We start from the raw sequence: 111,305 nt of genomic DNA, 5'->3' as shown, positions 1-111,305 counted from the left end.
TCGAGACCAGCCTGGGCAACATGGTGAAACCCCATCTCTACAAAAATTACAAAAATGAGCCAGGCGTGGTGGTGGACACCTGTGGTCCCAGTTACTTGAGAGGCCGAAGCAGAAGGATCGATTGAGCCCCGGAGGTGGAAGCTGCAGTGAGCCGTGATCGTGCCACTGCACTCTAGCCTGGGTGACAGAGCAAGACCTTGTCTCAAAAAAAAAAAAAAAAAAGGAAACGGAATACTGATGGGGCAGGAACCCCAAGGCCCTGGGGTTTCTCCCCCTTTCCATAGTGGCAGGGTATGGGACATAGAACTGAGCAAAAACTGGAAGTGGCGGCTTTGAGAGCTGAGTGTTTTAATGAGAAGCGGCAGGTGTCCAAGATATTACATGGCCATTCTCCACTCCCAACTCTGGCTAAACCAGCTTTGAATGCAAGCAAGATCTATCCTCATGGACAACTACTGTAGGTTTACTGTGTGTGTGCCATGAGAAGCTATAGACAGAAGTGACATAGCATCATTTTGAGATAGTAGGGACATATGAAAAAGTGACCCTGTGGTATTTGTGAAGTTTATTTTTTGCACTCCTCCAACATCTTTTTTCTTTTTGTTTTTTGTTTTTTGGTTTTTTTTTGAGACAGAGTCTCGCTCTGTCGCCCAGGCTGGAGTGCAGTGGCCGGATCTCAGCTCACTGCAAGCTCTGCCTCCTGGGTTTATGCCATTCTCCTGCCTCAGCCTCCCGAGTAGCTGGGACTACAGGCGCCCGCCACCTCGCCTGGCTAGTTTTTTGTATTTTTTAGTAGACAGGGTTTCACTGTGTTAGCCAGGATGGTCTTGATCTCCTGACCTCATGATCCGCCCATCTCGGCCTCCCAAAGTGCTGCGATTACAGGCTTGAGCCACCGCGCCTGGCCTTTTCTTTTTTTTTGAGACAGTCTCTCTCTATCCCCCAGGCTGGAGTGCAGTGGCACAATCTCGGCTGACTGCAACCTCCACTCCTGAATTCAAGCGATTCTCATGCCTCAGCCTACCGAGTAGTAGGGATTACAGGTGCCTGCTACCATGCCTGGCTAATTTTTGTATTTTTAGCAGAGATGGGGTTTTACCATTTTGGCCAGGCTGGTCTCAAACTCCTTATCTCAGGTGATCCACCTGCCTCAGCCTCCCAAAGTGCTGGAATTACAGGCGTGAGCCACCACATCTGGCCCTCCCCCAACTTATTTCATAATATTTGATGCTGTATTTCCACCAGCCAGAGTTCCCTGACAGCGGGGACTACGTCTTGTTTACCGTGAACGAGGCCTAGCAGAGCCTGGTAGAAGTCCCATGTTTGGTTGGAGGAATGAATGTGAATGACTCCCTTCTTATCCACTCCTCTCCTCAATCTGGTTGATGGGCAGGTGGTGTCCATTTGTCTGAAGAGGTAAATGACAGAAAGAAACTCTAGCCACCACCATGCATACAGATTTCCTGACTTCCAACTAAAGTTTCTTTCCTCTTCATGACACAGGATATCTCCAATTCATTGGAACTGTTTCAGGATACCAACTCTTGGGCAGAAGCACAAATGGGAGCAGATTGAAACCACTTTCACCTACTGAGCATATTCCATACTAGTCATCAGAATGTTTAGATGGTATGTTAATATGTCCATTGTTAAGCCTATGAAGAATATATGTTAAAAGAAGCAATGTGGCCAGGCAACCTGGCTCACGCTTATAATCCCAGCACTTTAAGAGGCTGAGGCAGGAGGATCCCTTGAGGCCAGGAGTTCAAGACCAGCATGGGCAACAGACTTCAAAAAAGACGCAATGTAAAAGCAGAGATGTGAACAGGAGATAGAGTGCATCTCCGTTGCTTGGATGCTCCCCCTGCTGTCCAATGGCAGAGGCTCCATGTCTTCCTCTGAGGGCTGAATCTGGTTCTACCTGTGCCCATTGGATCCTCTTATTGATGAGGGATACAAAGGCTGAGATTGGCCCGCCAGAGAGACCCACAACACCTCTTCAGACTTACTACCTTCTTTCCTGCCCTTCTTTTGACAAATGTGTATTGAGCACTCCTAGTCCAGGAATTATACCAAATGCCCAGAATATAAATGAACAAGACATGGTCCTCAACCACCACCCTAGGGACAGGCATAAAAAGAACTGACGGTAACAAGCCCCTAATTTCGTGTAGCAAATTATATCTAATAAAGTGCCTTTGCTTTTCACGGAATCTTCATAGCAACCATCTGCAGAAGAGGTATCATTATCCCTGATAAGAAATGGAGTCTCGGCCGGGCGCGGTGGCTCAAGCCTGTAATCCCAGCACTTTGGGAGGCCGAGACGGGCGGATCACGAGGTCAGGAGATCGAGACCATCCTGGCTAACACGGTGAAACCCCGTCTCTACTAAAAAATACAAAAAACTAGCCGGGCGAGGTGGCAGGCGCCTGTAGTCCCAGCTACTCAGGAGGCTGAGGCAGGAGAATGGTGTGAACCCGGGAGGCGGAGCTTGCAGTGAGCTGAGATCCGGCCACTGCATTCCAGCCTGGGCGACAGAGCAAGACTCCATCTCAAAAAAAAAAAAAAAAGAAAGGGAGTCTCAAAGAGTTTAACTTAAAGTGGCTCTCTCTGGGCAAAAACTTCAAAGTTCTTTGGAAACAAAATGAGTAATTCAGCCCCCTACCCTCTAATTAGATAGTTTGATGGGTGTAAAGCTAGATTATGCTTGTCAGAACATACACCAGGGTTTGTCTCTTAGTTACACTGGTCTGAATCCAGGAATTTCAGGATAGTGAGGAAGATAACCAAGCAAATTACACAGAAAATGACTGTTCACTTACAGTTAGTTCTGCATACTGAGAACTCAAGTCCTGAAGGGACTAAAAATAAAGAAGAAATATAAGTCTTTAGTTTCAAATTAGAGAGGTCATAACTCAGAATCAAGAATGCAAGAATTGTCTTGCAGTATTCTCTCTTTTCCCTTTAGCAAACTGCTGCCCATAATATAAAACAGTTATATCCACCGGAACAAAACAGGAAAACTTTTTGTCCTAAATGCCAACTTCAATACACACACACACACATATATATATATATATATATATTTTTTTTTTTTTTTTTGAGATGGAGTCTCGTTCTGTGGCCAGTTGCCAGGCTTGAGTGCAGTGGCGCAATCTCAGCTCACTGCAACCTCCACCTCCTGGGCTCAAGTGATTCTCCTGCCTCAGCCTCCTGAGTAGCTGCTTCAGCAAACTTTAATTTTCTGTTTTTCTCATCTGGCTCTCCAGGTAGAAACTATCTTCTTTTTTTGGCCAGGTGCAGTGGCTCACCCCTGTAATCCTAGCACTTTGGGAGGCCGAGGTGGGTGGATCACGAGCTCAGGAGATCGAGACCATCATGGCTAACACGGTGAAACCCCGTCTCTACTAAAAATAAAAAAAAAAATTAGCCGGGCCTGGTGGTGGGCACCCGTAGTCCCAGCTACTCCGGAAGCTGAGTCAGGAGAATGGCGTGAACCTGGGAGGTGGAGCTTGCAGTGAGTCGAGATCGCGCCACTGCACTCCAGCCTGGGCAACAGAGGGAGACTCCATCTCAAAAAAAAAAAGAAGATAATTTCTTTTTTTTTTTTTTTTTTTTTTGAGACGGAGTCTCGCTCCGTCCCCCAGGCTGGAGTGCAGTGGCACAATCTCAACTCACTGCAACCTCCGTCTCGTCTCCCAGGTTCAAGCGATTCTTGTGCCTCAGTCACCCAAGTAGCTGAGACTACAGGCGCACGCCATCATGTCCAGCTAGTTTTTGCATTTTTTGTAGAGACGTGGTTTTGACATGTTTCCCAGGTTGGTCTCAAACTCCTGGCCTCAAGTGATTCGCCCGCCACTGCCCCCAAAGTGCTAGGATTACAGGCATAAGCCACCACACCCGGCCGGTTGTTATTTTAATGTTCTTCCAGTTTTCGTCAATAATCACATATTTCTTTCATTCTTTTTTGTTTTGTTTTGTTTTTTGAGACAAGGTCTTACTCTGTCACCCAGGCTAGAGTGCAGTGGCACAATCACAGGTCACCACAGTTTCCACCTCCTAGGCTCAGGTGATTCTCCCACCTCAGCCTCCCCAGCAGCTGGGACTACAGGCTCACGCCACCAGGCCCAGTTAATTTTTTTGTTGTTGTTGTATTTTTAGTAGAGACAGTGTTTTGCCATGTTGCCCAGGCTAGTCACGAATTGCTGGGCTCAAGCAATCCATACGCCTCAGCCTCCCAAAGTGCTAGGATTACAAGTGTGAGCCACCATGCCTGGCCACATATTTCTTTCTTTTTTTGGAATGGGGACTGGGGGGACAGGGTCTCACTCTGTCGCCCAGGCTGGAGTGCAGTGGTGCGATCTCGACTCACCCCAACCTCTGCCTCCTGGGTTCAAGTGATTCTCTTGCCTCAGCCTCCCAAGTATCTGGGATTACAGGTGCACGCCACTACCACCCAGTTAATTTTTGTATTTTTAGTAGAGACCAGGTTTCACCATGTTGGCCAGGCTGGTCTCAAACTCCTGACCACAAATGGTCCGTATGCCTGGGCCTCCCAAAGTGCTGGGATTACAGGTGTGAGCCACCGTGCCCGGCCCTAGCCATGTATTTCTTTCGTTAATTCTAAAAATATTGTTATAGAAGTAGGAAAAAACTTATCTTGGTTCCGCTCCTGCTGAAAATGGGCTCTCTCCTGCCTAGGGTTACAGTAAAGTCAAACCTAGAGTCTCTTGAGGCCAGTCAAGGTAGCTCATGCCTGTAATCCAGCACTTTGCGGGGCCAAGGTGGGAGGATTATTGAGGCCTGGAGTTCAAGACCAGACTGGGCAACACAGGCAGACCTCATCTCTACTATAAATAAATAAATAAATAAATAAATAAGTAGCCAGATGTGGTGATATACACCTGTAGTCCCAGCTACTTGAGAGGCTGAGGAGGGAGAATTGCTTAAGCCCAGGACATGGAGGCTGCAGTGAGCTGTGATCACACCACTGCACTCCAGCCTGGGCAAGAGAGTGAGGACCCTGTCTCAAAACAACAACAACAAACCCTAGAGTCATTTGTATGACAGACAAAATAATTTTAAAATGTTTTATTGAAGTAACAACATACAAAAAAGTTGTATAATACAGCCCACTGAAATTCCAGAAACTAACTGGACACTTCCATCATAACCAGCAATGAGAACACAGCTAGAGGCCAGGCATCGTGACTCATGCATGTAATCCCAGTATTTTGGGAGGCCGAAGCAGGCAGATCACCTGAGGTCAGGAGTTTGAGACCAGTCTGGGCAACATGGTGAAACCCTGTCTCTACTAAAAATACAAAAATTAGCTGGGCGTAGTGTTGCATGCCCACAGTCCCAGCTACTTGGGAGGCTGAGGCTGGAGAATGGCTTGAACCCCAGAGGCAGAGGTTGCAGTGAGCTGAGATTGTGCCACTGCACACAAGCCTGGGTGACAGAGTGAGACTCGTCTCAAAAAAAGGGGGGAACACATCTAGCACCCCCAGAAGCTTGCCTTATGTCCTCGTCTAAACCCTCCAGCTTGGGCAACAGAGTGAGACCATGTATCTAAAGGATAGCAGCATCCTGACTTCTATCCCTGTAGCTTAGTTTTGCCAGCTTTTAAACTTGATATAAGTTAAATCATACAGTATATATTGGGCTTCTTTCACTCAGTATTATGTTTGTGGAATTCATTTAAGTTGTCCTGTGTAATAATAGTCCACTTATTCTTTTTTTTTTTTTTTTTCTTAGACGGGGTCTTGCTCTGTAGCCCAGGCTAGAGTGCAGTGGCGCGATCTTGGCTCACTGCAAGCTCCACCTCCCGGGTTCACGCCATTCTCCTGCCTCAGCCTCCCGAGTCGCTGGGACTACAGGCACCCACCACCACGCCCGGCTAATTTTTTGTATTTTTTTAGTAGAGGGGGGTTTCACAGTGTTAGCCAGGATGGTCTCGATCTCCTGCCTCGTAATCCGCCCGCCTCGGCCTCTCAAAGTGCTGGGATTACAGGCTTGAGCCACCGCGCCCAGCCACAGTCCACTCATTCTTATTGCTATATAGAATTCAACTGTATGAATCTGTGATTCATTTATCTATCCAATTGTCGGTGAGCATTTGGATAGTTTTCAGCCCGGGGCTGTTATAAAGCTATTACCAACAGCCTCTGGGTGAACATGTTTCCTTTTTTTTTTTCCACAGAGTCTCACTGTGTTACCCAGGCTGGAATGCGGTGGCACGATCTTGGCGCAATACAACTTCCACCTCTCGGGTTCAAGCAATTTTCCTGCCTCAGCCTCCCCAGTAGCTAGGATTACAGGTGTGTGCCACCACGCCAGGCTAATTTTTTTTTTTTGAGATGGAGTCTGGCTCAGACCCCAGGCTGGAGTGCAGTGGCGTGATCTTGGCTCACTGCAACCTCCACCTCCAGGGTTCGTGCAATTCTCCTGGCTCAGCCTCCTAAATAGCTGGGACTACAGACACATGCCATCAAGCCTCGCTAATTTTTTGTATTTTTAGCAGAGACAGGGTTTCACTGTGTTAGCCAGGATGGTCTTGATTTCCTGACCTCATAATCCACCCGCCTCAGCCTCCCAAAGTGCTGGGAATACAGGTGGGAGTCACCCCCAGCCAACAATTAATTATTTAAAATTCTTCTGATGTAGGATGTTCTCTCTGATCAACACTGCCCTCAGCCCATCATGTAATGTGCATGGTTTATGTACACATATACCCTTACCAATGTGTCTATTTTACACCTCTGTCAGTTTGGCACGTGTTCTGCAAGAGAGCAACTTTCTTCCCTTGGGTTTCTGCAGTGTAGGGGAAGAGATATAGTCCTCAAATGTTAACAAGTTATTCTGGAAAAGAACCAATGAGTTCACCTGCCTAGGTCAATCTACATCAGGTGTTCTACATTAAAAATTTCCCATTGTTCTTCAGCTTGTTCTTGTGAAATACTAGACTCCCCTCTGGTCCCAGAACAAAACAGCTGACTCCTCAGAGCACTTGAACCTGCTTCACTACCCAGGAGGACAGATACCCAGTTGAGAACTGTTCTTTTTTTTTTTTTTCTTTTTTTTTTTAGACAAGGTCTCACTCTGTCGCCCAACCTGGAGTACAGTGGTACAATCTCGGCTCACTGCAGCCTCTGCCTCCCAGGTTCAAGCAATTCTCCTGCCTCAGCCTCCCGAGTAGCTGGGATTACAGGCATGCCCCACCACGTCCGGCTAATTTTTTTGTATTTTAGTAGAGATGGGGTTTCACCATGTTGCCCAGGCTGGTCGTGAACTCCTAAGCTCAGGCAATCTGCCTGCCTCAGCCTCCCAAGTGCTGGGAATACAGGTGGGAGTCACCCCCAGCCAACAATAATTATTTAAAATTCTTCTGATGTAGGATGTTCTCTCTGATCAACACTGCCCTCAGCCCATCATGTAATGTGCATGGTTTATGTACACATATACCCTTACCAATGTGTCTATTTTACACCTCTGTCAGTTTGGCACGTGTTCTGCAAGAGAGCAACTTTCTTCCCTTGGGTTTCTGCAGTGTAGGGGAAGAGATATAGTCCTCAATGTTAACAAGTTATTCTGGAAAAGAACCAATGAGTTCACCTGCCTAGGTCAATCTACATCAGGTGTTCTACATTAAAAATTTCCCATTGTTCTTCAGCTTGTTCTTGTGAAATACTAGACTCCCCTCTGGTCCCAGAACAAAACAGCTGACTCCTCAGAGCACTTGAACCTGCTTCACTACCCAGGAGGACAGATACCCAGTTGAGAACTGTTCTTTTTTTTTTTTTTTCTTTTTTTTTAGACAAGGTCTCACTCTGTCGCCCAACCTGGAGTACAGTGGTACAATCTCGGCTCACTGCAGCCTCTGCCTCCCAGGTTCAAGCAATTCTCCTGCCTCAGCCTCCCGAGTAGCTGGGATTACAGGCATGCCCCACCACGTCCGGCTAATTTTTTTGTATTTTAGTAGAGATGGGGTTTCACCATGTTGCCCAGGCTGGTCGTGAACTCCTAAGCTCAGGCAATCTGCCTGCCTCAGCCTCCCAAAGTGCTAGGATTACAAGCATGAACCACTGTGCCCGGCCCCCCAAATAGGTTTTTAATAAGCGCATGAAATGATGAACATGTTTGTTTCCCAACACATTATGACTTCTTTGAAGGTAAGGACAAGCTCATACCCATCTCTGGATTAGCAGCACCTAGCCCAGTGCTTGCATATCAGAGTGGCCCAGTAAGTGTTAAAATGCATGCTGTTTGAAATGGATGGAAAGGCTGGGTGTGGTGACTTGCGCTGTAATCTCAGCACTTTGAGAGGCCTAGGCAGGCAGGTCACCTGAGGTCAGGAGTTTGAGACCAGCCTGGCCAACATGGTGAAACCTTGTCTCTACTAAAAATACAAAAATTAGCCAGGCATGGTGGTGTGTGCCTGTAGTTCCAGCTACTTGGGAGGCTGAGCCAGAAGAATCGCTTGAACCCGGGAGGTGGAGGTTGCAGTGAGCCAAGACTGAACCACTGCACTCCAGCCTGGGTGACACAGACTCTGTCGCAAAAAAAAAAAAAAAAAAAAAAAAAGAAATGAATGGAAAGAATCTACTGGATAGTTGGTCAAAAGTGGAGTCAATTACTGAGAAACAAAATCTTTCCCTGTGGAATTGAATTGACAACTTATATGTACATCATTATTGCAGAACAAACCCCATGCTATGGAATGTGCTACAGCAGTAAATGAGGTGGTGAATCACAGTGACATGGAAAATGCTCCACACTTTATTATTAGTTAAAAAAAAATGGCAAACAACGTAATTGTATAACATTTTATGGTTTTAAAAAAGATAAAATGCAATCAAGGTGCTGGTTGCAAAAAACAAAAAGTATATATTATGAAAAGATAAAAGCTACAAGTTTTCTAGAGACATATATATGTGTAAAAGAGGGAAAGGCCTGGAAGCTTATACACCACACCAACAATAGCAGGTACCTCCACAAGAGAGAGTGGGGGTTTGGGTTGGTGTCAAGGAAATTTACCTTTATGTAGAATTTTTTTTTTTTTTTTTTTGAGACATAGTCTGGCTCTTTCGTCCAGGCTGGAGTGCAGTGGCGCGATCTCGGCTCACTGCAAGCTCCGCCTCCTGGGATCATGCCATTCTCCTGCCTCAGCCTCCCGAGTAGCTGGGACTACAGGCGCCCGCCACCAGGTCCGGCTAATTTTTTTGTATTTTTAGTACAGACGGGGTTTCACCGTGTTAGCCAGGATGGTCTCGATCGCCTGACCTCGTGATCCATCCACCTTGGCCTCCCAAAGTGCTAGGATTACAGGCGTGAGTCACCGCGCCCGGCCATAGAATGAATTTTTTAAAGATTACATTTGCACCTGTAGTCCCAGCTACTCGGGAGGCTGAGGCAGGAGAATGGCATAAACCTGGGAGGCGGAGCTTGCAGTGAGCAGAGATCCGGCCACTGCACTCCAGCCTGGGCGGCAGAGCAAGACTCTGTCTCAAAAAAAAAAAAAAAATTAACGGAATTTAATTACACAAATAATACGCAAAAGTAATCTTTTTTTTTTTTTTTGAGACGGAGTCTGGCTCTGCCGCCCAGGCTGGAGTGCAGTGGCCGGATCTCGGCTCACTGCAAGCTCCGCCTCCCGGGTTCACGCCATTCTCCTGCCTCAGCCTCCCGAGTAGCTGGGACTACAGGCGCCCGCCACCTCGCCCGGCTAGTTTTTTTGTATTTTTTAGTGGAGACGGGGTTTCACTGTGTTAGCCAGGATGGTCTTGATCTCTGACCTCGTGATCCGCCCGTCTCGGCCTCCAAAGTGCTGGGATTACAGGCTTGAGCCACCGCGCCCGGCCCTCTTTTTTTTTTTTTTTTTTTGAGACGGAGTCTCGCTCTGTCGCTCAGGCTGGAGTGCAGTGACCGGATCTCGGCTCACTGCAAGCTCCGCCTCCCGGGTTTACGCCATTCTCCTGCCTCAGCCTCCCGAGTAGCTAGGACTACAGGTGCCTGCCACCTCGCCCGGCTAGTTTTTTTGTATTTTTTTAGTAGAGATGGGGTTTCACCATGTTAGCCAGGATGGTCTCGATCTCCTGACCTCGTGATCCGCCCGCCTCAGCCTCCCAAAGTGCTGGGATTACAGGCTTGAGCCACCGCGCCCGGCCAATTCTGTTAAAATTTTAAGTGAATTTCTATTTCTACCAATTTGTCTACTGCCTGAATACATAACTATTCTGAAAAGGAAGAACAGACTCTCTCTCTGGGACTGCCAATAATTTTTCCTTCTAAGCATAGACACCGGACCACTCTCCATCTAAGCATCACGAAAAAAGTAGAGAAAGGAAGAGCTAAGAGCTCCTTAAACAAGTTCAGGGTTGACACAGCTCTGGCCCAAACGGCCAGGGCCTTCAAGCGGGTCTTTCTGTGAAGAGTGGCCAGGCATCAATTTAGTAGGAGAGAAAACAGGTGACTTATTTCCATCCACACTTAAGGAAAATGCACTCTCCAAGGACTGCGGACTTTTTTTTTTCTTTTTCTTTTTTTTTTTTTTTGAGATGGAGTCCCGCTGTGTCGCCTGGGCTGGAGTGCAGTGGCCAGATCTCAGCTCACTGCAAGCTTGGCTGCCTCCCGGGTTCACGCCATTCTCTCGCCTCAGCCTCCCAAGTAGCTGGAACTACAGGCACACACCACCTCGCCCGGCTAGTTTTTTTTTGTATTTTTTAGTAGAGACGGAGTTTCACCATGTTAGCCAGGATGGTCTCGATCTCCTGACCTTGTGATCCACCCGTCTTGGCCTCCCAAAGTGCTGGGATTACAGGCTTAAGCCACCGCGCCCGGCCTCTTTTTTTTTTTTTTGAGAAGGAGTCTCGCTGTCGTCGCCCAGGCTGGAGTGCAGTAGCGCAATCTGGGCTCACTGCAACCTCCGCCTCCCGGATTCAAGCAATTCTCCTGCCTCAGCCTCCTGAGCAGCTGAGATTACAGGCGCCTGCCACCAGGCCCAGCTAATTTTTGTAGTTTTGGTAGAGACGGGGTTTTACCATGTTGGCCAGGCTGGTCTCGAACTCCTGACCTCAAGTGATCCGCCCGCCTCGGCCTCCCAAAGTGCTGGGATTACAGGCGTGAGCCACCGCGCCCGGGCGACTGCGCACATTTCTATGGAGCTGTGAATTAAAAGAGAAGGCAGTAAGGTGCTTCTGTCATTCTATGGCAGAAACAGCGAAAGAGTAGAGAAATGTTCACAAGATTTAATAGAATAGAAATAGGAGAAGGTGCACACATGCTCAACCAACTATAGCCTCACAAATAAAACTGTCTTCTGCGTGTAGCACTTAAGTTTGGAATACTCATACAAATGAGTGGGGCTTAACCTAAGAAATCCAGGCCAAATTCTGCGACGAATGCATCGGTTATCTCTGACCCATCAACAAACATCTTTTTCTGTGGCTTCAGTTTCCTCAGTAAAACAGAGGGGGTTGCGGCGGACTCAGTTGGAGACACAGCCATTCTCCAACGTCTATCTAAAGCCTAGGGCACCTCAATACCAACCCGCAGGCAAGCGCCTCCTCCGCGGGGCTGCGGACGGGACGCCTGTCATCCCATTCCTCGGCCGGGCTCTCCAGGTGACCGGAAGAAAAGCCCCGAGTGCGGGACTGCAGTGAGCCCGACGGGCTCCAGGCGCGGGTCACTCCCGAACCCCGGCAGCGAAGCATCCAGCGCCGGAAAAGGTCCCGCCTTCGCCCCGGAGCCGGCGGTGGGGAGGAAGGAGTGGAGCGCGGTGGCCCCGTGACGTGGTCCAATCCCGAGCCGACGCCGGTGGTTTTTGTCCAACCAGTGGCTGGTCCCCTCCACCGCCCCTAGGACGAGGCAGGCAAAGAAAGGGGGCGGGGCCTGGGACGTGGTCCAATGGGTACGCGCGCCGGGGCGGCAGGGGCGGGACCGGGCGCGCGGCGCAGGGCCGGGCGGCCGAGGCGCCAATGAGCGCGCGCCGCGTCCGGGGCCGGCTGGTGCGCCAGACGCCGCCAAGAGGTTGGTGGCTAATGTAACAGTTTGCAAACCGAGGGGAGTTGTGAAGGGCGCGGGTCGGGGACGCTGCTGGCCTCGTGGGTACGTTCGTGCCGCGTCTGTCCCAGAGCTGGGGCCGCAGGAGCGGAGGCAAGAGGTAGCGGGGGTGGATGGAGGTGCGGACCAGCCACCCCTCCTAGGGGAGACAGCGTGCGAGCTCCGGGGGCGGGTCGGGAGCGCAAGGGAGGGCCGCGCGGACGCCGGGCGCTCGGCCTCGCACCGCGGGGCTCGCAGCTCGGCCCCCCGGTCTGTCCCCACGCGCTGGGGCGGGCGGGATCCGTTTCCAGGAGTGGGAGCCGCCGCCTTCGTCAGGTGAGGCTTAGGTGAACACCGGGTACCGGATACCTGCCGGGCGGGGAACCTTACCGCCCCGGCACTGCGTCTGTGGGCACAGCGGGGCCGGGGAGTGAGGTGGGGAAAGAGGGGGCGGGACAAACCGCAGGGATGCCGAGGAGGAGACAGGCCTTTACTCCTTCCTAGTCACCCCCAACGTCATTACCTTTCTCTTCCCGTCCAGGCCCAGCCTGGCTTTCCCCGCCAGCGGGGGAGCTCCAGGTGTGGGGAGGTGGTTGAGCCCTGGGCGGGGATCCCTGGCCGCACCCCAGGTGTCTGACAACAGGCACAGTGCTGCTGTGCGCCACTCACTGCCTGTGTGGTGGACGAAAGGCTCGGGTCTCGCTTCGTCTTGTCCTGTTAGCTTCTCTGTTTAGGGATGTGGCATAGCTGAGGACCCATGCTCTTTCACTTGGGCCTTTGTGTGAGCGCTGCTGGGATGATGAGAGAGTGGTTGGTACCCATCAGGAGGGAGAGGGGGAGAAGTAGGCTGCTTTGCCCTGGGTAAGAATGGAGTAGGTATGAATCTTACAGCTTCTCCGTTCTGGGATGTGGTTCTGTCTCCTTCACTCCGGGCATCCAGTTTGAAGTGTTTTCTTTCTTTGCCTCCCCCAGGGGCACAATGACAGTCAAAGTTAGGAGGCAGAGGCCGAGGAGGCGAGTCTTTTGGGCCTTGGTGGCTGTGCTCTTGGCAGACCTGTTGGCACTGAGTGGTATGTACCCAAGTAGAGGGAGCAAATGGATAAATGATGACTGAAGGATGCATTATGGGAAGCAGGCTTGGGGCTCTTGGTCAGAAGTCTCTTGAGTTGTTAGGTCCAGACCTTTATGTCTTTTGCCATCTTCGTTTACCTATGGAAAGTGGTATGCTTTGATTAGAGGGGGTCTCAGGAAGGTGGGGGAAGGGAGAGCTAACTGACAAACCTCTTTTCCCTTCAGATACGCTGGCAGTGATGTCTGTGGACCTGGGCAGTGAGTCCATGAAGGTGGCCATCGTCAAACCTGGAGTGCCCATGGAAATTGTCTTGAATAAGTGAGGGTGGCCCCTATGTTAAGGGTGGGGAACGAGGGAGTCTGGGCTCCAAGTGTGAATGTGTTCGTCATAGTGCCCACAGCAGACTTCGGCGTCTGAGTGGTTAAATGTGTGTGAGTGTCGAGGCTTCCGAGTCCTGCTGCAGGCACCTGGGCCCAAAGTCTCTTTTCCTCAGGGAATCTCGGAGGAAAACCCCAGTGATTGTGACCCTGAAAGAAAATGAAAGATTCTTTGGAGACAGTGCAGCAAGCATGGTGAGCTAGCAGTCCCCCTTCCCAGAGCTAGCAGTTCCCACCAGAGTGGTGGGCAGAGGAGAGAAGATGGCAGCCCCCAGAGTCTGTTTCCTTATCAGTCTCTGTGATGTAAGATGGGTGGACTTGGGAGCCTAATACTCTGCTCCTTCTTCACCCCTCAGGCCATTAAGAATCCAAAGGCTACACTACGTTACTTCCAGCACCTCCTGGGGAAGCAGGCAGATAACCCCCATGTAGCTCTTTACCAGGCCCGCTTCCCGGAGCATGAACTGACTTTCGACCCACAGAGGCAGACTGTGCACTTTCAGATCAGCCCGTGAGTGTTCTGTTGGGGAAGGTGGTCTCAGCAACTCTGCTGGGCTCCTCATTGGTGTGTGTTCCTGATTGTGCCGCCTTAATGCCTGACTTTCCTTGGCTCCAACTATCTTCCCTCCCCTCAGGCAGCTGCAGTTCTCACCTGAGGAAGTGTTGGGCATGGTTCTCAATTACTCTCGTTCTCTAGCTGAAGATTTTGCAGGTGAGTGGTCAAGGTGGGGCCCTTTGTGGCCAGGCTCCCCAGGATCTAGGGCAGTGATTCTCAAACAGGGGCAACTTTGCCTCCCAGGGAACATTTAGCAACATATGAAGATACGTTTTGGTTGTCACTTCTAAGGGGTGCAACTGGTATCTAGTGGGTAGAGGCCAGGGATGCTGCTAAACATCCTATAGTGCACAGGACAGCACCCACAGCAAATAATTACTTAGTCCAAAATGTCATTAGTGATGAGATTAGAAGCCCTCATCTAAGGTGTGGAGCCGGTGGGACCCTTTTCTATTGTCGTCTGTAGAGCAGCCCATCAAGGATGCAGTGATCACCGTGCCAGTCTTCTTCAACCAGGCCGAGCGCCGAGCTGTGCTGCAGGCTGCTCGCATGGCTGGCCTCAAAGTGCTGCAGCTCATCAATGACAACACCGCCACTGCCCTCAGCTATGGTGTCTTCCGCCGGAAAGATATCAACACCACTGCCCAGGTGAGCCGGGGGGACTGACCAGACATGCAGAGTGACTGAATCTAAGGACGGAGGCCACTTGGTCCCTTTTGCATCTTGTTTGCATGGGCTGGCCCTTGGCAAAATGTACCAATAGCCTCCTCCCAGCCCCTCTTGGAGCTGTTTGGGTTTATGTTAAGAGTCAGATAGCTCCTTGGAAGCAGGCGGGTGGGCAGGCAGGCACCCTGGAGTTTGAAAAGGTTCCTGTGACAGTTGCCTTGATATCTCTACAGAATATCATGTTCTATGACATGGGCTCGGGCAGCACTGTATGCACCATTGTGACCTACCAGATGGTGAAGACTAAGGAAGCTGGGATGCAGCCACAGCTGCAGATCCGGGGAGTAGGGTAAGTGGGTACTTGGCAGGGAGGGCTTCTTGTGAAGACCCTCAAGTCAAGGGTTTCTTCTTGGAGGAGAAACACTGCTTTGCTTTCCTGCATGCTGCAGGAATGCTCTCCCGATTGAGCCATCAGTCATTGTAGGGGACCACTCACAAAGAGTAAGGGGAAGCTGGGGCGCAGGGGAGGACAGTTTGGGAAAATTGGAAGACATGAACTTTCGAAACGTATTCTAAGGAAATCCGTGGAGCTGCAGGCCATATGTTGGGTGTCAGATTCAATCATGTTTTTGTTCTCTTGTCATTTCCAGTTAAATAATTTACCACTCTTGTTGTATTGTTTTTTAATTTTTTTTATTTTTATGACCTGTGACATAGCCTTCAGGAGATCCTGACAACATATGCCCTGTTGTCTTATTTCTTGAAGCCATCTTTTTCTGACTTCACCATTACCACCCAGTCCAAGTTACCATCAGCTCTTATTTGCAGAATTAAAAACATCTCCTTGTTTCTAGTGACGTCTCCTTTTACTTCTTTCTTCATATTAGAGGTTTCTTCTTAAAATCCAACCTGATCATTAACCTGTTTCTTTAAAAATCTGTCACTGGCTCCAAAACTTTCCCTGCGCCTGTCTCAACCCTGCCTTCTGCAGCCTGTCTGAGCCCTGAGCCCTCTCGCTCTTTGAGCCCCAGTGATGCTTGTCCTCCTCTGGAACTTGCCATGTACTCTTCCACCTCAAGGTCTTTATGAACATTGTTGCCTGTCTAGAATGTTCTTTCCCCTCCAGCTAGTGAACTCTGAACTCTTCAGTTCAAGGGATGCTTGCACTGAACTCATCCTTCAGGTTTCAGTTCAAGCATCACTTTTTAGGGGACATGTTCTTGGGCCTCCCTCAGTAGCTTGAATCTCCCCCATGCATGTTCTTCAGGCATTGTCCCCTGACCTTTACAACATGTGACGTAGTGATAATTTCACATTTATGCGACTATTCAACTTTTCCATAGCAGAGACCCTGTCTCTCTCCCCGCTGCCACACTTGTATTCCCAGAGGGAAGTACATAAGTAATGCTCAGTAAACACTGTCGAATGAATGCGTGGAAGAAGGGTCACTGTGAGGTGTCAGCTGTGCTGTAGAGAGTTGAGGGCAGAGTGTGTGTCCACACATGGGGCACTGGAGATGAACAAGGTCCCCTGAGATGAAGGAAAGATGCCACGTGGGGATGAGAGTCAGGCTCCTGTGCAAATGTGGGGACCCCATGTTTTCTTCACTTTTTTCCCTGCTCCCTTTTCTCAACAGATTTGACCGCACCCTGGGGGGCCTGGAGATGGAGCTCCGGCTTCGAGAACACCTGGCTGGGCTTTTCAATGAGCAGCGCAAGGGTCAGAGAGCAAAGGATGTGCGGGAGAACCCACGTGCGATGGCCAAGCTGTTGCGTGAGGCTAATCGGCTCAAAACCGTCCTTAGTGCCAACGCTGACCACATGGCACAGGTGCCCACAAATGGCTGGTTGAGGCTATATTTGTCCCACGTAGAGGGTGGGGGACCCTGCCACTGAACTAGACTGCTCATTCCTGGCATGGCCCATGCTCCTCCCTCTACCATCCTCCCCAAAGACCTATTCTTTTTGTTTCTGTCCTACTCACCAAGAGAGTGGGACCTGGGCAAGAACTCCCTGACAGTCCCCATCCTTCCCCAGATTGAAGGCCTGATGGATGATGTGGACTTCAAGGCAAAAGTGACTCGTGTGGAATTTGAGGAGTTGTGTGCAGACTTGTTTGAGCGGGTGCCTGGGCCTGTACAGCAGGCCCTCCAGAGTGCCGAAATGAGTCTGGTGAGCGAGTAGGGGAAGGTGGGAATGCCCTGTAGGAAAGGGCATAGGAAACCCATGGGACGTCAAGGGACGAGTCAGTGCTGAGGAAGAGCACTAAGTGCCTGCTGTTCCACCTCTCATTCTTACTCACTGCAGGATGAGATTGAGCAGGTGATCCTGGTGGGCGGGGCCACTCGGGTCCCCAAAGTTCAGGAGGTGCTGCTGAAGGCCGTGGGCAAGTGAGTGTGGGGGCTAGAGCGCTGGGCTGAGTTCTGCCTGGGGCACGGCTTTGGGCTGAGCAGCTGGAGGGCTGAGGGGAGGGAAGTCCCAGTTGCATGCTCCAGGGTAGGCCGTGCTGAGGCTTGGGATTTTCCCAGGGAGGAGCTGGGGAAGAACATCAATGCAGATGAAGCAGCTGCCATGGGGGCGGTGTACCAGGCAGCTGCACTCAGCAAAGCCTTTAAAGTGAAGCCATTTGTCGTCCGAGATGCAGTGGTCTACCCCATCCTGGTGAGTGAGCCTGACTGACTAAGCAGGTGACAAGCTCCCTTTACCTCTCCCAAGTGGGGTTTCCCCTTCGGTCTGCTCTGGCTCATCCCTTTGTCTTTCTGCTAAGAGATATTCCCCACCTTACCCCACGACCTACTTGGGTTCTCTAGTGTGCAACAGTATAACAGTATGCCTCTGTCTGCCTGCTGTGTAGGTGGAGTTCACGAGGGAGGTGGAGGAGGAGCCTGGGGTTCATAGCCTGAAGCACAATAAACGGGTACTTTTCTCTCGGATGGGGCCCTACCCTCAACGCAAAGTCATCACCTTTAACCGCTACAGCCATGATTTCAACTTCCACATCAACTACGGTGACCTGGGCTTCCTAGGGCCTGAAGATCTTCGGTGAGTGGCGGGGGTGCAGAATGGGAGCTCCAGGGACAGGGAGGCGTGGCTGCTGGACAGTGAGGACTGGGGGTGAGGGAGGATGTGGGCCTGCAGGGCTGAAACAGGGCAGCTATGAGCAACTTCTCTGGAGAATGCATCCATCCTCCTGAGTGTGCCCTTGGGGAGTACCCCTGAGACCTCATGCCAGGAGGCCATGTTGTCTAGAGGGGGAGATGGGCTGGAATGGGTCCCTCTGAACTCCTCTTTCCTCCCCAACCAGGGTATTTGGCTCCCAGAATCTGACCACAGTGAAGCTAAAAGGGGTGGGTGACAGCTTCAAGAAGTATCCTGACTACGAGTCCAAGGGCATCAAGGCTCACTTCAACCTGGATGAGAGTGGCGTGCTCAGTCTAGACAGGGTGAGAACTAAAGGAGACCCTGTGTGCAGGGCAGGGGCTCAGGCCCTGCCAGCCATTTCCAAAGCATGTTCCACATGGCATTAGGATATGATAACCAAAAGTTTAGGTATCAGAAAAATGTTGGCTCTAAACAGAGCTAAGCGGTGATCTGGTGCAGACCTCCTTATAGCCTATAAATGCTTATAGGCATTGTAAATTTCTTGGAACTATTGAATGGTTTAAAGAATCCACTCTTTTTTTTTTTTTTTTGGGATGGGGTCTTAGCTCTGTCACTTAGGCTAGAATATAGTAGCATGGTCATAGCTCATTCCAGCCTTGAACACCTGGTCTTAAATGATCCATCTCAGTCTCCTGAGTAGCTGGGATGATATGCATGTGCCACCACATCCTGCTAAATTTTTTTGTACTTTTTATAGAGACAGGGTCTCACTATGTTGCCCAGACTGATCTCTAATTCCTGGGATCAAATGATCCTCCTGCCTCAGCCTCCCAAAGTACAGGGATTACAGGTGGGAGCCACTGTGCCTGGCCTCAGGAATCCACTTACTATTATTATTAACTTTTTTTTGAGACAGAGTCTGCTTGTCTAGGCTGGAGTACAGTGGCGCGATCTTGCAACCTCTGTCTCCTGGGTTCAAGCGATTCTCCTGTCTCAGCCTCCTGAGTAGCTGGGATTACAGGTGCCCGCCACCACGCCTGGCTAATTTTTGTTATTTGGAGTAGAGATAGGATTTCACCATGTTGGCCAGTCTGGTCTCAAAACCCTGACCTCAAGTGATCCACCCACCTCGGCCTCCCAAAGTGTTGAGATTACAAGCATAAGCCACTGTACTCGGCCAGAAATCCGTTTTTGAAGAACACATCTGGGAATATGGATGTAATGGCTCATACAGTTACTGAGTGGAGAAGTAGGGGGCTCTTTGGGGAAAGAGGAGCTGGGACCCTATTCGTGGAGGCCTCCTAATCAAGAGATGGGCAACCAACTCCAGGTCCTTAGAAAAGGCAAGTGAGAGACAAGGCCTGCAATGGCATGGAGTGTGCATGAGCAGGCACCCACTTTGGCAGGATGTATGTGACGAAAAGGTGGATTAGCCTGTGTGTTTCTTGATTTTGAACCTGTTTTCAGGTGGAGTCTGTATTTGAGACACTAGTGGAGGACAGCCCAGAAGAGGAATCTACTCTCACCAGTAAGATGGGCATGCATGCGTGTACAGGAGAGAATGTGTGAGGGTTCAGGAGGTGGACAGGGCATGGCCCTTGGGTTAGAAGGTGGAATCACTGCTGTGGTCTCCTTTTGAGTCTTTGGGTTTTCCTCCCCCTAGAACTTGGCAACACCATTTCCAGCCTGTTTGGAGGCGGCACCACACCAGATGCCAAGGAGAACGGTACTGATACTGTCCAGGTGAGTTCAAGATGGAGCCAGGGGAGCATGGAGGACAGTGGGGGGTGCAGGTGGTAGCAGCAGAGGAAGGGGTGAGGGTAGGCCACACCTGCCCCTGTTGTGTTAACCATTCACTCCCCAGGATCCTCTGGGCTCTCACCTGTTTCTTGACCGGTGTTCCCAAGGCCCATTCCCCTCGTTTCAGATTCTCTTCCTTTGTCCAGCTAGATTGTTACTGTCCAAGCAGGCCATTGACCATTTGCATACAGTGGTCACCTGTATGGAACCCCCATGGGGTCAGCAGTGCTGAGCCAGGCCTGCCTGGAGGCTCTGCTCCTGATCATTCCGTGGGGCGCCTGCGGTGTTTCCCAGGAGGAAGAGGAGAGCCCTGCAGAGGGGAGCAAGGATGAGCCTGGGGAGCAGGTGGAGCTCAAGGAGGAAGCTGAGGCCCCGGCGGAGGATGGCTCTCAGCCCCTGCCCCCTGAACCTAAGGGAGATGCAGCCCCTGAGGGAGAAAAGGCCACAGAAAAAGAAAATGGGGACAAGTCTGAGGCCCAGGTGAGCTGTGGCAGAGGAAGGCCAGTGTGGATCCAGAGACTAAGGGAGCGGGCACCTGCCTAGTATCTGACCCCATGGAGAATGTAGGAGGGCAGAGGCTTTTCCTGACACCCCTGACTCTTCCCACCCAGAAGCCAAGTGAGAAGGCAGAGGCAGGGCCTGAGGGCGTGGCTCCAGCCCCAGAGGGAGAGAAGAAACAGAAGCCCGCCAGGAAGCAGCGAATGGTTGAGGAGATTGGGGTGGAGCTGGTCGTTCTGGACCTGCCTGACTTGCCAGAGGATAAGCTGGCTCAGTCGGTGCAGAAGTAAGTGAGGACAGATGGTGTGTACATGTGTGTGCAGGGTGGGCAGGGTGTGGGATGGTGCCCTGGGAGGGAGGGCTGTCTGACCCAGAGTCTCAAGTTCTCACTCGCTCTCTCCCTCATCCCTACCCCTCCCTCATCCTATAGACTTCAGGACTTGACACTCCGAGACCTGGAGAAGCAGGAACGGGAAAAAGCCGCCAACAGCTTGGAAGCGTTCATCTTTGAGACCCAGGTCAGTGGGCAGGAGGCAGCGGCCCCTGCGGGCTTACGCCTGGCTCTGTGGGCCTTGCCCCTGGGCTTGCGGGTGCATGTGTTTGCATGTCCCCCACCCAGGACAAGCTGTACCAGCCCGAGTACCAGGAAGTGTCCACAGAGGAGCAGCGTGAGGAGATATCTGGGAAGCTCAGTGCCGCATCCACCTGGCTGGAGGATGAGGGTGTTGGAGCCACCACAGTGGTGAGGGGCCTCTCAGGACATGGCAGGTGGAATGGGAGCTCTCCTTCCTCTCCCAGGGTCAGAGAGAGAGAAGAGCCGGGGCTTCAGCCCATAAAGAAAGACAGGGGGCTGACTCCAGGCTCTGCTGTCGTCCCTCCACCCCTCTGCCCAATCCCACATCCATCAGATGTTGAAGGAGAAGCTGGCTGAGCTGAGGAAGCTGTGCCAAGGGCTGTTTTTTCGGGTAGAGGAGCGCAAGAAGTGGCCCGAACGGCTGTCTGCCCTCGATAATCTCCTCAACCATTCCAGCATGTTCCTCAAGTAAGCAGCCCGTGAACCCTGTATGCAGTCCTGCCAGGCCACTGATTCTCATTCCTCCCAGCTTCCCACTCCCCACACCACAGACCCCTCTCCCTCTGAGGTTAATGGTCTCCTTTCTGCCTTCCAGGGGGGCCCGGCTCATCCCAGAGATGGACCAGATCTTCACTGAGGTGGAGATGACAACGTTAGAGAAAGTCATCAATGAGACCTGGGTAATCACTTCATACTTAACCAGATACTTAGCTGCCATCCTAGGTACTGTGGGAGAGGTGGAGAGAGGAAGCCACAGCAACCCCTGCCTCCTGGCTTAGCATCTAATCTGAAGACAAAAGATGTTTGTATTTGAGCCCACATCTGATTAGTCCCAAGCAAGAGCCATGGCCATAAGAGTCATCAGACTGGAGGAGCAAAATGCCCATGCCATGAGGATAGAGAAAGCTGCTTTGAGGGGCTGGGATTTGACCTAGGTCAGAACATGGTCCAGGGTTTGGCTAGGTGAGACTGATGTGGCATGTGAAGTAGAAACTGTTTTGGATGTGTGGGGACTCTTGAGCCACAGCTCAGAAGTGGAGAATCAAGAAAGGAGTATTCAGCTGAGCACAGTGGCTCATGCCTGTAATCCCAGCACTTTGGGAGGCTGAGGCAGGTGAATCATGAGGTCAAGAGATCGAGACCATCCTGGTCGACGTGGTGAAACCCCGTCTCTACTAAAAATACAGAAATTAGCTGAGCGTGGTGGGGCGTGCCTGTAGTCCTAGCTACTCGGGAGACTGAGGCAGGAGAATTGTTTGAACCCAGGAGGCGAAAGTTGCAGTGAGTTGAGATCATGCCACTGCACTCCAGCCTGGCAACAGAGCGAGACTCCGTCTCAAAAAAATAAAAATAAGAAAGGAATATTCAAGGGGTTTGTTCAGTTGTAGTCACTCCAGAGTAGTAGGATGTAAGCCAGAAACATGCAGGTTGGGACTTCGTTGTGGAGAACCTTTATAATACCCTTCTGAGGAGTCTGTTAGCCTCATGGGACTGAGGCCAGGGGTGGCAGTGATTTGCAGTCTGAGGGAAGAGGCTGGTTAGGGGTGTGATTCCATCTGGGACAGAGATGTCTGCTCTCTCCATGGCTAGCTCGGAGCCTCTCCTGGTCTCACCCACAGGCCTGGAAGAATGCAACTCTGGCCGAGCAGGCCAAGCTGCCCGCCACAGAGAAGCCCGTGTTGCTCTCAAAAGACATTGAGGCCAAGATGATGGCCCTGGACCGAGAGGTGCAGTATCTGCTCAATAAGGCCAAGTTTACCAAGCCCCGGCCCCGGCCCAAGGACAAGAATGGGACCCGGGCAGAGCCACCCCTCAATGCCACTGCCAGTGACCAGGGGGAGAAGGTCATCCTTCCAGCAGGTGAGGACAGGGTACCTGGCTGCATGTTCTGCTGGACAGGGAGATGGCCTCCTTTCCCTCCTGAGGCTGTGTCTTACCTCTGGTTTCCTTCCAGGCCAGACTGAAGATGCAGAGCCCATTTCAGAACCGGAGAAAGTAGAGACTGGTGAGTTGGAGCAACCATGGTTGGGCACGTGGATGTTGCATTAGCCCAGGGCTAGGCAAACTGGCAGGCACAGCCTGTTTCTAGACAGCCCATGAGCTTGAATGGCCTTTGTGTTTTTAAAGGGTGGTTTAAAAAAAAAAAAAAAAGGCCGGGCGTGGTGGCTCACACCTGTAATCCCAGCTCTTTGAGAGGCTGAGACGGGTGGATCACCTGAGGTCAGGAGTTCAAGACCAGCCTGGCCAACATAGTGAAACCCCATCTCTACTAAAAAAATGCCAAAAAAATGAGTCAGGCATGGTGGCGCATACCTTTAATTCCAGCTACTCAGGAGGCTGAGGCAGGAGAATCCCTTGAACCTGGGAGGTGGAGATTGCAGTAAGCTGAGATGGCGCCACTGCACTCTGCACTCCAGCCTGGGCAACAGAGACTCCGTCTCGAAAAAAAAAAAGAGTAGGCAAAGAGACCAAATGTGGTTCATGTATCCTAAAATATTTACTGGGTGGCTCTTCATGGAAAAACTGGCCCAGCCTTCCCTTAGCTTCTTCCTCCCTTTTGAGGAGACTAACCTGTTCCTTTCCAAAGCAGGATCCGAGCCAGGAGACACTGAGCCTTTGGAGTTAGGAGGTCCTGGAGCAGGTGAGGGTGGAGCTGGGGCTACAGTGGGAAGCCTGGTGGGGTCTCAGGAAATCCTCTGCAAAGAGCTGGGGTTGGTTCCTCTGTTTCACCTGCCGTGATTCCTTTGCTCCCCCAAACTCCCAACAGAACCTGAACAGAAAGAACAATCGACAGGACAGAAGCGGCCTTTGAAGAACGACGAACTATAACGCCCACCTCTGTTTTTCCCATTCATCTCCACCCCTTCCCCCACTACTTCTATTTATTAAACATCGAGGGTGGGGGGAGGGGGAGGTCCTGCCCTCGGCTGGAGTTCCTTTCTCACTCGTGATTGGAGGTATGGAGAAGGGGAAGGGAGGGACAGCTCACTGGTTCCTTGTGCAGTACCTCTGTGGTTAAAAATGGAAACTGTTCTCTTCCCCAGCCCCACTCCCTGTTCCCTACCCATATAGGCCCTACATTTGGGAAAAATCACTATTATGTCTTAATTCTTTGCCTGTGGGTAGGGAGAGAATGGCTGCCAGTGGTTAATGGGTCCTGGTGATGGGAAGGGTATCTGGGGTTGCTGGGGATTTTCCATTCTTCTCTGGTGATCCTTCCTTCCCTCCCTTCCTCTCTCACCATGCGATCAGCATTCTTTCAGGCCAGTGTCTTCAGAGCCTTGGTTACCAGGTTTGGTTTCCGAGTGCCTATCTGTACTCTTTCCTCCCTCTGCGGGCTTCTCTTTCCCTGAGCCTCCCTCCCCCATTCCCATCCAGCTTCTTTCCCCCTGGGTTTCCTTGGCTTCCTGCTGCAAATTGGGCAGTTCTCTGCCCCTGGCCTAAAAACCTGTACCTCTGGATTGGTGGAAGTAAATCTGGAAGGATTCTTACTCGTATTTCCGACCCCTAGTCGGAAATACGAGTAAGAATTGGCCAGAGGGAGGGAGGGACACAGTGAAGAAGGAAGCCCACCACCTCTCCGAAGAGGAAAGCCACATATAGTGGTTGGCATGGGGTGCCCGCATCCTGCAAGCTCTGTCATAATCTGCATCTTTCCAGCAGCCTGGTACCCCAGGTTCCTGTAACTCCTTGCCTCCTCTCTTCTGTTCCGCTCCTCCCAGACAGAGCCTTTCCCTCACCCCCTGACCCCTGGGCTGACCAAAATGTGCTTTCTACTGTGAGCCCCTATCCCAAGGTCCTAGGGAAAGGAGAGACCATGGCGTGAATGTAGAGATGCCACCTCCCTCTCTCCGAGGCAGGCCTGTGGATGAAGGAGGAGGGTCAGGGCTGGCCTTCCTCTGTGCATCGCTCTGCTAGGATGGGGACCCCTGACCCACCATGCCTATGCCTAGGGAGCCTGTCTCCAGTATTCTGTCCGTAGCAGAAGCTAGGGCTGCCGCCCCAGCTCCACGACAAGAATGAACCTGGCTGTGTCAGTCATTTTGTCTTTTCCTTTTTTTTTTTTTTTTTTTTTGCCACATTGGCAGAGATGGGGCCTAAGGGTCCTACCGCTCACCCCACCCCCACCTCTTCTGTATGTTTGAATTATTTCAGTAGCAGTTGATGCTGGTTGGACAGGTTTGAGTCAAGTTGTACTTTGCTCCATTGTTAATTGAGAAACTGTTTCAATAAAATATTCTTTTCTACAGTTTTTGTGCTGTGAGTTTTTAAAAATAGAAAAATTTTTAAGTAGAAACTTGGGCCAGGCATGGTGGCTCATACCTGTCATCTTAACATTTTGGGAGGCCAAGATGGGAGGATCACTTGAGGCCAGACCAGCCTGGGCAACAGCGAGACCCTGTTTAAAAAAAAAAAAAAAAAATCTGAGTGTGGGGATGTGCGCCTGTAGACCAAGCTACTTCAGAGACTGAGGCTGGAGGGTGGGTCCCTTGGGCCCAGGACTTGGAGGTTTCAGTGAGCTATGATCGTGCCACCACTCCAGCATGTGTGACAGTGAAAGCCTCAAAAAAAGTTTGAATAATTACCAAAATGTTATTAACACTTTGGACTTAGTTGAGGTTTGTATATGTATTTTTTTCATGGGAATAAAATACTGGTTTTATTTTACTGCTAACATTATTTGGACTCCTATATTCCAGGCATTTTTAGGTGACTTTTTTTTTTTTTTTTTTGAGACTGCGTCCTGCTCTGTTGTCCAGGCTGGAGTGTAATAGTGCGATCCAGGCTCACTGCAACCTCCGCCTCCCGGATTCAGGTGATTCTACTGCTTCAGCCTCCCGAGTAGCTGGGATTACTGGCACCCGCCACCATGCCCAGCTAATTTTTTTTTGTATTTTAGTAGAGACGAGATTTTGCCATGTTGGACAAGCTGGTCTCGAACTGACCTCAAGCGATCCACCTGCCTTGGGCTCCCAGAGTGCTGGGATTACAGACGTGAGCCACTGGTAACATTAATTTTTATTATTGTTATAAATAATTGTTATAAAGGCCCAGCTGGTAACATTAATTTTTAAAATAGCAACCTCATGGTACAAACAAGATACCAGTTCATAGAGATTTAGTAAGTAATTGGTCCAAGGAATGAATCAATGTTGAGTGCTTCAGCTAGATTTAAGCTGAATTCGGACCCATTCACCCTTGTTCTTCCTACTTAGCCACGGGAATGTGTTGGTAGAGATTCACCATTTGTAGCACAGTTTCAGTTGTTCATCAGTTTGGGATGGAGCATGCCTAACCCAAATTTTCTCTTACCAAGGGAGGATCCCTCTTGTCTTTAATCATGTACATATCTAAGCAGTTGTATACAGTATACAGGGTGTTGTTCTGTCACCCAGGCTGGAGTGCAATGGTGCTGTCTTGGCTCACTGCATCCGCGACCTCCCAGGCTCAAGCAGTCCTCCCACTCAACCCTGTAGCAGAGACTACCTGGCTAATTTCTGTATTTTCTGGTGGAGATGGGGTTTCACCATGTTGCCTAGGCTGGTCTTGAACTCCTGGACTCAAGTGATCTGCTTGCCTTGGCCTCCGGAAGTGCTGGGATTACAGGCATGAGCCACTGAGCCTGGCCCTGTTGTATTTACGTTTAATAACAATGAAGGCCCAGCCAGGTGTGGTAGCTCACCCCTATAATCCCAGCATTTTGGGAGGCCAAGGCAGGCGGATCACGAGGTCAGGAGATCGAGACCATCCTGGCTAACACGGTGAAACTCCGTCTCTACTAAAAATACAAAAAGTCAGCTGGGCGTGGTGGCACCTGCCTGTAGTCCCTCCCAGCTACTCGGGAGGCTGAGGCAGGAGAATCAAATGAACCCGGGAGGCTGAGGTTGCAGTGAGCCGAGATCGTGCCACTGCACTTCAGCCTGGGTGACAGAAAGAGACTCGTCTCAAAAAAAATAACAATAACCATGAAGGTTGTCTTTTTTCTCTAAAAGTTGAACAAGTCAGATACGTTTTGAATGTGGAAGTTTTGGGTTTTTTTTTTTTTTTTTTTTGGATGCCATTTAGACAGTTTCAGATTCACAGCAGAAAGCAGAATTGAGCAGGAAGTACAGAGTTGCCATATACCTCCTGTCCCCACATACTGGATCTCCCCCAGAGTGGTACATTTGTTACAATCACTGAACTTACAGTTTATTATCACCCAAAGTTCTGTATGACACCATAATGGTGGGTACATATACATTTGTCAAAACCTATGGAATGTGCAACACCAAGACAACTGAAACTGTAGATTTGGGGCAAATATGATGTGTCAATGTAGGTTCCTAAGATGTAACACCTGTAGACCTCTGGTGTGAAATGTTTATCATGGGGGAAGCTGTGAGTGTATGGAGGAAGCGAATATACGGGAACTCTATATTTTCCCCTCAAGTTTGCGGTGAACCTAAAAGTGCTCTTAAAAAAAAAGGCGGGGCTAAGTGCAATGATTCATGGCTGTAATACCAGCATTTGGGGAGGCAGGAGTGGGAGGATCACTTGAGGCCAGGAGCTTGAGACCAGCCTGGACAACATAGCTAGACCTCATCTCTACAAAAAATAGTAGTCCTAGCTACTCAGGAGGCTGAGGCAGGAGGATCACTTGAGACCAGGAGGTCAAAGGTGCAGTAAACTGTGATCGTACTACTGTACTGCAGCCTGGGAGGGAGAGATCCTGACTCTTTTTTTTTTTTTTTTTTTTTTTGAGGCAAAGTCTCGCTCTGTCGCCCAGACTGGAGTGCAGTGGCGCAATCTCGGCTCACTGCAAGCTCCGCCTCCCGGGTTCACGCCATTCTCCTGCCTCAGCCTCCCGAGTAGCTGGGACTACAGGCGCCCGCCACCTCGCCCGGCTAGTTTTTTTTTGTATTTTTAGTAGAGACGGGGTTTCACCATGTTAGCCAGGATGGTCTCGATCTCCTGACCTCGTGATCCGCCCGTCTCGGCCTCCCAAAGTGCTGGGATTACAGGCTTGAGCCACCGCGCCCGCCGATCCTGACTCTTAAAAAAAAAAAAAAAAAAGGCCCAGCACAGTGGCTCACGCCTGTAATCCCAACACTGGGAGGCCGAGGAGGGCGGATCACCTGTGGTCAAGAGTTCGAGACCAGCCTGCCTGGGCGACAAGAGCAAAACTCTGTCTCAAAAAAAAAAAAAAGGGGGGGGGCGCCGGGTGCGGTGGCTCAAGCCTATAATCCCAGCACTTTGGGAGGCCGAGACGGGCGGATCACGAGGTCAGGATATCGAGACCATCCTGGCTAACTCAGTGAAACCCCGTCTCTACTAAAAAAATACAAAAAACTAGCCGGGCGAGGTGGCGGGCGCCTGTAGTCCCAGCTACTCTGGAGGCTGAGGCAGGAGAATGGTGTGAACCCGGGAGGCAGAGCTTGCAGTGAGCTGAGATCCGGCCACTACACTCCACCCTGGGGGACAGAACGAGACTCCATCTCAAAAATAAATAATTAATTAATTAAAACATAGAAAGAAGGCCAAGCGCGGTAGCTCAAGCCTGTAATCCCAGCACTTTGGGAGGCCGAGACGGGCGGATCACGAGGTCAGGAGATCGAGACCATCCTGGCTAACACGGTGAAACCCCGTCTCTACTAAAAAATACAAAAAACTAGCCGGGCGAGGTGGCGGGCGCCTGTAGTCCCAGCTACACGGGAGGCTGAGGCAGGAGAATGGCGTAAACCTGGGAGGCGGAGAGTGAGCTGAGATCCAGCCACTGCACTCCAGCCTGGGCCACAGAGCGAGAGACAGAGCGAGACTGTCTCAAAAAAAAAAAAAAAGAAAGAAAGAAAAAATACATTTCATTTCTTTTGAAACAGGGTCTTACTCTGTCACTGAGGCTATTTATTTATTTATTATTTATTTATTTATTTATTTATTTTTTGAGACGGAGTCTCGCCCTGTCGCCCGGGCTGGAGTACAGTGGCCGGATCTCAGCTCACTGCAAGCTCCGCCTCCCGGGTTTACGTGATTCTCCTGCCTCAGCTTCCCGAGTAGCTGGGAGTGTATGGAGGAAGCGAATATACGGGAACTCTATATTTTCCCCTCAAGTTTGCTGTGAACCTAAAAGTGCTCTTAAAAAAAAAAGGCGGGGCTAAGTGCAATGATTCATGGCTGTAATACCAGCATTTGGGGAGGCAGGAGTGGGAGGATCACTTGAGGCCAGGAGCTTGAGACCAGCCTGGACAACATAGCTAGACCTCATCTCTACAAATTTTTGTATTTTTTAGTAGAGACAGGGTTTCACCGTGTTAGCCAGGATGGTCTCGATCTCCTGACCTCGTGATCCGCCCGTCTTGGCCTCCCAAAGTGCTGGGATTACAGGCTTGAGCCAACGCGCCCAGCCTATTTATTTATTTTTGAGACAGAACCTCGATCTGTCACCCAGGCTAGCATGCAATGGCCCAATCTTGGCTCACTACAACCTCTACCTCCTGGATTCAACGATTCTTCTGCCTCAGCCTCCTGAGTACCTGGGATTACAGGCATGGGCCACTATGCCCAGTTAATTTTGTATTTTTAGTAGAGACAGGGTTTCACCGTGTTGGCCAGGCTGGTCTAGAACTCTAGACCTCAGGTGATCCACCTGCCTCAGCCTCCCAGAGTGCTGGGATTACAGGCATGTGCCACCATGCCTGGCCTTACCTAGGCTATTTAAAGAAGAGTAAACACTGATCCTTCTTAAATTCTTCCCTAAAATTGAACAGGAGGACATAATCCCTAACTCATTCTATGAGCAAGAATTACCCTGATACCAAAGCCAGACAGACACTGCAAGAAAACTATAGACCAGGCTGGATGCGGTGGCTCATGCCTATAATCCCAGCACTTTGGGAGGCTGAGGTGGGTGGATCACTTGAGGTCAGGAGTTTGAGGCCACCCTGGCCAACATATAGTGAAACCCCTTCTCTACTAAAAACACAAAAATTAGCTGGGCGTGGTGGTGGGTGCCTGTAGTCCAGGAGGTGGAGGTTGCAGTGAGCCAAGATCACACCACCATACTCCAGCCTGGCAACAGAGTGAGACTCTGTCTCAAAAAAAAAAAAAAAAAAGAAAGAAAGAAAGGAAAAGAAAAGAAAAAAGAAAACTACTGTTGATTGATGAGGCTGTAGAGGAATTAAAACTCTCACATGGCTGGGTGTAGTGGCTCACGCCTATAATCCCAGCACTATGGGAGGCTGAGATGAAAGGATCACTTGAGCCCAAGTGCTCCAGACCAGTCTGGGCAACATAGTGAGACCCCCATCTCTACAAAAAATAAAAATAAAAAATTAGCCAAGCATGACAGCTGAGATTATTCTGGTGGTTACTTTTTAATTATTAAGACCTATTCTTATGTTTATTTTTTCTGTTAATTCCTTAAGCTTTCAAAATTGATATTATCCCCCTTTACCAAATAAATTCCTCAGTATTAATTTATCAAGTTACCTCTCCCATATTGATACCATCTCTAATTTTCTTCCTTTTTTTTTTTTTGAGACGGAGTCTTGCTCTGTTGCTCAGGCTGGAGTGCAGTGGCGCGATCTCGGCTCACTGCAACCTCCACCACCAGAGTTCAAGCGATTCTCTTGCCTCAGCCTCCAGAGTAAGTAGGCTAACAGGTGCATACTACCATGCCCAGCTAATTTTTGTATTTTTAGTAGAGACAGGGTTTCACCATGTTGACCAAAATGTTCTCAATCTCCTGACTTTGTGATCTGCCTGCCTCAGCCTCCCAAAGTCTTGGGATTACAGGCGTGAGCCACCGTGCCCGGCCTATATACATATCTTTTTTTTTTTTTTTTTGAGACGGAGTTTCACTCTTGTTGCCCAAGATGGAGTGCAATGGCACGATCTCAGTTCACTGCAACCTCTGCCTTCTGGGTTCAAGCGATTCTTCTGCCTCTGCCTCCCGGGTAGCTGGGATTACAGGCATGCACCACCATGCTCTGCTAATTTTGTATCTTTTTCAGTAGAGACGGGGTTTCACCATGTTGGCCAGGCTGGTCTCGAACTCCTGACCTCAGGTGATCTGCCCACTTTGGCCTCCAAAAGTGCTAGGATTACAGCATAAGCCTCTGCACTCAGCCTTTTGTTTGTTTTTTTTTTTTTTTTTTTTTTTTTGAGACGGAGTCTCGCTCTGTCGCCCAGGCTGGAGTACAGTGGCCGGATCTCAGCTCACTGCAAGCTCCGCCTCCTGGGTTCAGGCCATTCTCCTGCCTCAGCCTCCCAAGTAGCTGGGACTACAGGCGCCCGCCACCTCGCCCGGCTAGTTTTTTGTATTTTTAGTAGAGACGGGGTTTCACTGTGTTCGCCAGGATGGTCTCGATCTCCTGACCTTGTGATCCACCCGTCTCGGCCTCCCAAAGTGCTGGGATTACAGGCTTGAGCCACCGCGCCCGGCCTTGTTTGTTTTTTTAAACAGAGTCTTGCTCTGTAGCCTGGGTGTAGTGCAAAGTCTCAAAGACGGCTCACTGCAGCCTCAAACTCCTGAGGTCAAGTGATCCTCCTGCCCACCCAGTCTTCCAAGTAGCTGGTGATACAGAGCTGGCAAGTCTCAAAATTGGAGCTTTGCCGAGGGGATCTTGGCTTCTCCCAGGAAAGAATCAAGGACAATATGGTGGTAAAAGAAAGCAATTTGCAACTTCATCGAAGCAGCAGAGTACAGCAGCAACAGCAAGGTGCTACTCCTTGCAGAGCAAGGTTAACCCACACGCAGTGTGCCCAGAGTAGCAGCATATGGGCTGTTGGCAGCTGTATTTCTACCCACTTCATGTGTCTGTGTGTGTGTGTTTTAAAGTATATATCCACTTTTAATTACTTGCAAATTAAGGGTGAGTTATTTAGCTTTCTAGAAAAGGGGCAGGAAGTGTATGAAACCATATATAGTAACTTTCAAGTCGTTGCCATGGCGTGTTGCCATGGAATTTGTACACTGTCATGGCGCTGGTGGGAGTGTCTTTTTTTTTTTTTTTTTTTTTTTTTTTTTTTGTTTGAGACGGAGTCTTGCTCTGCCGCCCAGGCTGGAGTGCAGTGGCCGGGTCTCAGCTCACTGCAAGCTCCGCCTCCTGGGTTTACGCCATTCTCCTGCCTCAGCCTCCCAAGCAGCTGGGACTACAGGCGCCTGCCATGTCGCCCGGCTAGTTTTTTTTTTTGTATTTTTTAGTAGAGACGGGGTTTCACCATGTTAGCCAGGATGGTCTCGATCTCCTGACCTCGTGATCCGCCCGTCTCGGCCTCCCAAAGTGCTGGGATTACAGGCTTGAGCCACCGCGCCCAGCCGGGAGTGTCTTTATGTGAATGAGCAGTGAGGGCAAGTAGAGGTCACTTTTGTCACCATCTGCTGATTTTGGCGGGCTTCTTCACTGTACCTTGTTTCTATCACATCCTGCTCCAGCCAGCAGGGTCCTGGCCAGGGTCATGACTAGGGTTGGGAAAACAAGTCCTGCTGATTGCTACCTCCCTGGAACTACAGGCACATGCCACCACACCCATTCAGTTTTTAAATTTTTTATCTCTAAGAGATCATGTTTTGTTGCCCAGACTGGTCTCTAACTCCTGGCCTCAATCACAATTATTTTAAAATCTATTCAGCTCTAAGGCCGGGCACGGCGGCTCACACCTGTAATCCCAGCACTTAGGGAAGCAGAAGCTGGCAGATCACTAGAGGCCAGGAGTTCAAGACCAGTCTGGTCAACATGGAAAAACCCTGTCTCTACTAGAAATACAAAAATTATCTGGGCACTGTGGTGCACACCTATAGTCTCAGCTACTTGGGACTCCTGCTGAGGCAGGAGAATCCCTTGAACTTGGGAGGCAGAATTTGCAGTGAGCCCAGATCGCACCACTGTACTCCAGCCTTGGTGACAAAGTGAGACTGTCAAAAAAAAAAAAAAAAGATAATTTGAGGTTTTGGATTATGTTATCTTCCTTCAGAAAGAAATTACATTAGCTGGCCAGGCATGGTGGCTCACGCCTGTAATCCCAGCAGTTTGGGAGGCCAAGGCGGGTGGATCACCTGAGGTCAGGAGTTTGAGACCAGCCTGACTAACTTGGTGAAACCCCATCTCTACTAAAAATACAAAAATTAGCCAGGCATGGTGGCACGTACCTGTAATCCTAGCTACTCAGGAGGCTGAGGCAGGAGAATCTCTTGAATCTGGGAGGTGGATGTTGTGAGCCGAGATTGCACCACTACTCCAGCCTGGGCAACAGTGAAAGTCAGTCGAGAAAGAAAGGAAAGAAAGGGAAGAAAGAAAGAAAGGAAAGAAAAGAAAGAAGGGAGGGAGGGAGGGGAAGGTGGCCGGGCATGGTTCATGCCTGTAATCCCAGCACTTTGGAGGCCAAAGCGGGCGGATCACAAGGTCAGGAGATCGAGACCATCCTGGCTAACACGGTGAAACCCCATCTCTACTAAAAATACAAAAAATTAGCCCGGCATGGTGGCGGGCACCTGTAGTCCCAGCTACTCGGAAGGCTGAGGCAGGAGAATGACGTGAACCCAGGAGGCAGAGCTTGCAGTGAGCGGAGATCGTGCCATTGCACTCCAGTCTGGGCGACAGAGCAAGACTGTGTCTCAAAAAAAAAAAAAAGAAAGAAAGAAACAAAGGAAGGAAAGAGGGAAGGAAGAAAAAAAGAAATTACTTTTGCTTATGGCAGGCAGTTCAGGGAAGAGCATTTCAATCCAGTGATCTCAGAACAATTTTACCTTTTTTTTTTTTTTTTTGAGATGGAGTCTCGCTCTATTGCCCAGGCTGGAGTGCAGTGGCACAATCTCTGCTCACCGCAACCTCCGCCAGCTTTAAGCCATTCTCCTGCCTTAGCCTCCTGAGTAGCTGGGATTACAGGTTCATGCCACCATGCCCAGCTAATTTTTGTGTTTTGAGTAGAGACAAGATTTCACCATGTTGGCCAGGCTGCTCTTGAACTCCTGACCACTTGTGATCCACCCACCTCAGCCTCTCAAAATGCTGGGATGACAGGTGTGAGCCACTACGCCGGGCAACTTTACCTTCTTAAAGATTATTGAGGACTCTGAAGAGCCTTTGTTTATGGGGACTGCATCTATCAATATTTTTCACATTATAAAATACAACTGACTGGCCGGGTGCAGTGCCTGACGCCTGTAATCCCAGCACTTTGGGAGGCAGAGGCGGGCAGATTACTTGAGGCCAGGAGTTTGAGATCAGCGTGGGCAACATGGTGAAGCCCTATCTCAATTAAAAATACAAAAATTAGGCCGGGCGTGGTGGCTCAAGCCGGTAATCCCAGCACTTTGGGAAGCCGAGACGGGCGGATCACGAGGTCAGGAGATCGAGACCATCCTGGCTAACACCGTGAAACCCCGTCTCTACTAAAAAATACAAAAAAAAACTAGCCGGGCGAGGTGGCGGGCGCCTGTAGTCCCAGCTACTCGGGAGGCTGAGGCAGGAGAATGGCATAAACTCGGGAGGCTGAGGCAGGAGAATGGCATAAACCCGGGAGGCGGAGCTTGCAGTGAGCTGAGATCCTGGCCACTGCACTCCAGCCTGGGCGACAGAGCGAGACTCCGTCTCAAAAAAAAAAAAAAGGAAAGAAAAAAAATGCTGTGTTATCTTACAACACCTTTCCCAGACTGTGAGCAACTTGGGAACAATGATTATCCACCTTAGAGTTCCATGTATTTTGTAGAGGAGGGCACTCACTAAAAACATGGTTTGCTGAATGCAACCACTTAAGAATTGGACATGCCGTGCCCAACCCCTAAGGGGCGCTGTGCTGGTCCAAGGAGCAGCGTGACCGGCGGAAGGGAGTAAGTCGATGTCCCCGGAATGTGGGGCGGAGAACTCCACTTGCCCGCAAGCGAAGCAGCAAGAGAAGGCCACGCCCCCGCCCGTCGCGCATGCGCAGCCTTCGCTGGCCCCGCCCCGTCCTATTCGGGCTCCCGCCTCTGTTCAGGTAGGGGCGGTATGCGGGGGAGGGGCGTTACCTGAGGGCGGGGCTCTCACGTCTTGGGGATCCATTGTTGGCGAACCCCAACTTCCGATACGACCCGGAGCTGTTCCTGCAGTTCCGAAGACAATTCATGGGTCTGGGGGGCACCGAGGCGCTGCCCCTGACCAGCACAAGACCCCTTTCTATGGCGCCAGTCCTGTGGTCTCCGCACCTCTCCAGCTCCTGCACCCCCGGCCCCCGTGGTTCCCAGCCGCACAATCGCGTGTCCTGAGTAGCGTGAGGACACGGGGCTGGGCAGGTGCCAGGAGCCCGCCGCCTCTCCTCCTCCCCCGCCCGCCGCCTCTCCTCCTCCCCCGCCCGCCGCCTGGCCTTCCCCTACCAGGCTGAGCCTCTGGGTGCCAGAAGCGCGGGGCCTCCGGGGGAATATGTGCGGTCCCTCGCTGCGCGTGCGCCTACGCCTTCTGCTCCAGTTGCTTTCCCAATTGAGCGGAAAAGCCGGGGCATGTTGCCGGGGCCCTGGGCTGGACGGTTGTGCGCCTTCCCGCCCACGGGCTGCCCAGTCCCTCTGCTTGCGGCCCCTGCCAACGTCCCCCAGGTTGGAAACCAGACCCTGCAGCCCCTAGCCAGCCTGAAGGAAGCCCAGACTGACGTCGCAGGGTAATGGGGACCCAGAGGTAGTTCTGTGGGGCCCCACCAGAGCTTAGCAGGGCTTTCTGTGTGACACCGTGGGACCTGAACTGGGGAGGTCCCCTTTGCTTAGAATTACAGGGGGCAACTGTAGGAAACAGTTACATATATTATGTGCTAAGGATTGAGAGTTCCATGGATTGAGGCCCTCTCTAGAAGGCTTAGAAGTGGGGTAGACGGGATATGTGTCTTTGTGTTTTGCTGGGGTGGTGGTGAGTGGGTGTAGAAACTAACCTAGTGCCAAGTGCAGTGCCTGTCAACTAGTAAGTTAAGAAACCTTCCATGAATGAATGAGAAGGTTCTGTGACTGAGGGAGCAGGGCTAGAGAGGGCATCTCTGCTCATCCCACCCCTACCTCCCCTGGGCTCATGCAGACAAAAGTAATTAGGTTGAACCTTTAATCAAAGCTGGTTTCACAGGCAAGCAGACATGATAGAGGAGGTAAAGGCAGAAATCCTGGGGACACAGGGTGCTGGCCTGGCTCACAGGCATGCCTCCTTCTGGGACCTCCTCCACCCCCTACAGTTTGGCGATCAGTAATCTCTTGTTTGCTTGTCTCCCTCAGGACACTGGGTCCCCTAGGAGCCTCCCCAGGCTTAATGATTGTCCAGGAGGTGGCTATAAAGGGAGCCTGGGAGGCTCGGTGGAGGAGGGAGCAGAAAAAACCCAACTCAGCAGATCTGGGAACTGTGAGAGCGGCAAGCAGGAGCTGTGGTCAAAGGCTGTGCGTCTTGGCTGGTAGGGCCTGCTCTTTTCTACCATGGCAGCCCAGGGCTATGGCTATTATCGCGCTGTGATCTTCTCGGCCATGTTTGGGGGCTACAGCCTGTATTACTTCAATCGCAAGACCTTCTCCTTTGTCATGCCATCATTGGTGGAAGAGATCCCTTTGGACAAGGATGATTTGGGTGAGCCCTGAAACAGCAGGGTGGTGGGCCTGGGGACACTGGGTGTTTGTGTACGGGCATGTCGTGTGGGTGGAGTGTCTGCGCAGTAGAGGCCAGGTGCCAGATAAAGAGGCTCTGAGATCCATGGATGTGGGTGCATGCAGGGCTAAGGAGGGCTGCTTATTTGATGTGTGTGGATGTGTGTGTGCATGCCCCTGGAGGCACTGTTTATTCTGAGAGTGTTTGAGGGGCTTCTGAGCATGGTTTTCACATCTGTTTGGGTGCATGTGGAGGCTTCGGGGTGAGTGCTGGCTACTGACACTGTGAACACTGGGAACTAAAAAGTTGGCACAATGATTTCATGTGGCCTGGCATGCTACCCTTCAGGAGGGACAGGGTCCCTGACTCCAGTCCTGAGCCCTTTGCCCCATGTTGGGTGGTAGAGCAACAGAACTGCTAGAGGCCCGGGGTTGGCATCCAGGGTGAGGTGGGAAATCCCATATGCAAATCCCAGGGATGGGGAGCTGCCATGTCCTGCTCCCTTTTTGTTCCCTGACAACTGTAGCTGAGAATCATGGGTCAGTCTGGGGCTAGTGCTGATGGTGAGGCAGGAGAAGTGGCAGAAGTAGTAGGCCCCATGAGTGAGTGTCCGATTGCAGCGCAGCCTCCTCCTGTTCCTCTGGGAAGTAACCTGTCTCACGCCACTGGGCACCCCTACCCACCTGACCCCATGCCTTCTTCCATTGCTCCTGTGTTTCTCCCCTGGTCCCTAACCCCTAAATGTACTGTTCTCTGCTCTCCTCCCCTGCAGGGCTCATCACCAGCAGCCAGTCAGCAGCTTATGCTATCAGCAAGTTTGTCAGTGGAGTGCTGTCTGACCAGATGAGTGCTCGCTGGCTCTTCTCTTCTGGGCTGCTCCTGGTTGGCCTGGTCAACATATTCTTTTCCTGGAGCTCCACAGTACCTGTCTTTGCTGCCCTCTGGTTCCTTAATGGCCTGGCCCAGGGGCTGGGCTGGCCCCCATGTGGGAAGGTCCTGCGGAAGGTGAGTGTTTCCAAAGAGCCTGTTTGGATTGTCATAGAGGATGCCTAAACAGCATGTGGGAGTGCCCCTTCTTACCCACCACCTCCATACCCAACCCAGAGCAGGTTCCTGAGCAGTTCCTGGCCAGCTCCTATTGCTTGTCAAGATATTTTAGGAGGCTGAGAGTGGTGGGATCAGGTGGCAGAGGAGGGAACTGCCCTGCCAAACAGAAGCGCCCTCTCCCTCCTCCCTGTAATGTGAGCTTCTAGGGCTGCCCCACCTGACCCCACCCTCAACATGGGCAGTAGGCTGGACACCTGTGTTGTTGCCCTCTGCCCCACAGTGGTTTGAGCCATCTCAGTTTGGCACTTGGTGGGCCATCCTGTCAACCAGCATGAACCTGGCTGGAGGGCTGGGCCCTATCTTGGCAACTGTCCTCGCCCAGAGCTACAGCTGGCGCAGCACGCTGGCCCTGTCTGGGGCACTGTGTGTGGTTGTCTCCTTCCTCTGTCTTCTGCTCATCCACAATGAACCTGCTGATGTTGGACTCTGCAACCTGGACCCTACACCCTCTAAGGGCAAGAAGGGTAAGCCCTCACCCAAGCCAACTGGGGCACTCATTCAGCAGGCAGATTTTTGTTGAAGACTAGGCGTTTGCCTGGTCCTATGCTAGTCAGTGGATGTGGGGGAAGGAGTGGTAACGAAGGCTGCATGGGGAGTGGACAAAACTCCATCCCATGGCCGGGCGCGGTGGCTCAAGCCTGTAATCCCAGCACTTTGGGAGGCCGAGACGGGCGGATCATGAGGTCAGGAGATCGAGACCATCCTGGCTAACCCGCTGAAACCCCGTCTCTACTAAAAAATACAAAAACCTAGTCGGGTGAGGTGGTGGGCGCCTGTAGTCCCAGCCACTCGGGAGGCTGAGGCAGGAGAATGGCGTAAACCCGGGAGGCGGAGCTTGCAGTGAGCTGAGATCTGGCCACTGCACTCCAGCCTGGGTGACAGAGCGAGACTCCATCTGAAAGAAAGAAAGAAAGAAAGAAAGAAAGAGAGAGAGAGAGGGAGGGAGGGAGGGAGGGAGGGAGGGAGGAAGGGAGGGAAGAAAAAGAAAGGAAGAAAAAGAAAGAAAGAAAGAAAGAAAGAAAGAAAGAAAGACTCCATCCCAAGAGGCAGTTAAGTACTGGACAAGTGGCAGAGCCAGCAAGAGCTGTGACTCACGTTATTTTCTGGCCTTTCCTCACAGCAGCACAGACTTCCCTGTCCTGGATAGATAGAATCATGAGCTTTAGTGGCTTGGGCCTATTTGATCCTGTTTGTCTTTCATTCATTGAGCTTGGTCCTTAAGTGGCTTGGTCCTCCCTGGTCCTGTTTCTCTTTCATTCATTGAGCTTGCAGCGGAGAAGGGGAGAGGAGGGCAGTGGGGTGAGGGAATACCCTTCACGCTGATCCTGGCTGTGCAGATGGACTCTGCCCCTGTAACTGGTTAATGAATGTTGGGGGCTCAGGTTGGGGAGAGCAGTCAGGGCAGAGCCTGACACCCAGCCTCTTCCTACCTCCAGGCTCCTTGAAGGAGGAGAGCACCCTACAGGAGCTGCTGCTGTCCCCTTACCTGTGGGTGCTCTCCACTGGTTACCTTGTGGTGTTTGGAGTAAAGACCTGCTGTACTGACTGGGGCCAGTTCTTCCTTATCCAGGAGAAAGGACAGTCAGCCCTTGTAGGTAAGATGAGCATGGGGACAAGGGTGGGCATAAGGAACAGGAACCAATGCAGGGGATGGAAATTCAGGCCTTGCTTCCCTTTATCCTCTTTATTCGTTCCTTGAGGTCGGCCACTACTCAGGCAGCTATGGCCAGTCACCCATGGGAACCCTGTACCTCTCCAGGTTTAAGCCATTGTGGGACAACCCCAATGTGTAACACCCTCCCACCCTTCCCTTCCCTCTTCCTACCACAACTCCCCACTGCAGGTAGCTCCTACATGAGTGCCCTGGAAGTTGGGGGCCTTGTAGGCAGCATCGCAGCTGGCTACCTGTCAGACCGGGCCATGGCAAAGGTGAGCGGGCAGAAGGGACAGGAAGGAGAAGGGTCCCTTTCAGTCTTCACAGCATGGCTGGGACAGGCACTTGAGAGATGGGAGTCCCAGGGCACAGGCAGGTTGGCATCTGCTGGTTTAGACTGGGTGAGGAGGGAATGATTCCAGGCTGGTCTTAGCTTTCCTACAGTTGTGGAGGTAAGGCTCTTGGGAGAATTTTAACTGATGTGAAGGACAGCCAGAATATTTCTTAACTTAGCTATAGGTTTCTCCACAGCCCCAGGAAAATGGGCTGGGAACAGACTAGGTGCACTCCCCAGCACGTGTCCTAGACCTGCCCCATGGGGGAGGAAGGGATGTTGTGGAGTTTGGCCTCAGAATGTAATGAGCAGGTCCCAGGGCCTCCCAGAGCTGCCCAGGGCCAAGAACTGAGGTGGGATTGCCAAAGACCTGTCAGCAGAGGCCCTGCTGTATCAGAGTCCAGGGATGGGGGTTCTCTGCCCTGTTCTGAGGGTGTGACATTGCCGGGACTGTATCCATAGGCGGGACTGTCCATCTACGGGAACCCTCGCCATGGCCTGTTGCTGTTCATGATGGCTGGCATGACAGTGTCCATGTACCTCTTCCGGGTAACAGTGACCAGTGACTCCCCCAAGGTAATTAAGAAAGGCCTGGCTCACGGCAGGGCACAAGGAGAGAAAGCAAGGGCCACTGACTCTCTTCCTCTCCTGGCTCTAGCCTGGGCCAGTCTTTTCTTTGCCTCTCAGATTCCCTTTTCAGTTCTGATTGGACCGTTCCTCTCTGTGTCTGGGTTCTCCTCCTCCACTCTGGGCCTGGTTTTCTTTTCTTCCCTGTGCTCCTCTAGGACGTTGCTTTCTGGACTCCGGCTCTTCACCCTCTCGCAGAGCTCACAGGCTTTACAGAGCATGAGGTGCCTTACAGATATCTCTGGTTTTTCTCCTGGTCTGTCTTACCTTTGTCCTACCCCTTTGCCTTACCCCTAGCCAGTCCAGTTTGTGTGAATCCTGAGGACAGCCTCTAGCTCGGAGGGATGACTTCTGTACCTCCTTTCCTTGCCCACCTAGGTCCCTGGGTTTGCTCAATGTGGCATCTACTACTCTAGCTCTGTACTGTCAATTGTGTTGGGGAGTGGGAGGGAAAGGGTCACTAACTTACTGTCCCTTTATGACTACTGTTTGTTCCTGGGGACCAAGCCTTCTTCCTCGCTTTGGCAGGGGTGGGCAGGCAGGTCAGCTTTCCAACTCTGAATGCCACTCCACTCTGCCCTTGGCAGCTCTGGATCCTGGTATTGGGAGCTGTATTTGGTTTCTCCTCGTATGGTCCCATTGCCCTGTTTGGAGTCATAGCCAACGAGAGTGCCCCTCCCAGCTTGTGTGGCACCTCCCACGCCATTGTGGGACTCATGGCCAATGGTAAGTGTTACCTTCTAGAGTCTCTCCCTCACCCCCACCCGTGCTTTGCATATAAACCAGTGAGAAGCTGGAGCTAGCACCACTGGCTTATGTTCATCCCCTTCCCCTGACAGTGGGCGGCTTTCTGGCTGGGCTGCCCTTCAGCACCATTGCCAAGCACTACAGCTGGAGCACAGCCTTCTGGGTGGCTGAAGTGATTTGTGCAGCCAGCACAGCTGCCTTCTTCCTCCTACGAAACATCCGCACCAAGATGGGCCGAGTGTCCAAGAAGGCTGAGTGAAGAGAGTCCAGGTTCCAGAGCACCATCCCACGGTGGCCTTCCCCCTGCACGCTGTCGGCGGGGAGAAGGCGGGCCTGCTTGGCTAGCCCTGAACCTTTCACTTTGCATTTCTGCGCCTTTTCCCTCACCCAGGTGGCGCTGGAAGCTATCAGTGGCTAGTGAGGTTCCAGTTTCCCCGGTCCTATGCTCTATTTAAAAGATAACCTTTGGTCTTAGACTCCATTAGCTCCTATTTCCTGCCTTCAGACAAACAGGAAACTTCTGCAGTCAGGAAGCCTCCTGTACCCTTCTTCTTTTCCTAGGCCCCATCCTGTCCCCATCCTACCCCATCCCCACCTGAAGTGAGGCTATCCCTGCAGCTGCAGGGCACTAATGGCCCTTGACTTCTGCTGGGCCCTAAGTCCTCTCAGCAGTGGGCGACAGCTGTTGCCAATACCTCAGACTCCAGGGAAAGAGAGGCGGCTATCACTCTCACTGTACCACCAGGCGCAGTTGGGTGTAGGTGGGAAGAAAAGATGACTTGTTATAAGAGATTAAAACTAGATTTGATACTGAACACTGTCAGTGATTCATTTTTTCAAAGTGAGGCAGCTTCCTTGGGAAATACTGTCGATACCTGCTCTTTCCACCCCAAAAGAGAAAGACTTCATTTCCCTGGAATCGGGAAGCTGAAGTGTAGATGGACTCCTTTAAAGCTCATGCCTCCTCTGCCTTCACCTGAACATTGAATAGTTCAATGACTATTTTAGAGATAAAGCTATTGGGTTGTGGACAGGTTAAATAACTTGATGGAGGGAGGAGGAAGTGTAACAGTAGTTTACTGAGTGTAGTCAGAAAGCCTAGGTTCAAACCCATACTGTCAGTAACTAGCTTGGAAACTTTGAGGCAGAAAGTCTGCTAAATCTCTTATCTGTAACAAAACGTACCCCCTGGACTTAGGATGACGATCAAGTGAGATAAAGCAGGAATGCCTGACTGTAAGTGCTTGATATATGTTCCATCATCATCATCATCATCATCAATTTTTATTTTATTTATTTTTTTGAGACGGAGTCTCGCTGTGTCGCCCAGGCTGGAGTGCAGTGGCGCAATCTCGGCTCACTGCAAGCTCTGCCTCCCGGGTTCACGCCATTCTCCTGCCTCAGCCTCTGGAGTAGCTGGGACTATAGGCGCCCACCACCACGCCCGGCTAGTTTTTTTGTATTTTTTTTTAGTAGAGACAGGGTTTCACCGTATTAGCCAGGATGGTCTTGATTTCCTGACTTCGTGATCCGCCCATCTCGGCCTCCCAGAAAGCTGGGATTACAGGTTTGAGCCACCGTGCCCGGTCCATCATCATCATCATAACAGCCACCACCACGGCCACCACCACCCCAGGACCCCAAGAAATCAGCAACAATTCTGGGACTAGATCCAATGCTCATGCTTCAAAATCTTATGTTCATTTATTTAATGAACACATACTTGTTATGTTTTTTACTAGAACAAATCATCTTCCCAGAATTCCCTCACCATTTTTGTCTCCCTTCCTTTACCTTTCCCCCAAAACCATCGATTAAGATAGAGAGCAAACACCAAGAACAAAGGAATATTTATTACAACATTTATGGACCTAGCTCCTCCAAAAATAAATCCATACAGAGTTGGAAAGTAAGACCATGGTATATACAGAAGGAAAGAATATAGTGTTAAGGCTCAGGAATCAGTTTTGTCTTCAGGGTCAGCATTCTCCCATTTTCAAGCGCACTAACAAGGCTGCTGGGATTTCCACTGGAGTATAAACAGCAGTATTCCTTTTGCAGGAACTCTCAGAATTTGGGGGTCCATCACAGGTTCAGCCTATGACCCAGGTCCAAAAGTTCCAGCCTTCTCTGCCACCTCCAGGGCTAGCTTCAGGTTCTGGTCAAAGAGCTCACACCTAAACCAGGCCCAAGGTGGGAAAAAAAGCGTGAGGCCTGAGGCTTTCTCCCCACTTAAGCCAGGGGAAACTGTTTGAAGAAGAACATATATCATGAAGGCTGAGGTGGGTGGATAAGGTGAGGTCAGGAGTTCAAGACCAGCCTGGCCAACATGGTGAAACTCTGTCTCTACTAAAAATACAAAAATTAGCTGGGCATGGTGGCAGGCGCCTGTAATCCCAGCTACTCTGGAGGCTGAGACAGGAGAATCACCTGAACCCGGAAGGCAGAGGTTGCAGTGAGCCGTGATCGCACCACTGCACTCCACCCTGGGTGATAAGAGTGAAACTCTGTCTCAAAAACAAACAAACAACAAAAAAACCCCCCAAAAATGACATAAACCCCAAGGAAAGACTGTTTTCTCTAAAGAGTCATCCAGGCTGGAATGCAGTGGCACAATCTCAGCTCACTGCAACCTCTGCCTCCAAGGTTCAAGTGATTCTCTTGCCTCAGCCTCCAGAGTAGCTGGGATTACAGGTGCACACCACCACACACGGCTAATTTTTGTATTTTTGGTATTTTTAGTAGAGATAGGGTTTCACCATGTTGACCAGGCTGGTCTCAAACTCCTGACCTCAAGTCATCTGCCCACCTCGGCCTCCCAAAGTGCTGGGATTACAGGCGTGAGCCACCGCACCCAGCGACTGTCTTATTTATTTAGAGATACTGTCTTGTTCTGTTGCCCAGGCTGGAATGCAGTAGCACGAGCATGGCTCACTGCTGCCTTGACCTTCCGGGTTTAAGCAATCCTCTCACCTCAGCTTCCTTAATAGCTGGCACTATGGGTGTCTGCCACCACACCAGGCTAATTTTTTTTTTTTTTAAAGATAGGGTCTATGTTGTCCAGACTGATCTCAAACTCCTGAGATAAAGTGATCCTACCCCCTCCGTCTTCCAAAGTGCTGAGATTACACACGTGAGCGACCGGCCTGTCCTTCTGTCTTACTTAAAAGTAATACTCAGCCAGGCGCATAGCTCACGCCTGTAATCCCAGCACTGTGGGAGGCCAAGGCGGGTGGATCACCTGAGGCCGGGAGTTCGAGACCAGCTTGACCAACATGGTGAAACCTTGTCTTTACTGAAAATATGAAATTAGCCAGGCATGGTGGCACATGCCTGTAATCCCAGCTACTCGGGGGGCTGAACCAGAAGAATCGCTTGAACCTGGGAGGCGAAGGTTACGGCGAGCCAAGATCGCGCCATTGCACTCCAGCCTGGGCAACAAGAGCGAAACTCCGTCTCGAAAACAAACAAAAAAAGTAATACTCTACTATGCTTCAACTAACTTTGGACAGAGCACACAGGGAGGGGCAAGGAGGCTTGGGGCAAGGAGGCTTTAACCAGTATCTGGAAGTGGAGCCACTTACCTGATGGGCATTTCTAAGGAGTAGAATGGATTCTTAAGGGCAAAGTCTGAGTAAATCTCATAAATCTTTCGGAGAAGAGAATCTATTCCAGCTTGCCTAGGATCTGCTAGAACCACAAACTTGATCCCTGGAGAGAGACCAAGAATGGTTACCAAAGGGTAGACACTGGAGCAAATAGTGTCATCCTGTATTTGTACAGCACTTTCAATTTTGCAAAACACTTTTATAAGCCCATTTTAGGCCGGGCACGGTGGCTCAAGCCTGTAATCCCAGCACTTTGGGAGGCCGAGACAGGTGGATCACGAGGTCAGGAGATCGAGACCATCCTGGCTAACACGGTGAAACCCCGTCTCTACTAAAAATACAAAAAACTAGCCGGGCGAGGTGGCGGCGCCTGTAGTCCCAGCTACTCGGGAGGCTGAGGCAGGAGAATGGCGGGAACCCGGGAGGCGGAGCTTGCAGTGAGCTGAGATCTGGCCACTGCACTCCAGTCCGGGCGACAGAGCGAGACTCCGCCTCAAAAAAAAAAAAAAAAAAAAAAAATAAGCCCATTTTAACTTTATTCTTTTTACCACATAATGCAGGAAAGGCAAGACTTTGAATCTACCGATGAGACCAGAGAAGTGAAGTAACTTTATTATGTCACCCACCTGATTAAGACCAGGCTTTGAGTTCTAGCTCTACTACTTACTAACAGTTTTGAAGTCCCTCAGCAGAAACATTGCCAGGCAAGGGACAAACTCAGGCAGTTTTCAATAAATTAAGGGGGTGAAGCAATGACACTCGCAATCCAAAGGTCATATCCATTTGGCTTTCACATTTTATTTTGGAAAGACATTTAACACCTTCCAAAGTACATGCAACAGGACTAGCATTAAGGTGAGTTTTATCTGAACACAAGATAACCTGTGCTGAACATGCTGGGTGGCATGGACAAAATCAGTTTCAGATTAAATATTGGTTTTGTATTCGCAAAACAAACAAACAGATGTGTCTGCAGAATTGTGCCAGGAAGGTCAGGCACAGTTGCTCATGCCTGTAATCCCAGCACTTTGCGAGGCTGAGGCAGGTGGATCACATGAGGTCGGGAGTTCGAGACCAGTCTGGCCAACATGGTGAAACCCCCTCTCTCCTAGAAAAATACAAAAATTAGCTGGGTGGGGTGGCAGACACCTGTAATCCCAGCTACTCAGGAGGTTGAGGCAGGAGAATTGCTTGAACCTGGGTGGCAGAGGCTGCAGTGAGCCAAGACCGTGCCACTGCACTCAGCCTGGGTGATAGAGCAAGACTCCATCTCAAAACAAAACAAAAAAACCCCACAAAAAATTAGCTGGAGGTGGTGGCGGGCATCTGTAGTCTCAGCTACTTGGGAGGCTGAGGCAGGAGAACTGCTTAAACCCAGGAGGTGGTGGCTGCAGTGAGCCAAGATCATGACACTGCACTCCAGCCTGGGTGGCAGAGTGAAACTCCATCTCAAAAAAAAAGAATTGTGGGCCAGGTGCGGTGGCTCACGCCTGTAATCCCAACACTTTGGGAGGCCGAGGCGGGCAATCACCTGAGGTCGGGAGTTTGAGACCAGCCTGACCAATATGGAGAAACCCCATCTCTACTAAAAATATAAAAATTAGTCGAGTATGTTGACAGATGCCTGTAATCCCAGCTATTTGGGAGTCTGAGGCAGGAGAATCGCTTGAACCCAGGAGGCAGATCATGCCACTGCATTCCAGCCTGGGCAACAAGAGTGAAACATCTCAGAAAAAAAAAAAAAAAGATAACTGTGCCAGGAAAAGTACACCCCCTCTTCTTGCTTACCAAAGGTGTCTTGGGTCAATCCCCTCCTCCCACCTCCACCGCACTCCTCTGGCCCACCTGGAGATGCAAACTTGTCAGTGTCTCTTCCCCACCTTCTCCATCACACTCCTCTGGCCTCCGTGGAGATGCATACCTGTCAGTGTCTGGTAGCAGTGCAGTTTGAATGTGTCTGTCTCCAGCATCTCAATGCCTGAGCTTCCCTGTTCAGGAGACAGCTGGGAGCCGATGGCAAAGAGCCTATATGCAAAGAAGGCAAAGTTGTTCTAAGGCAGGAGTGCTTCTCAAACTTCCACTGACGTGTCCCTATTTGCTGAGGAGTTAACAGTATGGCCTGGGACAATCAGGAGAAGTAGTGTGAACTGTCTGGCAGTAGTGTCCAAATTTTTAAGTTCATTTGAATTCTGGGAATATTTTACATTCATACTTTAAGACATTTTACATCTAAAACTTTGGATAAAATGATTACTCTAGGAATGTGTGCCACACTTACTAAGCTTGTGCTTTTAAGCAAAAGCTGGCGCATAGATTTTTTAAGATCATTTAGTTAAACTGGCTTTCTTTAAATATGAAGAAACTAAGGCTCAGCGAAGAGAAGTTGACTTTAAGTAAGATGACACCTCGGCTGGGCGCGGTGGCTCACTCCTGTAATCCCAGCACTTTGGGATGCCGAGGCGGGTGGATTATCTGAGGTCAGGAGTTTGAGACCAGCCTGGCCAACAGGGCAAAACCCCATCTCTACTAAAAATACAAAAATTAGCTGGTCCTGGTGGCGCGCGCCTGTAATCCCAGCTACTCGGGAGGCTGAGGCAAGAGAATCGCTTGAAACTGGGAGGCAGAGGTTGCAGTGAGCCAAGATCGCGCCACTGCACTCCAGCCTGGGTAACAGAGCGATACTCCGTGCCCCCTCCTCTCCCCTCCCCCCCCAAAAAATGATGACACCACTGCCACTATTACCTAAAATCTAGATCTGGATCGGCTGCGTTTTTCATAACCCCAAAATGACGATTTAAGAAAAGGTAGACAAATTACAAGCGCTGCCGTTCAAGAGACGGGGGACTTACGAGTGGAACATGGAGGCCAGCATGAGCTTCTCATTAGAAGTGAGGCGGGGCCGGCCAAATCGAATGGACACCGGGTAATTAGCAGGGTTACCCAGATACTCCAGCACCTCTTTCCCGTCGGCCGTGTACTTGCCGTTCACGTCCATGCCATTGATGGCCAGCACTGCATGGCCCACTGCAGAGGTGAAGCTAATGGTCAGCGAAGCTGCAGCCCCGGGATTCCGCCGCGGGGACAAGGGACCCGACACCACTCCCTTTCCCCCAGCCCCGCACCTACAACCAACCCACTTCCGCAGCACGGGGGCCCGTCCCTCCCCAACCCCCGCCCCCGGCCCGAGCCTAGCCCACCTCGGATGCCGTCCCGCTGGCCGAAAGCAACCAACACACGCTCATCGTGTAGCTTGAGCAGCAGATCCAGCGGGTAACTGAAAGTTTTCTCAGCCTCAGCCCGTGGCGCGTAGCTGTCCAACTGGTAAATCAAGCCGCCAGCTTTGTTCACCACATACACACTAAAAATCGCCATCACTGCCGCCGCCGCTCGGAAACTGTCATTCGGCCGCTACCCGACGGCCCCTCCCCGGAACCGCATCACAGCACTTGCCCCCAGTCCCACCCCAGCCACCTCCCCCTCCCAGGCCCTGCATGCCGCCACCTGCGGCGCCTGCGCATTGGGAGCGACACTCTAGGGCATAAGTAGTACCGGAGAGTTAGTTGCCGAGACCTGGTGGATTGTTTTCCGTTTATCAGTGCCGGAAAACAGTACTACAGTACTGCGTCACAAGTAGCCCAGACTCCGACAACCTGGGGCGGTATTTAGGCGGTGCGGCTTGGGAACTGGAATTCACTTCCTGTCTTCCTCCTGAGGCTAGAGGGCGAGCGCTTCACCGTGGGACTTCCTCCGCCTGGCTCCGCCTCTTGCCCCGGAAGTACTCACAGCGGACGGAGGTTTCTGGGCCCGTTTCTGAACAGCGCTTCCTTTTTGTCCGACATCTTAGCAAGTCTGTGGTGTCCGTTGCTGCTCTCCGAGCTTCGCAATGGTAAGCTTCAGGGGTATGAACTCGCCAGGGTTCTTGGGTTTGAGGACTCAGTGGGGAGAGCCTTCGGCGGGAGCGCTCCTTGGCCTGCTGGCCTTGGTTGCAGGGCGGGCGCGGTTATTGCTTCGCCCATGTGCTCGGGTGGTGGAGTTTGCGGGGGCTGAGGGCACAGTATTAGGGGAGTTTGGGGCTACTTGAGGACCTGGTTGCATTCCCGCTGCCTTCCTACAGCCGCCCAAGGACGACAAGAAGAAGAAGGACGCCGGAAAGTCGGCCAAGAAAGACAAAGACCCAGTGAACAAATCCGGGGGCAAGGCCAAAAAGAAGGTAGGAGTAAGATCCCTGAGAGAGAGGAGGGTGCCCTCCCGTAGCCTTCTGGCCATAGGTAACTTGTATAGCAATTGGTTTTTGAGGTGTTGATTTCTTTTTTTTTTTTTGAGACGTAGTCTGGCTCTGTCGCCCAGGCTGGAGTGCAGTGGCCGGACCTCAGTTCACTGCCTCCCGGGTTCGCGTCATTCTCCTGCCTCAGCCTCCCGAGTAGCTGGGACTACAGGCGCCCGCCACCTCGCCCGGCTAGGTTTTTGTATTTTTTTTTTAGTAGAGACGGGGTTTCACCGTGTTGGCCAGGATGGTCTCGATCTCCTGGCCTCGTGATCCGCCCGTCTCGGCCTCCCAAAGTGCCGGGATTACACACTTGAGCAACCGCGCCCGGCCTCAGGTGTAGATTTCTAGAGTAAAAACGTGGGTTTATCCTCCCATCACCACTCGTTCTTTTTCCTCGTTTTCCTTTAGGATCATGAAAATGAGACCAGTGTGTAAAGGGTCTGTCTCTGTCCCTGTTCTGAAGCCCAAACACCTGTCGGGTTTTTTTTTTTGTTAGTAATGTGTAATTTATTTTTGATGATGATGGAAGAGATTTCTCTGACGCAGATTACTCAAGAGGGAAAGGGTGCTTCTGCCAGAAATACTAACTTGTTTCTGTTTTGTTTTGGTGAGCAGAAGTGGTCCAAAGGCAAAGTTCGGGACAAGCTCAATAACTTAGTCTTGTTTGACAAAGCTACCTACGACAAACTCTGTAAGGAGGTTCCCAACTATAAACTTATAACCCCAGCTGTGGTCTCTGAGAGACTGAAGATTCGAGGCTCCCTGGCCAGGGCAGCCCTTCAGGAGCTCCTTAGTAAAGGTGAGGGGTGTATCCTACATGTGTGCTTTTGTAGGGTAAATTGTCTTGACCACGATAACCATCTTCAGTGATTTTGCTGGAAAAGCAGAACTAAAAAAAAAAGCATAGCTTGACCATTGACTGTTAGTAATGTAATTCTGATGTCTTACTCCTGAGATGAATTCTTAGGGTTCTTAGCCACTTTTGTGCTGTGGACCCTGTGGCAGTTTGGTGAAGCCCAAGGATCTTTTATGTTTCAAGTAAATGGATGCATAGAATTACAGGGACAACAGTTTTTGAAATAATTAGATTACTATTTTAAAACAATTTTGAAAATGTTGAAAACCTTTATGGTAAATATTTTGATGTATTAAATTTTAAAACCAGAAATTTAGTATGGTCTACTCAGTAGTATGATTTGATTACCATAATTCCACAATAATAAAGCTCAGCTAACTACAGTGACTGAACATCTGTAATTCTAGCACTTTGGGAGGCCGAGGCGGGTGAATCACTGGAGGTCAGGAGTTCGAGACTAGCCTGGCCAATATGGTGAAAACGTGTCTCTACTGAAAATACAAAAATTAGCCGGACGTGGTGGTGCATGCCTGTAATCCCAGCTACTCAGGATGCTGAGGCATGAGGATCGCTTGAACCCAGAAGGTGGAGGTGGCAGTGAGCCGAGATGGCACCACTGCACTCCAGCTTTGGTGACAGAGCAAGAGACTGTCTCAAAAAAGGGGCCCTAATTTAAAGGAAAAATAAAGATAGATGATCGTTAAAAACTGTAGGATTCTCTTGTTACCAAACGTCAGATTAAGCAGGTGCAGTGATACCCTTGTATTTCTAGCTACTTGGGAGGCCAAGGGAGGTGCAGTGGTACCCTTGTATTTCTAGCTACTTGGGAGGCCAAGGCAGGAGGATCATTTGAGCCAAGGAGTTTGAGTACATCCTGGGCACCTTTGAGAGACCCTTTTTTTTTTTCCCTTTAAATAGAGATGCTGTTTTGCTATGTTGCCCAGGCTGGTCTCCTGGGCTCAAGAGATCCACCTGTCCAAAGTGCTGGGATTACAGGCATGAGCCACTGCACCTGGCCAAAACAAAAACCTTAATAGTGTGTTTTTATTTGTTTTTTTTGTTTGTTTTTTTTGAGACAGTCTCACTCTGTCGCCCAGGCTGGAGTGCAGAGGGGAAATCTTGGCTCACTGCAACCACCAACTCCTGGGTTCAGGCAGTCCTCACACCTCAGCCTCCCAAGTAGCTGGGATTACAAGCGCGTGCCACCATGCCCCGCTAATTTTTGTATATTCAATAGAGATGGGGCTTCACCGTGCTGGCCAGGCTGGTGTGCAACTCCTTACCTCAAGATGTCTGCCCACCTTCACCTCCCAAAGTGGTGGGATTACAAGCATGAGCCACCGTGCCCAACCAAAAACCTTACTAGTTTCTATTATAGCATCTGTTAAGCATCTCATCCTACTATCTTCTCTCCCTAGGACTTATCAAACTGGTTTCAAAGCACAGAGCTCAAGTAATTTACACCAGAAATACCAAGGGCGGAGATGCTCCAGCTGCTGGTGAAGATGCATGAATAGGTGAGTAGGAATGCGTGGGCTCATGGTGTAGGAGGTAGATACAAAGCTTTATGGTTCTGATCCTTTTAATTTTTTTTTTACAGGTCTAACCAACTGTACATTTGGAAAAATAAAACTTGATGAAATCAAATGAATGAGTATGTCCGTTTCCTAAGAAAGACAATGATAAATAATTAGGTGGAAAGTAGGGGTTTGTTGACTTTGCTTTTAGCCTCATGGTAGTTGGTAGAGCTTGATTAGCTTTTTTCTGTATGTGACTGCTTCATTGCTGCAGCTTCAGTTTTGAATTGATGTCTGAAAGGAAATAAAGGGTTAACAGGATGAAGGGTGATATCTCCAAAAAGGAGGTTGGATGGGTAGGTTGGTGACCTGGCACTGAACACACATACCTGGACTGCCAGCGGCGTCCATTATTCCAGACGCGGCCAAAAGAGGGCAGCCAGCCTGCACTGGTCCTGGAGCTGTGATCAAAGTTGGCCCCAACTCGGTCTGGGGGGAGTTTTTTCAGCTTTTGTTTTTCCTCTGTGCAATGATAAGGAAACAGTTTTTTATTTTTCTTTATTAAAGAATATAGAGATGGGGTCTCACTATATTGTCCAGGCTGTTTTCAAACTTTTGGGCTCAAGTGACCCTCCTACTTCAGCCTCCCAAAGTGCTAGGATTACAGCCATGAGCCATCACACACAGGCAAGGAAACCATTTTTGAGTGTGAAGATTTAGAAGACCCTCGAATTAGTTTACTTACTTTCTTTAAGAAATTCTTCATAGGATGGTCCTATTTCTTGGTTCCCACCGATGTATTCATCTTGGATCATCCAGGGAGGTGTGGCACCTGAAAAAGAAATAAAGTTTTTTTTGTTTTTGTTTTTGTTTTTTTTTTTTAAGTCTTCAGGCTATTGTGAAGCATGTCCTAGCTGTTAGCTCACCTCTCCTAATTAAGAGCTAGAAATGTCTAAAAGCAAAGCCCAGGAATTCTACAGCTTAGGAAGAAGGCCCTAGGCTAATTTAAAGCAATGTACCCCATATGTGATAGTCATTTTAAAATGGCTTTGAGGCATAATTGACATAAATGATACACATTTAAATTTGGTGATTGTTGAGTGAAGCCATTACAATCAAGACCCCAAACATCTGCCTGTAAGTATCACTGCCCCCATTAAAATACTTTCCTGTTCAGGCAATCAGTGATCTTTCAGTTGCTTTATTGGTTTGTATTTTTTAGGATTTTCTGTGTGTGGACATTGAGTGGGGTCTGGCTTTTTTTTTTTTTTTTTTTTTTTTTTTGAGAGAAGTCTTACTCTAGCCCAGGCTGGAGTGCAGTGGCACATTCTCAGCTCACTACAACCTCAGCCTCCGGAGTAGCTGGGAATACAGGTGCACACCATGACGCCCAGCTAATTTCTGTATTTTTAGTAGAGACAGGGTTTCATCATGTTGGCCAGGCTGGTCTCAAACTCCTGACCTTGTGATCTGCCCACCTCGGCCTCCCAAACTGCTGGGATTACAGGCGTGAGCCACCATGCCAGCCGGGTCTGGCCTTTTAAGATTAATCTGTGTTGTATGTATCAAAAATTCTGTCTTCACCCTGGAATACTATTCTGTTGTTAATCCATTTGCCTGTTGATAGACATTTGAATTGTTTCCAATTTGGAGCTGCTACAAATAAAGTTGTTCTGAAGATTTGTGTACAAGTCTGTGCAGACAGGCTTTCTTTTTTCTAGTTAGGAGTGGAATGCCTGGATAATACCGTAGGTGTATCCTGAACTGTTTTCCAAAGTGACTATTACCAGTTTACATTTTAAGCAGTAGTGTATGAGGTTTTGGTTTTTCTACATTGCCAAACACTTGGCACGGTCAGTCTTTAATTTTTGCCATTCCAATACATACATAGCGGTATTTCACTGTGGTTTGCATTTCTCTAATGACTAATGATGAACATCTATTCATATGCTTTTATTGGGTTGTTTAATATCAAGTTGACAGTTCTCCTATATTCTGGATACAAGGCTTTTACCAGATACATATGCTTTATCTTGGCCAAATTTATTAAAAAAAAAAAAAAAAAATTATCTCCCAGGGTTTTAAAAACTCTGTCCTGGACCTTACCTGAGTGGATGTTACCAACTCCTGGTATATCCTGTAGTTGGAAATGGAAAAAAAAAAAAATGCTAGTTAAAGTCTAGCCATGATTAAAAAAAAAAAAATCCTAGAAAAGATAGACAAAGCACACTTCAAAAGAGCTGGGTGTGACTGCTGCCACAATGCTAATTCTGCACTCCAGCTGATGTTAAACTTTGAAAGCACAGTAAGTCATTCTTAAGACAGCCCTGTCCTTAGGAAGTTCACAGTCAAGAACAGTGGAGATGTCCGTAAGTAGAGTGGCTATTACATGCCAGGTGAGCAAAACCTTGCCCTCACAGCATACATATAATTGGGGAACAGCATTAAGCACAAGTTAGGTAAATTACATTTGCCACTTTACATGGTGCTACATCCACTTAAAATAGAGATAACCTATTCAGATAAGCCATTTATGAAAAAGTGACATTTGGCCGGGCGCGGTGGCTCAAGCCTGTAATCCCAGCACTTTGGGAGGCCAAGGCGGGTGGATCACGAGGTCAGGAGATCGAGACCCTCCTGGCTAACACGGTGAAACCCCGTCTCTACTAAAAATACAAAAAAAAAAACTAGCTGGGCGCGGTGGCGGGCGCCTGTAGTCCCAGCTACTCGGAGGCTGAGGCGGGAGAATGGCGGGAACCCGGGAGGCAGAGCTTGCAGTGGGCCGAGATCGCACCACTGCACTCCAGCCTGGGCAACAGAGCAAGACTCCGTCTCAAAAAAAAAAAAAAGAAAGAAACAGTGACATTTGAGCTAGCAGTTAAAGGAAGGTAAACTTTAGGTGATAAGGGAAGGAAAGCATGTTTTAGGCAATGGCAACTGTAAAAGCGCAAAGCAACACAATACAGCTGAAGTGTAGAGTAAGATCATAAGTGATACGATGATTTTCTGTTTGTGAGGCAGGATTGAAGGGGGAGTAGAAATTGTCCAAAGGCTGAATAGAGGCAGACAGATGTTTAAAACTGACTGCTTGTTGACAGGATATGGGAGATGGAAAAGGAAAGGATCTGCATCTAGTGATTGGAAATACAGGAGTGGTGGAGGTTAGTTTCAGATGCCTATGGGAGGGCGCGGTGGCTCAAGCCTGTAATCTCAGCACTTTGGGAGGCCGAGACGGGCGGATCACGAGGTCGGGAGATCGAGACCATCCTGGCTAAGACGGTGAAAACCCCGTCTCTACTAAAAAATACAAAAACTGGCCGGGCGAGGTGGCGGGCGCCTGTGGTCCCAGCTACCCGGGAGGCTGAGGCAGGAGAATGGCGTAAACCCGGGAGGCGGAGCTTGCAGTGAGCTGAGATCCGGCCACTGCACCCCAGCCTGGGCGACAGAGCAAGACTCCGTCTCAAAAAAAAAAAAAAAAAAGAAAACAGATGCCTATGGGATATTTAAATATAAAAGTCCTGTGTTGAGTTGGAACTATGAGTTCTACAGAGGGCAAGATTTAGGAGTTGGCACTCCTAAGTGGCAATACATGTGAATAGGATCCCTTTGGAGGGTGAGAAGAAGTCTGAGAACACTACTAGGGAACAGTGAAGTAAGAAGGAAAAGCCTGCAGTGGAGACAGCAGTGGCTAGAATAGGTAGAAAATCAGAAGAGGGGTCCTGAGACCTGAGGGAGCATTGGCCCTCTTCTGGCTTGCTTATCCTTTGTACCTGATGGCCAATGAATGTCAGAGATGGTCCTATCTCCATCCAGTCAAGCTCTGGAGCTGCTGGCAGGTCCAAGTTTGAGGGCTGCTGTGAGCTGGAAGCTACTTGGCTGAAAAACATGAGCCAGGCTGGCAGATGAGGTCCTTGAGCCATAGGGTGGTAAAGATTAGATCTGTTTCCATTTCCCGGCCAAAAGGTTGCAGAATGTTCTAAGATGTCAAATTCCCAACAAGAGATTCTCTAACAGTCTTACCTGTTCATCCCTTTCCAGCTTCTAGGTGCTGAAGAGCCCTCTTCTGGGTCTGGCACTGCCTGAGGCTGAGTTTGATTCAGGAAAAATAAATGTGTCTGGGATGCTTAAGAGCCTGCCTAGGCCATGCCTCCACCCTCCAGACCCCAGTATCACAGGAAGGAAACAAATTAGCATATGGAAGGTACTGCCCTGCCATCTTTTACAGACTCTTCCCTCCCTCCCTCCCAGCCCTGTCCACATATTCACTGACTAGGCCTGCCCCCTTGTGCACAGGTAAGGGAATTCAAGCCAAGCAGATGACAGTGCAGTCAGAGTTCTCTTAGAAGCACTTTTTCATGGCCAGGTGCAGTGGCTGACGCCTATAATCCCAGCAGGCCGAGGCGGGTGGATCACCTGAAGTCAGTTCAAGACCAGCCTGGCCAACATGATGAAACCCCATCTCTATTAAAAATACAAAAATTAGCCAGGCGTGGTGGTGACACCTGTAATCCCAGCTACTCAGGAGGCTGAGGCAGGAAAATCACTTGAACCTGAACCTGGGAGGTGGAGGTTGCAGTCAGCCGAGATTGTGCCACTGCACTCCAGCCTGGGTGACACAGTGAGACTCTGTCTCCAAAAAAAAGAAAAGCAGCACTGGTTCATGAAATGCTGGACTTGGGAATGCCAGGGATCAGTGGATTTGGATACTTGTCTGGATCCTCCGAGGGAAACCAACCTCTAAGACAGACCGAACCACCTCCTGCCGGCTCTGCTCCACCTCGCGGATCTGAGCTGCCATCTGTGGGAGAGAGGCTGCTTAGACAGGTACAGGATCATGGGGGCCAGTTTCTTCAGAGGCCTTTCCTTTAACTCAGGGGCCCTCCACCCCCAGGTGTGGACCAGTACTGGTCTGGCCTGTCAGGAAGCAGGCTGCAACAGCACTGCTGTCTGAGCTCCTGTCAGATCAGCGGTAGCATTAGATTCTTATAGGAGCGCAAACACTATTGTGAACTGGGCATGCAAGGTATCTAGGTTGCGTGCTCCTTATGAGAATCTAATGCCTGATGATCTGAGGTGGAGCAGTCTCATTCTGAAACCATCCCCTGCCTGGGTCCATCTGGAAAAATCATCTTCCACGAAACCAGCCCCTGGTGCGAAAAGGGTGAGGGACTGCTGCTTTAACTTACCTCCTTGATCACCTCATCCTCCTTTTCTTCGTAGGAATCCAAACCTTTCACCATGGATTTCTTGAATCTAAAAAGAAAAGGGGCAAAACCGCCCAGAACCCATTCCCCACCAGTTATGAAAAGCTCCTCAGATTTTTTTTTTTAATTTTGAGAAATTTCAAATTCAGAAACAAAACGGTATAATAAGCACCTATGTACCTCTCACCCAGAGTCATTGTAAACATTTTGCCACACTGGCTCCATTTCTTTTGTACAGACATATATCCTCTTTGCCAAAACAAAATAGGTTTAGATGGCAAACCAGATTTTCAGCACGTATCTCCCAAGAAGAGGAACATTCTGTACAACCATGATACCATTACCACATCAAGAAAATTATTCTTTTTAGTGTTCAAATATTTGGCTGGTTAGTATAGACATGGTTTATATGTCTTTACACTTGAGTGTAGGCATACAGGCCAAAGTGGAAGGATTGCTTGAGCCCAGGAGTCTGAGACCAGCTCAGGTAACATAGTGATGACCCTGTCTATACAAAAAATACAGAAATAGCCAAGTGTGATGGTGCACGCTTGTCGCCCCACCTACTTGGGAGGCTGGGGTGGGAGCATTGCTTGAGCCTGGGAGGTTGAGGCTGCAGTGAGCTGTCATTGTGTCATGGCACTCCAGCTTGGACAACAGAGCAAGACTCCATCTCAAAAAAAAAAAAGGCCGGGCGCGGTGGCTCACACCTGTAATCCCAGCAGTTTGGGAGGCCGAGGTGGGCAGATCACGAGGTCAGGAGTTTGAGAACAGCTTGACCAACATGCTGAAACCCCATCTCTACTAAAAATACAAAAACTAGCCAGGCGTGGTGGTGCGCACCTGTAATCCCAGCTATTCAGGAGGCTGAGGCAGGAGAATCACTTGACTGTGGGAGGCGGACGTTGCAGTGTGCCAAGATCAGGTCATTGCACTCCAGCCCGGGTGACGGAGTGAGACTCCGTCTCAAAAAAAAAGAAGCGAAAACTGTTTAGGCTGCTGGTATCTCCTGGCCACTGGCTGCCACTACGGTTCATTTATCTGGAACCTGGGCTCCTGAAGATACAGCGCTGGAGCACAGAGATGCTCCTGACAGGGTGTATTGGTCTGTTTTCACACTGCTGATTGAGAAAGACGTATCTGGGCCGGGCGCGGTGGCTCAAGCCTGTAATCCCAGCACTTTGGGAGGCCGAGACGGGCGGATCACGAGGTCAGGAGATCGAGACCATCCTGGCTAATACAGTGAAACCCCGTCTCTACTAAAAATACAAAAACTAGCCGGGCGAGGTGGCGGGCGCCTGTAGTCCCAGCTACTCGGGAGGCTGAGGCAGGAGAATGGCGTAAACCCGGAAGACGGAGCTTGCAGTGAGCTGAGATCCGGCCACTGCACTCCAGCCTGGGCGACAGAGCCAGACTCCGCCTCAAAAAAAAAAAAAAAAAAAAAAGAGAAAGACGTATCTGAGACTGGGTAATTTACAGAGAGAAAGAGGTTTAATGGACTTACAGTTCCATGTGGCTGGGGAGGCCTCACAATCACAGCAGAAGGTGAAAGGCAGTCTTACATGGTGACAGGCAAGACAGAATGAAACCCAAGCAAAAGGGGAAACCCCTTATAAAATCGTCAGATCATGTGACTTACTACCATGAGAACAGTATGGGGGAAAATGCCCCCATGATTCAGTTATCTCCCACTGGGTCCCTCCCACAACGTGGGAATTACGGGAGCTACGGTTCAAAAAAATTTGGGTGGGGACACAGCTAAACCTTATCACAGAGGTTGATGACTAACCCAGTCACATTAGAAATATGTGGACTTAGCCGGGCACAGTGGCTCACGCCTGTAATCCCAGCACTTTGGGTGGCTGAGGTGGGCGGATCACGAGGTCAAGAGATCGAGACCATCCTGGCCAACATGGTGAAACCCCATCTCTACTAAAAATACAAAAATTACGCTGGGCATGGTGGCTCACACCTGTAATTCCCACTTTGGGAGGCCGAGGCAGGTGGATCACGAGGTCAGGAGATCGAGACCATCCTGGCTAACATGGTGAAACCCCATCTCTACTAAAAATACAAAAAATTAGCCGGGTATGGTGGCAGGCGCCTATAGTCCCAGCTACTCGGGAGGCTGAGGCAGGAGAATGGCGTGAACCCGGGAGGTGGATCTTGTAGTGAGCCAAGATCGCACCACTGTACTCCAGCCTGGTGACAACAAGACTCCGTCTCAAAAAAAAAAAAAAAAAAAAAAATTAGTTTGGCATGGTGGCCTGCACCTGTAGTCCCAGCTACTCGGGAGAATCGCTTGAACCTGGGAGGCAGAGGTTGCAGTGAGCTGAGATCATGTCACTGCATTCCAGCCTAGCGAAAGAGCGAGACTCCATCTCAAAAAAAAAAAAAAAAAAAAAATCCTGCCTACTCTGAAGGCTGAGGCAGGAGGATTGCTTGAGCCCAGAAGTTTGAGGCTGCAGTGAGCCATGAATGTACCGCTGCACTCCAGCCTGGGTGACAGAGCAAGACCCTGCCTCAAAAAAAAAAAAAAAAGCATCTCAAATTATTTAACCAAATGGACTAAGCACATAATGATAATGGACAGTACAGACTGCCAGGTTTCTTTCCTTTACTTTGTACGATTATCACCAGGAAGTTTCTCTATGCGTCTCGTAATCCACAACACCTGAGTGTATCACATGAGTGAGCAGGACAATGAAGACACAGTGGAACACAATTGGACTTTCTATAGACTAACCTGGAAGGCAGGTATCTAATTTCCAAACCAGAAGTTCCTGGAAACTGAGTTCAAGGAAATAGAAGAAACTGATTTAAAAAAAAAAAATTACACTGTGGTTGAAGTCCAGAAATTTCTAGGCTGCTGGCTGGGCGCAGTGGCTCATCTGTAGTCCCAGCACTTTGGGAGGCTGAGGTGGGAGGACTGCCTGAGACCAGGAGTTTGAGACCAGAGGAAAAGAAAATGACAATGTGGAATTGTAAAAAAAAATTTTTTTTTTTTGAGACGGGGTCTCACTCTGTCGCTAGGCTGGAGTGCAGTGGCGCCATCTTGGCTCACTGCAACCTCTGCCTCCTGGGTTCAAGCGTTTCTCCTGCCTCAGCCTCCTGAGTAGCTGGCACTACAGGCGCCCGCCGCCACACCTGGCTAATTTTTTAGAGACAGGGTTTCACAGTGTTAGCCAGGATGGTCTCAATCTCCTGACCTCGTGATCCTCCTGTCTTGGCTTCCCAAAGTGCTAGGATTACAGGCGTAAGCCACCGTGCCTGGCCAAAAACTTTTATTTATTTGAGGACCAGAGAGAAGTTTTGTGCTTTAGCAGACTCCTCCATGTTTCCTTCTTTTCGCCCTGTTCAAACTCTCCAGGTACTGTTTTTTTTTTTTTCTCTTTTTGAGACAGGGTCTTTTGCTCTGTTGCCCAAGCTAGAATGCAGTGGCACGATCACAGCTCACTGCTGCCTCATGACCTTAAGCAATCCTCCTCCCTCAGCCTCCCCAGTAGCTAACACTACAGGCAAATGTCACCATGCTTGGCTAATACAATTTTTTTTTAGAGATGGGGTTTTGCTATGTTGTCCAGGCTGGTCTTAAACTCCTGGGCTCAAATTATCCTCTGTCTCAGCCTCCAAAAGTGCTGGAATTATAGTCATGAGCCACTGCAACTGAATTGCTTTTTTTTTTTTTTTTTTTTTTTAAGAGACATTCTTGCTGTGTTGCCCAGACTGGAGTGTAATGGTGGGATCATAGCTCACTGCAGCTTCAACCTCCTGGGCTCAGGTGATCCTCCTGCCTTGGCCTCCAGAGTAAGTATGACTATAGGCTAGCCTTCCAAGCAGGTAGGACTACATACCCCGCTAATCCACATACCCTTTTTATTAAAAATCTGAAAATCAGGCCGGGCCCAGTGGCTCATGCCTGTAATCCTAGCACTTTGGGAGGACAAGGTGGGCGGATCATGAGGTCGGGAGTTCAAGACCAGCCTGGCCAATATGGTGAAACCCCATCTCTACTAAAAATACAAATTAGCCAAGCATGGTGGTGCGTGCCTATAGTCCCAGCTACTCAGGAGGCTGAGGCAGAAGAATTGCTTGAACCTAGGAGGCGGAGGGTGCAGTAAGCTGAGATCGCACCACTGCACTCCAGCTTGGGCAACAGAGCGAGACTCTGTCTCAAAAAAAAAAAAAGTCTGAAAATCATTATGATATGTAATCTATCCTTATTATAGTGCTAAAATGATTTCTGATAAAATAGTTCCTAACTCAACTAGAACACTATAAAGAATGAAAGAATGAGCAGAGTACTCATGATGCCTTTGAGTAAAATCGAAACATACAGCGTGATCTAATTTCCAAACCAATAGGCAGTATTGTAATATTAAAGGAAAACTATTCCAATCACTTAAAAATACTTGCTAAGTACTGCTTTTTACATTTATGACAACTGTTTCTTTCTATGCATATGAATCAAGCAACCAAATATTTATAACCATGGAAATACCTGATTAGAAATATTTCTAACCTAGGCCAGGGTCGGTGGCTCACGCCTATAATCCCAGCACTTTGGGAGGCCAAAGGCGGGTGAATCACCTGAGGTCGGGAGTTCGAGACCAGCCTGAGCAATATGGTAAAACCCCATCTCTACTAAAATTACAAGAGTTAGTTGGGCGTGGTGGTGTGGGCCTGTAGTTCCAGCTACTCGGGAGACTGAGGCAAGAAAATTGCTTGAACTCAGGAGGTGGAGGCTGCAGTGAGCCAAGATCATGCCATTCCAGCCTGGGCAACAGAACAAGACTCTGTCTCCAAAAAAAAAAAAAAAAGAAATATTTCTAATTATTGGCCAGGTGCAGTGGCTCACACCTGTAATCCAGCACTTTGGGAAGCCAAGTCGGGTGGATCATTTGAGGTCAGGAGTTTGAGACCAGCTTGGCCAACATGGTGAGACCCTGTCTCTACAAAAGAATACAAAAATTAGCCCCTTTTCACAAGATGGCGCCAAAAGCTAAGAAGGAAGCTCCTGCCCCTCCTAAAGCCAAAGCAAAGGGTCTGAAGGCCAAGAAGGCAGTGTTGAAAGGTGTTCACAGCCACAAAAAAAAGATCTGCACATCACCAACCTTCCAGTGGCCCAAGACACTGCGACTCCGGAGGCAGTGCAAACATCCTCGGAAGAGCACCCCCAGGAGAAACAAGCTTGACCACTATGCTATTCATCAAGTTTCCTCTAACCACTGAGTGTCCCATGAAGAAGACAGAAGACAACACACTTGTGTTCATGGTGAATGTTAAAGCCAGAAAGCACTGGAAGAAGCTCTGACACTGATGAGGCCAAGGTCAACACCCTGATTCGGCCTCATGGAGAGAAGAAGGCATAATGTTTGACTGGCTCCTGATTACAGTGCTTTGGATGTTGCCAACAAAATAGGGATCATCTCAACTGAATCCAGTTGGCTAATTCTAAATATATGTATATCTTTTCACCAGTAAAAAAAATAATAATAAATTATCAAGGCCTGGTGGCTCATGCCTGTAATCGTGGCTACCCAGGAGGCTGAGTCAGGAGAACTGCTTGAACCCAGGAGGCGGAGGCTGCAGTGAGCCGAGATCACACAGCTGCCCTCCAGCCTGGACAACAGAGCGAGACTCCATCTCAAAAAAAACCCAAAATATTTCTTTTGGATTCTGAATGAAAATTTTCCTATAAGAGAAATCTTACTTCTTACGCCTGTTACAGTATAATTCCCAAATGTACCATCAGAAAAAGAAAAAAAAAAAAACAACTTATTTTTAAAAGTATACATAGAAATCTTTTTTCTAGGCCAGGTGTGGTGGCTCACGCCTGTAATCCTAGCACTTTAGGAAGCCGAGTCAGGTGGATCACTTGAGGTCAAGAGTTCAAGACCAGCCTGGCCAACATTTTGAGACCCCATCTCTACTAAAATACAAAAATTAGCCGGGCGTAGTGGCACAAGCCTGTAATCCCAGCTAGTCGGCAAGCTGAGATGGGAGAATCGCTTGAACCTGGGAGGTGGAAGTTGCAGTGAGCTGAGATTATGCCACTGCGCTCCAGCCTGGGTGACCATGAGACTCTGTCCAAAAAAAAAAAAACATCTTTTTTCTATTCCTTTCACCTCTAAACATTTTTACTGACCCACAAACTGGATCACACCAACTGGTTACACTAACTGATATGTGATCCGTTTCTTTTACTTTTTTTTTTTTTTTTTTTTTTTTTGAGACGGAGTCTTGCTCTGTCCCCCAGGCTGGAGTGCAGTGGCCAGATCTCAGCTCACTGCAAGCTCCGCCTCCCAGGTTTACGCCATTCTCCTGCCTCAGCCTCCCCAGTAGCTGGGACTACAGGCGCCCGCCAGCTCACCCGGCTAGTTTTTTGTATTTTTTGAGTAGAGACGGGGTTTCACCAGGTTAGTCAGGATGGTCTCGATCTCCTGACCTCGTGATGCGCCCGTCTCGGCCTCCCAAAGTGCTGGGATTATAGGCTTGAGCCACCGCGCCCGGCCTTTTTTTTTTTTTGAGGCAGAGTTTTGCTCGTTGCCCAGGCTGGAGTGCAATGTTTGGCACGATGTCAGCTCAGTGCAATCTCTTGCCTCCCGGACTCAAGCGATTCTCCTGTCTCAGCCTCCCAAGTAGCTGGGATTACGGGCACGAACCACCACACCCAGCTATTTTTTGTATTTTTAGTAGAGATAGGGTTTCACCATATTGACCAAGCTGGTCTCGAACTCGAACTCCTGACCTCAAGTGATCCTCCTGCCTCGGCCTCCCAAAGTGCTGGGATTACAGGTGTGAGCCACAGTGCCCGGCCATGTGATCAGTTTCATTAACTTCTCTAAAAACAAATTCGGCCGGGCGCGGTGGCTCAAGCCTGTAATCCCAGCACTTTGGGAGGCCGAGACGGGCGGATCACGAGGTCAGGAGATCGAGACCATCCTGGCTAACACGGTGAAACCCCGTCTCTACTAAAAATACAAAAACTAGCCGGGCGAGGTGGCGGGCGCCTGTAGTCCCAGCTACTCGGGAGGCTGAGGCAGGAGAATGGCATGAACCTGGGAGGCGGAGCTTGCAGTGAGCTGAGATCTGGCCACTGCACTCCAGTCCGGGCGACAGAGCGAGACTTCGCCTCAAAAAAAAAAAAAAAAAAAATTCATATTTATTTTTAGAGATGGGGTCTTGATACATTGCCCAGGCTGGCCTCAAACTCCTGAGCTCAAGCTATCCTCTTACCTCAGCCTCCTGAGTAGCTACGACTACATGTGTGTACCACCACATCTGGCAGTTTCATTAGTTTCTTGATTATCCTTTAGGCATTCCCTTTTGAGAAAATAAGCAAATACAGTTGACTTTTGCACAGCACAGTTCAAGCTGCACAAGTTCACTTGAAAAGTTTTTTGGAGATTTGCAACAATTTGAAAAAACTTACAGATGAACCACATAGCCTAGAAACACGAAAAAAAAGAAAAAGGTATGTCATGAATGCATAAAATATATGTAGATACTAGTCTTTTATGATTTACTACCATAAAATACACAAATCCAGGCTGAAACAGGAGAATCACTTGAACCCGGGAGGCAGAGGTTGCAGTGAGCCGAGATGGCACCACTGCACTCCACCCTGGGTGACAGAGCAAAACTCCCTCTCCAAAAAAAAAAAAAAAAGTTAAAATCTATCAAAACTTACACACAGAAACACAGACTGTACATGGTGACATTCGCAGTCAAGAGAAATGAAAATAAATGTAAAGATGCAATATTACATAACTGCATAACTGCATAAAATTACACTCCAAACTGTACAACTGTCACAATTTTGTAGCCACCTATTGCAGTGTTGTGAGTATCTGCTTAAAACACAGTAATGCTGGTCATCTTGTAAGAGGTTGTCTCACCAGTAAATTGCATATTACAGTGAAAGTGATCACTCATGGTTCCTGCATAATTTTCAGTAATGTCATACCATTAACCTTGAATAGTAACATGGGACCTATAGGAGGTGCCACTAGTGATGCCTGAAGCGCTCCCAAGAAGCAGAGAAAAGTCATGACATTACAAGAAAAAGCTGAATTGTTTGATAAGTACTGTAGATTAAGATCTACAGCTGCAGTTGCCCAGCATTTCAAGATAAATGAATCCATGCACATTGACAAAACCCATGTGGAAAAAAAGGGTGAGGGGTGAGCACGGTGGCTCACTTTGGAAGGCTGAGGCAGGCGGATTGCTTGAGCCCAGGAGTTCGAGACCAGCCTGGGCAACAGAGCAAAACCCCATCTAAATTTAAAAAAGAATTTTTTTTTTTTTTTCCTTTTGAGACAGTTTCTATATTTTGCCCAGGCTGGAGTGAAGTGGTGCGATCTTGGCTCACTGCAACCTCTGCCTCGCCAGGTTCAAGCGATTCTCCTGTCTCAGCCTCCTGAGTAGCTGGGATTATAGGCACCCACCACCACACCCAGCTAATTTTTGTATTTTTAGTAGAGACGGGGTTTTGCCATGTTGGCCAGGTTGGTCTCAAACTTGATCCTGACTTCCCATGAGCCACCATGCCCGGCCAAAAAAAATTTTTTTTGTTTAAAGGCAAAGAAAAAAATAACTAAATCCAGCCTAAGGAACACTGTAAAAAAAAATAAGAGGAAATTCATGAAGCTATCACTGCATCTTGCATGCTTTGCACAATACCTTTTTATCTTCATATTGAAAGCACAGCTTTTATGTGGGTACAGGGTCGTTAGAAAGGCCTACCTACAGCTTCTAATAGGATTCAAGAAACAGCAAAATCATTACATGACAAAGCAAAAGGAAAGTGAAGGATCTAAAGCTGGAGAATTTAATGCCAACAAAGGATGGTTTGATACTTTTAGAAAGAAGTTTGGCTTAAAATATGTCAAAATAGCAGAAGGGGCAGCTTCTGCCAACCAAGAGGCAGCAGATGAATTCCCAGATACCATTAAGAAAATCACTGAGACCAGGCATGATGGCTCACACCTGTAATCCCAGCACTTTAGGAGGCCAAAGCGGGTGGATCACAAGTCAGGAGTTAGTGACCAACCTGGCCAACATGGTGAAACCCCATCTCTACCACAAATACAAAAATTAGCCAAGTGTGGTGGTGTGCGCCTGTAATCCCAGCTACTTGGGATGCTGAGGCAGGAGAATCATTTGAACCCAGGAGCTGGAGGTTGCAGTGAGCTGAGATTGTGCCATTGCACTCCAGCCTGGACAAAAAGAGCAAAACTCTGTCTCAAAAAAAAAAAAATAGAGTTCAAAACTATTAAAAGTAGGTACTGGCTGAACAGCAGTTTCTTACAAACTATAAACAGTCTCTTCTAACGTTAGTATTCTCTGTGCCTCAAATTTAAGTAGTTGACAATAGCCAACTTTTTTTTTTTTTTTTTTTTTTTGAGACCTAGTCTCGCTCTGTCACCTAGGCTGGAGTGCAGTGGCCAGATCTCAGCTCACTGCAAGCTCCGCCTCCCGGGTTTACGCCATTCTCCTGCCTCAGCCTTCCGTGTAGCTGGGACTACAGGCGCCCGCCACCTCGCCCGGCTAGTTTTTTGTATTTTTTAGTAGAGACGGGGTTTCACCGGGTTAGCCAGGATGGTCTCGATCTCCTGACCTCGTGATCCGCCCGTCTCGGTCTCCCAAAGTGCTGGGATTACAGGCTTGAGCCACCGCGCCCGGCCTGACAATAGCCAACTTTTAGTATTGTTCTCTAGTTGCTAAATCCCATCCCCCAACCAAACCTCAAGAACTGTCACATTTTTGTGTCCAACATAGTACCTGGAATAAGAAGTGCTATGAAGACAGTAGATACTTCGGAAGTCCCTCCTGAACTTTCCAGTTAATAGAGTAAGCTTCCATACCTGACAAAGATCCAGAGAATTCACTCTGCTACTTCATGTTCAATACCAGTGACTCACCGTACATAATCCTGGGGAGTGACCAGAAACTTCTCTTTCATTTGGACCTCAGCTTTGTTCTCCCACCAGAATTTGTTGGTTGCTTTCTTGTGCTCAGGGCTGAAAATGGGGAGGATAAGTAATCTCAGCTATAGATTATAAAATATTACTCAGATATTAAGCATTAGGTTTGTAATGCAAACTGACATCTGGGTTTCTGCCTGGGGCAGAGCTGAGAGAGGAACACTGTTACCATCTCTTCAAGATCTCGTGTCTCTTCTTCCCATAAAATTGTGAGAATCTGAGGGGAGGTTAGGGGCGGTAACCAAGCTGGCTTTCGCAGCCAGACCACCAGCACCACTTGGGACCGTGGCAGCATAGGACCTCTACCCTAAAAAGGCTGGCAACACCTGTGAAGTGACCCAATCCATCCATCTTGATCAAATCACAAAAGCGTTCTTTTTGTCACCTACTCCAAACCCTCCTCCCGTGTATGTATGCGTCTGTGCTGGAGGAGGCTCCCAGTTCGGCTCTCACCTGGCCAGATGCTCCAGCAGCCCCCCGTACAGCACCGTCAGGTTTCCATGGCTCAGGTGTTCCCGCACCTCACAGCCGCAGCACAGGCACCAGCAGCATCGCTCGTGTTCCGGCACATAGCGCTCCACCTGAGCGGCGCGGATGGCCTTGCGGGCCGCCTCCACCTGCGGCAGAAAGACGAAGTAGAACCCCGAGGGGGGCACCCAAATCAACCCGCTCTGGCCTTCACCAACCTGCCCCGCACTCCCATCCCATCTCTAGCCTTGCCTCCGCACCTGGGGCAGGAGCCTCTCCAAAGCCTCCTTCAGCTGCCGCTGGTGCTTGCGGCTGTAGACGTGCCCGCGACCACAGAAGAAGGTCTGGCGGCACAGAGGGCAGCGCTGCGCCGGCGCCATAGGCGGGAGACCCGGTATCACCACCACAGGCAGCTGATCCTACGCCATCCGGCGGCCCCTGACCCCTGACCCTTCGGGGCGGGGCTAACCCAGCGGCCCCCAGCGCCCAGCAGGCGCCACTGCAAGCCCTTCTGCGGCTGCGCAGACTCCTCCCGGGCCTCTGGTCCCGCCCAGGCACCAACATTCCAGAGTCCGGCCGGTTAAGGGGGATGTCGGCGCCATCCTGCAGATGTGCGGGGACGCGCGCCCTCCGCAGCGTGAGGCTCACAGGCCACACGCAACTCAGCATTGGCCAGGACCTGTAGTAGCCAACAGGACACTTAATAACTGATGTATAGGTGCGCACTGTGTGTCCAGAGCTTTACGTTAACCACCTCACTGTGTCATCTCGCTGAGGTTGTGTGGTTTACTACTGTTAGCGCATTTTTAAGCGGGAAACGTGAGGCATGAGGAGGTAAGGAGCTTTGAGGAGGGTTGCACAGGTGTTAAGTAGCACGGTCAGCACCTGAGCCCCAGCACTCATCAGTGCGGCGGATGGAGGGGAATGCCTGCTGGAGGGGACCACGAACTAAAAATCGTAGTCGTCCCCACAGGGTGTGTTCGCCGTGGCTCCTATAAAGCTGTAAGGGAAGCTACACAGTGTGCAGCGTCGTTGCTGAGGGATCGCACACTTCCCGTAGATTTTGCTGCTAGTTCTGGTGCACTAACCTGGATGCACTACTGTCTGTAGGGCCTGCACAGGGTCAGCGCTACAGAATTCAGGCCCGGCGTAACTACTTCCCCCTTCAGATCTTCACTTCCTGTTGGAACTGTCCTCTAGACTCTAGCCTCTGCCAGAAATAATTCATTTTGAATACCCTTGTAACTCCCAATTCCTTGATCTCCCATCATTCCCCTGGCAGGGTCAGTCCTCGGCCTTGTCCCCCCCAAATTGCTCCGTTTCTGAATCCAGACTCTGAAATTCGGCTCTGCCTACCTAACCTTAAGTTATCCCGTGTGGCCTTACCGTCAGCCTAGTCTTTGACTGCAGGGAAACCTCTCTTCCTGAAGACACCTCTTTTCATCCATTCACTCTGGAAATGATTCAACATCTGCCTGCTGCTGATGCTTTGCTCTCCACCAGGGGTTTTCAAAGTGTGCTTTCCCGCTCCCCCTAGGCTTATAGCATCAGCATCAGGGAACTTGTCAGTGATTCACATTCTTGGGCCCCAACCCAGAACTACTGAATCGGAAACTTGGGGTGAGGGCCGGTCGCGGTGGCTTATGCCTGTAATCTCAACACTTTGGGAAGCAGAGGAGGGCGAATCACCTGAGGTCAGGAGTTGAGGACCAGCCTGGCCAACATGGTGAAACCCTGTCTCTACTAAAAATAGAAAAATTAGCCAGATGTGGTGGCATGTGCCCATAATCCCAGGTACTTGGGAGACTGAGGCAGGAAACTCGCTTGAACCCAGGAGGTAGAGGTTGCAGTGAGGAGGCCCAGCCAGCTGTGGTTTTATGAGCTCTTCAGGGGATAGTGATGCGCGATCAAATGTGAGAAGCACTGGTCTAGGTCTTAGATCCTCTTGGTTCACTTTCCTCGTTGGATCTCAGGAATGTTCAGCTACACTCTCAGGGCAACTTCTCACTTCACTTGACCTTCCAAGACCTCTCGTTCTGTCAAACCCCAATTTTGGATCAACCCAGGAATCCTTCCCTCATGTGTTCCAAAGCTGGTCAGAGTAGTCTACACTACTATCTGCTTCAACTTCTGGTAATGTCTAAGCCTTCAACAGTTTTGCTTGTGAAACTGCTTCACTGAAGTTCTCCACCACCAAATAGTCAGCTGGCATCAGAATTTGGCTTGTGTCAAATGGAACTCAACATCTTCCTCTTCAGGACATCCCCTATTTTCATCCTCCCGGTGAATGACACCACCAAGTTAAAGCCTGGAGGCTGCGTGTGCTGGCTCATGCCTGTAATCCCAGCAGTTTAGGAAACTGAGGTGGGCAGATGGCTTATGCCCAGGCATTTGGGAGCAGCCTGGCCAACATGGTGAAACCCTGTCTCTACAAAAAAATACTGCTGGGCACAGTGGCTCACACCTGTAATCCCAGCACTTTGGGAGACTAAGTGGGCAGATCACCTCAGGTCAGGAGTTTGAGACCAGGCTGGCCAACATGGCAAAACCCCATCTCTACTAAAAATACAAAAATTAGTCTGGTGTGGTGGCACGTGTCTGTAGTCCCAGCTACTCAAGAGGCTGAGGCAGGGGAGCTGCTTGAACCCAGGAGGCGGGGGTTGCAGTAAGCCGAGATAGTGCCACTGCACTCCAGCCTGGTCTACAGAGCCAGATTCTGTCTCAAAAAAACAAACAGGCCAGCCATGGTGGTTTACGCCTGTAATCCCAGCACTTTGGGAGAAAGGGTGGGCGGATCACCTGAGGTCAGGATTTCGAGACCAGCCTGGCCAACATGGTGCAACCCCGTCTCTACTAAAAATACAAAAATTAGCCAGGCATGGTGGAGGGTGCCTATAATCTCAACTACTCCGGAGACTAAGACAGGAGAATCGCTGGAACCTGGGAGGCAGAGACTGCAGTGAGCCTGTCGCGCCACTGCACTCCAGCCTGGGCAACAGAGCAAGACTCTTATCTCAAACAAAAACAAACACAAAACAAAAATTAGCTGGGCCTGGTGGCATGTGCCTAAAGTCCCAGCTACTTGGGGGACTGAGGCAGGAGGATTGCTTGAGCCTGGGAGGTGGAGGCTGCAGCAATGAGCTGTGTTTGTGCCACTGCACTCTAGCCTGGATAACAAAATGAGACCTTGTCTCAAAAAAAAAAAAAAAAAAGGCCAGGTGCCGTGGCTCACGCCTGTAATCCCAGCACTTTGGGAGGCCGAGGCAGGTGGATCACAAGGTCAGGAGATAGAGACCATCCTGAGATTGTGCCACTGCACTCCAGCCTGCCAGCCTGGGCAACAGAGCGAGATTCCATCTCAAAAAAAAAAAAAAAGGAATAACTCACCCCAAACTTCCAGGCTTTTTTTTTTTTTTTTCCTTTGAGACGGAGTTTCACTCTGTCGCCCAGGCTGGAGTGCAGTGGTTAGATCTCAGCTCACTGCAACCTCTGCTTCCTGGGTTCAAGTGATTCTCCTGTCTCTGCCTCCTGAGTAGCTGGGATTACAGGTGTGTGCCACCACGCCTGGCTAAATTTTGTGTTTTTAGTAGAGACAGGGTTTCACTGTGTTGGTAATGCTGGTCTCAAACTCCTGACCTCAGGTGATCCACCTGCCTCGGCCTCCCAAGGTCCCGGGATTACAGGCGTAAAACTCCCATGCTGGGCTGGTCAGAGTGCTGGGATTACAGGCATAAGACAATGCACCTGGAACTTGACTTGTGTCAAATGGAACTCAACATCTTTCCTTTTACTCAACCTCACCCAACATCCACTGCACACAAGTTGTCTTATTCACTGGACTTCTAATATGTTTAAGGGGTCTGTTTCCATTTATTTTTTGAAACAGGGTCTTTCTGTGTTGCCCAGGCTGGAGTGCAGTGGTTGTTCACAGGTGCCAACCTACTATTTATCAGCAAGGGAGCTTTGGAGTTTTTTTAAAAAATTTTTAAACCAGTCAAATTTAGCAGTGGGGGTTGTATACCAACTTTAGTGACACTAATGTTATTAAATTCTAATAACCCACTACCATGAGACCAGCCCAGCATGGTAGTTTTGACCTGCTCCATTTCCGACCTGGGCTGTTTCACCCCTCCATAGACAACCTGGATGGTCCCCTGTCCTGGGAGTTCACCATATTGATGCTAAATTTAGTGTGGACACCCAAACTGCATAATGCCTTACAGTGTAGAACTCCTGGGCGCAAGGGATTCTCCCACCTCAGCCTCCTGAGTAGCTGGGACCACAGGATACACCATGGCGCCCAGCTGTCTTCCTTTTTTTTTTTGAGACGGAGCCTCACTCAGCTGTTCAAGCTAGAGTGCAGTGGTGCGATCTCCGTTCACTGCAACCACCGTCTCCTGGGTTCAAGCAATTCTCCTGTCTCAGCCTCCTGAGTATCGGGAATTACAGGCACCCCCCCATCATGCCCGGCTAATTTTTGTTTTTTAGTAGAGATGGGGTTTTACTGTGTTGGCCAAGCTAGTCTTAAACTCCTGACCTCAGGTGATCTGCCCACCTTGGCTTCCCAAAGTGCTAGGATTACAGGCGTGAGCCACCACGCCCAGCCCCCTACCCTTAAAAAAAAAAAAAATCTCTCTCTATATATAATAGAGACAGGGTTGCGCTGTATTGCCCAGGCTGGTCTGGAACTCCTGTGCTCAAGGGATCCTCCTGCCTCAGCCTCAAAAGTGCTGGGATTACAGGCATGGGCCACCGCATGCAGCCTATATTTTTTTAAACTCAGAGCATACTTCATTTCAATTCTCCTCCTCTCTTGCTTGGGTTCACATAAAATCTAACTGGTTTCCAAGTGTCTGCTCTATTTCGCTCCATATATCCTCCATACTCTAGTCTGCTTCTATGAGCTTCAGCATCTTCAGCCCCTCTGCCTGGAATTTACATTTTTCCAATCCTGCCTTACAAATTTTCTATTATATAAGGCTCTGAATTAGGAACTAGAAGTAATTTCCATGAAGCTAATGACTTTATCTTGCATATGGTAAGCTCTAAATCAATGTTTATTGAAAGGATGAAATGTCACCCCTTTGTGAAGCCTTCCAGAGTTGTCTCTGAAGAATTAATTCCTCAACTTCAAGATCCTTTGCTCATCCTGTCATCATTTTTGTCTAGCAGTCAGTTGAAAACCAATAATTGAAAAGCTCCTCGGCCGGGTGCGCTGGCTCACGCCTGTAATCCCAGCACTATGGGAGGCGGAGGCGGGCGGATCACGAGGTCAGCAGATCGAGACCATCCTGGCTAACATGGTGAAACCTTGTCTCTACTAAAAACATAAAAAATTAGCTGGGCATGGTGGTGGGCGCCTGTAGCCCCAGCTACTCGGGAGGCTAAGGCAGGAGAATGGCATGAACCCGGGAGGCGGAGTTTGCAGTGAGCCGAGATAGGGCCACTGCACTCCGGTCTGGGTGACAGAGTGAGACGCCGTCTCAAAAAAAAAAAAAAGGAAAAACTCCTCAAGTGCAGGGATTGTGTTCTATTCATGCCTGACTCTTAATTAACAGATGGTGGTCCTCTATGTATGCTTGTCAAATTAAGTAAAAACCATCAAAACCCAGGCACCCTGAGGTTAAGATGCCGTTTAGTGGTGGGAGTTAGTGCATGGAAGGAGCCCAGGAAGCATGCAGCTAGCAGCCTGCTAATTAGTAGTATCAAGCTACCAAATGGGCTCATGGGTAGTTTTCCTTAAAAATCGTAAAAAATGGGCCAGGCATGGGGGCTCATGCCTGTAATCCTGGCACTTTGGGAGGCCGAGGCAGGCAGATCACGAGGTCAGGAGTTTGAGACCAGCCTGACCAACATGGTGAAATTGTGTCTCTACTAAAGATACAAAAATTAGCCGGGCGTGCTGGCACGCACCTGTAATCCCAGCTACTCAGGAGGCTGACGCAAGAGAATCGCTTGAACCCAGAGACAGAGGTTGCAGTGAGCTGAGATTGTCCCACTGCACTCCAGCCTGAGTGACAGAGCGAGACTTTGTCTCAAAAAAAAAAAAATTGTAAAAAATTCCCTCTATTAAAAATTGTAGCCCAGGTGCAGTGGCTCACGCCTGCAATCCCAGCACTTTAGAAGGCCAAGGCAGGTGGATCACTTGAGATCAGGAGTTTAAGACCAGCCTGGCCAACATGTGGCTAACATAGCAAAACCTGGTCTCTACTGAAAATACAAAAATTAGCCAGGTGTGTTGGTGCTGACCTGTAGTCCCAGCTACTCGGGAGGCTGAGGCACGAGAATCGCTTGAAACCAGGAGGTGGAGGTTGCAGCGGGCAGAGATCATGCCACCACACTCAAGCCTGGGTGACAGAGCTAGACTGCCTCAAAAAACAGGCCGGGCGCGGTGGCTCAAGCCTGTAATCCCAGCACTTTGGGAGGCCGAGATGGGCAGATCACGAGGTCAGGAGATCGAGACCATCCTGGCTAACACGGTGAAACCCCGTCTCTACTAAAAAATACACAAAAAAAAACTAGCCGGGCGAGGTGGCGGGCGCCTGCACTCCCAGCTACTCAAGAGGCTGAGGCAGGAGAATGGCGTAAACCCGGGAGGCGGAGCTTGCAGTGAGCTGAGATCCGGCCACTGCACTCCACTCTGTCTCAAAAGCAAACAAACAAACAAAAACTATAGGCCGGACATGGTGGCTCACGCCTGTGATCCCAGCAGGCAGATTGCTTGAGCTCAGGAGTTTGAGACCAGCTTGGGCAACATGGCAAAACCTCTTCTCTACTAAAAAATACAAAAAATTAACCAGGCAGGATTGTGTGTGACTGTGGTCCCAGCTACCAGGGAGGCTGAGACAGGACGATTACTTGAGCCCGGAAGGCAGAGGTTGAAGTGAGCTGAGATCTTGCCACTGCATTCCAGCCTAGGTAATAGAGCAAGACTCAGTCTCAAAAAAAAAAAAAAAAAAAAGAAAAAAGAAAAATTGTAAAAAGCAATTTCTTGTAAAAAACAAAAACTGTACAGAGGCTACAACTGCCCCATTTTTGTTGCCTACCCAGTCCTCGAAGGTGGCCATTGCTGTTTGACACCTATATTGATCAAGATGGTTTCTGTTTAGACTTCATATATATATGAACATAATTTCTGCCATATTTGGAGTAATTTTGAACACACTGTTCTGCTACTTTTTTCTTTTTTTTTTTAATTCCTCAAAATGTATTGTGGTTATCTTTCCTTTTTTTTTTTTTTTTTTTGAGATGGAGTTTCACTCTTGTTGCCCAGGCTGGAGTGCAGTGGCGCCATCTCGGCACACCACAACCTCCACCTCCTGGGTTTGAGTGATTCTCCTGCCTCAGCCTCCCAAGTAGCTGGGATTACAGGCATGTACCACCATGCCCGGCTAATTTTGTATTTTTAGTAGAAACAGGGTTTCTCCATGTTGGTCAGGCTAGTCTCGAACTCTGGACCTCAAGTGATCCACCCACCTCAGCCTCCCAAAGTGCTGGGATTACAGGCATGAGTCACTGCACCCGGCCTTGTGGATATCTTTCTATGTCAGTACATAGAGCATATTAAGTGCTATCCACATACTGCTGACTCTCAGTGGATTTACATTTTCACCTCAGACTTCTCTTCTGAACTCCAGACTTATAACTATCTACTTGACATTGACATAACCACCCTGATGTCTCACAGATTCCCCTTTTTTTTTTTGAGATGGAGTTTTGCTCTCGTTGCCCAGGCTGGAGTGCAATGGTGCGATCTCAGCTCACCGCAACCTCCGCCTCCTGGGTTCAAGCTCAAGCGATTCTCCTGCCTCAGCCTCCCGAGTAGGTGGGATTACAGGCATGTGCCACCACCCCCAGCTATTTTTTTTTTTTTTCAGTAGAGACGGGGTTTCTCCATGTTGGTCAGGCTGGTTTCAAACTCCCGACCTCAGGTGATCCACCCACCTCAGCCTCCCAAAGTGCTGGGATTATAGGTGTGAGCCACTGCGCCCTGCCCCACCGCCTTTTGTTTGTTTTTGAGACGGAGTCTTGCTCTGTCACCTAGGCTGGAGTGCAGTGGTGCGATCTCGGCTCGGGGCAACTTCTTCCTCCTGGGTTCAAGCAATTCTCGTCTCAGTCTCCTGTGTAGCTGGAATTACAGGTGTCCACCACCACGCCTAGCTAATTTTTGTATTTTTAGTACAGACGGGGTTTCACCCTCTTGGCCAGTCTGGTCTCAAACTCCTGACCTCATGATCCACCCGCCTCAGCCTCCCAAAGTGCTGGGATTACAAGTGTGAGCCACCGTACCTGGCTATTTTTTGCATTTTTAGTAGAGACAGGGTTTCACCATGTTGGCCAAGCTGGCCTCAAACTCCTGAACTCAAGTGATCCTCCCACCTCAGCCTCCCAAAGTGCTGGGATTATAGGTGTGAGCCACTGTGCCTGGCCTCACAGATTCCTTTTATTTATTTATTTTTAATTGGAGATAGGATCTTGCTCTGTCATTACTTAGGCTGGAGTGCAGTGGCACAATTATGACTCACTGCAGCCTTGACCTCCCGGGCTCAAGCAATCCTCCCACTTCAACCTGCCAAGTAGCTGGGAGCACAGGAACATGCCACCACGCCCAGCTTATTTCTTTTTTGTAGAGAAGGGGTCTCGACATGTTGCCCAGGCTAGTTTCCAACTCCCGGGCTCAAGTGATCCACCCACCTCTGCCTCCCCAAGTGCTGGGATTACAGGTGTAAGCCATCGTGCCCGCTCTTGTCTCACAGATACTAAACACAGAACGCTCAAACCTGCTACTCCTGCAGGCTTCATCTCCTCACCATTCACCTACTTGCTCAAACCAAAAACCTCAGAGTCATTCTTGTCGTTTCTTCTCCTGCAGTCAATACTATTGACTTGTTTTTTCTACCTCCACGATGCATCATCAAATTGTTCTTCTGTCTCCATCTCTACTGCCACTACTACTTCAACCGGTCTGATTTACCGCAGTCACCTCCTAATGGGTCTTCCTGCTTCCATGTTGGCTTCCCCTGACAACAAGCCACTGTCAATGAATGGCTAATTGTGATTAACAACAATGACAACAACAAACAGGTTAAGTAAGTTACTTCAATTACTTTCCACCATACTGGAAAAAAGTCCAAATGCCCTGTTATAGCCTAGAAAAGCCTACCCTGTGCCTCTCCCAGTTTCACCTTGGATCCTTCTGCCCTTGTTTAGTGTATTCTGTCTTCCATGGTCTCATCCCCATTTGCTCAAAAGGCCAAGGTATGTCTCTACCTCCAGGGCTTTGTCCATTCTAACCCCTCTATTAGAATGCTTTTCCTCTGGCCTGGGGCGGTGGCTCACACTTGTAATCCCAACACTTTGGGAGGCTGACATGGGTGGATCGCTTGACCTCAGAGAGGGTACAAGACCAGCCTGGACAACATGGTGAAACCCCGACTCTACTAAAAATACAAAAATTAGCAGGACGTGATGGCACGTGCCTATGGTCCCAGCTACTCAGGAGACTGAGGCAGGAGAATTGCTTGAACCTGAGAGGTGCAGTGAGCTGGGATTGCAATTCTGCCTAAAACAGAAAAATAACAAAGTAATCGATAAGTGAAAACTAGGTGCAAGTACAGGAGTTTATTAGAGAGCAAAGTGGGCAAAGGCAGATTTTTTTCCAAGTCCCATTTTCCCCAAAGGCTGTATTGTTTTGTACTTTCTTTCTGATCTGCTGCATTTTGGGATCCACTTGCAACTTCAACCTGATGTTGGCCAGGTGTGGTGGCTCACGCCTGTAATCTAGTACTGTGGGAGGCCGGGGCAAGTGGATTGCCAGAGCTCAGGAGTTTGAGACCAGCCTGGGCCACATGATGAAACCTCATCTCTAGTAAAATACAAAAATTAGCCAGATATGGTGGTGCACGCCTGTAGTCCCAGCTGCTTGGGAGGCTGCGGCAGGAGAATCGCTTGAATCTGGGAGGCAGAAGTTGCAGTGAGCCGAGATTGCTCCATTGCACTCCAGCTGGGGCAACAGAGTGAGACTCCATCTCAAAAAACAAAAACAAAGCAACAAAAACCCTGATGTTAACAAGAATGTGCACAGTGATAAGGCTGTATACAAAGTGCAGATGAGGTGGACAAATTGAGGCAAAATCAGATGAAAGCAGAGCTTGCGACTCAGGACCCTCTCCTTCCTAGGAGCTGAATAGACTAGGGTTGTAGGAAAGAGGCTTTGGCTGCAGGAGAGCTCTGGGTGGGCCCAGAGCAAATGACCTGACCTGGTCTCCCTTACCCACTCCTTCAGTGGCTATCACTTAGAAATCAGTATCCAGGTCGGGTGCAGTGGCTCACGCTTGTGATCCCAGCACTTTAGGAGGCTGAGGCAGGTGGATCACCTGAGGTCAGGAGTTTGAGACCAGCCTGAGTAATACGGTGAAACCCCATCTCTACTAAAAATACAAAAAAATTAGCCAGATGTGGTAGATGCCTGTAATCCCAGCTACTCGGAGTGTGAGGCAGGAGAATGGCTTGAACTCAGGAGGTGGAGGTTGCAGTGAGCAGAGATCGTGCCATTGCACTCCAGCCTGGGCAACAAGAGCAAAACTCCATCGCAAAAAAAAAAAAATTAGCCGGGGGGCCGGGCGCGGTGGCTCACGCCTGTAATCCCAGCACTTTGAGAGGCCAAGGCGGGTGGATCAGAAGGTCAGGAGATCGAGACCATCCTGGCTAACACAGTGAAACCCCCGTCTCTACTAAAAATACAAAAAATTAGCCGGGCATGGTGGTGCGTGCCTGTAGTCCCAGCTACTCGGAGGCTGAGGCAGGAGAATGGTGTGAACTCAGGAGGCGGAGCTTGCAGTGAGCCGAGATGGTGCCACTGCACTCCAGCCTGGGTGACAAAGCAAGACTCCGTCTCAAAAAAAAAAAAAAAATTAGCCGGGTGTGGTGGTACGCACCTGTAGTCCTAGCTCCTTGGGAGGCTGAGGTGGGAGGATTGCCTGAGCCCAAGGAGTTCGAGGCTGTAGTCAGCTCACACTTGTAATCCAGCACTTTTGGAAGGAGCAATTGGACATCTACAAACCAAAAATGAACGCTGACAATACAAAAATTAACTCAAGAGGCCAGGCGCGGTGGCTCATGCCTGTAATTCCAGCACTTTGGGAGGCCAAGGCGGGTGGATCATCTGAGGTCAGGAATTGGAGACCAGCCTGGCCAACATGGTGAAATCCTGTCTCTACTAAAAATACAAAAATTAGCTGGGCCTTGTGGTGCATGCCTGTAATCCCAGCTACTAGGGGAGCTGAGGCAGGAGGATCGCTTGAACCTGGGAGACGAAGGTTGCAGTGAGCCGAGATTGTGCTACTGCACTCCAGCCTGGTCAACAACGCGAGACTCTATCTCAAAAAAAAGAAAAAAAAAAAAAAGTCACCTGCCGGGTGCAGTGGCTCACACTTGTAATCCCAACACTTTGGGAGACCAAGGCGGGCGGATCACCTGAGGTTGGGAGTTCGAGATCAGCCTGACCAACATGGAGAAACCCCATCTCTAATAAATAATACAAAAAATTAGCCAGGCGTGGTGGTTAAGGAGTATCAATTGAATGAATGTGTGGGGCTTACAGAATTGGCTGTTACAAACTGGCATCTCCCAGGATAATTTTTAAAGATGGAGTCTTGCTGTTGCCCAGGCTGGAGCGCAGTGGTGTGATCATGGCTGACTGCAGCCTTAACCGCCCGTGCTCAAGGGATCCTCCTGCCTCAGCCTCCCAAAGTGCTGGATTACAGGTGTGAGCCACTACACCCAGCCAAGATTATCTTCATAATTCAGGAAAATGGAAATTGCTCCAAGATGCTTTAGAAGGCTGTGCATTTTCCTCCTTTGAGGAAAGAAAATTACGGACTCCCTTTGCTGCACAGCAGGCACCTGCCCCGTTGCCTCAGGAGCATCTGTAAGCTGAAGGTGTCCCATCTCCAACGTTGGAGTTGATCTCCACCTCCACCCTTAACCCCATCCTTAGAGACCCCACCTCCATAGACACACACAGAAGGCTACTGAGGGTAAATTTAATAAAGCATTAGCTGGCTTCTGCTTCTTGGGGTTAAAGATCAAAGAGGAAGGGCATCACATCTGTAAGAAAAGGAGAGAGTTCAGGAGTTTATGCTTCACAATTGCTGTTTCCTAGGCCTGGGATGCTCTCTCATAGCAGGTGATCTGCTTCTTTCACTCAAGGCTCAAGTGCTGCCTCTTCTCTGAAGCCTCCCTGCACTGCTCCAGGGAAAGTACAATTACTCTTTGCACATAACCTCTATTAGTGTGCTTCTCATGTTGTGTGCTCACTATTGCCTAGGCTGCTGGGCTTGGCAAGGCCGGCTGCCCCTTAGTTGTTTGCCCATGGATTCCTGGCACATCACGTCCCACATTGGTGGGGGAGGTCTCACCTCAGGCAGGCATCACCTGAGGGTCTCAGGTCACTGCTAATCCCTGTTTCCTATAGAAGATGCCCCCCGACCCCCCACCATGGTGTGACCCAGGCTTCCACACTCAGTTTTGGGTCAGGATCCTCAGGTCTCCTCCCCTTGGGCCCACGCACGACAAGTCTTCACACCTGGCTGGCTCATGCACTGCTGGATACTTTCCAGCCGAGTGGAAGCCAAGGCGCGAGCCTCCTCCGCAAAGCGGCGGTGTCCCTCCTCCGTCAACTTCCAGAGGCAAGATCGAGGCCGTGTGCTGGCCCCGGCCTGCATGCTGACAGGCACTTTCTCAAAGCTGTCTCGAAAACAGAGATTGTGACGGACAGTATTCTTCCAGCCTTCTGGGGCTGTCCGGAAAAAGGGGAAGTGTTTTCTGTGGACAGGCAGGAGAGGTAAGGAAAGGCATGTTATGTCTCGGGAATGCCCTTCTCTGGAGCATGTTCTACCCAGGGGCCAGGAACTTCAGCCCCTCTACAGGGGGATAGTAGCAAGTTGGCCTGGAGTTGCTCTTTGCTGACTGAGCACGTGGCAAAGCGTCCACGTGGTGTGTGGCTCACCTGAACCCTCCCTCCCTCTGAGGGCCAGGGCTTGGACCACAGCATGAACAAAGCAGAATCAGGCCAAGCATCTCCCATAAGAGGAATCTTGATCAAGGACGGAAACCACTTAAAAATGCCTATTCTGAGACATTAGGCACTTTTCCTAACACTGGGAAAGGGCCCAACAAACTCCCTTCCTCACACTCATGTGAGCAGGACTTTCTGAGCTAAATGGAAAACCCTTCTCAACTGGGTTCCCTGCGCCCCTGGGGGTGCAGGGAGCTGTGCCAGGCAGTCCAGTCCTAGCAGAAGCAGGTGGGAACTGCTGGGGAAACCTGACTTTAGACTGGCTGATCTTCAAAGGATGGTGGAAAACTGTTACCTGACCCAAGTGAATTTATGTTTTAAAGGAGAACTATACCCAAAGAGCACTGAAAACTAGTTAAAAAGAAAAAAAGAACTAAAGTCATAAAAAGGTTGGAGGGTTCTTTAGATGTGAAAAGGGGTGGGAATGGCTATGTTCCTGTACACATGTGGGCACAAATGCGCCTGGGAAAAGGGAACTGGGAACATACACGTCCTCTCAGACCCAGATAGGGAAACCAGGTCAGCAACCCAGGGCCTGGGATGGATTGGAAGGCATCAGCCCAGGGCCCTGGCCCCCACTTCCCCCTCCTCACAGGGCCCCCGGCACATACCGAGTGAAACTGTAGATCTGTTGCACGTTGAGGCCACAGGGGGAACTGTTTCTTAATGCCAGGGCAATTAGGTGGAAGTAATTGAGAGGGGGCCGGGACCAGAGCCTCCCCGCCTGGCTGCTGGCTTGCCGAAGCCTCCGACTCTGGAGGGGGGCCCTTTTGTGAGGGGATGGGAGAGCCACAGAGGAGCTGTCTTCCTGGTCCTCAGCCTCCTCCTCTTCTGTGAGCTAGAGGAGCACAGAGTAGGAACTGGTCCTGACTCCTCAGCCTCTACTCCAGGGTGCAGTGGCAGGAAGGGGGGGTGGTCTAAGGCCACCATCTGGGCTTCTCCCCAACCCAAGCATGTAGGTAATTTCTGAACCCATTCACCTTTTGCTATGGCTAAGAGAGCAGAACTGTGATGGCTCTTCCCCATGCCCCTCGCCTACTGCCCAAGTCCGGCTCCCACCCCCAGAGATTCATACCTCCCAAGTGCTGGGGGAAAAGGCAAAGCGCTTCCGAGGGGGAGACCACTTGCTGGAGGACCGGGACAGTGATTCCACCCCTGTGGCTTCTGAGCAGCTGGCATCTTCCTCCTTCTGTGGTGGCTGAGACAAGGGGAGTGTGCTTGTCAGATCCTCCCTCTTCCTAGGTCCTGAGACCTCCAGCTTTCCAGGGGGATACACGATGTTGGGGTTTACCCACATCCAGAGGTTTGGTTCATAATCTGGACCTGTGCAGAACAAAAGGAGATTGTGTGCCGCAGCCCACTGGCTTTGGGTGCCCCTGGTCTCCAGCCCAGGTCACAGAAACAGGTGAGAGAACTCAATACTTACCATCCTTATCAGGGTTGGGTTTTTTCTCTAGGGGTAATTTTGGTGGCTTAACAATTCGGAGTTTATACCTGGCAACTGGCAAAAAGAAAGAGAGAGTCAAAACATCCTAGGATATCCCTTTGTGACCCTAGGATCCTAGGCCTTAAGGCTTCTCTGGGAGAAGGTATTGTGGGCCCTGCCTGGGGAGTTAACATCACATTCTACTTCTACTGGTTTTCCCTTTACCTCTCTGACCTCATTCCCCTCTGCATTCTTTTCTTCTCTACATATACTGTCCCTGAATGATCTCATGCATGCCTGTGGCTTCAGTTAACATCTATAAAAAAATGTAGAGCTCTCAAATCTTCACCTCTAGCCTAGCATTCTGTGCTAGCCCTTAAGGAGAACTACTTACTGGATATCTTTACTTGGGTAGCCCACAGGCACTTCAAATGGCTTCTAAAACTGAATTCCATCTTGTTGCTCTTCCTCCTGTATTCTTGTTTTTTTTCTGAGACAGGGTCTTGCTGTGTTGCACAGGCTGGAGTGCAGTGGTGTGCTCAAGAGATTCTCCCACCTCAGCCTCCCAAGTAGCTGGAACTACAGGTGCATGCCACTACGCCCCATTAATTTTTGCATTTTTTTTTTTTTTTTTCAGATGGAGTCTTGCTCTGTCACCCAGGCTGGAGTGTAGTGGCGTGATCTTGGCTCACTGCAACCTCTGCCTCCCAGGTTCAAGTGATTCTCCTGCCTCAGCCTCCCGAGTAGCTGAGATTACAGGTGCCTGCCACCACGCCTGGGTAATTTTTATATTTTTAGTAGAGCTTTCACCATATTGGCCAGGCTGGTGTCGAACTCCTGACCTCATGATCCAGCCGCCTCAGCCTCCCAAAGTGCTGGGATTACAGGTGTGAGCCACCGCGCCCGGCCTAATTTTTATATTTTTTGTATAGATGAGGGTCTCACTATGTTGTTGCCTGGGCTGGTCTTGAACCCCTGGGCTCAAACAATCCTCCTATTCAGGCTCCCAAAATGTTGGGATTACAGGCGTGAACCACCATGCCTGGCCTTCCTGTATTCTTTGTCTCAGCAAGTGGCACCACCATTAACTGGTTGTTCAGGACAAAAACTATTTTTGCCCCTCACTGTCCCTATGAGTGTCATTATATTACAGATGAATCTAGGCTTTTGTTTGGGAAATGACATACTTACCGCTTAATTAGAGAGGATGCCTATTATGTTGCTAATATTCAACATAGTACTCAAAAAAGGAGAAAGTAGCAAAAGATATAAACATAGGGTTTTTTTTTTTGAGACACGGTCTTGCTTGGTTGCCCATGCTGGAGTGCAGTGGTGTGACACTGGCTCACTGCCATCTCCACCTCCCAGCTCAAGCAATCCTCCCATCTCAGCTCTTAAATAAAGAACTTAAAAGACTTGAACAAAGACTTATAATACATACTATTAAGATGCCAGTTACCCTAAAATGAATCTATAAGTTTTATGCACATATTATAGTACAAATATTAAAGTTTGGCCAGGTGTGGTGGCTGATACCTGTAATCCCAGCACTTTGGGAGGCCAAGGCAGGTGGATTACTTGAGGTCAGGAGTTCAAGATCAGCCTGGCCAACATGGCGAAACCCTATCTCTACTAAAAGTACAAAAAATTAGCTGGGTGTGGTGGCACTTACCTGTAGTTCCAGCTACTTGGGAGGCTGAGGCAGGAGAATCACTTGAACCTGGGAGGCGGAGGTTGCAGTGAGCTGAGATCATGCCACTGTACTCCAGCCTAGGTGACAGAGCAAGACTCTGTCTTAAAAAAAAGTCAGATTGACTAGAGTTATAAAGATAATACCAAGTGTTGAGAAACATGCAAAGAAATAGAATCGCTTATTATACTGCAGTTCTGAGTATCAACTGGAGCAGTCCTTGTTAAGAGCAATGAGGCAGGACTACAATTTACCTTACTGTTTGCCCCTGGATGTATATTTTCAAGTTAATACAGGAACTTATATACTAATCAATCTCCATTGTTACTATCATCTACTGACCTCCTGTTTTAGCTCCTGACTTACTGTCACTCTCCAACACTACTCCTGCCTTAAATCTTGGTTGCTGGCCAGGTGTGGTGGCTCATGCCTATAATCCCAGCACTTTAAGAGGCTTAGGCAGGGCAGATTGCTTGGGCCCAGGAGTTTGAAATCAGCCTGGGCAACATGGTGAAACCCCATCTCTACAAAAAATACAAAGATAATAGTGTAGCCGAGTGTGGTGGTGTGAGCCTGTAGTCCCAGCTACTCAGGAGGCTAAAGTGGGAGGATGGCTCGAGAGGGAAAGGGGAGGTTGCAGTGAGCCAAGCTCACGCTACTGCACTCCAGCTTGGGCAACAAAGCCAGACCTTGTTTCGAAAACAAAAACATGATCTTTGCTGTTTATTGAACTCTTCTCCAGCGAGTCTGACTTCTACTGTACTGTAGACACTCCCTCAGTCATAACCTAAATCAACAACTACAACCTCTCCGTAACCTCATTTATGCACCACATAAAAATGCACCACCTTGTGTCTTTCTGGCTAACTCCCTCAACCCCAGCTATGATCCCACCGAGATCACCAGTCCACTGAATTATGGTTTTGGCTCACTCGTTTGGCAGAGGTGGATTTAGTCAGGGTTGTGGTTTGGCCAACAAAGTGCTCCAAAGCCACAGACGATCCAGGGAACCTGCGTAATATTTGACCATGGGATTCAAGTTAGTTGAATAAGGGTAGACACATCAAGTGATTGAAACAGTGAAAAGGTAGGATCAATGGACTGCTGATCTCATTGCGACCCAAGGATAGCACCTCTGGATGTCTGTGTCTCGCTTTGGCACAGATCCCCCACGCTTTTTAAAGGACACTGTTCCACAAATCTTCCCCTCTCTGTCCTGTGTCACTGATTTTTTGTCTTTGTTGGGTCATTCTCATCAGCCTGCAAACATGCCGTTAATTCTCCCATTTTAGGGACCAGGTGCAGTGGCTTATGCTTGTAATCCCAGCCTGCTTTAAAAAGCTGAGGCAGGAGGATCACTTGAGCCCAGGAGTTCAAGCCTGCTCAAGGCTGCAGTGAGCTGTGCTGGTGCCACTGCACTCCAGCCTGGGCACCAGATAGAGACCCTGTCTCTAAAAGAGAGACAGAGAAGAAAAGAAAGAAAAATTAAAAAATTATACCATCTTATTTCCTGTTGAAGCATAACACATTGCCTCTACTTCCCCTCCTTCCATTCTTAAACGCCCTTCAGTCAGGTTTTACATTCTACCACTTACTAAAACCACTAGCCAGGGACCTCTGCTTAGCTAAGTCCAATCATCACTTACATTCCACGCATCCAACCACTCCCTCCTTGAAAGGCTTTTACCACTTGGTTTCCAGGACACCACAGACCCCCTACTTTTGATTCTCAATGGTCTTTTTTTGCTAGTTATCGCTCTTCTCTCCAATCTCTTTACAATGGACTGCCCCCAGGGCTCATTCTTGTTCCTCCTCTATTACTCCTTAAATTCCACCCATAGACCAAAAGACCCAAAATTTACATCTGCAGTCCCCACCTCTCTCCAGAACTCCAGGCTCAGGTATCCAACCGCAGACTCAACACTTCTACTTGGATGTCTAAGGATCTCTCAGCTCATCATATACAGAACAGAATTCCTGATTTTCTTTCCTAAACCTGTATCCCACTTGCAGTACAAGGCAACTCCATCCTTCCACTAGGTCAAAACACTTTGAAAGGTTCATACTCAGTTGTCTGTCTTATACTCCATATCCAATCCATCAGCATAGCTAGCTGGTTCTCCTGCTACTACGCTGGCCCAATCTACCATCATCTCTTGTCTGGATTACTACTGCAGCCTCCTAGTATCTGTACATCCACAGTCTACCCTCAACACAACAGCCAGAGTGATCTTTTCAAATACAGATGATGCAGGACTAGCCACATAATTTGTAGGGTCCAGTAAAGAAAACATGAGGCTCCTCGTTGAAAAATTACTAAAAATTTCAAGACAGTGATAGCAGTGTATTAAACCAAACACAGGCACCTAGGCAACGAGAGCAAGTCACTCCTCTGCTCAATTTGGGAAGTAGGAGGATTGCTTGAGTCCAGGAGTTCGAGACCAGCCTGGGCAACATAGGGAGATCCCCATCTCTACAAATACTAAAAAAGTTAGCCAGTGTGGTAGCCCGTGCCTGTGGTTGCAGCTACTTTGGGGACTGAGGTGGGAGCATTGCTTGAGCCTGGAGGTAATTGTGCCACCGCACTCCAGCCTGAGCAAGAGCAAGAGCCCATCTCAAACAAAACCTTAAAACCAACCCTCATCTGACTCAAAGTCAACCCTAAAGTCTTTTTTTTTTTTTTTTTGAGGTGGGGTCTCGCTCTGTCGCCCGGACTGGAGTGCAGTGGCCAGATCTCAGCTCACTGCAAGCTCCGCCTCCTGGGTTTACGCCATTCTCCTGCCTCAGCCTCCCGAGTAGCTGGGACTACAGGCGCCCGCCACCTCGCCCAGCTAGTTTTTGTATTTTTTTTTTTAGTAGAGACGGGGTTTCACTGTGTTAGCCAGGATGGTCTCGATCTCGATCTCCTGACCTCGTGATCCGCCCGTCTCGGCCTCCCAAAGTGCTGGGATTACAGGCTTGAGCCACCGCACCCGGCCAACCCTAAAGCCTTTAGAGGACAGTCATTCCTGCTCTCAACCACACCTTTCGGAGCTCTGTATTTACTGTCATTCAGCCTTACTGACCTCCTTACCACTTTCCCTTCAAGTACCCTCTAGGCTCACTCCTCCCCTCCTATCAACTCTTTGCTCAAATATTATGTTCCTAATTGAGTTCAACCCCACAATCTTATTTAAAACTGTAGCTGTGGCCGGGCGTGGTGGCTCACACCTGTAATCCCAGCACTTTGGGAGGCCGAGGCAAGCAGATCACTTGAGGCCAGGAGTTTGAGACCAGCCTGGTCAACATGGTGAAACTGTCTCTACTAAAAATACAAAAATTAGGTGGGCATGGTGATGCATGCCTGTAATCCCAGCTACTGGTGAGGCTGAGGCACAAGAATTGCTTGAACCTGGGTGGCAGAGGGTACAGTGAGCTGAGATTGCGCTACTGTACTCCAGCCTGGGCGACAGAGTGAGACTCCATGTCAAAAAAAAAAAAAAAAAAAAATGCCGGGCGCTGTGGCTCACACCTGTAATCCCAGCACTTTGGGAGGCTGAGACAGCGGCTCACGGTCAGGAGTTCGAGACCAGCCTGGCCAACAGAGTGAAACCCTATCTCTACTAAAAATACAAAAATTAACCGGGCATGGGGGCACGTGCTTGTAGTCCCAGTTACTCAGCAGGCTGAGGCAGGAGAATCCCTTGAACCCGGGAGGCAGAGGTTGTGGTGAACCGAGACTGCACCACTGAACTCCAGCCTGGGCAACAGGGCCAGGCTCCATCTCAAAAAACAAAAATAAACAAAAACAAACTGTAGCTGCTACCATACCCTTCCCCTATTCCTGAGTCTCCTCCTGTTCTTTCTCCATTGCAGATGATCACTTTATAGCATACTATATGGCCTACTCATTTATTATACTTATGTGGATTATCTATCTGCCCCCAGTAGAATGCAAAGTTCCTTGTCTGTTCTGTTCAATGTGTATCATGAGTTTCTAGAACAGTGCCAGGTCAGTTGGAGGTGCTCAATACATATTTCTTGAATGAAGAAACAAGAATGTTCATTAGCATTAATGATGGTGGCAAAGAGTTGGAAGCAATCTAGGTGTAAAGAAAATTAAAATGTAAAAGGTGGGACACCCAGCAGATAGAATAGTAACAACAATCAGAAATAATGAACCAGGCCTGAATTTAGCAACGCAAAACAACAGCTCTCAAAAACAATGAGTGGAGAAAACAGACGTTAAATGGATTAGGGTTGGTTATGGGAGTAGCGGAGGTAATGGAAGGAGGGATGGAGACTTAAGGGGCAAAAGGAAGAGTTAAGGCCGGGGGCGGTGGCTCAGGCCTGTAATCCCAGCACTTTTGGAAGGCCAACATGAGCAACATGGTGAAACTCCACCTCTACTAAAAATAAACTAACAGGGCGTGGTGGCGCACGCCTGCAATCCAGGCTACTCAGGAAGCTGAGGTGGGAGAATCGCTTGAACGCGGGAGGCGGAGGTTGCAGTGAGCTGACACTCTAGCCTGGGAGACAGAGCAAGACTCCGTCTCAAAAACAATAAATTTGGAAAAAAAAAAAGTTAATCCAAGGGCCTTGCAGGCAAAAAGGTACCATGAATGTGGGGAGTAATTACCTCAACTCTCCACACTTGAGGTCCAAAGAAGAAAAAAAAACCTAAAAGATCGCGATGGTCAACCAAGCATTTGGCAGGTACGGAGCACTTCTAGGTGTCAGACAATATGTTAAGAGGTGCGAATACAGCCATGGATAAAACGATGAGGCCTGTTTTTTTAAGAGACGGACAAGTAACTGAAATATACAGTATAGCAAATGGCGACCAGCGCCAAGAAGACCCAGAAGAGGCCTTGGAATGTTCTGGGAGCCTGGCTGGTGACGTAGACAGGAAAGCCTCCGTTTTTAGGTAAGACCAGCTGCCTTCGGGAAGCTTCCAATTGAGTCAGGCGCGAACCGCCCCCGCCCCACCACTCCCAAGTGGAGTTCGCGAGTGGGGATGGAGTGGGGCTGCGGAGCTAAGCCCGGGGGGCTCGGCCCCCGCAAGCCTCCCCGGGAGGCGGGGGCGAAGGCCGGGGAGCCGCCACGCCCAGCCCCCACCTCACCCCACCCGCTACTCACGTTTCTGCTCGGCTAAGGAGAGGTGAGATGTGGTGAAGGCCAGAAAGAGCTCGTTCCCCATGTCCCAGTCCAGCAGTCCCGGGACCTGGCCATGGAGGCTGGCCCAGAAGTCGAGGTGTTGGAGCTTCACGTCCACCTTCGGGGCGGGCAGAGTTGCGGCGGCGCGGAGTGGGAGCGTGGCGGCTGAGGAGCGACCCTCACAGGCGCCTTCTCAAATGCGCCGGCTCCGATTGAGTTAGCTTGGCGGCAGCTCAGGTGTGGAGTGGTCCATTTGACGCCTTTAATCTCCTCAGGACCGCGCCAAGGAACGCTTAGGAAGACCCTCCTTGATCTTGCCCTTACATGCTGGGGGTCGAGGACCTGGGGATCCGGAAGGGACCCCAGACGATCTTCCGCATCCTCGTTTGCCCAAGCCCCTTATTTCATTTAAAAGGCGCCATGGTCACGTGATCGTATTTTTTTTTTATAGTTTTGCTTTAACATTGATCCTTTCTACCATAATTGTAGTTACTTTATAAAAGTTATGAAAGGTTTATGGCTTATCCACGATCACATCTGTAGTAGATGGTGGAGATGGAGTTAGATTGGATGGTGATTTGATGAAAAAATTTTTTGTTGTTTTTCGGCCGGACGCGGTGGTTCACGCCTGTAATCCCAGCCCTTTGGGAGGCCGAGGTGGGCGGATCACCTGAGGTCAGAAGTTGAGACCAGCCCGGCCAATGGTGAGACCCCCGTTTCTACTAAAAATACAAAAATTAGCCGTGCGTGGTGGCTCAAGCCTGTAACCCACCTACCAGGGAGGCTGACGCAGGAGAATCGCTTGAACCCAGGAGGTGGAGGTTGCAGTGAGCCGAGATAGTGCCACTGCACTCCAGCCTGGGGGACAATAAAATAAAAATAAAAATTTTGTTTTTAATAATTTCAGATTTGCAGAAAAATCCCAAGAATGCTATAAAAAATTCCTGTATACGTTTTCACCCAGATTCACCAATTACACCAATTATTAACATTTTATCACATTTATATTTTTATTTCCATATATACTACATATATATTATGTTTTGCTTAACAATTTGAGAGTAATTTGCAGACATCGTGTCCCTTTACCTATAAATATTTCTGTTATTTCCTAAAAACAAAGATATTGTTTTATTTATCCAGAAAGTCAGAAATCAGAAAATTTAAGATTGATTCAATGTTATATTTAATATATAGTTCTTATTCAGATTTTACCAATTGTCCCAACAATGTCATTTATATAAATTTTTTTTCTGGCCTAGGATCCCTTTCAGCACTATGCAATACACACAATATCCACGTCTGTTTACTCTCCATTAATCTGGAACAATTTTTTTTTTTAAGCCAAATTTAGCAATAGGGGCTTGTATACCAACTTTAGTGACACTAATGTTATTAATAATAAGTTCTGCCGGGCGCGGTGGCTCAAGCCTGTAATCCCAGCACTTTGGGAGGCCGAGACGGGTGGATCACGAGGTCAGGAGATCGAGACCATCCTGGCTAACACGGTGAAACCCCGTCTCTACTAAAAAAATACAAAAAAACTAGCCGGGCGATGTGGCAGGCGCCTGTAGTCCCAGTTACTCGGGAGGCTGAGGCAGGAGAATGGCGTAAACCCGGGAGGCGGAGCTTGCAGTGAACTGAGATCCGGCCACTGCACTCCAGCCGGGCTACAGAGCCAGACTCCGTCTCAAAAAAAAAAAAAAAAAAAAAAGGTTCTGATAACCCACTACCATCAGACAAGCCATCTTTACTCTTTTTTTTTTTTGAAATGGGGTTTCACTTTGTCACCCAGGCTGCAGTGCAGTGGTGCAGTCAGCTCACTGCAGCCTCGACTTCCCAGGCTCCAGCATTTGGTTTTCTGTTCTTGCATTAGTTTGCTAAGGATAATGGCCTCCAGCTTCATCCAGGTTCCCACAGAAGACACGATCTCATTCTTTTTTATGGCTGCGTAGTATTCCATGGTGTATATGTACCATTTCCTTCCTTCCCTCCCTTCTTTTCTTCCTTCTTTCCTTCCTTCCTTCCTTCTTTCCCTCCTTCCCTCCTTCCCTCTTTCTTTTCTCTTTTCTTTTCCTTTCTTTTCTTGTTTTGCTCTTGTTGTCCAGGCTGGAGTGCAATGGCGTGATCTCTGCTCCCAGGTTCAAGCGATTCTCCTGCCTCCACCTCCCTAGTAGCTGGGCTTACAGGTGACCCCAACCATTCCCAGCTAATTTTGTATTTTTATTTTTTGTATTTTAGTATTTTTAGTATATGGTTTCACCATGTTGGCCAGGCTGGTATCAAATTCCTGACCTCAAGTGATCTGCCCGCCTTGGCCTTCCAAAGAGCTAGGATTACAGGCGTGAGCCACTGCGCCCGGCCATGCATATGTCTTTATGGTAGAATGATTTATATTCCTTTGGGTATATACTCAAAAATGGGATTACTGGGTTGAATGGTAATTCTGTTTTAAGTTCTTTGAGAAATCACCAAACTGCATACATGCTGGCAAAGTTGTGGACAAAAGGAAACATGCTGGCAAAGTTGTGGACAGAAATAACACATGCTGGCAAAGTTGTGGACAAAAGGAAAGCCTTACATACACCGCTGGTGGGAATGTAAATTAGTTCAGCCATTGTGGAATGCCGGGCGTGGTGGCTCACGCCTGTAATCCCAACACTTTGGGAGCCCGAGGCAGGTGGATCACCTGATGTCGGAAGTTCGAGACCAGCCTGGCCAACATGGTGAAACCCTGTCTCTACTAAAAATACAAAAATTAGCTGGGCGTGGTGGCGTGCATCTATAATCCCAGCTAATCAAGAGACCGAGGCAGGAGAATCGCTTGAACCCCAGAGGCATAGGTTGCAGTGAGCCGAGATCGTGCCACTGCACTCCAGCCTGGGTGACAGAGACTCCATCTCAAAAAAAAAAAAAAAAAAAGTAGCCATTCTGACTGGTGTGAGATGGTATCTCATTGTGGTTTTGATCTGCATTTTTCTAATGATTGCTGGTGATAAGCGTTTTTTCTTGTACGTGTGTATCTTCTTTGGAAAAGCATCTGTTGGCTGGTCACAGTGGCTCGTGCCTGTAATCCCAGCACTTTGGGAGGCCGAGGTGGGTGGATTGCTTGAGCTCAGGAGTTCAAGACCAACCTGAGCAACATGGCAAAACCCCATCTCTACAAAAGCTACAAAAATTAGCTGGGCATGGTGGTGTGCACCTGTAGTCCCAGCTACTCAGGAGGCGGAGGTGGGAGGATTACTTGAGCCTGGGAGGCGGAGGCTGCAGTAAGCTGAGATTGCACCACTGCACTCCAGCGTGGGTGACAGAGTGAGACCCTCATCTAAGAAAAAAAAAGAAAGAAAAGTGTTTTTGTTTTTTGTTCACTTTTTAATGGGCTTGTTTTTTTTCCTTGTGAATTTGTTTAAAGTCCTTGTAGATTCTGGATATCAGACCTGTGTCAGATGTGTATTTTCACCCATTCTTTAGGTTGACTGTTTACTCTATTGATGGTTTATTTTGCTGTGCAGAAGCTCTTAAATTGAATTAGATCCCATTTGTCAAATTTTGCCTTTGTTGCAATTGCTTTTGGTCTTTGTCATGGAATGTTTGCCCAAGGTGGTATTGCCTAGGCTGTCTTCCAGGGTTTTTATAGTTTTGGGTTTTACATTTAAGTCTTTTTTTTTTTTTTTTTTTAAGAGAGAGACAGGGTCTCACTATGTTACCGGGATGGTCTTGAATTACTGGGCTCAAGTGATCCTCCCACCTTGGCCTCCCAAAGTGCTGGGATTACAGGCATGAGGCACTGTGCCCGGCTTCTCTGATTTCTTTGAGCAGTGTTTTGTAATTTTCATTGTAAATATCTTTCACCTCCCCGGTTAGCTGTATTCCTAGATATTTTATTCTTTTTGTGGCGATTATGAATGGGATTGCATTCCTGATTTGGCTCTTCGCTTGGCTCTTGTTGGTATATAGGAATGCTAGTGATTTTTGTAAATTGATTTTGTATCCTGAAACTTTGCTGAAGTTGTTTACCAGCTGAGGGAGCTTTTGGGCCAAAGAAGTGATGTTTCTTTCTTAGAGCATGGCATCAAGAAGCAGATGGTGTCAGTTTGTCTCATTATTAGTGATGTTTAACTTCAATCACTTGATTTAGTGGTATCTATCAGATTTCTCTACTGTAAAGTTATCTTTTTTCCCTTTTGTAATTAGTAATTTGTGGGGAGATATTTTGAAATTATCTAAAATCCTATTCCTTATTAAACTTGGACTCACTAACATTCATTTATGATTCTTGACTGTATCATTAGTATGATGGTTGTAAAATGATAATTTTTCTTTTTTTTTTTTTTTTTTTTTGAGACGGAGTCTCGCTCTGTCGCCCAGGCTGGAGTGCAGTGGCCGGATCTCAGCTCACTGCAAGCTCCGCCTCCCGGGTTTACGCCATTCTCTCGCCTCAGCCTCCCGAGTAGCTGGGACTACAGGCGCCCGCCATCTCGCCCGGCTAATTTTTTGTATATTTTAGTAGAGACGGGGTTTCACCGTGTTAGCCAGGATGGTCTCGATCTCCTGACCTCGTGATCCGCCCGTCTCGGCCTCCCAAAGTGCTGGGATTACAGGCTTGAGCCACTGCGCCCGGCCGTAAAATGATAATTTTTCAAATCTATCATTCCTTCTCCATTTATTTAGTTAGCATTCTATTGCAAAGAAGAGCTTTTTCTCCTCCCGTATTTGTTAGAATGTACTCAACAGGCACAGTGGGTCACTCCTGTAATCTTAGCATTTTGGGAGGCTGAGTTGGGAGGATTTCTTAAGCACATGAGTTTTAGACCAGCCTGGGCAACATAACAAGACCCCATCTTGACAAAAAATTTAGAAATTAGCTTGTCCTCAAGCCTGCAGTGGGCTGTTATCATGCCACTGCACTCCATCCTGGGCAACAGAGCGAGACTCTGTGTCAAAAAGTAAAAAATAAGAATAGACTCAGTGGAATTTTTTGTTTGTTTTGAGAAGGAGTTTTGCTTTTGTTGCCCAGGCTGGAGGGCAGTGACGCAATCTCAGCTTACTGCAACCTCTACCTCCCAGGTTTAAGCAATTCTTCTGCCTCAGCCTCCCAAGTAGCTGGGATTACAGGCATGTGCCACCACGCCTGGCTAATTTTTTTTTTTTCCATAGAGACGGGGTTTCACCATGTTGGTCAGGCTGGTCTCAAACTCCTGACCTCAAGTGATCCACCTGGCTCAGCCTCCCAAAGTGCTGGGATTACAGGCATGAGCCATGGCACCTGGCCCGACTCAATGGATTCTTATTTTGTTGAGTAAATCGTAATTCATTACTGTTATTTTTTAGTCGTAAAACTTGCCCAGGAGGTGAGGCATCCTCTGGTTCCTTGGTGTGGCATCCTGGGTTCCCTTAGCAGAGATCATCCACCCTGTACTGTGTTGCCTGTTGCCTGTGTGCTAGACCAGAAATTTTGCATAGTATTTTAGGATTTGGTACATGGGAGACCCTCCATAGATGGTGATTTAACTAAAGTGAAATCAGCAGTTTCCTCTCCCACTCCCCAGATGCTTGTGATTGGAAACAGCTTCTTTTTCATTTTTTAAAATTTGTTTTATTTTGAGACAGTGATCTCCTTTCTTGCCTAGGCTGGTTTCAAACTCAAACTTGAGCCCAGGAGTTGGAGACCAGCCTGAGCAACATAGCAGGACCTCGTCTCTAATAATAATAAAAAAAAAAAGTTTGGCTGGGCGCAGTGGCTCACACCTGTAATCCCAGCACTTTGGGAAGCGGAGGAGGGCAGATCACTTGAGGCCAGGAGTTCAAGACCAGCCTGGCCAACATGGTGAAACCCCATCTCTACTAAAAATATAAAAATTAGTTGGCCGGGCACAGTGGCTCACACCTGTAATCCCAGCACTTTGGGAAGCCGAGGCGGGTGGATCACGAGGTCAGGAGTTCGAGACCAGCCTGGCAAAGATGGTGAAACCCCGTCTCTACTAAAAATACAAAAATTAGCCAGGTGCAGTGGCAGGCGCCTATAATTCCAGCTACTTGGGAGGCTTAGACAGGAGAATCGCTTGAACCCAGGAGGCGGAGGTTGCAGTGAGCTGAGATTGCACTACTGCACTCTAGCCTGGGCAACAGAGCAAGACTCCATCTCAAAAAAAAAAAAAAAATTAGCTGGGTGTGGTGGCATGCATCTATAGTCCGAACTACTTGGAAGGCTGATGCAGGAGAATCCCTTGAATTCAGGAGGTATAGGTTGCAATGAGCCGAGATCGCATTACTGCACTCCAGCCTGCACAACAGAGTCTGTCTCAACAACAAAAAAGTTTGCTAGGAGTCTACCTTTAATTGCAGTAACAATTTTTGTTGTTGTTGTTGTTTGAGGTAGAGTTCCACTCTGTCACGCAGGTTGGAATGCAGTGACGCGATCTTGGCTTACCGCAATCTCTACCTCCTGTATTCAAGCGATTCTCCTGCCTCAGCCTCCCGAGTAGCAGGGATCACAGGCACCTACCACCACAGCTGGCTAATTTGTGTGTGTGTGTGTGTGTGTGTGTGTATGTATGTTATGTATGTATATATATACACACATATATATACACACACAAATATATACACACACACATATATATATATATATATATATATATTCTTTTTTTGAGATGGAGTCTCTCTCTGTAGCCCAGGCTAGAGTGCAGTAGCGTGATCTTGGCTCACTGCAACCTCCGCCTCCTGGGTTTAAGCGATTCTTCTGCCTCAGACTCCCTAGTAGCTTGGATTACAGGTGCCCACCACTGCCATGCCTGGCTAATTTTTGTATTCTTATTTTTTATTTATTTTATTTTATTTATTTATTATTTTTTTAGATGGCGTTTCACTCTTGCTGCCCAGGCTGGAGTGTGGTGGCATGATCTCAGCTCACTGCAACCTCCGCCTCGTGGGTTCAAGCGATTCTCCTGCCTCAGTCTCCTGAGTAGCTGGGGTTGCAGGTGTGTGCTACCACACCCAGCTAATTTTTGTGTTTTGGGTAGAGATGGGGTTTTACCATGTTGGCCAGGCTGGTATTGAACTCCTGACCTCAGGTGATCTGCCTGCCTCAGCCTCCCAAAGTGCTGGGATTACAGGTTTGAGCCACCGTGCCTGGCCTATTTTTTTTCATTTTTATTTATTTATTTATTGTTATCGTTATTATTATTTTTGAGTTGGAGTCTTGCTCTGTTGCCCAGGTTGGAGTGCAATGCTGCACTCTTCGGCTTACTGCAACCTCTGCCTCCCGAGTTCAAGCGATTCTCCTGCCTCAGCCTCCCGAGTAGCTGGGATTACAGGTGTCCACCACCACTCCTGGCTAATTTTTCTATTTTTAGTAGAGACGGAGTTTCATCATGTTGGCCAGGCTGATCTTGAACTCGTGACCTCAAGTTATCTGCCCGCCTCGGACTCCCAAAATGCTAGGATTACAGGTGTGAGCCACTGCACCTGGCCGGTAGTATACTTTTTATTTTCCCTTCTGCCATCAAAGTTGTTGTATTTTTAGTAGAGACAGAGTTTTACCATGTTGGCCAGGCTGTCTTGAACTCCTGACCTCAGGTGATCCACCTGCTTCAGCCTCCCAAAGTGCTGGGATTACAGGTGTGAGCTACCACACCTGGCCAACAATAATAATTTTAATGATAATTTTTCTACCCTAATTATACAAATATATGTCTGGTATGGGACCATGGCTCAAGCCTGTAATCTCAGCACTTTGGGAGGCTAAGGTAAGAGGATCTCCAGAGCAAGACCTTGTGTCTACTGTTTTATTTTATTTTTTTTTGAGACAGTCTTACTCTGTGACCCAGGCTACAGTGCAGTGGCATGATCATGGCTCACTGCAGCCTCAACCTCCAGGGCTCAAGCAATCCTCCCACCTCAGCCTCCTGAGTAGCTGAGACTACCTGAGCACCACCATGCCTGGCTAAATTTTGATTTATTTTTGTAAAGACGAGCTCTTACTATGCTGCCCAGGCTGCTCTCAAACTCCTGGACTCCTGCAGTCCTCCTACCTCTGCCTCCCAAAGTGCTGGGATTACAGGCATGAGCCACCGCACATGAACCCTGTCTCTAAAGAAAAAAAATTATGTGCACAGAACTTGAATTGACATTTATCCAAAGAAAATATACAAATAATCGGGCCGGGCGTGGTGGCTCACGCCTGTAATCCCAGCACTTTGGGAGGCCGAGATGGGCGGATCACGAGGTCAGGAGATCGAGACCATCCTGACTAACACGGTGAAACCCTGTCTCTACTAAAAATACAAAAATTAGCCGGGCGTGGTGGCGGGTGCCTGTAGTCCCAGCTACACGGGAGGCTGAGGCAGGAGAATGGCGTGAACCCGGGAGGCGGAGCTTGCAGTGAGTGGAGATCGCGCCACCGCACTCCAGCCTGGGTGACAGAGCGAGACTCCGTCTCAAAAAAAAAAAAAAAAAAAGAAATAATCAATAAGCACATGAAGAGATGCGTACATCATTAGAGAAATGCAAATCAAAACCACAGTGAGATATAATTTCATACTTCATAGGAGGGCTTTTAGATGGCTGTTAGAAAAAACAAACAGGCTGGGTACCGCGGCTCACACCTGTAATCCCAGCAGTTTGGGAGGCCAAGGTGGGTGGATCCCTTGAGGTTAGGAGTTCCAGACCAACCTGGCCAACATGGCAGAACATTGTCTCTGCTGAAAGTACAAAACTTATCCGGGAGTTTTGGTGGACACCTGTGATCCCAGCTGAGGCAGGAGAATCACTTGAACTGGAGAGGCAGAGGTTGCAGGGAGCTGAGATCACGCCATTGCACTCCAGCCTGGGTGACAAGAGTGAAACTCCGTCTCAAAAAAAAAAAAGAAAAAAAAAATTTAAAAACAAGCAAAAGAAAACGGTTTGGCAGTCCCTCAAAAAATTATGCATAGGATTACCATATGATTCAGCAATTCTGTTTCTGATTCTATACCTAAAAGAACTGAAAGCAGAGACTTGAACCAATATTCGCATACCCATGTTCACAGCAACATTATTCACAATGGCCAATAGTCAAAGAGTGGAAACAATGCAAGTGTTCATCAACAGATGAACAGATAAACCAAATATGGGATGTCTATACGATGGAATATTATTCAGCCGTAAAAAGGAATAATGCTGCTAGGTGCAGTGGCTCACACCTCTAATCCCAGCACTTTGGGAGGCTGAGGTGTACGGATCACTTGAGGCCAGGAGTTCAGACCAGCTTAGACAACATGGCGAAACCCCATCTCTACTAAAAATGCAAAAATTAACCGGGCATGGTGGTGCACACCTGTAATCCCAGCTACTCTGGAATCTAAGCCTTTTTTTTGAGGCTCTGTCTTAAAAAAAAAAAAAAAAAAAATGAAATTCTGATACATGCTAAGAACATGGATGAACCTTGAAGACATTATCCTTAGTGAAATAAGCCAGACACAACAGGATAAAGTTTGTATAATTCCTCTTATATGAGGTACCTACAGTGACCTAAATTCATAGTAAAATGGTAGTTTCCAGGGGCTGAAGGAGTTAGTAGTGGAGAGTTATTGTTTAATGGGTACAGTTTCTATTTGAGATGATGAAAACTTTGGAAATGGACAGTGGTGATAGTTTTACAATGTCAGTATACTTAATGCCACTGAAATGTCCACTTAAAACCAGTTGAACTAGTAGTACTTTTTTTTTTTTTTGAGACAGTCTTGCTCTGTTCCCCAGGCTGGAGTGCAGTGGCATGATCTCAGCTCAGTTCACTGCAACCTCCGCCTCCCAAGCTTAAGTGATTCTCGTGCCTAAGCCTCCCAAGTAGCTGGAACTACAGGCACACACCACCATGCCCAGCTAACTTTTTGTATTTTAGTAGAGATGGAGTTTCACCATGTTGCCCACAGAGGTCTCGAACTCCTGAGGTCAAGCAATCTGCCCACCTCCCAAAGTGCTAGGATTACAGCTGTGAGCCACTGCATCTGGGCAAAGTAGTACATTTTATGTTATGTATATTTTACCACAATTTTAAATAATGTGTAGGTGGGCGTGGTGGCTCACATTTGTAATCCCAGTGATGGCATCATGCCAGCTGCAGCAGGGAACCGCAGCTGGGGCTGCACACTCCATGGAGCCAGTGGGAACCCTGCCCCTTCTGAGTTGGGACGGGAGCTCCCCGAGCCACTGCAGCCACGCAAACATAGATGCAGACCCAGGCTTCCTGCTCTATCTAGCAGGCAGAAGCCCTGCCCAGGAGGCTACAGCCGCCCAAACCGCAGCTGTGGATCCTTGCCTTCCTGTGCTCTTGGGGGAGCCCAGAACAGGCAGGATCTGCTCTCCCGGGTGCAGCTACAGACTTGGGCCTCCTGCTCCAGGAAGCAGGCAGGAGCCAGGGACAAGCAGTAGTCCTGCCCCTTCTGAGTTGGCAGGGTGGGAGCTCCTGGGTGCAGCTGCGGCCACCCTCCCAGACACAGGACCCTGGCGTCTCTGCACCTTCAGGGGGCCCTAGGAAGCACCCCCCCCCGATCCCCCATCCCTGCAGGCTTATGGGTGTCTGCTCCCACTGCCTGGCCTCTCTCTACTCCCAGCACCTGCTCCAGTCTCAGAAAGGAGGGGAGTTGGGGCCAAGCCCAGGGGGTCATGAATGGCAGTGGGTGGCAGACAGAGTCCTGGGTGAGAGGGGGTGGGGCCCCCAGTAAGGCCCCACCCTCAGGCCAGGGAGGGCCTAAAGGCTGGGGGCTGGGTTGCCAGTCCCACTGACCGGAGTGGGGACTCATGGTGCCTCTTGTGGGCTTGCCCATGGCTTCCTATGGACCTTTCTCCCCTCTGATGTCCATAAAAGCTCTGGGTTCAGCCAGAGCGGGGCAGAGGATGGCCAGAGGATGAAGAGGGCAGAGAGACGATGGGACCTGATGACCAGTTGCGGAAAGGAGTACCCTTTCTTCCAATAGCAGGAGACCATGGGACAACCAGTTGCAGAGGGTGTACCCTCTCTGCTGAGAGCTGTGGAGACCACCTGCTGGCAGAGAGGAGTTACTCTCTCTTCTGAGAGCTTCAGAGACCTGCAGAGATGTTGGAATGACTTGCCTGCAGAGAGAGCCACCCTTTCCAGGGCCTTCTCTCTGCTAGGAGCTGAACAGCCCTCCAAGCTGTTCTAACTCTAAATAAAACTCTTCCACCTGATGCAGTGGCTCACGCCTGAATCCCAGCACTTTGGGAGGCCAAGGTGGGTGGAGCACCTGAGGTCGGGAGTTCGAGACCAGCCTGACCAACATGGAGAGAGACCAGCCTGACTAACATGGAGAAACCCTGTCTCTACTAAAAATACAAAATTCACCGGGCTTGGTGGCGCATGCCTGTAATCCCAGCTACTTAGGAGGCTGAGGCAAGAGAATCGCTTGAATCTGGGAGGCAGAGGTTGTGGTGAGCCAAGATGGTGCCATTGCACTCTAGCCTGGGCAACAAGAGCAAAACTCCATCTCAAACAAACAAAAAACCCTCTTCTTCACCCTTCACTTGTCTGCATACTTCATTCTTCCTGGATGCAGGACAAGAACTCTGGCAAAGACGTCATGGCCACAGAAGTTTCCAGCCAGAAAAGTCAACACCCCAGAGATCCTGTTATACCGGTACTTTGAGAGGCTGAGGCGAGAGTGTCACTTGAGCCCAGGAGTTTGAGACCAGCCAAGGCAACATAGTGAGATGCCATCTCTACAAAAAATTTTAAAAGTTAGCTGGGTATGGTGATACACACCTGTATCTCTAGCTATGCAGAGACCTGAGGCAGGAGGAACGCTTGAGCCCAGGATTTTGAGGCTGCAGTGAGCTAAAATTGAAACACTGCACTCCAGCCTGGGTGTCAGAGTGACAGAGTGACACGGGGTTTCACCTTGTTGCCTAGGCTGGTCTCCTGGTCTCAAGCAACCCTCCTGCCTCTGCCTCCCAAAGTACTAGGATTACAGGCATGAACCACCGTGCCCGGCTTGCTTTCTTTGCCTGCCTGCCTGCCTTCCCTCCCTCCCTCCCTCCTTCCCTCCTTCCCTCCTTCCTTTTTCTTTTTCTCTCTCTCTCTTTCTTTTCTTTCCTTTCTCTCTCTCTCTCTCTCTCTCTTTCCCTTTCCTTCCTCTTTCATGCACTTTCCCAGCTCTGTCCTTCTCTTCAGAGACTGGTTCATTCATTTGTGCATTTGTTTGTTCAGTTATTCAGCAAGCATTTATTGAGTACCTACTGTGTCCCAGGCACTGTGGAGCAAGGTCCTTGGGAGCAAAGCAACTGTTTACAGTCTGATGGGAGAGACAACCAAATAATCACACAAACACATGGTTATAAACCATAGTAATGCTGTGAAAGACAGAGAATGGAACCCAACCAAATAGCAGAAAATGGAGGTCAGAAAAGGCTTCCCTAGAGAATGGACAGTAAGCTAACTATGCAAACTGGAATGGAGGTGTGGCGGGGTTGGGGGAGTGCCAAGATCAGTGTGGGCATATGGAATAGTTGTGCAAAGGCCCTGAGGCAAGAGGAGAGCCTGGGAAATTAGAGGGAACCTGGTAAGAGCTGAGCAACAGTTGGATCAGGCCTGGCCCTGAAGGTCTTTACCCTAAGTACAATGCAAAGATCACTGATCCTTAAAAAGAATACATTATATACTGCAGAGAACAAAAGTGAAGGAAGGTGGCCACTCCTGCCCTTTTCCCTCAGTACTAGGCTGTTCCACTCTTGGCCCACTCCAACCAGGGTTCCTCTGCTTCCCCTCCAACCAGGGTTCCTTTTAGCCTGTTCTTCCCTCCCCATGACCCAATGTTCTCAGGTCTCAGCCTGGTGGTCTCGTCTTTGTCTTTTTATTTTTTGAGACAGGGTCTCACTCTGTCACCCTGGCTGGAGTGCAGTGGTGTGATCTTGGCTCACTGCAACCTCTGCCTCCCAGGTTCAAGTGATTCTCATGCCTCAGCCACTGGGATGAGAGCTGGGATGTGCACCTGCCAGAACACCTGGCTATTTTTTTTTCTTTTTTTTTTTTTTGGATATTGAGTAGAGACAGGGTTCATCATGTTGGCCAGGCTGGTCTCAAACTCCTGACTTCAAGTCATCCAACCGCCTTGGCCTCCCAAAGTGGTGGGATTACAGACATGAGCCACTGCACCTGGCCTGTCTTTTCCCAGACAGATCCTCTCCTCTTTTCCCCAGCACTTCCCTTGCTTGGCCTGCCCCCCGCCCCCACCCCCAGGCCTCCAGGCCTCAACATATGGCACCAGCCCCAGCTTCTGCCCTGACCCACACCCCTGGTTGGGTGGCCCACTGTGTGCTGTGGATGGTGCCAAACCCACAGCCCTGGTATGTCTCTGAGAACTCTGACTCCTGGGTTCTTATCTCATCTGACCCCTGCCTGCCTCACCGGAAAAGCAATTCCAGGCGGTGGGACAGGGAGGACACCGGGAGCACCTGCAGGTTTGAGCCAAGGTAAAGCCCACTAAAGGAAAACACACGTGGCAGATGCAGCCTCAGCCTTTATTATAGGGACTTAGTTCACTGAAGGATGGGGGAATTGTTATGGGGGTGTTTACAGTGGTAAAATGGGAGGAAAGTCAACTCTGACAGGAGTGGGGTGAAAGGAATAACAGAGTGTTGGAAGGTGAGGCACTGGGGGCAAGGAGAGGGACAGAGGGAGGAGAGGGTTCTGGGGAAGAGGAGGGCAGGAAGAGGAGGCAAGGGCACCAAGGGAGCCACAGGCCTGGGGCCTAGGAGCAGGTGGGATGGGGAGCTGGATGGTGCCCTGGGCTTCCTGGAGGAGCCGCTGCTCCGGGCAGAACTCACTTGCGGGCACCCAGTGCCAGGGCAATGATGAAGCCCAGCACCAGCAGGAACATGCCGACGGAGAGCAGCACTGTGATGACCACCATGCCCCCTGTGTGGGCCATGCCCAGCCCAATGGATTCCATGTTGCTTCCTGTCCAAAGAGGGAGAGGGGAGACTACTGTGGGCGGGAGAGGCCCCTAGTCTGCCTGAGTCTCACAGCCTCGCACTCATCCAGCCAACAGACTGCCCAACCAACCAGCCAGCCAGCCAGCTAACCAACCAACCAACCAACCAACCAGCTGATGGATCCAAACACCCATCACATAGACATTTATGAAGCATCTCCCATGTCACCTGCTGAGGAAAGGTTAAGAACACAGTCCCTGCCCACAAGGAACCTTTAGCTGAGTGTGCAGTAGCCATGCTGAAGGCTCCGTTCTAGGATAGAGGTAAGCAGGGGCACTGAGGGCAGACGGGGAGGCACAGGCAACCCCGACTGGGGATGAGGCAGGAATGGTCAGGGAAGCTTTTGTGGCCGCTGAGATGGGAAAGGGAGGCAGGAGTGTTACTTACGAGGGAGTGTGGACATTGGGATCTCTCTGCTAGACTCAGTGGCTGTTCCCTTCTTCACTAGGTAGGAAATGCTTTTGTGGTGGGTTTGGGAGAGAGTGGAGAACCCTCAGTGAGTATCTGGGACTTGCAGGAAGAGGGACTCCAGCCTGGGCCATCTGCCCTCACAGCTGTGTCTCCCCAGTTTGCATTCCTCCATGACAGGCCCAGCTTTCACCCCCTTTTGCTGTGCCCTCACTCTCTCCCCATGCCCACCAGATCTCTCCCACACTAGCTTCTCTTCCTGCACCCCCTTCCCTAGGCACCCCAGGCTGGACCCAGTACCTACTAGTATTTTGTTCCTGGCACGAGGTTTGTCACCTGGTATGCACTGAGCCGAGTGACTGTGAAGCCAGCACCACTGTCCACCACACTCACCAGTTCCCTGCGCCCACGGCACGGAGGCACCACAAAACTGGACTTCACCACTGGGCAGAAGTGGGGGGAGGGGAAGGCTGGGTCAAGTTTCTGGGGGCCCCAAGGAGAAGGGGCAGCTTTTAGAGTGTGAGTGCCCCAGGAGAGGGGTGGACAGGAAGGCATGAATGGGGAAAGGGGCACAGGGGGTGTCGCAGGAAGGGGTCGCAGGAAGGGGTAGCAGACCTTTGCTGTCATTGGCTCTCCGGACCATCAGTGTGGCATTGCCTCCTGTGAGGTGACAGGGGGGCAAGGCAACCAGCAGGCTCTCCGTTAGCGCCGGGGACAGCAGACCAGAGAGGCTTGAGATGTTAAAGTCTGATGGGAGGCAGGAGGGAGCTCCAATAGGGATTAACCCCCCTGGCCAACAGATCTGGCCCTGTCCCATTGGAGCCATCTCCCTTTCCACTCTGTGAACCCTGGGCAGAACATCCAGGCCTGTGCCGGTATGACCACCAGGTGGCAGGTTTGGGCTGTAGAAGCTGCACCCTCCACCAAACGGTCCCCAGAGCCAGATTCTGGATGCCAGGAGCCGGGCAGCGCCCAACCTCACCCCTCCCCGCAGCCTTGGGGGATCCTTGCCCACACCTCTCTGCTTCCTAGGTCTGGAGGATGATCAAGAGTGTGCCCTGAGGCCAGTGTCTGATACCCAGTCACTGCCATCACCAGCCCTGACTCCCAACTGTCCAGACCTCTCTTTGAGAGCCCTGGAAGGTACAGTGCTCCCTGTCCTGGCCCCCAGCCCCCTTCCCACCCCTGCCAGAGATGGAAGAGACCTGCAGTCCCTGGGGACAGCACAGCCAGCAGAATCAGGATCAAGGGCAAGGTCTGGATGGGCAGCAGGGGTGCCATGCTGGGCTGGGAGGTAGAACAGGTGCTGGCAGGCTGGGGTTCCTGAGGCAAGTGAGGCCCTGCCCCTGGGATGGCTGATTTTGTCCTGGGGGTGGGAGGGGCTGGAGGGGAATCCAGTCCAACCTGCCCCTTGGGCCCTATAGCCTCAAAGGGATAGGGGGAGCAGACAGGTTTTTCAGGATGGGGAGCTGGCCCTCAGGCCAGGAGGGGGGACGCTCTGGCTGGATCCTGGTGGCGTAGCCAGTTGCCGACAGCTGGGTAACTAAGGTGGGGAAAGAAATCACCCCTTCTTCTGGGACTCCTGTGCGTAAGGCAATGTTCCTGTGCACACGGGCATCTGGAGCCTGTCCTGTCCATGGGGGACTGCTCCCCCAATGTGGTGGGTGTCTTTCCCCCACCCCTCAGAAGGGTGATGAGTTTGGAAGTTGCCGCGGTATGTAGGAAGAGAATACTCCAAGGGGCTACTGAAAGGGCCTTGAGTGGGTAAGAACGGGAGAGAAACATTCTGGTGGGCAGGGGCAGCAGACCAAGGGTTTTAATTATTGGAGTGCACTGAGGCTCAGGTACTGCTGCTCTGGGAGAGGCAGGGGCTGTGGAGGCCAGGGATCACATGTGGTTTCAGATTCCTCTGGAGGGTGGGGACGAAGGTGACCATAGAAGACTTCTGGAGAGACCAGAGAGACAGATACTGACCCGGCCAGCAAGGGTAGCAGGTGTGCACAGTCAGCCTTCGGCAGCAACCATTTGTTGAACTGAGAATGAAGGAAAGAGACCTCGTAAGAGAACATGAAAAAGAGAGAGAACTTTCTGACTACCTCCTCCAGCCCTGGGCTACATCAGAGAGAAGCAGAGGAGTTCTGAGCAGAGGGAGAGGAGAGGAATCAGGACTTCTTCTGGGCCCTGGGCAGGGGTTCTGTGTGCTCCATTGTAGGCCTACAGCCATCCTGGGTGGTAGATGGTATTGACTTCCTTTTGTAGAAGTAGAACTGAGGCCAGGCACAATGGCTCATGCCTGTAATCCCAACACTTTGGGAGGCCAAGGTGGGAGGATCATTCGAGGCCAGGAGCTCAAGACCAGCCTAGGCAACACAGAGAGACTGATCTCTATTAAAATAAAAAAGAGATCGGCCAGGCATGGTGGCTTACGCCTGTAATCCCAGCAGTTTGGGAGGCTGAGGTGGGCGGATCACCTGAGGTCAGGAGTTTGAGATCAGCCTGGCCAATATGGCGAAACCTCATCTCTACTAAAAATACAAAAACTAGCCTGGCGTGGTGGCATGCGCCTGTAATCCCAGCTACTCAGGAGGCTGAGGCAGGAGAATCGCTTGAACCTGGGAGGTGGAGGTTGCAGTGAGCCGAGACTGTGCCACTGCACTCCAGTCTGGGCAACTGAGTGAAACTCTGCCTCAGAAAATTGAGAGAGAGAGAAAGAGAGAGAAGTGGAAACTGAGACTCAGACACATAGAGTTACTTGTGGAAAGTGGAGTACTTTGTCGGGAGAGGCTGTAGAACTCCCAGAAGCCTGGAGCTGTGCAGAGACTGTTGCTGTATAACCGTTTGTTCTATGAACTATTCTATCTCCCTCAGTCCCAGGGAAGGTTAGGGTCCTGGCAGGAATGTGAGGGAGGTTGTGTCCTTACCGCCAAGGTGGGAAGGGTAGGCTCAAAGTTTGGGGTGAGTGGAGAATGACAGTAAAGGAAGAACTCATAGGCCTCAGCAGAGAGTAGGAGGGTCTTAAGCCAGCGCTTCTCCAAATTTAATGTGTATATGGATTACCAGGGATCTTGTTAAGATGCAGCTTCTCATGCAGTCATGTGGTGGGTCTGGGGTGAAGCCTGAAATTCTGCATTTCTTTTTTTTTTTTTTTTTTTTTTGAGACAGAATCTCGCTGTGTCGTCCAAGCTGGAGTTCAGTGGCGTGGTCTCAGCTCACTGCAGCCTCCGCCTCCAGGGTTCAAACGATTCTTCTGCCTTAGCCTTCCGAGTAACTGGGATTATAGGTATGCACCATCACTCCCTGCTAATTTTGTGTTTTTAGTAGAGACGGGGTTTCTCCATGTTGGTCAGGCTGATCTCAAACTCGACCTCAGATGATCCACCCGCCTCGGCCAAGTGCTGGGATTACAGGTGTGAGCCACGGTGCCTGGCTGCTTTTCTTTTCTTTTCTTTTCTTTTCTTTTCTTTTCTTTTCTTTTCTCTTTCTTTTCTTTTCTTCTTTTCTTTTCTTGTTGGAGACAGAATCTCTGTCATCCAAGCTGGAGTGCAGTGGTGCGATCTCAGCTCACTGCAACCTCATCCTCCAGAGTAGCTGGGATTACAGGTGCCTGCCATCACACCTGGCTAATTTTTTTTTAGACAGAGTTTCTCTCTTGTTGCCTAGGCTGGAGTGCAATGGTGCAATCTTGGCTCACTGTGACCTCCGCCTCCCAAGTTCAAGCGATTCTCTTGGCTCAGCCTCCCCAGTAGCTGGGATTACAGGCTTGCGCCACCACGCCCAGCTAATTTTGTATTTTTAGTAGAGATGGGGCCATGTTGGTCAGGCTGGTCTCGAACTCCTGACTTCAGGTGATCCGCCAGCCTTGGCCTCCCAAAGTGATGGGATTATAGGCATGAGCCACTGTGCCCAGCCACACCCAGCTAATTTTTGTATTTTTAGTAGAGATGAAGTTTCACCGTGTTGGCCAGGCCAGTCTCAAACTCCTGACCACAAGTGATCCACCCACCTTGGCCTCCCAGAGTGTTGGGATTACAGGCGTGAGCCACCGTTCCCAGTCAATTCTGCATTTCTGGTGACTTCCCAGTAACACTGATAATGCTGGTCTGAAAGGCCCACACTTGGAGTTGCCAGCTGCTCTGTATTGGTAAACACCATCCCCACCCCCAACTGGATCCTATTCCACGGACATCAGGGATCAGGGCAGGTGTTCCTTCCCAATCTGCCCGAACAGGCTGCTTTTGGGTGAAGAATTTGGTTCTGTTTTTCCTGCACCTTGGCTTTTGATTCCACCACCACTGTATAAACTGAAAGAGGATCTCTTGCACATTAAGGAGAACTTGGGAGAGAGGGGACCCAGGGTGAGGGGATCATCCTTCCTGGTACTCCTCAAAACCTGTCACCCACCAGTAAGTTGTTTACACTTGAACTTGGGAGGTCTTTCTCCTCATTCACAACCAAGAAGCAGGAAGAAGAGGTTGGGTTTATTGCAGGGTGGGTTGTGTTGGGTCCACTCTTAATCCCCCATCCCCATCTAAAATTATGAGTGGGACAGAGTTGGGTAGGGGAGGGCAGATCTCTGACCAGATTTTAAAAGGATAAGAGGGCCCTGTGCCTTTAAGCTCTCCCTTCTCCCTCCAATCCCCCACCCCAACCTTCCCCACCCCAGCCCTCCCCAGGTTTCTGGAGGAGCCGGGAGTTGCGTCTTCTCCCTGCCCTGCCGAGCTGCTCACTGGCTGCTCTGAAGGCTGTGCTTTGCAGTCTCCATAGAAACCATTAGTTGCTAAGCAACTGGAGCATCATCTGTGCTGAGCTCTCGCATCTAATTATCCCATCACAGCGGCCGAGAAGGGTTTGGGGAGCTGAGAGGAGGGGGAGGCCAAGCACAGGAGCAAGAGGATAACTCTTTTAGCAGAGCAGATTCATTGACAATGCTGAAGTCATTTAAAGCCACAGCACCATGTTCCTCTAGAGGATTTCCCAATGGCTTGGAGAAGGGAACCAGGGCCCCACATGCCTGAAGTCTCTGTCTTGGACCCACTCTTTCTAGGCTGTCTCCTCTTTGGATTCTTGATTCTAAACTCTCTTGAGTTCCCTCCCCTGCCTCCTTTCTTCCAAATCTCCTATTCAAGTACTCCTATTGAGTACCAACTATGTCTTTGGAACTGCACTAGCCACCGGGGATATAAAGGTAAGATAAGTTTCTGCCCTCAGGGAGCTCTTAATAGCTCCAGTCTGCTCAGCCTAGAAGACTATCTCCTAAAACAAACTTCTGCTTTCTGGACTGTGGTACCTTTTTTTTTTTTTCTTGAACTATGGCAGTTCTTCAACCAGGAGAGCTGGGATCAGAACCCAGGTCTGTTTGACATGCCCAGGGTTCTCCTTCCAGAGTGCCACTCTCTGCCTCCCAGTCAATTAGAAAAACATGTATACTTGGCTGCACAGGGATGTCAGCCTCTGATGGCTGCTACTGTTCTCTTGTTTATGAGATACCATATAACTTTAGGTGGACCTCAGTGTTCTCACATTTAAAATGGAAGACTTGGCCAAGCGCGGTGGCTCACGCCTGTAATCCGAGCAGTTTGAGAGGCTGGGGCGGTTGGATCATCTGAGGTCAGGAGTTTGAGACCAGCCTGGCCAACATGGTGAAACCCTGTCTCTAGTAAAAATATGAAAATTAGCCTGGTGTGGTGGTGCACACCTGTAATCCCAGCTACTTGGGAGGCCGAGGCAGGAGAATTGCTTGAATCCAGGAGGTGGAGGTTGCAGTGAGCTGAAATCACGCCACTGCATTCCAGTCTGGGCAACAGAGCGAGACTCCATCTCAAAAAAATAAAATAAAATAAAAAATGGAAGACTCACCAGGCACAGTGACACATGCCTGTCATCTCAGCACTTTGAGAGACTGAAGTAGGAGGATCACTTGGGGCCTGGAGTTTGAGAGCAGCCTGAGCGACATAGCAAGGCTCCATCTCTACAAAATTAAAAAAAAAAAAAAGATTATGGCCAGGTGCTGTGGCTCACAGCCTGTAATCCCAGCACTTTGGGAAGCCAAGATGGGAAGATTGAGCCCAGGAGTTCAAGAGCAGCCTGAGTGATATAGTGACATCTCTTCTCTTAAAAAAAAAAAAGCCTGGGGCATGGTGGCTCACGCCTGTAATTCCAGCACTTTGGGAGGCTGAGGCGAGCGGATCACAAGGTCAAGAGTTCGAGACCAGTCGGCCGGGCGCGGTGGCTCAAGCCTGTAATCCCAGCACTTTGGGAGGCCGAGACGGGCGGATCACGAGGTCAGGAGATCGAGACCATCCTGGCTAACACGGTGAAACCCCGTCTCTACTAAAAATACAAAAACAAAAAAAAAACTAGCCGGGCCAGGTGGCGGGCGCCTGTAGTCCCAGCTACTCGGGAGGCTGAGGCAGGAGAATGGTGTAAACCCGGGAGGCGGAGCTTGCAGTGAGCTGAGATCCGGCCACTGCACTCCAGCCCGGGTGACAGAGCGAGACTCCGTCTCAAAAAAAAAAAAAAAAAAAAGAGTTCGAGACCAGTCTGGCCAACATAGTGAAACCCCATCTCTACTAAAAATACAAAAAATTAGCAGATGTGGTGGTGTGCACCTGTAATCCCAGCTACTTGGGAGGCTGAGGCAGGGCAATTGTGTGAACCTGGGAGGCAGAGGTTGCAGTGAGCCGAGGTTGCACCATTGCACTCCAGCATGGGTGACAGTGCAAGACTCCATCTCAAAAACAACAACAACAAAAAAACAGGCCGGCACAGTGGCTCACACCTGTAATCCTAGCACCTTGGGAGGCCGAGTTGGGTGTATCACCTGAGGTCAGGACCAGCCTGACCAACGTGGTGAAAACGACTCTCTACTAAATACAAAAAATTAGCTGGGCGTGGTGGCACATGCCTGTAATCCCAGCTACTTGGGAGGCTAAGGCAGGAGAATCACTTGAACCCGGGAGATGGAGGTTGCAGTGAGCTGAGATCACGCCATTGCACTCCAGCCTGGGCAGCAAGAGTAAAACTCTATCTCAAAAAAAAAAAATGAGGCCGGCGCGGTGGCTCAAGCCTGTAATCCCAGCACTTTGGGAGGCCGAGACGGGCGGATCACGAGGTCAGGAGATCGAGACCATCCTGGCTAACACGGTGAAACCCCGTCTCTACTAAAAAATACAAAAACAAAAAAAAAAAACTAGCCGGGCCAGGTGGCGGGCGCCTGTAGTCCCAGCTACTCGGGAGGCTGAGGCAGGAGAATGGTGTAAACCCGGGAGGCGGAGCTTGCAGTGAGCTGAGATCCGGCCACTGCACTCCAGCCCGGGTGACAGAGCGAGACTCCGTCTCAAAAAAAAAAAAAAAAAAAAGAGTTCGAGACCAGTCTGGCCAACATAGTGAAACCCCATCTCTACTAAAATACAAAAAATTAGCAGATGTGGTGGTGTGCACCTGTAATCCCAGCTACTTGGGAGGCTGAGGCAGGGCAATTGTGTGAACCTGGGAGGCAGAGGTTGCAGTGAGCCGAGGTTGCACCATTGCACTCCAGCATGGGTGACAGTGCAAGACTCCATCTCAAAAACAACAACAACAAAAAAACAGGCCGGGCACAGTGGCTCACACCTGTAATCCTAGCACCTTGGGAGGCCGAGTTGGGTGTATCACCTGAGGTCAGGACCAGCCTGACCAACGTGGTGAAAACGACTCTCTACTAAATACAAAAAATTAGCTGGCGTGGTGGCACATGCCTGTAATCCCAGCTACTTGGAGGCTAAGGCAGGAGAATCACTTGAACCCGGGAGATGGAGGTTGCAGTGAGCTGAGATCACGCCATTGCACTCCAGCCTGGGCAGCAAGAGTAAAACTCTATCTCAAAAAAAAAAAATGAGGCCGGGCGCGGTGGCTCAAGCCTGTAATCCCAGCACTTTAGGGGGCCGAGACGGGTGGATCACAAGGTCAGGAGATCGAGACCATCCTGGCTAACACGGTGAAACCCTGTCTCTACTAAAAATACAAAAAAAAAAAACTAGCCGGGCGAGGTGGCGGGCACCTGTAGTCCCAGCTGCTCGAGAGGCTGAGGCAGGAGAATGGCGTGAACCCGGGAGGCGGAGATTGCAGTGAGCTGAGATCCGGCCACTGCACTCCAGCCTGGGCGACAGAGTGAGACTCCATCTCAAAAAAAAAAAAAAAAATGAGCTGGGCATGGTGGCACATGCCTCCAGTCCCAGCTACTTGGGAGGCTATGGCGGGAAGATGGCTTGAGCCCAGGAGTCTGAGGCTTTGGTGAGCTATGATTGCACCACTGCACTCCAGCCTGCATGACAGAGCAAGACCCTGTCTGAAATACAGGAGATCAAACTATGTGACAGGTGTAAAAATGGTTTAAAATAAAGGTGTGGAAGAAATGTTGGAGATCATTTTCATAATCCTAGGAGCAGCCAGGGATGGGGGAGTCCTGGAGGACTGGACTTGGAGGTAAGATGTGGTGCTCACCAAATGTTGGCCCATTGGGAAGTGGTGGCGCCTCTATCCTTGAGAGCTGAGGCTGGAAAATGCCGTGAGAATGAGAAAATACCAGTCATTCAGGGTTGGAGGAGACCTGGATGCTCCATTTTAAAAAATGTAGTCACCTTGCATGGTGGCTAACACCTGTAACCCCAACACTTTGGGAGGCCAAACAAGGCAAGTGGATCACCTGAGGTTGGGAGTTCGAGACCAGCCTGACCAAACATGGAGAAACCCCATCTCTACTAAAAATACAAAATTAGCCGGGCGTGGTGGCACATGCCTGTAATCCCAGCTACTCGGAAGGCTGAAGCAGGAGACTTGCTTGAACCCGGGAGGCAGAGGTTACAGTGAGCCAAGATCGCACCATTGCACTCCAATCTGGGCAACAAGAGTGAAACTCAGTCTCAAAAAAAAATGTAGCCTATGATACAACCACTTACCCCAAATCATCTTCCAGC

The 111,305-nt window shown here is 49.6% G+C and overlaps 7 protein-coding genes across 21 annotated transcripts; 3 read left to right on the top strand and 4 right to left on the bottom strand.

Annotated features, from left to right (window-relative positions):
• Positions 1–11,939: 11,939 nt before the first annotated feature.
• Positions 11,940–24,932, top strand: HYOU1 (hypoxia up-regulated 1). Of its 10 annotated transcripts, none has more exons than XM_033205406.1 (26): positions 11,940–12,027; positions 13,012–13,109; positions 13,336–13,429; positions 13,605–13,683; positions 13,845–13,999; positions 14,124–14,200; positions 14,511–14,692; positions 14,944–15,059; positions 16,347–16,539; positions 16,747–16,881; positions 17,017–17,099; positions 17,238–17,370; positions 17,564–17,751; positions 18,014–18,152; positions 19,279–19,339; positions 19,475–19,554; positions 19,906–20,091; positions 20,223–20,395; positions 20,540–20,627; positions 20,729–20,851; positions 21,018–21,151; positions 21,279–21,363; positions 22,303–22,543; positions 22,638–22,688; positions 23,274–23,324; positions 23,451–24,932. In XM_033205406.1, the coding sequence occupies exons 2-26, from the start codon at positions 13,019–13,021 to the stop codon at positions 23,510–23,512; spliced, it is 3,000 nt and encodes a 999-aa protein (XP_033061297.1). In that variant the 5' UTR covers positions 11,940–12,027; positions 13,012–13,018; the 3' UTR covers positions 23,513–24,932. The 10 variants fall into 10 exon arrangements, 8 of the variants coding, with proteins under 8 accessions (XP_033061297.1, XP_033061292.1, XP_033061296.1 ...); XM_033205401.1 differs by having other exon boundaries at positions 23,271–23,324; XR_004435816.1 differs by having other exon boundaries at positions 11,975–12,160; positions 22,274–22,543.
• Positions 24,933–34,559: 9,627 nt separating this feature from the next.
• Positions 34,560–41,533, top strand: SLC37A4 (solute carrier family 37 member 4). 5 transcript variants are annotated; one of them, XM_033205394.1, is made up of 10 exons: positions 34,560–34,639; positions 35,889–36,231; positions 37,022–37,254; positions 37,577–37,820; positions 38,793–38,951; positions 39,200–39,285; positions 39,807–39,920; positions 40,130–40,195; positions 40,559–40,697; positions 40,811–41,533. In XM_033205394.1, the coding sequence occupies exons 2-10, from the start codon at positions 36,084–36,086 to the stop codon at positions 40,975–40,977; spliced, it is 1,356 nt and encodes a 451-aa protein (XP_033061285.1). In that variant the 5' UTR covers positions 34,560–34,639; positions 35,889–36,083; the 3' UTR covers positions 40,978–41,533. The 5 variants fall into 5 exon arrangements, with proteins under 5 accessions (XP_033061285.1, XP_033061288.1, XP_033061286.1 ...); XM_033205395.1 differs by having other exon boundaries at positions 34,630–35,293; XM_033205396.1 differs by lacking the exon at positions 34,560–34,639 and adding an exon at positions 34,651–35,231.
• Positions 41,534–42,550: 1,017 nt separating this feature from the next.
• Positions 42,551–48,006, bottom strand: TRAPPC4 (trafficking protein particle complex 4). The gene is made up of 5 exons (XM_033205392.1): positions 47,524–48,006; positions 47,176–47,350; positions 46,248–46,351; positions 44,303–44,429; positions 42,551–42,895 (listed from the first exon to the last, which is right to left on the bottom strand). The coding sequence occupies exons 1-5, from the start codon at positions 47,696–47,698 to the stop codon at positions 42,817–42,819; spliced, it is 660 nt and encodes a 219-aa protein (XP_033061283.1). The 5' UTR covers positions 47,699–48,006; the 3' UTR covers positions 42,551–42,816.
• Positions 47,825–51,096, top strand: RPS25 (ribosomal protein S25). The gene is made up of 5 exons (XM_033205393.1): positions 47,825–48,212; positions 48,441–48,536; positions 49,209–49,392; positions 50,868–50,966; positions 51,050–51,096. The coding sequence occupies exons 1-4, from the start codon at positions 48,210–48,212 to the stop codon at positions 50,960–50,962; spliced, it is 378 nt and encodes a 125-aa protein (XP_033061284.1). The 5' UTR covers positions 47,825–48,209; the 3' UTR covers positions 50,963–50,966; positions 51,050–51,096.
• Positions 51,014–67,096, bottom strand: CCDC84 (coiled-coil domain containing 84). 2 transcript variants are annotated; one of them, XM_033205391.1, is made up of 11 exons: positions 66,888–67,095; positions 66,613–66,776; positions 66,097–66,195; positions 56,153–56,219; positions 55,702–55,764; positions 54,987–55,051; positions 54,737–54,842; positions 53,073–53,103; positions 51,712–51,798; positions 51,356–51,488; positions 51,014–51,260 (listed from the first exon to the last, which is right to left on the bottom strand). In XM_033205391.1, exons 1-11 carry the CDS (start codon positions 67,005–67,007, stop codon positions 51,203–51,205), a joined length of 993 nt encoding a protein of 330 aa, XP_033061282.1. In that variant the 5' UTR covers positions 67,008–67,095; the 3' UTR covers positions 51,014–51,202. The 2 variants fall into 2 exon arrangements, with proteins under 2 accessions (XP_033061282.1, XP_033061281.1); XM_033205390.1 differs by having other exon boundaries at positions 51,014–51,488; positions 66,888–67,096.
• Positions 67,097–78,706: 11,610 nt separating this feature from the next.
• FOXR1 (forkhead box R1) lies at positions 78,707–88,415 on the bottom strand. The gene is made up of 6 exons (XM_033207189.1): positions 87,940–88,415; positions 81,132–81,206; positions 80,781–81,028; positions 80,317–80,543; positions 79,199–79,452; positions 78,707–78,735 (listed from the first exon to the last, which is right to left on the bottom strand). The coding sequence occupies exons 1-6, from the start codon at positions 87,998–88,000 to the stop codon at positions 78,707–78,709; spliced, it is 894 nt and encodes a 297-aa protein (XP_033063080.1). The 5' UTR covers positions 88,001–88,415.
• A 13,033-nt stretch (positions 88,416–101,448) lies between these two features.
• On the bottom strand, positions 101,449–103,677 carry UPK2 (uroplakin 2). The gene is made up of 5 exons (XM_033205389.1): positions 103,557–103,677; positions 102,967–103,098; positions 102,656–102,794; positions 102,331–102,401; positions 101,449–101,908 (listed from the first exon to the last, which is right to left on the bottom strand). The coding sequence occupies exons 1-5, from the start codon at positions 103,630–103,632 to the stop codon at positions 101,772–101,774; spliced, it is 555 nt and encodes a 184-aa protein (XP_033061280.1). The 5' UTR covers positions 103,633–103,677; the 3' UTR covers positions 101,449–101,771.
• Between the last annotated feature and the right edge of the window lie 7,628 nt (positions 103,678–111,305).

This window comes from Trachypithecus francoisi, unplaced genomic scaffold, assembly GCF_009764315.1.
Source record: "Trachypithecus francoisi isolate TF-2019V2 unplaced genomic scaffold, Tfra_2.0 Lachesis_group8, whole genome shotgun sequence".
NCBI classification, from domain to species: Eukaryota; Metazoa; Chordata; class Mammalia; order Primates; family Cercopithecidae; genus Trachypithecus; species Trachypithecus francoisi.
Note: the sequence above shows the minus strand (reverse complement) of the source record. Positions and strands in the feature narration are given on the sequence as shown.

What these genes read in the sequence shown, in the direction of transcription:
- HYOU1 (XM_033205401.1), top strand. Translation starts at nt 13,019, where the DNA reads ATGACAGTCAAAGTTAGGAGGCAGAGGCCGAGGAGGCGAGTCTTTTGG. An exon ending in TCTAGCTGAAGATTTTGCAG is followed by an intron (nt 14,201 to 14,510) that starts GTGAGTGGTCAA and finishes TGTCGTCTGTAG; the next exon opens with AGCAGCCCATCAAGGATGCA. An exon ending in ACCGGAGAAAGTAGAGACTG is followed by an intron (nt 22,689 to 23,270) that starts GTGAGTTGGAGC and finishes TCCTTTCCAAAG; the next exon opens with CAGGATCCGAGCCAGGAGAC.
- SLC37A4 (XM_033205394.1), top strand. Translation starts at nt 36,084, where the DNA reads ATGGCAGCCCAGGGCTATGGCTATTATCGCGCTGTGATCTTCTCGGCC. An exon ending in ACCCTCTAAGGGCAAGAAGG is followed by an intron (nt 37,821 to 38,792) that starts GTAAGCCCTCAC and finishes TCCTACCTCCAG; the next exon opens with GCTCCTTGAAGGAGGAGAGC. An exon ending in AGGACAGTCAGCCCTTGTAG is followed by an intron (nt 38,952 to 39,199) that starts GTAAGATGAGCA and finishes TCCCCACTGCAG; the next exon opens with GTAGCTCCTACATGAGTGCC.
- TRAPPC4 (XM_033205392.1), bottom strand. Translation starts at nt 47,698, where the DNA reads ATGGCGATTTTTAGTGTGTATGTGGTGAACAAAGCTGGCGGCTTGATT. An exon ending in CTGCTACCAGACACTGACAG is followed by an intron (nt 44,430 to 46,247) that starts GTATGCATCTCC and finishes GTCTCTCTCCAG; the next exon opens with GGATCAAGTTTGTGGTTCTA. An exon ending in TCCTTAGAAATGCCCATCAG is followed by an intron (nt 42,896 to 44,302) that starts GTAAGTGGCTCC and finishes GGCCTGGTTTAG; the next exon opens with GTGTGAGCTCTTTGACCAGA.
- RPS25 (XM_033205393.1), top strand. An exon ending in GGGGCAAGGCCAAAAAGAAG is followed by an intron (nt 48,537 to 49,208) that starts GTAGGAGTAAGA and finishes TTTGGTGAGCAG; the next exon opens with AAGTGGTCCAAAGGCAAAGT. An exon ending in TCAGGAGCTCCTTAGTAAAG is followed by an intron (nt 49,393 to 50,867) that starts GTGAGGGGTGTA and finishes TTCTCTCCCTAG; the next exon opens with GACTTATCAAACTGGTTTCA.
- CCDC84 (XM_033205390.1), bottom strand. Translation starts at nt 67,007, where the DNA reads ATGGCGCCGGCGCAGCGCTGCCCTCTGTGCCGCCAGACCTTCTTCTGT. An exon ending in CTGCTGGAGCATCTGGCCAG is followed by an intron (nt 66,196 to 66,612) that starts GTGAGAGCCGAA and finishes CCCCATTTTCAG; the next exon opens with CCCTGAGCACAAGAAAGCAA. An exon ending in ACTCCCCAGGATTATGTACG is followed by an intron (nt 56,220 to 66,096) that starts GTGAGTCACTGG and finishes TTTTCTTTTTAG; the next exon opens with ATTCAAGAAATCCATGGTGA.
- FOXR1 (XM_033207189.1), bottom strand. Translation starts at nt 88,000, where the DNA reads ATGGGGAACGAGCTCTTTCTGGCCTTCACCACATCTCACCTCTCCTTA. An exon ending in CTCCTTAGCCGAGCAGAAAC is followed by an intron (nt 81,207 to 87,939) that starts GTGAGTAGCGGG and finishes TCTTTTTGCCAG; the next exon opens with TTGCCAGGTATAAACTCCGA. An exon ending in CAGATCTACAGTTTCACTCG is followed by an intron (nt 79,453 to 80,316) that starts GTATGTGCCGGG and finishes GCCTGTCCACAG; the next exon opens with AAAACACTTCCCCTTTTTCC.
- UPK2 (XM_033205389.1), bottom strand. Translation starts at nt 103,632, where the DNA reads ATGGCACCCCTGCTGCCCATCCAGACCTTGCCCTTGATCCTGATTCTG. An exon ending in GCTGTCCCCAGGGACTGCAG is followed by an intron (nt 103,099 to 103,556) that starts GTCTCTTCCATC and finishes GCCTCCCATCAG; the next exon opens with ACTTTAACATCTCAAGCCTC. An exon ending in GAGAGCCAATGACAGCAAAG is followed by an intron (nt 102,795 to 102,966) that starts GTCTGCTACCCC and finishes ACTTCTGCCCAG; the next exon opens with TGGTGAAGTCCAGTTTTGTG.